The following is a 144,179-nucleotide window of genomic DNA, read 5'->3' on the forward strand; positions in this document are numbered from 1 at the left end:
TTTTTCCCGACGTTTCCTCAGCGCTGCCCTTCTCCTCCCTCTGGGCAGCTCGCCTTCAGCCGTGCGCGGTCATCGCCCTCAGAGCTACTTTGCGATGCTGCACGTCCGACACCATCGCTGGAATAACCGGAGATGCATCTGGTCATCGTTCACGCGCTTGGGCCACGTCTCCCCCATCTGTCAGAGGGCAAAAGTCATTTCTGCACCCCCTGGCTCCCTGCAGAGCATCGTCAACGCACAGCTGCTGAGCTGGGCTTTTTTCTGCTAATCTCCCTTCGGCGGAAACTTACATTTCCCTCTGGTATTGAAGGACACTAATATGGCAAGAGGTGTTTTTCTTTTATTCCTTTCAAAGCCATCCTTCCTACATTATTATTAGCAGTACATGAGTTTTCTAGTTGCTGGGTCAAGAGGGGAATTCTTCATTTCTCCTTGGGGGACATCTGCTGCCTAGGGAAAAAGTTTGCTGCCTCCACCTTCTTAATTTTGTCCTTTCACACCGCTGCATTCCGTATGCTCTCCCTTCCTCTGCTTGCTTATTAACGGGAGAGTTTATGGCAATATCTCATGCCACTTCTCTCTGCAAATGTTATACCCGAGAGAGCATCTCCTTTAACTCTCACCAGCAAGCCAGCAGCTCAATAAAGACACTTTACATTTTCATGCTGTTATTAGATAAAGTAACTGCCATCATTTCCTATTCGTAGTGGCCGCCTGGTGCCCACATTACCATAAGGATGGATCGTTTTCAATTCCAGCCTAACGCAGTGCCCAGACGAGAGTCCTGGTGCCCCGGGCCGTACCGGCACGGCGGGGTGGATGGACCATAGCCGCCTCGGTCGCCTTGTATCGGAGAGAAAAAGCACCAGGAGCCAGTAGTGATGGATGGAGAAGGCTCCTTTTCCTGCTGACAGCCCGGACAGTGGCTCGTTCAGAGGCAGCCTCTAATTCCGAGCAGGTTTTAAGGGCTGGGGGGGTTTCTCGTTTGCCAGGGAGCCCGCCGGAGAGGCTGTTTGTGGTCACGCACTTCAGGCTGGCGTTTGGGTCCCCGAGCTGCGCTCAGCCGGAGGAAGAGGCAGTCAGCAACACAGACTGGCGGCAGCACCGTTTTCACCCTTTAATCTCCTTTTTGTGCCCTCAGCTCCGGCGCTGGTTTGTAATCAGGATGCTGGGGGCCTCCCTAGGAGCCTGCCAGAGTCACGACGGGCTTTTTTTTTTTTAATTTTTTTTTTTTTTCCCGCTCCAACTGCTTTAAAACAGATGCAGAGAGTCGTGCACGGAGGAGATGTGTGAAGGACGGGGAGGTAGCAGGGATGAGACAGACTTGCCGGGCTCACGTCAAAGCGCGAGCGGGTTCTGGGCGCGCAGGCGAGCCCTGCCGAACCAGGTCGTGCTGCTCCTGCCTCCCCCGCGGAGGGGGGCCTGGGCACTGAAGAGGTGGTGGGCTGTGTCCAAATGACCCAGCAAGACAGACTGAAATCCCTGCTTTTCTGGGTCACGAGAATGATAAATAATTCAGGCTTGCTTCAGAGCTTTGGATCCTACGTCCTTGTTTTCCTGGTCTTGGAGTCTTGTCTCTTCGAAATCCAGTCAAGGCAGATTTAGGAGACGTTCGTCGAGGATTTTCCAGCCATCAGAGGTGGCACACATCTTCCCCTGGTGGATGCCAATGCCTTAATTAGCCAGCTATGCCTCCTGAGACAGTGGGGAGAAACAGGTCTGGGGCATCTCAGGTTAAAGGAGATACCTAAAATGGGCTAGATGACTCACCACCTAAAAGTACCAAATCGCCCCCGTTGACTACACGCCTGTGACTCTCCCAGACGAAACACCACGCTCCTCCATGACCAGGCGAGATGAATCCCAAGCCCAGCAAGCTGGGCATTGCCACGCAAGCAGCGGCTCCACTACGTGGCATCCTGCAAGCCCAGAGAAGCCCCTTCACACCCCACCCGGGCAGTGGGTGCCATCCAAGGGCTGCTTCGGTGAGGACCTGCTTGTCACCGGCGTTGTCCGTGACCGGGGGGGAGTAGTCTCTCCAAGGGGTCCTGCCTGCTGCAGGGCTACGTGCATACCCCACGCCGCAATCCCTGGCCACCACATCCCCCTTAGTGAAGGTCCCAAAGCCCAGGTGGCCCCAAATTAGTCTGGATACACACCAGTGCAAGAACTTTTGCGTCCTCTCCAGTCCTCATCCTGCTTTGGGCAGCGGAGCTCCCCATGGCCAGCCATACCCCTCACCAACACAGACATGGGCTGGGGATGGTTGGACAAGCACCAGCTAGGTCTAAATTTCAGCCCCCTTTTCTAAATTTCTAAACTTTTTTCATAAAAGTCTCTGGGACAGAGACCAGCAGCAGCCTCCCACGTGGTCCTGCTGAGCCCAGGGACCACCGCCACTATCCGAAGGTCTCACCAGCTCCTGCCATCGCAGATCCCACCGATGACCACCGGCCAGGCGGAACACGTAGCCTTTCCAAACCTGTATTTACTCATTTGAAAAACGTGCCTGCCAATGCCGGTGTTGCTGAAGTATTGCTGCGAAGCTCAATTAGCTAATGGCACAGAGATTCGGAAAGCAACGTGGATGGGAGACAGTACTCGGTGCCAAGTGCTGTTAAGATGATTACCACGTCCCAGCGTATCACCAGAGGCATCCATCCCTCGTGAGCTGCACCCAGTAACAGCTTCCCTTGACCATGTCCTTTCACATCTGTACGTGCCCCAACAGCCAGCGGCATTTTTTTCTCAGCCCACAGATAGCTCAGGTTGAGCCCACCTAGCTCAGAGACGGTGCAGGGACTCATCTGCCCAGAAAATGTGGACAGAAAAGGATGCTCAATTCTAAGGGCCTCGCCTGGAGCACCAAATCCGCTTCCCACGTTCACACACGGTGCTCCCGTGACATGGGTGGCATTTGTAGAGAGGTAGCTGAATGCAGGATTTCACTCTTAGACCATTTATTTCACCTTCAGGATCTTCTCAGGAGGAAAAAAACAGAGGTGGCTAGTCCTCCCTGAAATGAATCTGGGGGCTGTCCTTCAGCTTAATATACCCTTGGAATTATGCTGATGTCAGCAGAGATGAAGCAGGCTGATGGGGGCCAGCACAGTGGAAGCCACCCAGCTATGTCCTGCAGCAACCATTTCTTTCTCTGCATCTGGACTAACACCTTGTGGGCTAGAGACAGGCTGTGACGTCCAGGACCCACATCGCATCTGTCTTGCCTTGATTAACGGGGCAAAACCAGCAAGGCGAGAAACGCTGGGGAGGGATGCCAAAGTACGACCTCTTTTTACCTCCTCTTTGCATCACAGGTGGAAAAGTGATGCTGTGCCACGTTTCAGACGTGGTCGGAGTCAGGGACAAGGCAGAAGATGTTGGTAGAGCAGGGGAGAAGGGCAGGGGGAGGGAGTTAGGGGGCCAGAACATGTGCCTATAAAAAATCCACCTTCCTTGTGTGGTAGGAGGAGATGTATCTGGAGTTATTAACCTTGGTTATAAACCCTCAATTCACTATTTCCTTGGAGCAAGCTGGCATAGCAACCCTTCCCGCTGGTGGCCATGTCACCCCTCTGGGCGGGTGGCTTCTCACCGGTGTGGTTTTCAACAGTGCTCGAAATAAATTCAAAATATGTCGCGCTGGAAATGACAATGACCCAATAAATACTTGTAGCCACATCGCGTGCTCAGTTTCCCTGGAGAGAGTAGTTTTAATACTGACAGTGTTGCCTCTGTTTTGGGGCACAGCCACAGGACAGACCTTATTGCTTTTCTTCCTGCCTTTGTAAATTTAACTAAATTAATTTGATTTATATAGCCAATAAACAGGCACTTCTGTCCCCTGCTCTCAGACACGACTGTCAAATGGACTGTTCCTGCAGCCACCTCTCCGCCAATAATAACCACGTCTTTTAGCTGAAAACAATCATTTAAAGGGGCAACTGTCCTAATTGCCCCATGTCTTAATTCCGCCTCTGTTTTCCAGAGAATAACTAATGCTCTTCATAACGAGATCGGTCGTCGTCTCTGGGGATGCAACCACCTTCTTCCTGGAATGTCTTTCACGCCGGAGGACACGGATGGAAACGGAGAGCGATATTGCCGGCGCAAATCCCAGCCGACGCGACGCGTTTCTGACTGCGATCCAGCTCGCTCCCGAGAGGCGCGCGGAGCCCGACCGCAGCGCAGCCAGCGGAGATCAGGGCTGGAGCTCCCAGCTTTAGCTCTGCTACTTTACGCTGAAGGGAAAACTCCCAGAGCCTGCTCTCCGAGAAGATTTTTTCTGGCAAAGCAACTGTTTTGAGTTAAACGCCTCAATGCGAAAACATCCCTCTGCCGGCAGTAATAGCTGAGGGAGAGATCCCAGTGTGATTTGTGTGTAATAGCACTGGGACTAAAACTGCATGCGTTGCTAATCACGGCACATCAAAGGGTCAGGCAGTAATTTAAGGCTTGATTTCTTTTTTTTTGGGGGGTGGGGGGGCTCAGTGTTTCAATTTCTATTTGGCATTTCTTAGCAAAAAAATCCGAGCCTTCAGTAAAACCGAGCGTCCAGAAAGCTCAACACAAAACCTAAAAGCAGGTTATCAAGACCAGCCTGACTATATCTTGACCCGTCACTAGAAAATAAACAACTCCTGCGGATCTTTTGCCAGCTATCGCCCTCAATCAAGGAAAGCCCCAACCGAGCAGATGAGCCCTGACCTGTGGCCTCGAGGCCATCGTGCTCCGGCTCGGGCGGTCTTGAGAGGTTTCCTTCCAGACTGCACGCTGGTTTACATTTTAAATGGCAATTTAGAAAACCACGATACAGTTAACGCTGAAAACCCAACTTGTTCGAAAGCAATCCCCGCCGTGCTATATGACCATGGCACGCCTCGGGGTTTGCCTTCTGGTTTGTTTTTTTTTTTTTAATGTAAAGATATCAAATGATCAGCTGGCTCTCCCAGTGCTGTTTCACCTCTCTGTATGAAGCAAGCCCATCAGAGACACTTTTCTTAATTACTCAGCAATCCCACTGAGATTCATTTATCTCCAGGGTTAAAATATGCCAGGCATTTAGAGCGCAAACCAAATGATTGTATTAAAAGTTTGCCAGAAGGACTATCAGCATTTTATGTGTGCAACATCCCTGTTTGAATGATTGGGAAAGGTGGCTGTGATATATTCCGTTTAATTATTTCTTTTGATGGTTTTATAAATGTGCTCTCTACGATCTACAAGCAGTGTACATCTCGATTATATATGACATGTTTGTTTTTAACTAAAAGCAAATCAATAAAGAGACTCCACTTTTTATTTAATGTTGCTATTGGATGGCTCCTCAATAAAAACCCCACAAATATTAGTTGAATCATAAGAATCCAAACAGGCTACTTAACAAAGCATAAAAAATAGATGCCGAGCCTTTGTTTTGGAATTAGATTCTAAACCGTGCCCCTGCATCTGAAATGCAAAGCAGCAGAGCTGGAGGATAAGGCACGAAGCAGAACCTTCGCCTCTCCACCGGCTGGCACGGTGGCTTTGAATCAAAGCTCGAGAGGAGCCGTCCTGCCTCGGAGAGCACCCACCACCCGCCCCATCACAAGAAAGGAATGAGCTGTGATGAATTGCAATCCCGAAGTTCAGATCAGGATTTTTTTTTTTTTTTTTTTTTTTTTTTTTTGTGGATCTGAACCTCATTCAGCCCCTGGTCCAGCGTGCAGCCCGGGGGGGGTTGCCACCTCGTTTGCGTTTCTTCTGTGCCTGCTGAGGGTGAGATGCTCCAATGCACAAGCGCAAGTGGGATAAAGTCATGATGGACGACCCGACCCCTCTCATGATCTTGGGTGCTAAATCCATTTCCCTCTAGCAATGAAAAAAAAGCATGGTTTTGGTTTCTCCGAAACACCACCGGAGGAGGCTTGGCTCTTCCATCCCTGGCTGAGCCCGTGTGGGGCTGGAGGGCAGAGATGTGGGCTTGGGGACCAAACCATGGGGAACATCCCTCCAGTAAGACTGGGCACAGAGAGGGTCTGCGTGCTCCGGGGTGGGGAGCACCCACGGCACCCCAATCTCAGCTGGAGGGACGCTCACAGCCCACGTGGGTGTCCTCCAGCCCCTCGGCCAGTCCAGCCTTTCCCAGCCCACGCGTTTTCCTGATGTGATTTTTTGTTTTTTCCCCTCCGTTCACCTCCCACTGCCGGCCTTGGAGCGGTGATTTCTCACCTCCTGGGGCACATCTGGAAGTGACCACATCCATGGATGAGATGGACTTCTCCACCTCAAAGGTCAGGGCAAGGAGAGCGGTGGGAGAGGAGAACAGCACTCAGACGAGTTCACACTTAGCAGTTATTCCTGATATTACTGGTTTTCATCACGGGAAAGGTGAGCAAAGGAAAGGATTTAAATGGCTTTTGCTTCTTGTGCATCTGATTTTTCCACCGTTTGCAGATCCCTTCAATTAATTTCTCCTGGAGAAGAGAAAGCCCTTCGAAGATCGTTTTCCAAGGCTTTGTAATTAATGTAAGCGGAGCCCTGAGGGGCGTTCGATTTGTGTTAGAGTGTCAGTCTCATTTACGGTTAATTTGGGACAGATCCACTCCACTTTGCTTTGCTGGACTGTAGCATGGAGTCAAATCTGTTTATGAGATGCACTTTATTACCAGCAGAGGTACCCTCAGGGCACTACATCAATTTACAAGTACTTAGTCGCTGCTTTCTCTTAACCCTCTGACTGCCAGCGTATTTGCATTTTGCAAGTTAAATAAACAGTATTCGGTGGCTGACTGGGCCAAATAGCAATTTCTTTAGCTGGTGGATCCTAACGAACAAGATAGGAGTAAGGCAGACACCCATATCCTTGCAATACTGTCATTGCACCGTGACTTTTGAGCTGAAGATCCCTGGGATCTGTATGTGACAGTGCAGGGGACGGAAAGGGCGGTCAGTAGTGAATATGAGAGCATCCCCCTGCAGAGGGACACGGGGGTTGAGTGACCCATCACTGCCTGCACAAAAAGTCTGGGCAGTGCCAGAAAAGAGCTTGGAAGAAAGCCCACATATCCCAAATTTCAGAGCTCTTCTCCCCTTTCCGGCTCCAGCCTTGTCCTGCTTCCTAGAGTCAGAATTAAATGAGGAATCGTTTAGGTGGTTTCACCCCGACACCGGAGCACCACGAAATCCCACCGGTCTCCAGGACGTTTAGACGATGCTGTGATTCTTTCGTGGGGGCTGAGCCGGGGATCGCTGATCCTTTGACCGTGGCACCGTCTTTGTTGGTGGCAGAGAGGGAGAGGGGCGTTTGGGAGAAAGGAGGCAAAATAAAGAGAAATGGAACAGCGTAAAAAAGGAGCTCAGTCTCAGGGGTGACTCCATCTGCTAGAGCGGAGAAGAAAATTGTCCCTGATGTCTTCCAGTGAAAAACAACTTTTCCACTCAATAAACATTTTCAAGAACACGCTACTTTCAATGATTTTTCATGATCTGAAAAGTTTTCATTGCCAAGAAACTCCCAAATGTTTCCGTTTTTCAGACTCTGGGTTTCTCATGGAGAAACTTGAAAAAACATCAGCACGGACAACAAAAGTCCCTAATTCCACGGCGGGGGCGGGGGGGGGAAATCCCCATGAGCTCCGGCTGCAGTCTAGAAACAACCCTGCAGAGAGGACCCAGGAACAATTTCCCATCCTATTTGCTCACTTTGTTGGCAAGGAAAACTTTTCCCTTGACTAGGGCTGCAGAACAGTCTTCCTTCTACATCCTCACAAGAGGGAGTAATGGTTACACCATGTAGCACGGGGCAGAGGCGATGACTTGGGTTCCTACGTCAAGGTCAGTCTTCTTCTAGACTCTCAACAGAAAATAACGTGAGAGAAATGGAGCACCACTGTAGCAGCTTTTGAGCCCTTTTTCTGCTCCAATCACACTTCCATGAAAGCTGGGGCAGGAAAATCCCAGAAGAGAGGGGCAATAAAACAGGGATCTGTAGGATCTATAAAGAGACAGCGTCAAGAGGATTTAAATGGACAGCTTACATCAGATGGAGCAGTAAATGCGGTTAACAAGAAGCATTTTAAAGCTGATGGTAAATGACAACTATGTTCCTTTGCACCTTATTATTAAATCGTGTTGGATTAATCGGGCATTAAGTGGTATTTCTGTCTCTCTCCTCTGTCAGACAGATGCATCATTCTTGCGAAGCACTGGGTGTGATGTGTTTCACATGAGCTTCAACCAGCAGCGTGGGATCAGCCTCTGTTTGTAGAGGTTGGAAATGGAGGCCTCTTCCCTACTGCTCTCATAGACTGTTTTTTCTAGATACTACACGGGAAAAAAGCAGTTTGGAAAACTGAGGCATTGACTGTTCAGATTCAGCTTGGCCGGTTCTGTTCTTCCAAATCAAAATCTGGCTATCTTAGGGAAATTTTCTCCTTGTGAAAATTGCAGTGTACCGTCACCAGACAAAACGGTGATGTTCCACCTTGGAGAAGGCAGTAATGAAGAGGTGACCCTCCAGGACACATTTTATCTGGTGCTCTGGGATGTCTTGGGGCATAAGGAGCGATGGGCCTCAGCTACACACAGAAACAAACAGGTCTTTTAAGAAAGTCCACTTTTATTACGGCCACACTGAAGAGTGAAAGGAACAGCCCTGTTGCTCCTGTGGAAGCGGCTCTAGACCTCTAAATGAAAAGTCGTGGATTCTCTGCAAGATTTTCCACTGACCTCTCAGGTCATTTGGACAACTTTCAATTATTCCCTTCTGGACCTCAAAGCTGAACTAAAAAAAAAAAAAAGTAAGTTAAAATAGCAGCAATTCCTGCAAATTCTCCTGAGCTTTCTGGTATGGTCCTAGTAATATGTATTGGGAAGCAGAGAAAGACTGTATAAAGCATTTGGCATTGATTGAATATATGGATTGGTGATGTCTCAACTTCTGTTTTAATCTTTCCATTACCTATGGTATTTTTTACAGGGAAAGCCGTATTATTTAGAAAACAATTTCTATCAGCCTTCAAATAGATGAGAAGCTGCAGCATCTTAATGGAAGGTAAATTACTGGGGCTTTCATGGCCAGAGCCTCTCCCTGCTCTGACGGTTAACCATTTAGCACCTCCTCAGTCTGAACGCTGTTTTCCAAGTGAACGAGAATTTGGCAGAATTTGTGACAGTGCATTCAATAGCGGGACAAGCTTCTCCGCCATGCCCAAGGGGGCTAAAATTTTAGCAGTGGGGAAATCCCATATGGGGAGAGCATCTGTCTGCGCATCGGTGGGCCACCCCATCTACCAGCACCTATGGCCCCAGTCCTGGTGATGGCCACCCCTTGGCTACCAGACAGGGGCTTTTGGCCACCGGGGTAATTCGGGTGATCTGTCCCCACCTCCCTCCCCTGAAGCAAATGAGGAATTTCACTTGAGCGCCAAAATCGGATTCCAGCTGAGGTGTCTAGGTGGGGAAGGCAATTGCTTTAATCCATTAAGCTACTTTAGCTCCCCGTCTTTATCTGAAACTCACAGACAGAAAGCGTCACCGGGAACTTGACGGACTTAACTACTTAGTGCAATCAGCATTCCCGGGTGCAGATTGGGCTTTCTTGGTTACCTTGCTTAAAAGGGAAACAGCCACAAAGAAAAGGCTCTGTTACAACTTTGGGTGCACCATTTCGGAACCAAAGCCTCACCGGACGATCTGTGCCAGCCAAAAAAGCATCTCAGAAGAGGACAGGGACAGGAGCGGTGTGGGGTGTTTGATCTGAAAATGGCTGCAAGCCTGAAAGCCCGTCTGTTTTTAAAAGCCAAGCCAATCCAACATAAACGCTAAAAAGCGTGGAGTCGGTTAAATCAGTCGGACTGCCAGCAGACGCTGGTGTGACATGTTGATTTTCCCGTCTCTCCCTGCTATTTGGTAAACCACAGAGCCTTCCCACACCTCCACGCTGAATCCAGCTGTCACAGATCCATAATTTCAGGTGCTCACCGGCATCGCGGTGTTTGGATGACTGCGAGCGGCGCCACGCGTAATGAAAGTCGCTTTTGGCATCAGGCTTTTAAAGTTCCCCCCTCCAGGCTATTATTGTGCTTTGATTTTGAGAAGGGGGAACGCTAAAACCCACCTCCAGCTCTGCCTGTGGGTGGGCAGCAGGCACGAAGCTCAGATGAACCCCCCCCTCCATCCTCCATCCTGCATTCTTGTACTGCCTCAGCCCCAAATTTCCACCCCAAAGCCAGGGAGGAGACTGGGGAGAATTTGGGAAAGGACGAGGAGCTGGCACTGAACGTGGGGGCAGGTCCCCAGGGCTGTGTTTTGGGATGCTTCATCCCCACCCCAGGGCCTTTCTCAAAAGCATCTTGAAACCTTGACCAGGTTTCACCCGGTCCATGTGCCACCCCCACCACACCAGCCGGCTCGACACAAAACCTAAAATGCTTCATTACCCTTGACGAGGTTATTAAAGGCAATGAAGTGGGGGACTCCGGGAGGTGAAGGCTACTTCCCGCGTCCTAAATCAGGGAGGGGTGTAACAGCTGAACGACGTGCCCTCTTACAAGGCTTTGAAAGTCAAAGGCAGAGGCACCGGGAAGATTTATTCCCATATGGGTCTTTATAATCCACTCGGGCATTTTCTTCCATAAAGTGTCCCTTCCACATTTTGCTCTGACACCCTGACCGGGTGCCCAGTTTGCTCCCTTCATTCTCTGGATCAGGATACTTCTGATTTTCGGCAGCTTCACCCCAGCCTGTGTTTTACTGGGGAATAACGTTCTGCCCCTATGTCCGCCGAGTCCATCTCGAAACAGTGGTCATTACCCAGAGCTTCCCTTCATCCACCCTTCCTGAATTCTTTTTCCTTGCACATGCAACCCTGTTTGTTTTTTTTTTTTAAACTGTTTTTTCCCCTTTTATTCTTTTTCCCCTGCAAGTTGCCAATTTCTGGATTTTCTGGCCCTTCTCTCGCCTTAGGGTCAGGGCTTTGTTCTTTCCCTAGGACTTAGGCTGGCAGAAGAGACAGACCAGCTGGGGGAAATATCACAGCCGCTTGCGGAATAATTTCCTCATTTATATAGCCCTGATTCCAGCTCCAGGCCTGAGGACAGCCCAGCTTTCCCTGTGTTTCTCTCATCACCCACAAAGAAAGTCTCCAACCGTTTCCTAACCCCACGGCTGTTACAAATGTACCCCCAAAGCTGAGATGCACCGTGATTTAGAGGGTTTTTATTCCACAACCCAGGCTCTGTTCCCCAGACCCAGGGCAATGCTGGCTGATGGTTTAATGTTAATAGCCGCATGGATGAGAACCAGGAGTAAATTGAAGGCCCCCTTGAAAACAGGGGAAACAGATGTTCGGAAGGCTCACACTCCTCATCGTTAACTTCAGAATGTAAATGCCTGATAATTCCTCGTTTTATTGCCCAGCCTCGCGCTCAATGTCAGAGAGAACAATCCTGCGGGGATGCTCCATACATCAGCTCTGAAGGTCGCGGCGGTGGTGGAAACGTACCTAAACTGGAGGGGGGAAAGGAGGCTGCTGTCGCAGCCGGTGGGCTGTGGTTGGGAACAAAAGGGGCTCCTGAGCGGCTGGGAGAAAATGAAATATCAGGGGCTGACAGCAGAGAGGGGAAGGGAGAGCCCTGTCCTGGACAAACAGGACTACTGGAGTCGAAGATTTTCCCTAGCTGGATTCCTGACTGCTTTTGGCGTTCGGATTTTTTTCGGTAAAAAGCCACGATGTTTTTTTTTGCTTGGGAAGAGAAGCTTGTAAAAGACAATTCCCTGAATCCAACACGACTTTGTTGGGAGTTGGCTCTGTCCTGGAGGGCAAACATTTTTGCTCTGCGTAGAGGGGAGATTTTTACTACCTGATGAACAGAGATTTAACAAGACATGTTCTGTCATTTTCTTATTCTCTCGCTTCTTTTTTCGGACATTTATTCATACTCTTTCCCCCTGCTTTTCCATTTCGGCTTTCCCTCACTCTCTTCCCAAGCACTGTCACCCTTCACCAATGTTATTTTGCAGTCCCTGATCTTGCCACTTAGACCTCCGCACTGAATTTCGCACCCCCTTGGGCCCTAACTCCTTCTGTACAGAAAGGATCCTGCAAGAAGAGCATTTTTAAGGAGATTTTTACGGAGGACAACGCACGAACAAGTTGGCGGCGTGGCATCTAGGGGGTTCCTGCGCTTCTTAGTGCTGCAGCAAGAGGGACCTGGCATTGCTCATGGAAGAAGGTGCAATGGAAAGCCAGAGCCTAGAGGACAAAGAGGACAACGTGCGATGGGTCCTCCAACCCCCGGCGCGGAGGAGCGGTTTACTAGACCTTGATGCACAGCAGGGAGCACCGCCGGTAGTATTAAAGCTGGATTTACAACGCAAGGGCTTAACTAGCGAGCCGTATTTCCATGCAAATGGATTTCTATGAATGCGCGTATGGAAAAACGGCAGCACGGATGAGCGGAGCGGAGGCAGGCAGGTGCGTCCAGCGTGAGCAATTTACTGTGTTAGTTGGGAGAGCGGCGGAACCTCTCTCATGTTCTCTTAATGTCTAGAGTTTCGCTTAATAAGCAGAGAAAACATGCATATTTATTCTAACCTTTAACTGTGCATACGAAGTATAGGTCAAATATGTATTTGAAGACAGCATGACCACAGCGGTATTCCTCGGGGATCTGGGTAATAAAAGGCACCTACAAGTTTTCCACTTAACGGGCCTCTGTATATCATCATGGACACTTGTCCGCACTTGAAATGTGACAGTTTAATAACTATGAAGCGACTGGAAGTAATAATTAAGAAGATGGCTGACTAGAGCAATATTAATTATCTGTAACAAATACATCAAGCCAATATGCTGTTGTACACGTAAGATTAGCTTCGGCTAGTACATTAAAAGGTCAGCGTGAAACGAGGGGTGGGAAAACAACGTCTCTGATTTGTGGACATATGCTGTAGACGGTCAGGAGTGAGGTATTCCAGCCCTCATCCCGATGTTTATAAAAGCACAAGGGTATGTTATTCTAATCAATCACTTCCCATTTATGAATTCCAACTCATACTCGCCAAACACAAATCGCGTGCACTTGTACAAAGAGTATTTTTGATTAGCAGCTAAGACCCGTTCCTGAAAAGGCCACAGGCACAGAGGGACTCCGCAGCTGTGCCTACAACTACGATAACATCTTGGCTGGGAACAAACCTCCATTATCCTTGAGGAATAAAAAATGCACAGTAATCAGGCAAGGGAGATGTCCAAAGTACAGTTAATTTTGGTGAGGCGTATTGATCATTTTGCAGTAGTAATGAAGTGAGGCAATATTTAGAAGTCTCCAAGGGCATGCTAATCAAGAAGGTTTTGCCTTGGTGCTTCAATGTGATGCATTAGAGACAACATGGACAACACAGAGAAACCAGTCAACAGACCACTAAGAGATGATCTGTACTATGACCACATCCACTAAGTGCAAGGATCTCATCAATATTCAAGTGTGCATAGCAAAAGACCATAAAATAAACTTGTCAGATGTCAAAGGCTAGTCACAGAGGAGTCAGGCAAACAAGGACTTCACCTCGCCTAGACGCACCCAAGCTTTTAGGGGGATGTGTGTGTGCAGTGTATTAAGCCTGAAGCCAGCAAGAATTCAGACAAGATAAAACCCTAACATCAAAAATATGGGTACGCATGAACGCATTTTTGTCATGTTGCTACTTTCATGTCATAAATGCTTTGCCTAGTCTTTCTGAGATAGTTTCATACAAAATGAGTGTAATCACCCATTGAGTATAATATTAGGATCATGGGATGCAGGCATACCCTGAGTCAACACCTCTGAGTTGGGTGTAAGGATGGAAATTGGTCTCATGAGGGATAGGGACTGGCGTGGAAGCGGCTGTAGTGACAGACCAATATCCCTTCTAACACCAAACATTCAAGGGCGAATTATTCCTTTTCAACCTTTCTTTTTATGGAATCTTTCTCTTCTCCCAAAAGATGTAACATGTACGTTAAAAGGGAGTTGAAGACAATAGGTAACTTTTTACACAGGGAATTATAATGCCTTTCAAAACGAAGGTTTAATATTAAGTATGGGCACCTTGCTTCATGGCTAAGACCTGAGTGCTCACTACTAAAAATGCCATAAAGCACAAGGGCAATCTGGTCACCGCCTTTTACTGTTGCATCAAACTCTACCAAGCAGAAGGTTTACTCAACTCATTAATATGAAGAGATTTTTTGATCTTGTTTGTCTTTTTAGGATAAGCAGATGACATGAGAGTTTGCTTTGGAGTCTGCCTTCCCGACCAGCGTAACCTGCTTACTACAAGTAAGTGTGACAAGTTTAATTTATGCCCCAACAGAACAGCGATGAAAAATGTTGAATCTAAATAAGATTTTTGATATAGCTTTCTTACCAGAAGAGGAAAGAGCACGGTAAATCTTACACGCATGTACACTCATTCATACACACAGAGCCACTGAATCTTATGACGTTATTAACAAAGACATTTGGCTGTATTATTTTTAATGCCTAAAATATCTTCTTTGTTGGATGGCTAACTTTAATGTCATATTGGTCTCGGATTTCCCCCTGAGGGAACTTGCAATCTGTATTAACAACCCAATTCAACAGAGAGGCCCATTTAACACTCTTATTAGCTCAGTACAAAGATTAATTAAGCAATAATCTCTTCCAAACAGCTCCTCATCAGTGGTTAATAACATGTTTGTTAGTTAACTTCCTAAGGCTAGATCTGTGATGGGGAATGTTCTAGTGAGCTGGTTAACTGTTCTAGCAATTGTTAAAGGTTTTATTGCCAGTATAAATTGTATTTCACAATTTGTAACAGGAGCAGTGCTCATAAAGAGTTATCCGCAAAAAAGCGGATTTAGGCACGTAGATAGAAAGGCAGTCATTTAACCAGCGGGGATCTAAGACTCAATTAGAAAGAAGGCCAAGCTGAAGATAACGATAACTCTACAATGGTCTTTGCGAGATTCTTTACAATGTATTTTTAGATGTGCCTAAGACTTCTGTTGGCTTTTTGAATGTTTTTATTTACAACGGCTTTCTACTGCCATCTAATAACCCTTCCAATTCCTTTTCCAGCAAGCCTGCATGGAGCTGCCAACCAGCAAACACCAGCACGTACCAGTACTGGAGGGACGGAGCAGGCCAGGGGCGACAGCTAAGAAATAACTGGGATCAGGCAATATATTGCTCTGCCCACCACTAATCCAGGTCAAAAGCTGCATAAAATTTAATTTTTCTAAGGCTGGAAAGAAACTTTCCCAGCTCTTGATCAGTAGTGTGTGATGAATTGCAAAGCTACCCGAGTCTTGCAGAAGGGAGAGGAACAAACCCAATAATTCAATTTAGTTTAGGGTTACATTGATTTCTCCTCCATCCCTTTATGGGACAGTGTCAGCATTTATCAGATTAAAGTAGGTTACAAAGTCTCCAGATAAAATATTTCTTTTGGAGCTGTGCTTTTATGCCCTGCTTAAAAACAGCGACGTCGTGTAAAACCTCCTAAAGATGCCAAGTGCAAACATTTCGGACGCCTCTGCCCACGGGCAGCCCAAGGTGTGATCAGCCCTGCGGGGCAGTGGCCGACACGTCGATGCTCCTCATCAGAGCTGCCCCTTCTCCCACACACGGCTGGGAGCAGCCAGACCAGATAAATTACCCCCTGAAAACCATAGCAAAAACATATATATGTGTTTCAGTAACCATCAGGGACAAAAGCCAAGGAAACTCCCGTTCTTTACCTAACATTCCTTTTTTGATGCACAAATAAATACAATACTGATTAGGTACTTTTAGAGCAACACAAAATATTTCTAAAGAAAAAAAAAAACAAAACACCACCCCAAAACCCACCTGATAAATCCTCCTCTGCTGTTCTCGGGTGAAGAGCTGAAAACCAATTTCTACGGTTCAGAAGCAAGCAGGGAAGGAAAACATCTTTCCAGATATTGGATTTATCACTTTGGTAGTATATCAATTTAATCATGTCATTCTCTTCACAGTTCACGTTGGTTTATACAGCTGAAAATTAGAGTTGAATCTCCCATATGTAAACGCAGTCTTTCCTTTCTATCCAGATGTGCATGGCTGAGCTGAGGCTGGAACTGATATATGCCTGTTGCCAGAAAAAAGAAGTCTGACTGAAATTCTCTATCCAGTTGCCTTATTTATTAACTCCCCAGTACATTTTATTATAGGCTCCAGCAATTTAATGCAAAATCAGGCCGTTTTATGCTCCTGCCGTATTTGAGCAGTATTAAATTGCTTTTCCTAAACCAGTGCTGAAGTGGGACCCTAATTTGAGCGTTTCCTTGTAAATGAACTTTGTGGTTATGCAGCACTCCTGTGATGACGTTTCCATGTAGATGGTGATGCCATCGGTCCTGTGTTCCAGGAAAAGGCTCGTGTGCCCATTCAAACGTGTCCAATGAACAGAACGGTTCTGGTTTTCACAGGTTTAGAAACACGTTAAGAGCGGTGTTTATCAATCTTTCTTTTAAGCTTCAGATCTGCTGAGATTCCCTGCTCCCACCTGGGTCAGGGGATGCCATGATTTACGCTAAGCTATCATCAGACAGCACTCCCCATTTTTTATGTATAGTTATGAATGTGGCGTTAACTAGATCAAACAAGATAGAATCGAGCGTCACACGCTGCACGTGCTTTAGAGTCTACTGATGAATAGGCGAGGCCATCCTCATAATTTGTGCACTGAGGAAGAAAAAAAAAAAGTGAGCTAGATTATAGCAATAAAAATGGAAATTAAAGGGATGAATACAGCAAATAGATTATGCTATCATTCCAGAGCAGACAGCGGAGAAGTCACAGTTGCCCATTTATGTTTTGACAGTTCATGTATCAGATGAGATTTGCAAAGAAAGAGAGGTACCACTGCTTAGGGAAAGTGGAGAACAGAATAGTTGCTGCTAAGCGTGAATTTAACAGTGCATTTATTATTTGGGCAACTTGCTTTTGGATAAGCTGGCAAGAAAGCCTTTTGCATAAAGAAAAAAAAATTCAGATCATGCAGGCAAAATGCCGCAGTCAGGCTTGTTATCTGTCAGGTTCTCTCTCTCTCACAGTGTCCCAACCAGACACCTCAAAGGAAAATTCAAAAGCCATCAGAGAGGGTCTCTAATTTCTACCGGAGTTAGACACAGGCTGGCGTAGCCTTCTCAGCAGGTCTTACAGTCTCCAAGAGGTGAGCAGTTTAAGCCCGCACATATGACACCCTGCAAGATTCCAACATGCCCAGGACGGTTCCCGAGCACGGGAACGTGATTGTCTGAGCCTGAACAACTGTGTGACCGAACCTGGCCCGTCCCAATAATTCTTCCTTCCAAATCCCCCTCCCGTGATTTGGCACCTGGGTCAGGGGCTTTTCCCGACAGGCAGCCATCCCATTTCGGGAGCTAGGACACCTTGCTCACACAGAAATACACTGCTGGGTACCAGGCGCTCGGAATGCCCCAGAGCCTTCCCCATTGTGTATAAATTCATATAATATAAGCTGTTAAAGACACGGTCTTGGTTTACCTCCCAGGAACAACTGTATATACTCGCAGCATGCTCAGTCCTTTTGGAAATCTTGCTAAGTTTTAGCTTCTGCAATGTCCTACAGCTTGAACTCTGAGGCTAATTAGGCACTGTGAAGAAAACAAGAATTTCTGTTTTATTATTCAATTCTGCCACTCTTTAATTTTACTGAATTACAACGGAGTTCTGTTGTAAGGAACAGAAAGAAAGTATCTCCCGTCCTCTTTTTTCTGGACCGCTGTTTCATATATTTTAATTGTATCTACTATTACTACTTTCCTTTCTAAGGACAAGGTCCCAAGAATTTTAATAACTTTGATACGAGATCTTCTGTGCTTTCCCTGGGTTCTCACCTGTTTTGCAATAACCTTTCTTGCATTAGGAGCCTACTCATAGTGCAGTTTCTACCTTTGCATACATCATCTTTTCTGTGTATTCTTCTATTTTTAGCTTTACACACATCTCTTTACATCAGATTGAAGTTTTCCGTGAACTACAGGTTTCCTTCTGACACTGATATTGCTAACGCATGGCACTATAAAGTATAGACATTGATTAAACTTCCCACTTCAGCGATATGTCAGTGTGGTGGGTTGACCCTGGTTGGATGCCAGGTGCCCCCCAAAGCCGCTCAATCACTGCCCTCCTCAGCTGGACAGGGGAGAGAAAATAGAACAAAAGGCTCGTGGGTCGAGATAAGGACAGGGAGAGATCACTCACCAATTACTGTCACGGGCAAAACAGCCTCGATTTGGGGAGATTAGTTTAATTTATTACCAATCAAATCAAAGTAGGGTAATGAGAAATAAAACCAAATCTTGAGTCACCTTCCCCCCATCCCTCCCCTTCTTCCCAGGTTTAACTTTACTCCCAAATTCTCCACCTCTTCCCCCAGCGGCACAGGGGGACAGGGAATAGGGCTTGTGGTCAGTTCATCACACCTTGTCTCTGCCGCTCCTTTCTGCTCAGGGGCAGGACTCCTCACTCGGCCCCTGCTCCACCGTGGGGTCCCTCCCACGGGAGACAGTCCTCCACCAACTTCTCCAGCGTGGGTCCTTCCCATGGGCTGCAGTTCTTCACGAACTGCTCCGGTGTGGGTCCCTTCCCCGGGCTGCAGTCCTTCAGGCACAGCCTGCTCCAGCGTGGGCTTCCCACGGGGTCACAGCCTCCTTTGGTGGGGCTCCGGTGTGGGGTTCTCCCCGGGCTGCAGGTGGAGATCTGCACCACCGTGGACCTCCCTGGGCTGCAGGGACACAGCCTGCCTCACCAGGGTCTTCCTCACGGGAATCTCTGCTCCGGCGCCTGGAGCACCTCCTGCCCCCCTTCTGCACCAACCTGGGGGTCTGCAGGGCTGTTTCTCTCACATGTTCTCACTCCTCTCTCTGGCTGCTGTTTCTGTGCCCACCGCAACATTTTTCCCTTCTTAAATACATTATTCCAGAGGTGCTACCACCGTTGCGGATGGGCTCAGCCTTGGCCAGCGCAGGTCCATCTCGGAGCCGGCTGGCATTGGCTCTGTCGGACACGGGGGAAGCTTCTGGCAGCTTCTCGCAGAAGCCACCCCTATAATCCCCCCCCCGCTACCAAAACCTTGCCATGCAAACCCAGTACAGTCAGCTTGGACATTTTGATGCTGACTGGCAGAAAGACTTGAAATGAGCTAAATGAACGGGCCACATGGCAGCAAATACATCTGCTTGGGTTTTTCTCCAGTTTTAACTGTGATTTGCAAATTTTCTCATCTCCCCTTCTCAGTCAATTCCTTCCCAAATCACAAATGTACAGGGAGGTCACCCACTGTGAGCTGTTTATGATGAGACGTGATCATTTAATTCTCTGTTTTACCTTCTGTTTCCCTGTTAATTTTTAATTCATGTCATTTCTTTATCCTTCACTTGCTACAGCTTAATTTTTTTCTAGTAACCTTGTGCGAGACGTTTCAAAAGTCCTCTGAAACCTCTTGCTAACACGTTTTCTGTGAGCATGCAAGACACAGACAAAGGAATGATGCCTAAGATAGAGGCAACCAGAGGGTTCGTGCTGACACAAAGCACCTTTGCAAGTCGGAAAGAAAGTAAATCTTACGTGCACCTATTCAGGTCCTTAGGGGGCTTCCAGTATCCATCTTAAAGGTACATATGGGCAGCTTAGGCTCACCTGTTCTTTTGCTGATCTTCAGTTTTTTCTCCCCATTTCTCACTTTCCCAGTTTTTTCAGGAGACAGCATTCATACTCCAATGCTTCTCCTCACTTCCAGGGCTCCCTGTGTCTGTAGGTTGAACCCAACTTCTGCAAGAATAGGGGAGCAGACCAGGTAAGAATTTGCAGGTACTACAGAGAGTAGTAAAACTACTCTCGCTGCTGGAAACACCCGTCTGGAATTGTGTTAGGGCAACACTGCCTGTCTCCAGAGCTCTTCCACCAGTGCGTCGCGTGTTCAGTTTGCACACCTAGATCCTTCTGTCTCCGTCCTTCTGATGAGCCAGCTCCTGGCTAGTAGAAGAAACGTGAAGTCACGGTCCCAGCCCAACAGCTACAACCTCTGCTACTCCATTCTGTCCCATTAAGCGATCATCCCCATGTACTCGGCACCGGTGAGGTCACACCTCAAATACTGGGTTCAGTTTTGGGTCCCTCACTACAAGAAAGACATTGAGGTGCTGGAGCGTGTCCAGAGAAGGGCAACGAAGCTGGTGAAGGATTCAGAGCACAAGTCCTATGAGGAGCAGCTGAGGGAGTTGGAGCATTCCCCATTGCCTGCAAAGCTCCGAGCTTTCTTAGAATCCCCATCCCATACCTGCTACTTCAATCATCCCTCTTGGTTAGGAACTGCGCGCTTGCAGCCAACACAACCCTTTCACACGTGAACATACACAGAAAAACTGGCAGCGCAATGCTTTTTACCGCAGCAGTTTGTTCTAGCACGTCTTCTGACGCTTCAGTCTTTACAGAGAATATCTTGACTTCATTACTAAGGAAAAAAAGCAAGCCAGTGGTAGGCGCATCCCTGGCAGTGAAAGCCAGGAAAGAAATTAAACTTCCCCAGAATACACTTACCTTCCCTCTTTCATCTATTGATCCCTACTGATAGGGCAGAGGCAATGATACTGGCTGTTCATTACAGAAATAGTCTTCTTCCAAAAGGTTTTGCTATTCGGTTTTTGAATGCTGTTTTAGCACTTGCCTCTCGTGCGTGTTGGGACTCCTTTATTGATTTCGATGGGACAGATTCCCAAATTCTTAGGTCAGTTTGGTTTAAGAAACTCCTCACATCTTGATGCTTGGTCACATTGCTTTACTTCTGAGTTTAGGGCTTCGTTTAGAGCTTTTTATTATTTTAACAGTACACTTGCCATTCTCAAGCTGTCTCCTGAAGTTACACCCAAAACCACCTTGGATGCCCGCGCTGCCCACAAAACCTTACCTACCACACAACGTGTGTACCAAGACCAAGCATTCGGTACCATTCCTTGGGCTTCCCCTTAGCATTAAGGCAAAGACCTGCACAGCAGAAACAACTGTTTTGTACAAAGACCCTTTGAAAAGAAGACTTTGTTGCTGCAAAACAAAGGAGGTTCCTGAACTCTTTAAGCTGGTAGCAACTGTTCGAACACGCATCCCCCGTGCCCTGCCTCGTACGGGCAGAGCAGCTCCAGCCGGGCTGCTCTCTGCTGAAGGGCATCCCTACGGTGGAAAAGGGAGAACACAACTGCGTCAAGGCAATTCAAACAAAAGCCTTAATTTAGTAAAATTGTCTAAACTCTGTCTTTTGAGTACACCGTGCAGATGGGCCACCGTCAAAATCGGTATCTCACTCCACTAGCCGAAGCGGTAATAGCCTGAAAGTACTATTTGAGATAATGAATATGACAAGATCCCAAGACACAGGTCGTAGTCCCATTTGTGTCTCGAGGCTCTAAAAATCTGCTCTGTCTGAATCTGTTACGGCTGCAAGAGCCGGGCATAGCATTTCACCTGGGTGAGAGCCTGCCTCATCTTACCAGCGCACGTGGCAGCTTGGTCTTCCGCAGCTCCACGTTCCAGGCTGCACCTCGGGGATGCTGAAAACTCATTTATCATCCAACTAGGCACAGTGTGGGCTTAGCAGCAGAAAGGGGTGGCATCTCTACTTTGGCACAGGGACCGCTTTCAAGTTGCTGCCGCAGCTGAAAAGGAGAAACCCCGTAGGGAGTAGGTGCTGCTCCATATTTTCAGAGTTGGAGCTGGAGCACACAGGAGCATCCGAGGCACACGTTCAGCCCTGTCCACAACCACTGCCCGAAACACTACAGCCTCCTCTGTACCCTGCTGAAGCCCTGCAAAACAACAACTGGAGTAAAATTCTTCCATCTGCTCTTTTTCCACACAGAATCAAGCTAGGAAAGAAACAGGGGGAAAGGAAGAGATGAAGAGGCTAAAAGGGCGGGCAGACCCCATCAGAAAAGTCACGACCAACACACGGAAGGGGATGGAAGGTCCTAAAGCAAGTTCTCCGATTCAGACAAGCTTCAAACCTTTTATCTGAAATTGGGATGTGGGCAAATCACCTTTTCTTCAAGTTATTGTAAAATTACCTGATGACAGTTTTGTAACTTAGATCCCCTGCAAAGGAAATGCTACCTTTTGTTAAAATAATGGAGACCAAAATACTCACACACAGGAACTTCACACTTGCTGGGCTCCACTTGTGCAGTAACTCCTGCCAGGTGAGAGGGGAATTGCTTGAAAAAAAAAAATCTTAGTGCTTCCCACAGGAACAGGCATGTTTTCTGCACTCGTAATATACTTCTGCACTCATAAGTGCTGCAAATGAAATCAGAACAAAAGTGTGTACGAGGCAATTTTGGCACCTTTTTGTCCAATTCCAACAAATGATGGTAAGGGTCAGCACTGGCTTTGACCTTCAATGGAACACTCGTTTCACAAGATACTCATAGTAGCCCATTAAGCCTACTTTATTTTGCATTTTGTAGGGTAATGTGAAATATTCTTCTGCAAACTAAGTGCATATATACACCTTGACTGTTTTACAGGAAGAGTGTTTAAAGTAAGCACAGTGTAATTAAATGCCACACAGTGAATCTATTTTGTGTACTGCAGTCTTAGACAAGGCTGTTTCTAGCTATCAAACATTTTTATGTCTGTTAGAGACGGAGATTAAAATAGGCTTTAACATAATTGGAAGCAATGATCTAATACTTTCAGCTTAAAGGCAGCATTATTGTAGCTATAAAATAGGTGAGAATGCATTTAAATGCTGAATAGAACAGGTTTGTTAACTCTTGCTCAGGTTAAAGTATTAGTGTGTTTAAAAGACACACTTTTTTATAGGCGTATATAAAATCATCAATGACATTAAAAATAACAGTTACTAAGTCCCTTAAAAATGTTCAGCAAGTGAAAAACTTAGGAAGATAAAGTTTTGCCTGGATCACAGTTTAATAAGGATCAAACAGATGGTAGAAATTTCTCACGTCATTTATATTTGATACAAGTACATGTACACTAGTGTGTGGGCACTTACAAAAATATAAATAAAATCCCCTCAGATTTTCTTTAACAACAATTCTTTAAACATACTGTAAGAACATTTTACTGAACGCTTATGTACTAGGCTTTATAGGAAAGCATTATATTAAGAAAGCTTTATATTTGAACTGAATTGCTATTCATATTTAGGCCTTTGCTTGAAGCCAGTACAACTGTCAGTAATCACAAGAGATGCGAGACAGGCCTGCTGTTACAACTGCACAGTCAACATCCCGCCTCACTGCGCTGGTTCCAAGCCGAGAAAAAGGGTAAGAAACTAATACAAACCAACTGTCAAAAAATTTAGTGGTTCATAACTAATTTTCAACCTGAATGAGAACAATGAAAACAAGCTGCTTTGCAGCAAGCCAGTACCAAGGTTAAACTATGGATTTCTTTCCCACCCCCTATAAGAAGAATTCAAAGCAACAGTTCAGGTTTAAACCCAAGAAAAGCAGACAGGTGTATCCAGAGACTTAGTCTGAAGTTTTAGAAGTCTCAGTTTCACATGGAGGCCTCCACAGACTACCTAACCATACCTGACTGGTATAATCCAAAGATCCCCCACAACATACCAACTTCTCAAACTGAAAATAATTCTTAAAACATTGAGCCCAGGCTTGACAAGTCTCTAAGCAGGCCCCTAAAATCCGTAACACCCAGCAAAGCACCATTGCTCACTGCCTTTATCGTTAATATCCAAAAACTCCTGAAACTCATCAAGCATGAAATACCCTCAGGTTGCTGCATGGGATTGATCTGCCCTGATACTTAACAGAATGTAAAATATACGCACTAGTCCTCCTTTGTAAGAAGCAGGCATTTCCAAAATGCTGTTAGTCTCAAATATAGGCATGTAAAGCCGGTCATAAATAACTTTCCAGAAGTTTTTTTACTTCCTTTCATCAAGAAGGGGAGCCCTAAGTCACTAGACTAGATTTTTGTGTCCAGAAATTATCAGAGGAAACCTATGCTAAAGATGGAAAAGAGCTAGAGTTTTGTCCAAATCCAGATCCACACCAGAGGCTGCTGTGATAAGAAAGAGATCTGGAAAGCGGACGTAGACAGACTCCCAGGAAGCAAGGTATTTAAGAAATTCCAGATGTGTATTGAGGGACTAGGGTGGTGGTCAAAAAACCCATTCATAATGAAGAAAAAGACACGCAGTTTTCTTCAGTTTAATATCAGGTGGTGTTACAAACTGCTAAAACCAGACGTCTTCACATTATTACACTTGATGCACCATAAAACAGGTTTATGTTACAGTGTAAGATTCAATATTACAAAACTTGCAGAGAACTTCACACAGAAGTCCTTATTTTTTACCCCTTTTATTCACATCCAAACCCAATAACTCTTATCTGTGTACAAATGGAGTATTTTCTTCCATCTTCTACAGCTGCTTTCCAATCAACCAGTTCTAAACATCAATACCAACACCGGTAGCGCAAAATCAACTAGAAAGTGCCACCAACAGTCATTCACTCAAGACACACACACTTCTTGCTGGATAGCTGGTTGTGGAATTTTACTATCCTCTGTCTTTTCCTGCCCAGGAACTTGGCACACAGTCTTTCGTTTGAATAACCGTAGACTTAACCGTAACAAGTCGCTGTCCATTGCTGCAGAATTTGTGTAAGTTTGTTTTGTTGCACCCTGTTGAAATTAAAAATGAAAAATAAAAAAAAAGAAAGAACTGAAAACAGTGGCTTTTAACATGCAAGCTGAGAAATTAACCTCAAGTACTCTCAATAATTAGAGGTTTAATCATACGTATTCACTAGAAAAGACTTGGAGAATTAATGATTTTTCTATTAGCATGCCAGATCATAAACCTATTGTAGTGCAAAAAATGGCTAAAGTATTTTTTCTTTCAATTTTAACTTGGAAGAACAGAATCTTATAATTCTTACAAAAGTACATGTAATCTCAAGCAGGAGAATTATTCAACAATTGCCTTTGAAATTGTATTGTAACCCATTATTTATTATGTATCCTCTAAATATAGAAAATGTATCTCCAGAATTTAAAGGCCAAAGTGAGAAACAGCACCTACCTCTAGTCTCAATCTTAAATTAATCTCTCATCCTAAGTAAAGAATAAACACCCTACAATCTCTTTAAATAAAAGTCTGTACTCCATTTAAAAGACTAGGTCTACTCTAGAACAACGAACACAAAAATTATCTTCCTAGAGAAATGTTTTGTATAGTGGAGTTTGTGTTTCCGCATTTGACCAAGCACTGCAAACAAACCACTTGCCTTTTCATTCTTCATTAGCTGCTTACGAATTGCAGAATCCCTTCGAAAGCACAGCGCTTTACAGCACGGACCCAGATTACTGAGAAGACCTGCTCTCTCTTCTTTTCGTAGAAGTGCAGCCATGTTCAAGGCCCCCAGTTCATGTTCAAAAAGGTTTTCTGCATCTAGAAAGAATTTATATTTGCAGAGATCAATATATACATGGTATTTCTGAAGAGCAATATACAGTAATATGAAATTCCTTAAGGTTTTACTATTTGTACTTCTGCCTTCCAAACAATATCAAGGTTTGGGAAAAAAGGATATTGCAGTTTATAAAAAAACCCAAATAAATCCCTCACCATTTAAAGGGAAGGACGGGTATCCTTGTATGCAGGTTCAGCACTGGAAAGCTGTGTTGAGACAGCAATCACTGAGAGGCCTAAAAATCAAGTGCCAGCTCTGGGACAGAAGAGGGGGTATCATTTATGGTCAGACATGTGTGACGGAAGATGTTTACTACTAGGATTAATCAGAAAGTGGTCTAAGTTTCAATTCTCTGCAAGACATCAGATAACTGTACCAGTGTCAACACAGGGTTTGTATGGCTATGCAGAAGTGAAATACCACTATGCAGAATAATTCTTTTATCCATGGTGGATGAACCTGGAGAACAAGTCAAACAGATGCTAATGAACTACCCCCTGCTACCGGCTCATCTAAAGCATTTGTTAATACTATTTAAAGCGACAGGACTAGTCCTTTAATACACTTATCAGAAGAAACAGTGTGCAGCTAGAACACTTTAACCACTTTAATAAAAGATGGATCCTGAGGTGAGTCTTGTTCTGCGACAAGTCTGTTTCTGAAACACAGAAAAAGACACAAAGAGTGCACATGGCTGGACCGCAGCTCATTGATTTATAGCCCTTTTACAATAAATAGGAAGATTATGATATAATTGGAAAAAAAAATGGTAAGGTATGTAGCTAAGTCCAATCCAGCCACGCCTCTATAGTAAACTATTGGGTGTTTAGCAGAGAATCCTCACTAGAGACACCAGCAAACCTGGGGAAAACATAGAAGATAAAAGCAAAGACTGCTACAAAGACTGATACTTTGGCAGTATGCACACAGAAGAGAACCAAGATGCGTTTTTAAACCACTTGGAGAATTTGGATGAAGGCGAGTAGGACTAGTTTTTAAACATGGTGAAAAGAAACAAAAAAGTTACATGAGATCAAAGGCAGGTTAAAGAGAACTGAAGTCATCAAGACAACCTCAACAGGCAATCAGCGACACAAATAAGTGACAAGACACAAAGAGGCCACTTCAAAGGTAACACTGACAGCTTGCAAAGTCTGCCTAGGTGCCAGATGCTAAGCATATCTGGCAAGTAAGCATGTCTGGATCCTTATAGGAAACAATTACATATAATAGAGAGAGGGCAAGTCAGCTACAAATCTCAATTCCATCATACACTACAGATTTTTGTTTCCAAAGACAAATAATTAAAAGAAAAAACAACCCTGAAACAAGTTATCATTTCCTTTTTTCTGCATTTCAGTGTATTACCAGAAACTTTTCATCCACAATAAGAACAAAGAAGGGAACACCAAACTCAGGAATAAAACAGGGAAACAAATTATACCACCATGAAGAAGTCCACAGTGAAAACACTACATGTTCACTGTAACACACACTGAATTACCTAGCTCTAATTCATTCACTTTTCAGGGCACCAAATCTGTGCCTTTGTTTAGAATATACATGCTGTGGCTGTGTAATCACTATACAAGGAACCTTCACCTAGCAGATTACTACCGGCAGTTCCACATGTAGCAACTTTGATGCGTGAGAGACTGCACACACCAAAGGGAAATCAACAGAGGGACTTCAATCCCCCTTCCTCTCCAGAGAAAAGTTCTGCTCAACCTGAGTTACACTTCGGACAGCCCAGAGGCAGTGCTGGAGAGCCTCCTACTATCACTATGGACTTGCGGTTTATTTCTAGAGAAGCATGCAAGGGCTGCTGAGGTTATTTCGGGTATTGTTTTAAATGGCCAGGTGGAATGACTCTGCACTGCAGTTCCTGTTGCAAGGAATCCCGGTTAGTATACAGCAAAATTAAAGCTTACACAGAGAGGGACATAGTTCATACCTTTACTGTATCAGACAGTTTGCAGACTCAGGAAGACTCAATATTGTATCAATTACACTGGTTATGTGAATTCTTAAGCATAAGAGCTGAGGCTTTTCTTTTTTTTTTAAACTAGAAGAAAGCTAATACTGCATAGAAAAAGCTGCAAATATTGCAGCGGGACATTTACAGTACTTACTAATGCCAACTACACACCTCAAATTATACTATTTATGATGCATTAAAAATGTTTGCATTTAATTTGACTTTAAAATAAAGTAGAAGCAGTAGCAACAGCACATGATTAATAGTTATACAATTTAAATGGCTCAAGCAAGCAGTGACATTCATGGAGATTAAGAGGGCTGGGAGAAGCCAGTTGTTTCTTTTTTTTTTCCTCTCCACTTATCTGAGACTGCGAGGTTAACAGGATAACTGTATAAAGAATAATGTTGGAAAGAATTAAAAAGTACTGTTTCAAATTAAGAACTAGAATTTACAGAGTTAAAAAACCAACCATCCAACCAACACAAACCCCAAAATCAGAAAAATCTGCTACTCCCTAAACACAGGGGCTCTGCAGATACTATTATTTATAAGCCATAATTTTCTCACATTTAGATCCTGGAATAATTTGTGTAGAGATCATACAGAAAGCAAATGTTTCATAGTCCTAAAAAACCCATTCTACCATGCAAATTGTTGCAAGCAGCTCAACCGCTTCCGGGAATGCCAAAGAGAGAAATAAGTATTCTCTCTCATGCAAAAGCCCTGCTTACACTACAGAATTGTAGTAAACTGCACTGGTACAGTTCATGCCCATCCCATCTGTCATGCATGTATGCGCCACACGCTTTGTCCAAATGCCAGACCTGTGTATTATTTAATTTCTCACTTCTAGCAGAGACATAATACAAAAATTTCACTTAGCTCCTTCATTCTGACCCAAAAACTTCTATCTATGCATTCTGGAGAGGATCCTCAGAAGGAAAGTAAGAGGACATGCAGAGGACCTTCAGAGAAAATAAGAAATCTTATTTCTTTCTCACAATATTACTGCTAATTCACTGCAGAAGATACTCAGCACTCCAAAAAACTGCTGACACACTTTAGGCTAGGAAAGCATGAATGGTCTCACAAAAAGAATATTCCACCAGGATGAAAAAATTTTGTTTAGGCTACTATTCAAGACCTCCTCACCACTGCTGGAATTGAAACACTAATTTGATTGATATGCAGCTGTATTACAGTCCTGTAATTTTCAAACAATACTCATTATACACTTTCTATGGTCTTGAAACCTAAAATAATGAACTAATGCACATTTCATAAGGACTTTCACTAAGTACAAAAGAGATTAATCACTGCAGAAACAATTACCTTTAGGTTTTTCTAACACTCTCTGGCAAGTCTCTTTAATTTTGGTGAAGAGTTCTGGTCCTGCCAATCGCTTCGAAATACCAACTCTCAACATAACAGCACCTGGTGTGAATTTTAGGAGTGCAGCCCCAGGCTCACGTGGTTCTTTTGGCTGCTTTGGCATAAGACTGGACCAATCTACATCTATAACATCCACAGGATCTGCAAAAACATTGACAGAGAATGAGTTATCGCATCATCATCATCCCTTACGACAGTTGATTGATTCCCATGCTGTGTACATCCCTGTCTCCTAAAAGCAATATATATATTAGATGAATGTTGTTCTGCTGTTCTCAAGACCAGATCCTTGGACACTTCAGGTAGGAACGTCAAAACTCACTTAGATTGGTGGAAAAAAGGAGCATGCAAATACAAAGCTTCTTGGATGAAAAAACCCACCCCTAATATTCTGCTTCATTTTTATTGCAACCCCATTTGCGGAAGGCTGCTCAGATCCTGCTTAGCCAGCAGATTTGGACACATCACTTATGCATTCACAAAAGTCATAGTACAACTAAATGTGCTATGACAGATCCAAATTAAATGCTTAAAAAGCTAGTATTTCAACTCTGGGTGCCGAATGTTTTTTTCAAAGGAGAGATATACTATTTATTAAATAACCATACAACTGTGTTTTGTCTAGTATGTTTATCATAGAAAATACAAACGCTGATCATATAGCCCAGATGACTCAACTGAATTTACAACAAGTAGAAGACTCCATTCTTCCTGGTGCATTTGGGAAGCATTCAAGCATGGATAACATCTGTTCATAAAAATATCCGTTCCAAATAATGATCAAAACCAAACGGGATAAATGAAAACATGTTTATAAAACCAAAAAGCTTACCCTTCCTTCTAGCTATATAAAACAAGATAAATACCACTTCACAATACAGCTCCTGGTACTCTTTACTTACCTCTATGCTTCTCAGGCTTACCTGACTATTGCAGAACAAATGAGAAATACTGAAGAGCATACAAACTGCGTTCCTAATTCAGAAATACTGTCAACATCACAATAGCGTTATATGCAAACTGATCTAATCTTTATATTCAAATAATCATAAAGGGGTTTTGCTATACTTTTACCAGGCATCTTCTCATCCTCCTGTTGATCCTCCCGCTTTTCAGCATCACCTGCCAGAATTTCATCCAGTTCATCATCACTGATTGGCTCGTATTCTCCAGCACCAGACCCCAGTGACTGTACATCATCAATCTTTGCTTCATCTTCTCCTCCTACAGAGACAGATACATACTGTAGCTTTAAAACAATCATTCCTGTTTTCTAAACATGCTTTAAGCAGCCTGAAAACAAAGAGGTTCAAGCAAACTAAACTGTTAGTTTTTGGGGACAACTATATTCAATGTGAAAACAGGTATTAACTCATGAAAACAGAGAAGCTATTTCTCCCATACACAATGAGGCAGTTTGAATTTTACATATCTTGGTCTTTTTTTGGGGTACAGTATTAGTCAAACTGCACATAGGCAGCCATATACAGAAGAAATGTACGTTGATGATCTGATACGTAGTTAACAATACAAATATAAGTTAGCACCATAAAGTCTTTCAGATGCTTTTGCACGTGAATCCAAAGTCAGGATTCAGTCCAAAGGTTCTACAAGAGAAAGAAGTAACAGAACCCCAAAATACAAGAAGGTGCAAGATATCCTGAATGAAGCAATTATTCCCAGGGTTTTAGACTCTTTGTGGAAGTCAAAAGAAGAGCTTTTAGAAAGCCATGCCAAACTTCTTCACTTGTTGTTACACTCCTATCAATCCATGTACTATATGCATACACAAATACCCATGCTGTATGCATAAACCTGTGTCCCTTAAAACCTGTAGACACAAGACACTCAAATGTTGCATTTTGCAGTTCATGAAAGGAACATCTGAAGGTATCCTCTCATGTCTGGGACTGAAAGATCCGATTCAAGCATTCAGAAACCCTATTGCTCAAAACTCAGGCTTTGTGCCATACAAACTAGACAGAATTTACAGGGGTCCTCCCCTGTGGATGACTATTCTAATATCTTCCAGGTCCCTTAGCCAGAAGTGAAACTGCCTCCGTTTTAAGTTGCCCCCCAATTATTTTTTTTTATTGCTTGTCTTTGTAAAAGCTACAGAAGGGGAAGGAAAACCCCCCAAAAATCACCTCAACTAACCTAAAAATCAGCATGGAAAAAGCAAGTAAAAGACATGCTAGCAGAGCATAAATTAACTACTCAGACCACCTGGCAGTGCTTTGGAGGAAGCATATAGCATCTTGGGCATTATTTAAGCCCACTCCGAGAGCAAACACATTAAGGTTCAAGACATTACAATAATTTAGTAGTTATACCCTCACATATTTTTTTAGACAATATACTACAGTAATTTGTCCAAGTAAATACCAGATACCTGCTTAACATCATCAGGAAACTGTATTTAGTTTTCTAAAAAGTTTTTCCTTTTTAAAAGGAAAATAAGGCTATCTGTACTAGATTTCATTTTGTGTATTATGATTTTAAATATTCACTGCCTGTATGATACATCTTCTGCCTCCACACTGATCTACCAGTTATACCAGCAGACCATAATGACGTGCTTGGACAGCACAAATGAACCATTAAAAAAATTACTGTATGAAACAAAAATAATAATCCATTGTTCTCAATATAGGATTAAAAAAAAGATTACGATTACTTCCTCAGTTTTGAATTTCAAATCAAAGTTTGATAATTTCTAGATTATAATCCTCTCACTACCTTTACACACTAGTCAGCTAAAAGGAGTAATGTAAACAGGAATAATAAAGTAATGAAATACAATAAAGTACACTAAACCTTAGAAAATCATAAACATTCTATACATAGTATGCTTTAATAAAATAGAATGCCATCTAATATTTTACAAAAGACATTTATTTTTCAAAAAAAATGATCCTAAATATACCATAACTTCCTATAGATGATAATTTTCAGAAAATTTAGAACAACCTTGGAAAAATACAGAAAAGAATACACATTAAAACACTTACTAGAAGTCTGCTGAAAGGCTAGACCTAAGAACACATTTAACATCCACAGCCTGTTTCGTTACAGGTGCCCTCTTGGAAACAGATAATGTACCTAGGAATAGCCTTTCACCAACTCTTTTCTGAAGTTACCACATTCTACTCTCAGATTTATTGCACCTTTCCTTCCTCTAGCTTAAAAATCGCTGAATTCTGTCCATTACAGCAAGACAGAGCATACTTTCCCATGCTCATTCCAAATACAATCTCAAAACAAGTGCTTCAACTCCACAGATAATCTCCTTAATTGGAATTTTCTCAATTGTACCAGTCAACCCTAATGACCACTTTGCAAGTAATCAGTTAGGAAATAAAATAAGTAAGAAATATTCCTCATCATCCTCTCCAGACAACATCTGATTTAACTGCCTAAATTAACAATGAATGCCACAGAAAATTCTTAGTAAGAATGCAAATACGATGAGACAATGTCCTGTTATCTTGTGCAAAACTACAAAAAGCTTAATTCATGTTTCTCTTTCTGCTTCTGAGGACTGTGGACTTCAGGCCTTACCATCCCAAACATCCCAAAATTCCAATCCTACAATGCCTTTTTTCCTCTCAACAGATTTTAGAGATGAAAATTCCTGCAATCACCAAAAAACCCCAACTTTCTGAACATAACCATAACATACACCAGTTACTCTGGATTTAGACTCTTGCTTCTTTTACGTTGCTGATATAGGTTAAAAGTACTTCCCAAACACCTTATCAATGCAAAGCTCAAGCTGTCTAATCCATGTGACAAACTCTTAAGAGTTTGTCAGTGTTTGTCCCTTACTTACTTTATTTACTAATCCTAAGCACATTTTCCCCAGTACCATTAGGGCCAGCAAATTGAAGACGCATTTAATAAGATTACCTCAGGAAAGCCATTTTTGGACTGTTATGCCAAGCCATACATATGTTTCACCTACTAATCAGACAATCATTTCCATGATAATTGGGCTCTGCAGAAAAAAACCCCAAAGAACAGTTCCAAGCCAACACTCATTTTTTTTTCACTCATTACCTGTCACTTCCAAACAAAGAAATAGATCTTACAATGATATAACAAGGCAATCAAATGTTGGTGCTATTCTTTAGCAAACTGCCTATTCAGAAATGTTACACCTTGGTGAAATTATACCTCAGATCATTTATGTTTCTTTGCCTCAAGACTTTAGAAATTAACAAATAACACTAACACAATTAACACTAAGGAAGATGCTCATCAGATTTCTCTCTTACTGTGTCTGCTTCCACAGTAGAGAAGCTGAAGCCAATAAGCCTTTTAGTAGAAAATTATTCTAATATAGCTTGGTTCAGCATTATGCTAAAAGGAAAAGAATAAAATATTTGTCAGTCCAGGTTCTTTCCAAGAATATCTCACCTTCTAAACTCTCTACCTTTTCGGCCTCATTTCCATCTTCAAAACCTTGTAAAGGTCCTAAATCTTTGTCTGCTCTTTCCTTCTCTGAAGCTGCTGAATCCCGACAAACACCATCAAATTCCTTTTCATGATCTCTGTCCAGTTTCGGTTCACTGTGCTTTGTTGATTCTTTTTGAGAGGTGATGTCAAGAGTTCTCTCTCTCTCTCTTTCAGCAGTATCAGGTAGTTGTCTCTCTCGCTCTCTGTCCAGCTCCCGTCTTTTCTCCCTCTCCCTCTCTCGTTCTCGGAGTCTCTCTCGTTCCCTGCTCCTTGGCCAGTCTTTGTCAACATCTCGGTCCCAGTCTCTCTGTCTTCCCTCTCTCCTGTCTCTCTCTCGCTCCCGATCGTGTTCGTGTCGATCTCGCTCCTGAAGCCTTTCCCTGCTATCAAAGGACCCAGATCTGGAATGGACTTGACGATCTGATTCAGGAGAACTTCTTCTTGAACTGTGGCTTCTTGAATCTTGACGATCTGAATAAAATATTTTAAATATATGAGTGACTACAGCATGTAAATGTATTACCATTTTACTAGATCAAAGCATTTTAAAGAGTCAGGTATGAAAGTGTAATTCTCAAAAGCATCGTCCTCAAATCAATAATGCCTTCAGATTGCCTATAGATTAAGCCTTACTTAAAAACATAAGGTATTTTTCCCACTCCCCAAAAAGATTTTTAGCAGCTACTTTCCACTATGACAGAAGCCAAATTGAAGGTACATCATTTTAACTCAGAAATTTAGGCAGGGGGGAATCGTCTCAAAATTCAAAATTTTCAAAGCATGTCTTCTAAAAGCTAGGAATGCCTTGGCTAGCAAATGATAAATTCAGAAAAATAATTCAGGCATGTAACCATGAGGCGAACAGAAAGCTGAAGTGCTTTAGGAGGAAGATATTTTCCTACTGAAGCTGTTTAAATTCTAAAACATTTTACCCTTTTCGTTTTTTTTTTACAGGAGCTACACAAATAAAACAAGTCAATTGTCATTATTTTGATTTGCAACAAAGATGATTTCCATGTGCATTAAAAGTATGCCTAACAGGAACCATGACAAATTTACATCAGTGAAAATAGCTCCTGAGATAATTGATCTCTCTCTCCCAGAGAGAAGAGACATTTTAATTTTGCATAGATTTCAGAGTTTTCATATCAAAATGAATGTTAATAATGAATTTAAGAACATATTTAGATGATAAAACTACCTCAATGTTTTGTTTGCACAAGCATTTTCTATGAGGTTTTTCTGTCCTACAAATTACTTTATTCCCCAAACAGCATGAAACGAATCTGACCAAATGTTTTGGTGTAAACAAAGTGGTAATCCTGTCTGCTGAGGATCAGCTTTTCAAATATGGTAAAGCTTGCAGGATTCTTAACTCACTCGAGTTTTACAATGAATGGCAGAGAGCACCTCCCCCTCCCTTCACACACTAATTACAAATGAAAAGAGTATACAGCCATATAAGAATGATTTGGGATGTGTACCTTTGCACTTTTACACAGACTGACAGGTCAGTCTCACTAAAATGAGATTATTACCTGAAGATGTGCTGCGACTGGGTTCCCCTCGTTTCAACTGATCAATTCTGGACTTCCGTTCCCCAGTGATTTCTAAGCTTTTCTTCTCCCTCTCCCTGTCCCTGTCCCTATCCCTGTCTCTAGAACTACTGTGCAGGATCCTCTTCCGTCCAGTCTGGTCATCTCCACTGCGATGAGCTGACTCATTGGAAGGCGATCTAAGTCTGCTCGAGGCATGGCTCCGATTGCTACCAAGGCTGCTGCTGCGCTTCTGATCCACAGGTTTACGGTGTGGTCCATCCTCTATAGTAACGTGAGGGGCTTCCACCTTTTCTCCCCTTGTCCTGTGACTTTTTCTATGGGATTCCTCAGTACTTCTTTCTGGAACAACGATGTCACCACGTTCAGGAACATCTTCATCTGACCAGTCACTAAATGTTGTATCTTCTCTTTTTTGTGGGACTTCTGCCACAGGTTTCTCAGGTGGTGCTTCAACCAATTCTTCTTTTGTTACAGGGGGTGTTCTTGGCCCTTTCTTCTTTTTATGATGTGGAACAATCTCTTCATCAGAAACTTCAGAATCACCCTTGGATCTCTTCCGCTTTTTCTCTACATTTTTCTTTTTTTGACCTTTCTTGGGTGAAAAGACCTGGCTTTCCTCAGTCATTGATTCATTAGCATACCTTTCCACCCCACTGTCATCATCTTTCTTCTTCTTTGTGGCCTTTTTCTGTACCTTGGACTTCTTCTTGCTGTCATCATGCATTCTATCAGAAGCATCTCTTTCTTCAGAGGGACGGTGTCCAAGATTTTCCTGAACCCTGGACCGGGAGCTTTCTGAAGCATCTGGTTGCTCTCTCTGCTTATCTGCTGAAGAAACCCTCTCTTTAAAATCTGGTTCTTCGTAACGCCGGGAGCTTTCCTTTCTGTCTGATTTTCGGTCTTCTTCTTTCCAGCGACTCTGCCGCTCTTCTGTAACATGAGAGGGGCTCAGTGACCGGGATTCCTGTGGCCGCACAACCTGGCTCAGAAGTCTGTGCTTTTCATCTACAAAATGGGAAAAAGGATGTACTTGTATTGAAGGAAGGAGAACATGTGAGCATTTAGTATCTTGTGCATGCCAAAAAGTGTCAATTAAAACATATAATCTGTTATTTCAGTTACATTTCTGAAGTTTTTCTACTGCTGCAGCAGCAACAGACTATTTCCATGTTTTATGTTTCGGTAAACATGCATCTTAAACAACAGATGTGGAAGTCACTATCATCTGGCAGACGTAACACAGTGACAAAATGAAGATAAAAGACAAACTTATAGATTAAGAAAATAGTGTTGCTCATGAAAACAAGGGGAGGAGGACACTCAAAAAGCTTTCCCCATGTTTTTTCTATTTAAGATTGCAAATTATTTTCCAGAGGCAGAGGATAAGCTGGATCCAGCTGCAGAGATAGCCCACTCCTACTTACTTTTATCATCGCCACTGTTGTAAGCATCACTATCAGGAGAGTGCTCACGGCGACGTTTGGGTGACTGACGAGGACTTGGACTGCTTTCATTTCTGTGACGCTTCCTGCGAAAGCAACACGTACAGTCAAATTTCTTCAGGATTCTTTAAAGAAAACATTCATTGAGTTTATCATCAATACAAACCCTGAAGTCTAAGCACCTCACACAGAAGACAACGCATCTAAGGATGCCAGGAAGTTTTGCATTTTTCTAAGTTGTTATTCCAAAACTGCAAGTATGATCAGCTTTTTGACCATACTGTAAGATACCTTAAACTAAAATTCAACCACTTATGACAACTATCCTTTTAGCAAAAATTTATGAAAGACTATTAAGATCAATTTTTCCCTGTGGCAATAACTCTTGGAGTGAGTTGACGCCAGGTGGCAGCTAAGCCCCCATCCATATGCTTGCTTACTTCTCCCCCAAGTAGGATGGGGGACAGCCTGTAGTAGATAACTTCTAGGAATCTAAAGTTCCCTCATACAAAAGCTACTAATTATTTCCAAGCAAAGCAGCCATTCAGGGCAACAGTGTTTTGCTTAGTATTGATGTAACGACGACAATTTTATTGTACCAAATGAAAAAAAACAAAAAAGGCGAATCGGTGCTACGCATTCAAAGGAAGCGCCACACGTTTACTTGGGATATCATTCACACCTTCACTGGTAGACTTCTGGTATTGAAAATTCAGTAGTGCAAAGGGTAATGCATGTTCCACAGAAATTTAACAAATAAAGTCATGAACCCTGACCTAGTTAGTGGCCATCTGACTTTCCAGGCTTCAAAAGGTACCACAGCCTGCTATTGTGTATCTGAGAATGCCTGCATTATTAAAGGCAAGGCCACACAAGTATACTTAGAAGGGAAAATGACATCATCTGACTCAATTGTTAGCTCCTGAGTAGTTCCATGATTCTGCACTAACAAAGCATCAGATTAACTTCACCAGCATAATACTGATTTGGGGGCCACCAGCATGTGCCACACAGACCGGGCCTCCGCATAAACAGGATATCTTCTTCCTTATCTTATGATACTCCCCTGCTTACTAAGTTACTGAAATCAACAGTAGAAGACTGCCTTTTTTTCTTTTTTTTTTTTTTCTTCTTTTTTTTCCTTTGACTGAAGTAACATTCAGACCCACTCACTTGGATTTTCTTTCCTCATGGACATCTCTTGAACTTCTTTCTTCTCGGATATCTTCTCTCTTATCCCTGCGGTCCTCCCTTCCTTTTTCTTTGTCGTCCCAGTCTCTCTGGCGGTCTCTTTCTTTATCTCTGTCTCGACCCCTCTCCCTTTCTCGTTCCCGCTCTCGATCTCTTTCTCGCTCTCGCTCCCTTTCTCGTTCCTCCCGCTCTCGTTCTCGCTCCTTCTCCCTCTCCCTCTCCCGTTCCCTTTCCCTGTCATGGTCCCTGTCTCGGTCCCGCTCGCGGTCCCTGTCTTTGTCCCGCTCTCTCTCCCTCTCCCGTTCCCGAGCACGATCTCGTTCCAACTCTCTTTCCTTCTCCCTTTCCCTTTCCCGGTCTCTTTCTCTTTCCCTCTCTCGGTCCCTCTCCCTTTCTCGCTCTCTCTCCCGGGCCCTTTCGTCTCTCCTATCATCAGACCGATCTACCCTTCGCTCTTCTCTTCTTTCATCCCGCTCGAGGTCATCACTTCGTCCTTGATGTCGTACCGGTGAGCTTGCTCTCTGATCTGTGAAGACAAGCAGGCTTGATTACCAGGTGCTCAAGCGACATACACTGCTTCCACTACACTACTAAAAACCCAAGAGCTTTTGTTTTGACGATCTAGATATTGTTTTGCATTAAATAAAAGCAAGTCCCTGCAGAAACTTGGAAATTCTCTTTGGAGAAGGAAAAAGACAAAAAGCAGTACTAATTTCAAAAGGTTTTTTTCAATATTTAGGGAATGGGCTTTCCTTATTTTAACCAGAAGTTAATACAGAAATTTTATTTTCTACCAGTTTTTTCTGAATGGCTTCGAAAGATAATTATACACCTCACAGCCTAGCTATTACTATTGCATTACTCAATGATTCAAGATCTGGTATAAGATTGCATGCTGGGCCCATAACCCAGAGGCTGAAAAGCTCTGAATGACATATTTATGAAATGTTAAGACTTCTGTACAAAAATTTTACTTCCTTAACCTGTTAAGAGTCATGGGCTTTATGAGAACTCACGCTATTTATAATACATAGTAAAACTCACTGCAAAATAAGAAATACTGGCCTGTCTCATGACAGAAGAGATCCCTGCACAGAAATACACAACCAAATCCACGAGAAAGGTAAAGCAAAGGATGAGATACAGGAAGCAAAACTGTTCTAGAAGTTTTCATATGTATTCACTGCAGAGTCTTCAGTTTTAGAAGCTGAGTTTTTCGTTGTTCAGACAGTGGATTAGAGTCAGGAAGAAAACTAAATTTACGTAGAAAATGACTGATCCAGAAGGACAGTGAAACCTGATTTTTCTAATGGTATTTACTCTCCACAGACTTAGCTGCATTTTGTTAATTATATTTCAGATTTTTTTGAATTCTTCTATAAATTTTGACCACTCCATAACAATTTCTATGCTGATGTTAGTAGTAATTGAACCACAACAAATCAATAAAACTATTTTTCCATAATATATATTAAAAGCACTATACAAAAAAGCAAAAAATGGCACGAACAGAGGTTGGTATTTTTCGGTCCATTACTCTGAGGCTGACAGTGCACTTTGCTGTAAATTGAGACAATGTCCACCAGGGGCGAGCAGGCAGAGTTTGAACAGGACTAAATCAATAAAACGTGCATTTCCATCAGTTTAATCAATTTTAATCTCTGAGTGAATTAACAATGACTTAATGCTCCCCTGTTACCAGATAAAATTAAAAGCAAACTTGAGCGACATTTCTGCCATAGCTGTTATGCTTCTTTTTTAAAAAGGTAAATCATCAATCCGTGCAAATACTTCCGTGAACAGGTTTCACATACTTTTAATGGTGCCTGTAACATTATAGTATGATTTACTGTGCATACTAATTAATAGATCTTATACAGAAGTTCTGTAACCCCTATTTGTTATGTCAGTTTTGGTGACAAAACATCCACATGAAAGTCTTACATGAATCAAAGATACTGGAAATGTATTAGACAATTAAATGTCAATAGTCAGTACTTCTTACGTGACTTCATTTTTTGAAGCGCTGTTCCAGCAGTTGTTTGGAACACCTACATATTTGCCTTAGTTGAATAAAGGCAGCCCAAATTTGGAAGCTTGCTTTTTAAAAATCATACTAAAAAAGATTCCTTACATATCACAGAACTAAGTACCAACCAAAATCTATCTCAATTTTTTCTCTGAATGACAAATGTTAAGACTGTAGTCTAATCATGGAAACTACGTCTTGAATTGTAACTCTGAGGAGGACTTACTATTACAAAAAGCTATCTACATTTTTAAGGGAGAAAACAACAAATCTTATCTCCATTCAAGGGCTTTATATTTTTCCCCCCAAAGGGAAACACAACCCATTCAAAGCAACTTCCCTTCTAGAAATTTTTTTTGTTGTGATGACATGTTTTTACTTCTAAGGGTTGTTTGTTTTTTTTATGTTGTGGGGTTTTTTGGGTTTTTTTTTTTTTAAATTCTTAATAAATTAAGACCTTGGTATGATATGAAGAGCACAAGTTACATTATAATACATCTAGGATTTACTGGGTGTGGGGAGGTAGAAAAGATGAAAGCTAGTTTGCAAAAGCCAACCCCCAGGACACATTCAGACTGCAGGATTTTTCAGCTGACAAGAAAAAGGAAGCCTGGTGATTAGGTTTGTTGAAATCCTGCCTTGAAGACAAGACAGAATCTAAAGCAGAACCTTTCACAAGAACAAGCAAAACCAGATACATTTCAATGGGCCAAAAATCATCTCTCAAAGTAGCACACAAAACATCCTTTTGAAAAACTGAAGTTAAACAACAGCTAGAACATATCTGTCACTTCCAAATCAAAACTCAAGATAGAAAAAAACAACCTGTAATTTTATATTTATTCTTCACAGCTCCTCCTTTCATTTCCATGCTGTTTTCATTTCCCTAACTCCTCCTGTTCTCTTAATTGGTGAGGAATACAAATATTTTCCAGAGTGAAAGTTGGTACTAAGTTCATTAGAGACAACACAGCACTCTTTCAGATGCAGAAGTGCGCAATCTTGCATACTGTGTCTAAAAGAGCAGTCTGTACTCTTTCCATGATCACTGGTATCTGTACCAACACTTACTAGCCAATTATTATTGACCACAACAAAGCATTCATCACTATCAAATTCCCTAGGCAGTAAATTTTTTAAATAATCATAAATCTCAACTGTCAATTACTTTAGTAGCAAGTAGTCCGTAATTAAGTCAGTCTAGTAGTCAGGCCTTCCCCGAAACATACTCAAGTAATTTCCAGTGCAGAAGTACAATTTCTATACAAACAGAACCAGTAATGAAATGCACTCGTGAATCTAAGCTTACACACGTATGTACGTGAAGTGGAGGAAGAGGCAAAGAAGAGAAAAAAAACGTTTTAAATTGAAGTTGTACAATGAAATCTCTTGAAGTTTAGTTTGTTTAAACACTATTTGGATGAATAAAAACAGAAGGTGCCAAAATCTAGCCATAGGTAGGAAGAAAGGCCATAACATTCATGCAGACACTGCCAGTAAGAGATCTTACTAAGGAAGTTAACTTAGATCAAGGATAGGACTAGCGTCAATGTGCAGTGTCAAATAAGTTATTTATGAATTAGTGGTGTGGGGGCAGAAGAAGGAAGAAAAAGGAGGGAGAAAGAAACAGACATTCGTACATACACATTTGACTACATATGTATGTGTCAAAATACACATTAAAATACCTCTCTCTCTGTTGTCACGCCTGTCGCGTTCACCATGTCTTCTTTCAAAGGAGGAATCCCTTGCTTGTTCTCGACTGTCATAGCGATCCCGATCAGGGTAGCTACTCCTTGATTCCCAGCTGTCATGGTAGTTTCCACTACTGCTGTGACCATCAACCTGGGATCCTCTAGTCCCCCGACTTCCTAAAAGATGTATCAATAGAAAAAGATGAGTTTCCACACATAAGGAAATCCACTGATATTTTATACCAACTAAAGTAGTAACTTTTAATAAACTTGAATTAACTGTCCATGGAAATAGAAATTGTAGCATCAAACTCTACTCAACCAACAACTCAAATTTCACATGTTTTAATTGTAAAATTATTATTTTCAAACTGCAAACTCAAGACTTTCTAAATCACCATCCCCTACTCATAGCATGCGGTCTCCTGAGTAGAAATATAAGAGTCCGAAAGCCAGTTCACATTTGTTCTGAGTAGGATGTAAGCTTATAGGCAGTGCAGCATGAATAAGCAGAGAAAGTAGAGATCATTTTTCCTGTAAAAACTGTATGGCATTTCCCTAATGAAAATGTCACAATAAGCCTGAGAAAGCCAAAATATATTACCATAGATGATTAAAAGGTGGTAAGTGAAGCTGGTCTACAAAGTGCATCAGACTTCCAAAAATACTGCCAAAGGTTAAAATCCCACTTTTTTTTTGTCAGTCAAGAAGGGGCAGGGTGGAGAGAGGTGGGGTTGTGTGAAAGATGGTTTTCAAGTACCTAAGACATGCAGTTGCTTTTGAGAGAACACACAAAACCTACTGCCCAGTATTTTGAGACACACTGTCCCCTATGAATCTTCCAGTACACATCAGCCTCTTACTTGTGTCTGTAGCCCATGGGGAAACCTAGGCTTGCAGAAACATTAAATAGCTTGGTGTAGGGTTTGTTTTAAAATGGGATGGCAGAATACCAATGTTACACCACTTTAGTGAATAGAGAACACAGAAGTGCTATAGATTTAAGAAACTGTTCTAATTTAATGCCCAAGAATTGAACATAGCTTTAAAAGCATGAACTATTTGGCAGCACTTCCATATCAAATATCAAACAAGATAGTATGAATGTTAATATTCAATCTCCAATGACAGGGACATATTAATTTTTTAAATCAAGCAATACCTTTGTCAGATAATTCTGGACCTCTGCCTCGACTTCTGCCAGTTCTATCACTTCTGCTCTCATTTCTGGAGTCACTTCTGGAGTCATTCCTTGTTTCAGCACGAGAGCTCTCCTCTCTGCCATGGGATCTTCCATAGCTGCGTGAGTCCTCCTGATACTGGTCATCCTTTTTATGTGTATCGCGACTCTCTCTGTCTCTGTAGTCATGGGAATCTCGTGTAGAGCGTGAGTCTCTCTGATCACGACTATCTTTGGTATCTCTGCTATAATCCCTTGTATCTCTGGAGTCTCGAGTGTCTCTGGATTCCCTTGGCTCCCTCCGATCTCTGTTGTCTCTTGTCTCCCTCCGATCTCTGCCATCACGAGACTCTCTGTCATCTCTGTGATCCCTGGAGGTACTCTGCTCCTGGTCATAATCACGATCATCTCTTGTTTCTCTTTCTTTTTCCCTTTTCCCTCTAGTGTCTGTAAAACGTTTAAAAGAATGTTATATAACTGGCTTAATCAGAGCAAGCAAAAATTTAGCACACAAATAACACTAAAATAATACAGTCAAAATATACTTCTGACATACACACAGAAAATCAAAATCAGTATGTAAGTAGGAGAAGATCGTGTTGGGTATCTACCTATATATTCAGTAAGGTTTAAAGATCTTTTTGTGAATTTGAATCTGTACTTTACAAATATTTACCTGTTCAAAAGACAGTAAGTATAACAAAAATAAATTTTAAACATATTAGAAAGCAATCACACTTCAGTAATTTTAAGGTAGGATCATTTCTCCTCCAATCATAAATTCCTTTGTTTCTCCACACACATGTATTTTCAGGAAATTTGTGCTGTATTTAGACCACTTGCTTTTAAAACCTCGATGTCCTGCTAAAGTCTTTTTTCTTTTGGTAAATTACATTATTTGTAATGTTACTGCTACAGGAAGGTAAGTTTACAGCCAGTCTAAAAAAAGCTGATGTATGTACTCTTTGTAATCTGTCTCTTGAGACAAACAGCATGTTTGCCCATCACAAAGCTCAACCAGCTTTACAAATAGCCAGAGGGAATGACTGTTTCTTTGCACACACCTCAATGTCAATTAAAAAGACAACAGACAGAGCTATCAGTGAGGACTGGATTAGCATTTGGGCACCTCATAGAAAAGAGTAACAGTTACTTACAAGTATCCTGCCATCACTCAGCTGATCCCTAGCATATACCTGATAACCAAGAGAAGATCACTTACCTACTGACACCACCATTGCTCTACACAAGAAACACCTAGACAGATGCCTACAGGATCTTTATAATCAGCTGAGCCTACATAAGCAGTTCTATCAGGAACACTCAATTGCACAGTCCCTGAAAACACCACCACCAGCACAGGAATGATAATACAGCCAGTATTTTCTTCACCCCCTACCCATCGGGATAGGTGCAAACAATGCCACAATTTGAAAATCAAGCTTCAAAATGCAATTTGAAAACATTAAAGATTATTCTGAAGTGCTATTTTTTATTCATACCATCCCGCCTTTCATGGCGCCTATCATGAGACTGTGAAGTCCGATCACGATCATGTCTTCCCTTTTCTCTTGCAGGAGATCGGTGTCTCGAAGGGCTTCGCTTCCTCTGAGGAGAAGAGTGTTGGGGATAGGGAGAAGATGATCGCCTTGCCGGCGGGGAAGCTGTCCTTTGATAGGATGGAGAAGGAGTTCTTTTGCGGTGTGGGGAAGGAGAATGTCTTTGAACAGAGGAGCCTGACTGTGATGAAGAGGAGTGATGTCTGGAGGATATGGGAGAATGATGCTGACCTGATGGGGAAGCAGACCTGCAAGGAAGAGTCAGAACAGGCACACATGTAATAACTTGATTTGAAAGGTTCTTACTGTACCCTAAAAAAAAAAAAAAAAAAAAAAAAAAAAAAAAAAAAAGAGTGATTAAAGTAATTTCTGCATTCTCTACCCTCTGACTGCTGAAAATAAGTGCTGTTTCTATAAAACATCAAACTAGTCTTCCCTAGGGGGTACCAAGGATATGCTTTCAAAGTATGCTTATCTTTAAATGGTTATAGTTTATTTCATATCCAAGAACATGTTGTCCAATCAAAATTATATTACACAGCTAGCAGAATGCTTTCTGGGGGGAAGCGGGGGAGGAGTCAGAAAAAAACATGATCTTCTCCCCCACCCCCAAAACCAAGAACAATTGTTTTCTTCAATATAAAATGCTTTTTTGTAGTTCATGGTAAAATTAGGCAGATAACTTTTACACAGTGTTACCTAAGGGGAATTTTTCTTCTTTCGTTTCCAACAGCATTCAGTTTTTTAGAAAGCAAGTGTCTCCTCCTCGTGCACTTCTAACTTTAACATTGTTCTTTAAACAATTTAGGCCTGGATCCTGAAAACCCATATGCATATCCACTTAAAATTTTAGCAAATATGAATGTTTACACAAACACAAAAAATTCATATCTAATAGAATAAGGAAAAGTAAACAAAGTGTCTCTCATCTTTGAAATCCCATCACTTAACTAAAGGTCATTTACACAACAGTAAATCAACTTCCTCATAATATGTTATCCCATGCACAGTCTAACATGAACAAACACACACTTAAAACCTTTGAGCTCGGTAGTGGTTTTTTTTCTCCCTTATCAGCATGAAAACATCTTGCAAGTATCTTTTCTCATGAAATATGCATTGCCCTTAACTGCCAACTCCCTGCCACTTCACTAAATTCCAGAGACTCCAAAGAAAAGAGCAGAAGTCAGAAAAAACACACATGGGCAATACATCTTCAAAAACCCCACTTAGTTTTAAGTAATTCAGTTCCCGCTTTTGAATGTCCATATATAGTGTTGGTGACTTCAAATAAACATCCAGACCATACAGATGAATATCTCAGTTTCAGGTGACACACAAATGAGGGACTACTTTACCATAGGCAGTAGTACTTCCCTGCAATCTTTTGCAATAACCCAGCAGTTGGTAAGGATATGTACGTAACACAGCTTTTGCTGAATTATCTTGCAAATGTCACAAGAAATTCTTCTGAGATAGCTGATGTCAGTCGGGCTCTGAAGAGAATGAGCTCTGGAATCATTCAGGCTGGTAGGCTTACAGCCTGTCATGACACTGTCCAAGAGCCAAATGGACAGTTGCCTAGCCAATGCTACTCAGCAGTAAATCTCCTGGCTAAGGCTTCTTAAAGACCCAGACTCTGCAGGTAAAAAGATTCTCCTCATGTCAGGAACATAGAGCAATGATTCAGCTTCCAAGGAGCAAAGCTTTAGGAATGGAATGCTAAGTGAAATCTCTGGCAACCGGAGGTAGGAACTGCAATCTGTAAGGAAGTCCTTTTTGGGTCACAGACAACATGGTGGAAGTCATCTATTAATACCAGCATTTCATCCTTCCTTCTAGTCAATGTCAGTGACTCGAGAAAACCACCTTCAGAGCCCCATGGAATAGTATGCTGATTACCATAGGACCAATGTCATAAAGACGGTGGTTTCACAGCCAGATTCTACTACAATACCAGATATATTCACTAAAGGAAACATCTTGACTTGACTGTTGAGGCACTTCAGTCTTGTCAATTGAGAGAAGTCAAACAAAATTTTTGCAGGACAGGCTGAAACAATACTTGAACTGAGCCACTTCATCTCTACCAGAAAATATACCCAGGAAAGTGACAGAAAGAAAGGGGTGAGACAGAAAAAAAACCAAAACCAGCCCTTGGAACATGCTTAACTAGGACACCCTGAAGAACAGGCTGCATCTATTTTTTTCAATTTTTCAATTTAATTCATACTAATTCATACTGTGTCTGTAAGCTTGTATGCTAGGATATTGCCAGGCCTGGAGACTAGCCCACTGAGATGTGTTTATGATGGTCAATACCAGAGAATATTTGGACACCTCAACAATAGACTAAGATTCTGTACCTCCTTGTCTGAAGACCTAAAAGTGCATGAGATCCAGCTGATGCATTCCTGATGTGGCTTAGAGATGCCTCTAACTTCTACACACAGTCTGACCTCCAAGATGCTTATGCGTAGCTCCTTTTGTCTGGAAAATTAAAAAGCCTCCAGGTCCCCTTGTGCATGCTACCAGTAAACATTCTTCATGAATGTCAGGAAAGAGGAAACTCAGTTTCTCTGTCTCCACAGATATATAACCATGCTGACTGCAGCTTTCTATCACAGGAGGGAAGGTCTGACCAATGACTATTCCTGAGGAAACAAGTAGCCTGCTTGCCTCCAAGATGACAATTCATACACATTGTCTCATACAAATGAAACAAATGGCCTGGAATGAGTAGTAAAATTTCCAAAGCACTCAAAGTAAAATTCAGTCAGGGTCAGAAATGACTGACAGAATCTAATATAATTTCATGACTTACCGTCTTTAACTAAGACTACATTTACTCTTCACCATTAAACCATTACGATGAAACACAGGGTTACTAAAATTGGCTTGCATGGAAGGCTATCAATGGTTTGGAGACAAACAAAACACTTCAAATATCCTTCCTGGCTTCTAGCAGAAGGCCCATTTATTTTCCCTGCTTAACATTTCCTTGCACAACACTTGATGCAGGCAGTGACGAGCAAAATAGTGCAGTAGGTTAGAAAAAGTGGGGAAAAGGGTACTGCAAAGGTATTTTTCAGTCTCCTTACTACGCCAGCTGCAGGGGGAACTGGCTGCTCTACTCCTTTCCCTATAATAATCCAATTTAGAGAAAATGTCCACCAGTGACATCTAGCTTAACACAATACAACATTGTTCCAGCTGAACTGAGTCACTACAGCAGCAAAAGAGCTTGCTTACAGCTCTTAGGATTGCTGAATGGATGGGTTTTATTTTGCTTGTTTTATCAGCATGCAGACATACATGACATCTGGTGTCCTCCCCCCACCCTTCAACAGACATGCAGAAAATAAATGTGCCTCCCTCTCCATTATACAAACACAGGACTGCAGTAGTATTCAGCACTGCCATTCTAAACCTAAGCTTACAGATTCCTTCAGACCAAAATAAGAAGCCTCCTCCCTTTCTTTTTAATGGGTGGTAAAAGATTTTTTTCTAAGGCTTCCAGAACTAGCAGGATATCTTCCCTTCCTGCAAGAAGGGTCTCTGAAACTGTCCTTATATTGTACTGTTTAGCCTGTTGTGCTTGCTTTTCAGGAAAGATGTGTAGAGCCAGGATCTATGTACCACTTTACCCATTTTAGAAGGGAGAAACTCTGCTCCTTCCCCATCTCTAAGATAGAAGAATTCACACACTTTCTACTTTTTAAGAAGGGGGAAGGTGAGAAAGAGAAAAAAACTTCCCAAAGGATCACAGACTGACTATGTCTCATATCAGACTTCTGAAGTTCTACCTGAAGCCAAAACATTTGAGAGAAACTGAAAAATGGAAGCCTGCACCATGACTTGTGTTCTTGACATGACAGGTACTCTCAATGTAGTAACTTGGCAAAAAATAAAAAGTCTCAGAGCTCAAGTGTTTGAGGCACACACAACAGACACATATGAACAAGTAGTCAAAGCAACAGAGGAAGTTTCTAAACTATAACTATTCATGGAAATAAAATCCATGCAATTGACCTCCCACCTGCGAGAGGGTGAGAAGTTATGTTTGTGAGTGGTTGACTTGGCTGGAGCTCGGGAGGTTTGTCTTCGCCTTGCAGCAGGTGGTGAGTACTCCCTGGAAGGGGAAGAATTACTGCCAGAATGATCTGCAGGACTAGGAGAACGCTTCTGTCTATGGGAGCTTTCAGAGGGATCCCTGGGAAACATAAACAGCAGCTTGTTTAATGGGTGTAATATGGCATTAGTACATTTCTATGAAATGACTGACAACTCCAAGACAAAACTTGTGCTTACAAGATCAAGAACTATCTTACAGAATCATTTGTTCCGTCTATAATTTCACATATGAAATTACCATAAGCTAGCAAGACTCAAAAATGCAAGATACGCACTAAATTTCTTGCTAATCACTGGACTGTAAAATGCAAAACTAGAATATGGTAAAAACAAAAATATATTGTAATTTTACCTTATATTTCATGTGCCGGTGAAACAGAATTCCTATCAATGGCTAATTATCTTGCTACCCTATTAAAAAAATCTCTGTAATGTCAGAACTTTGTATTTAAGAAGACTCAAGCTCACAGACATTTTCAAATGCTAATCACAGTTTCAAATGAATGAAAGACATCTGTCAGAACCTTCAACTATGTCACTTACTGTACATCATGAAGACTTGACATTATTTCCTGATTTTTATTATTTAGGAGAAAAAAAAGACAAAAATCCAACATTGAAATAAAAGGCTGTAGTCACCACAGCAATACCTGATCATAGTACAACGATAAGCCAAGTACTCTCTTGATCCTTTCAGCACTACCTAGAATATTTTCTAGTGCTTGTGACCTCCTTCCAGTAATGAAGTGTGCAAGCATGAGGGAAATAATATATTTTGAAGTAAGAACAGTGTCATTTATTTAATCAATTAAAGATACACAATTCACTGGTCTTCCACTCCTTAGCCTTTGCCATGCTAGTTACAAAGTAAACACTTACAAACACATACCCTATTTTCATCACGGAAATACAGGATTTAAAAACGCAGGTGTTGTATTTTTCAACTTAAATGGACACCTATGCTTCAGAAAATAACGGGAATAGTCATATTAGTCCACTATTTGATGTGTATGTATATATATGCGAAAGTGAAGTAATTCTAAAATTGCAGTACTCTGACTACTTCAGAAATACTTTTAACCTACTGAAGATTAGGGAGACGTTAAACATGTCACTGCCAATTTAGAAAGATATTAGTCCTCTAAGATTTCAGAAGAGCAGGCAAGCGGACAGGTGAACGACTTTGACAAAGATTTTGGCAAATGAATTGCTCCATTGGTGAAGGTCCAACTTCCTGAAAAGTAATGAATCTTTCAAAAGGGCATTTTACAAACTTATTAAGTTATGTAATTAAAAGCCACCAATCTGTTAGTCTATCAATCCATCTATATAACGCACTTAAAATATTTAATGAGTACTGAAAAGGCTGTTGGCAAAGCAGGTATAAATCCTTTATTATTCAATGTTCTATAAAAGATAACTTTAAAAGCAAGGTTACATTAATGTTAAAAGCTAGTAATGCAACATAACTTACCTCTGCTTCTCTTTTTTCTCCTTGTGCCTTTCAAAGTCACGCCCTCTCTCTTTCACCTCCCTTGCCTTTTCTTCTGAACGTTCTTTTGCTTTATGTTTTTCTTTGTGTTTTTTCCCCAGGGGAGTTTCCTCTTGTACTGGAGGAGGAGGACTAGGGGTACGAGGACCTTTCTTTTTACTCTGGTTACTTTTAGAACTCCTAGAGATAAATTAACAAGGGGGGAGAAAAATGAAGGACTGCCAACTATTTCAAATAATGATTTCTCAGATGTTGGCAGGAAAGTTATAACATAAAGGGCCTTGAAGCTTTTAGGATAGGATTCACCACTCCATTAGCAAGCAGCACTCAATAACTGCACTTGACTGAAGGGTGAATGTAGATGGTAAAAATTCACATTGAGCTCTTCCATTTATAACCTTTATTTCTGAAGCAAGTGAACAAAAATACAAATTACTCCCATTCAGACAGAACCAGTTTTCAAAGTTAAAATGCCCTTGCATGAACTCCACACATCAGAGGACCAGAACTCTATAGAGCATCTTGTGTGTTTAGTCTCCCATTTCTGCAATGCAATACCACAATCATATACACAAAATAACTTGAATTCCTCATGTCTTTGATTTAATCTTAACTACCTGATGCAGGATAAAGCATTGAAATATTTTTTTTAATATGCATCTCACAATACGAAATAGTATATATTTCTCCATATAAACTACCACTGACATAAACCCTATAAACTAGGTATCACTGCATACTGAATGTCAGTAGCATAGCAGCCCATGCTGTACATTCTCACAGCAGATACAATATTGTTTTGTCCCTATTTTAAACAGGATTTTTGCTTAGCAAATACAGATGTGTTTGCTTATGTTGCTGCAGTAATTTCTTTCCTACCCAAAAGCTGCAAACAGTGATTCAAAAGGTCCTGCAGGCAGCAGGAACTTAGAAACAGGTTTTGGAGATTGACTTTTTGTGGCAAGGTGCCCAGTTTGAACTTCCTGTTATTTTCACATACCTTGTCCTTACTTCCCTCCCTGCCCCCATCTGCCACTTCTTTCCCTCTCCTGAATTCTGAGAAATTCCCTGCCTTGAAAGTCAAACATTACTTCCTGAACAGCAATATGCAATACCAACACAACGTGCAGTTGGTCAAATTTTAAACATGTCACTTCAGTCTAGAGGAGCTACTTCACAGGCTGGAGCATCTCAAATAAAACTGCTTCCCACTTTTTAATGGTTTATATTTCCTCATCACCTCCCAGAGACTCAGGACATTCAAAGAGAAAAGACCTGCTTGTAAACCATGAAATTAATCAACTGACAACTACATGCATATAACAATTTTCTGCACAAGATGATTCACAGTGCACAATTTAGAGACCTTCCCCTAAAGTTACGTAATCAAAAGTCCTGAAAGCAAAGAAAATGAAAAACCATATTAATTATGAAAAATCCAGTAACAAAAATCAGCATGGTCATGTTCTCACTTCCTCACAAGATGAACCTACATACTGACCTCTGCTGATCCAAAAGCGGGGAAGATACAGTAGACGCTTTCTTCTCTTTCTTACTAGCCGAAGAAGATGATTTGGGACTGGATCTTCGTTTTGGAGATTTGCTAGACTTTCTTGGTGATGGTGATGGTGATAATTTAGATCTAGCCACCTCTGGAGAAATCTTGAGGAAAAGAATACATTAACCGATAAGACATTGATGCTCAAAAGCTTACCTGTATGCTGATATACATGTCAGATATGTAAATCCAGTAACAGCATACATCTAAGATCTTAACCATGTACACATATACCTCAAATAAACTAACCACATCGTTTTCAGAGATCACCATAAAAGGAAGATGACAGGAAAAGGGTGGGGGAAGAGAAGATGGTGTACTCCATAATACATTACAAAAAATGTAACTAAAAGTTTGAAATCAGTACATACCCAGTTAGCACTCAAGTTTGTCTGAAAAAGAAAGACCTCCTTTCAGATTTTTTTTTTTGTTGTTAATCTTCCCGCAAATTTTAGGGTTTCTAACACTTACAGCTTTGCCTCTGTTACTCTACTTTACTCTGTTACTACAAGACACGTTCAAAAAGGAGCTTGGCAAATGCCTTGTGTTTTCTTCTACATGTCTTTTGTGTTAAAGGTCTTACTATTTTTATATCATTAAAATGCATTAAATCCTACTCATTTAATAGCTGACTTCATAAAGCAGAAAACTTGGTTACGGTGCTGGATTGACCGGATACTCGCAACTAAAATCCAAGTCACATACTAAGTGATACATGTGCCAGTTATTTACTACTACATAACACAATAGTGCATTTGAAGCCCAGGAAGCTCAAGTCTTCCAGGAAACAATTAGAAGCCTATGAAGTAGCTGATGACTTATATTTTTAATTTCACATTCACATAATACAAACCTCTTTTTTAATGACTATTTCCTCTCGTTTCTCCATGTTTTCCTGTTCCAACTTCATGAGTTCTCTCTGAATCTTTTGGCGCTTCATTTCCAAAGACAGCTCGTGATCATAATCATAATTAACATCTCCATTATCAGAGTCTTTATTTTAAAAAAAGTAAATAGATTAGTAAACAATTACATATTAAATAAATAATAATATTTAGCATACTGGATGCCAAGCATAAATATTTCCATGACTTTTAAGCACTGCATGAATGGATCAATGAAGCTAAGCCATATCTCTTCTCCGATTATATACATAAACCTGAAATAACTGCAATTAGTTCCATACAACCTGCAGTTAAATTCTTAAACTTCATCAAAAAAACCACCTTAACTTCTTTTAGAGACTTGCATCAATTGTTAAGCTGAGGTAGCAAGGGAAACCCAGTAAACCATTTATTTTTATTTAAAAAAAAATAAATTAAAAGAGTGTGTCTTCACAGAGACCAAAAATATATAGAGCACTACTTAATTGGGAAATCTCACATGAAACAGATTTAAATAGTGATGCATGATACTAGAGGATTTTGTATAACAGAATATCCCACAAATCAATTGATACACTTATTTAATTACATCTATAAATTGATTGTAAAATAAAAGATGACGTCTGTATGACCTCTTTCACTGGATAAATGCACACTTCAAGAGCTTATTTCTGTTTTTAAAACATTGTTACTGTTTGGTTTTCACATCAGAAAAGGTGCTATTTCTCTTGCTATTTCATTAAGTCATGGTTAGTTAGCATCATATGCTTCAAGCCTTGCAGCTGAAATCTTACTGAAAATTAAAGCAGTTTTACTCACTCTGTTTACATGTCTTATTTTGTTTATGGCTATTTAAGTCTAATGCTCAGAATGCACTTTAGGAAAATAACTGTCAGAGAAAAGATGACTTCATTAAAAAGCCATTAGCTTTCACTCCCCTTCCTACACAGAGGAACTATATAAAAGGTTTTGCAATAACTAAACTCAGTCTACAAATTCCCTTCATGTGTCGTCATGGGAACAGCTTAGAGAGCTGCAGCTCCTAACAGCATAGGTTCTTTCCCAGTTCACATGTCTGCTTATATAGCACTCACTAGAACTTAATAGATAGTAATTCTACTTCATCCACATAACTGATCAACACTACTTTGAAAAAAAAATCATAATTCTCAAGCTGAAAGCCTCTGTGTCTAAGACTGAAGACATTCATACAGAACTTGAGGTTTTTAAGTTCCAAACGTTTTTTACTTAGATTCTATTTCCATGCATACATGTTTCCATAGCTCAACATTTCTTAAATCATGTCAAACCCAACATTCAGAAAGGAGTGAAAATATATTATGGCTACTTTTCTATTCATGTATTGTGCTTAAGACACAGCAAAACAGTATTTGCAACTCTTACAGCACATACTCTAGAAAAGCGACCTACTTCATGAAATTTACAGAGGTGCTCCATCCCACAACTTGTAGTAGTATACTTTATTGCGAATACATTCATTATATCTGAATTCGCTCAGAATGGATCAGGATTCCCATCTTCTCTTGCAACATTGTAACTACTTCTGAAACACTGACACTTACAAAACTACATAAACACCACAGTTCATTAGAACCTGCCGTAATTTATCTGTCAGGTGAACTGGGTCTCTAACAAAAGTGAAACTCAGGAGAGAGAGGAGAAAACAAAGACAATATTTTCCTCAACTGTCTGCATATTAAATGGATGAGTATTATGAACAAGGACAACAAAATCGCCTTTTAAACATAAACAAAAAAAAAACCAAACCCCACCACCCAAACAAAAATGACTACCCAAGGTAACGCAAGACTCTTACCACTCTTCAAGTGTTTTCAGAATATAATTAGTTCACCAACTGCTACCTTCAGCTGTTGTTATACTCATTCTAATGGAGCCCTTGTTAATGAGACAGTTCACACCATTACAAATTATGCAACAACCTGCTGACTTTTGAATTCAAAAGAGTTATGCTCTCTCAGATTGACCAGTTTCAAAACTACTTGGGTGTAACTTGAATTCAACTAGTGTTCTAAATGTGAAAGGTTCAGCCATGGAGTAGCCTATAGCCAAGTTCCTTGTTGTCTGAGGAGTCAAAAAAAAAAAAAAGGTAAAAAACCCCCACATGTTTTTAAAATAAGTTGGTTTTACCGTTGTAGAAGTTCAACTCAGATTGCTTCTTTGCTCATCTCCAAAAATAGACATTAATGGCTACTGCATAAAAGTGTTCTGCTTATAGACCAAACCTTTAAACACTCTGCTTTACATACAGCCCAGTAATCTTGCAATTCTTTGAGCCGTAGGGGGACATTAACTTAATTACACTTACCTTCTCTATTTGTTTCCCAATCCCCATTTTCCTCTTCACTTTCTGGTGTTCTCTCCTTTGTAATTTTGATATCCTCCTTTTCTCTATGTCTTCCTCGTGAAGACTCTTTCTATAAAGGGAAAAATGCTGCATTAGAGTAAACAACTTGATTTTAAAGGAAGCCTGAAGAAGCAGGTATATTTTACATGGTATTTTGGCTGTTTCTTTTTTATAGTACAAAAAGCATTTTCCCCTTTAGCCTGTTGAACAAATACCTTCTTAAATAAACAGAGACTCCACAGGCAACATGTTCTAATGCAATTTCATAAAATCAGTATGCAAATAGCAGATGGGGAAAAGAGCAGAAAGAATTCATAAAATAAGAAGGTTTAAAGGCAGAGCAAGAATTGAGCACGTATCAGAGAATAAAGTTTAAAACAGGAACTGAAAGAACAGACCAGGTTCTTAAGACCAGAAGTTTAATGAACACTTAAAGAGTATAATTTTAACAGCTTGAGTAAGAGTTCTCAGCTGTAAGTAAGAATATTTATATGCAAGGGAATATTTATATGCAAGGCAGATGAGCCTCAGAAGCTGAACCATTTAACTCTCCAGAGGATAAAGAAGGGGGGACGGGGCAGGAATAATTAAAAAAAAAAAAAAAAGAAAAAAAAAAGAAAAAAAAAGAGAGACCCTTGGCTGGCAGAAGGAAGGGGAAAAAAGTCTAAAGCAACACACTAGAATCAAGTTTTGTTGATAGCTTTATATTTGCACTTTCACTGGCCCCGAGTTATTAGACAAGTCTAACTATTGCAGTAGCACCCATTTTGCATGTGGCAGTTGGTCGTGGACACCTAAGGAAGCCAGAGACTATTCTTACAGGAAAGAACATAATTTCGAAAGGCAACTGAACCTGTGCTGCTCTTCCCCCCCTGCTGAATTCCAATAGTAAAGCTGCATAGTTGCATCATTGCCTCTGCTGAATTGACATTCTCTAAATAATCTACCTGGGCCTCGGTGGAGTACAGGACAAAGTTTTTTCACTATTTGCAAAAAAAAGAACATTCAAGCTTAGAAGTACCTCAGGTTAATTTATTAAGCAGGAAACCAGAAAGAGCAAATAATGAAAGTCTGTCCCATATCCCTTTTATTCTCACCTCCCATAGCTCCTTCTTTTGTCTTTGGGGGATTCTTCCATGTTGATATGTAGGAACCTTTGTTTTTATGCCAAGAAAAGGAGATGTCTGAGAATTTCACTAGCTATTCCTTATTGGGACTTAGATCTTGACTTAATTTAAATTCTTAACATCACCTTAGAAACACAGTAAGGAAATAACATAACATTGTGGACAGTCACTCCCAAGTGAGTAAAATTCAACTATTCCTTTTTATTTACTAACAATGTTAAAATCTTATCTCTAGTTTAATGACATAAACAATGACAGAACAAGTACTGCATTTATTTTACCTAGTGAACTAAAGCAGATGCTTCAATGCACAGTTATCTTCAAGCCTCTCATCTTGATGCATTCAGTATATCATATTCAAAGCCTTAGAAGGTTTGGAAAAAAATGACCAGTCGCTACATAACATGAAGGAACTTCACATTAAAGAACTATTTTGCGCCATGTTTAATTTAAAGCAGCTTGTAGAATAAGGAAAAAAAAAAGTTATTTTATCTCCATTTCATAACAGGATCTCTAGAATGATGTACAAGATCCTAACCTATCAAGTCATGTTGGTTGCTGACATCAACTGCAGACAAGTCTACATCAACTAAGCCATCATCACAACATGTACTAAAGGCATTTTGGTCTAAGAGCAAGAACTGTACTATGCTCCAAAGCAAGTTACTTTAAAAGAAAATGACTCTGATGAGATCTGAAAATCTGTAACTTTATCAACAAGCCTCTCCTGCAACAATCCTTTTTTTTCATAGACTATCTTAATTTTTCTAGACTGCCTTCCTTGAAGGCTGCATCTGTTCTATTAAACTGTATACTTCTGCTATATACTGCAACTAATTCCTACAATATAAAAAAACAATAAACATAATTTCTTAAATACAAATACTAGTTTCTATTAATTCAACACTATTTGTTACTAGCAAACTGAAATATGCATGTTAGGACATCCTCTATATACTGATTTCAAAAAACTTCTCAAAGCCAATTCCCCAAATAACTCGTCAGCAGAGAATGTGCAGATAAGTCAGAACGCTTCAAGACCAATTTAATAACCCATGTTAAAAACACTACACAACCTGTATGTATCTTGCCTACATCTCCAAACTTACAAACACAAGCATCTTGAAACAGCCTGTATTTTCTCCTTTCAGTGGAGAGATACAGTAGTGGCACAATCATACTTCTACAGAAGAACTGAGAACAAAAACATCTATGAAAGAATTTTATTGAATTACTGAATATAGAGGAAGAAAATAGGCAATTTTTATGCAAGCATGCTATTCTACAAGTCAGGACAACTTGATCTGAGCCTGTTCATTCACTAAATGACTTCAGATAGTTGTCAGGAAAAAAGATTCTGGTAACATTGTATCTAAATCTCAGTTTAGAAATTGAGTATATTTTCCTGGGGCACGCAAATCAAGAATTTAAGTTATGACAGTTTAGAACACATATTTGAATTTTCTCATCAAAAAGTCTTCAACATATTCCTTTTATTGTACTTGTTCCACTTACAACACATATAATTCCCTCATACTATGGGGAGTAAATATTTCCTTCCTATTCTTATAGACCTTCTTGTACTTCACACAGGTTTTTCTCATCTCTCCCTTAAACCAAGAATAAAATAAGTCAAGCTCCTAAAGGCCAATAGCATGTCTTTCACTTGTACTTGAAGATGCTGTATCCACTTCAGCCATACTTGTAAACTATTTCTCTGCAGACTACGAAAAAATGCCATTTACTAGATGAGAAACAATAAACTTTCATAATAATACAATTATTTACTAAAAAAAAAAACAAAACAAAAAACAATCTGTAGATCGTCCTAGGAGTAAACAACAACTTAGCAGGACTTGTCTATGCTGTTTGCAGGTACGTGCTCACAGTTAAACTATTTAAATATGTTGGACAGATGATTACAGTTTAATGTTGACATTCAGGAGAAATGCTACTTAAGAAAGGAAAAAAAAATACGACATTATGGCTGAATTGTGTGAGATTTTATTTATTTAATATCTACTTAAGTTGAAGTTCCACACCCCATAAGATATAATCAGCACTCTACAGCACAAGACTTGATGTCTACTTGAATGAATTTCCCACTACACCCAGAAGAGTTTGGCCAAGCACAAAAGGACTCATCCAGTCTGCAAAACATGCTTCTAGCCAAGAAGTGTTATTTTGCCAACTCCGATGGAGAGAGTATTTATAGGACTCTTACAACCTACAATTCTTACAAGGCAGAAGCTTCAGTTTCAGCCTTATCAGCACATGTACATGGAGAAGCAATACAAACTAATTCAAAAGCACAGATTTATTTAAATCTAGAATAAGCTATCACGTATTACAGCTAGAATCTTTTGGGCAAGAACAGTACTATTTTGCTCTAGGTATGATACCTTTATAGCGTAAACTACTACCACACTACACAAACATACAAGAAAATGAATCTGAAGTTTCCCTGAAATGAACAGGTATTGTTTCCATTTCAGAGATGGAAGACAATGCTGACTTTTTTTCCAGTGGAAATATTCAAAAGCCACAGTGACAAAAAGCACAGATATGAAACAAGTGATACACATTCCTTACAAAAACCTTTCCTAAACATACATTAAGTTCTTCCCACTGTTTCTCCCAAATCACACACAACTCCCAGGTAACAGTTTAGGTAATACTTCATATACTCCAGTGTAACTGTCTTCTCATAATACGGAGAAAAATTCAACATAAAAAATTCCAACTAAATACAATAACAGCAGGAACCTTATCTAATTATTTGTATAATAACTGATACACTAATATACAGTGCTGAAGTAATTCCAAACACAAATCTGAGAAACACAGAAACAACGGAGTTCAATGTAGTTGTCCATGTAACGCAGCATATTGTCTCTGAAAATAATAGTACAAGACATGAAGAAATAATAAGGGATAGATTCTATAAGCTGTCCATATAGAAAGTTTCTTCCTAAATACATAGAGATTGTACTAGTTATCTTATGTCTCCAAAGAACAAGAACTCTCTTCTAAAAAGATTTTATACTAGTTATACTATCTCAACTTTTTGTGGAACCTATTCAGGTTTTTGACTGCATCTTCTGGCAATCAGGTAGAATTGTCATATATAACGTAAATAGCATTTCCCTTCTCATTTTCAAATTTGCCACTCTTTCTACTGGGATAAAGTATGAATATGACGCATCTAATTTACATTCTCTCACCCATACATTATATACATTCACCACATGTTCTTTCTTCTCTCCAGTCTCTTTCTCACCTCCTTGCCCACTTAAAAAAGACCTTTGACTGTATTGTCTTGCATACAGGCAATCACAACCAAACAGCATTTCAAATAAAACTGGACCATTAATTTCTACAGCATAATATTGATAATTTTCTATTCCATCTTTATACACCTGAGTGTTTGCTTCTGCAACTGTGACTGCACTTTGAACAGATGGTTTCATTGAGCTGTCCACAATAACTTCTTTTTCTACTGGATGGTGTCAGTTACTTTTAAAATACTCATTCATGATTTTTTGTTTTAAATACTTTCTTCATTGTGCATTACACCTTGCACTTGCCAACATCAAGTTTCATCTGCCATTGTACTGCCAAAAACTCTCTTTCCCCAACCCCTACAGCATTCCTCAGACTTTAGTAATCTCAACTACTGTTTTCTTATCTTCTGCAAAGTTTGACATTTGGGATGTCCAACATTTTTTCAACATTCTTAAAAAGTTATAGCTCTTCAGATGAAGCACCATAGCATCCTCTGTAATTTCATCATTTGAAATTAATCTAAAATTTTCCCCTTAGCTGGCTTCTAAACCTGACAATATTATACCTGCTATTCTTTGACTGTCTATGTGGCTCAAAAGCCTTGTTTCAAAAGAAGCTATTTAAGGTTTCCCCTGTGTCACAGTTATCTCTTAGCCACTACTCCCCATAAAAGTTTCAGACCAGTAGACTGGTGAAGCACAAATTTTGTCTGCAGGAACAGTGCTGCTCTTTTTTTTTTTTTTTAAAAAAAAAACCCACAATTATGAAACTTCTTGTGGAACAAGCTACTTTTCATTTTTTCAAAACAAAGATTTCATATCCAGCTCCTCTGTTATCCCAAAAGCTTTAATAAGAGATGGAAACGTTACATATTAGATTGCCACCACAACAGTAGCTCTAATGATGGAGCAAGATTTTTGTTAGCAGTTCAGTCACTTCAATCTTCTGTTCTTTTAGATATCCTGGTTCTTTGCAATGCAACTCTTGATGACTCTCCCTCTTATTTGTTCCAGAATATTTTCTTTGGATATCCCGTATTTTGAGAGTTGCCCCCATGCAACTAATACAAAAGCTCAGTGGTTTCCTCAGCCTTCTGTTTTATGAGACTGAAGCAGAGTATTTTTTTCTCTACAGTGTGCTTATCCTGTAAATAATTCTTTGGTACTTTAACAGACCCACTAATTCTCCGATTCCTTTTGATTCCTGCTTCCAGTTCACCTTTACTTGGGGTTTAGTTGTTTAGAGTATTTTATTATTACATTAACAGAACACTATAAAAAGCAGGGTTAACTAACCAAAAGCAAGAATTACATCAAAATTGAGTTGTACCAGGAAAGAAGAAGTTACAGTAAATTTTTAATAACGGTTGGAAAAACCACTTTTCCCACCAACCATGTACTTAACAGTTTATTCAAACTATTAGAAAATAAAAGAAACACATTTAAGTAAAAGAGTAAAAAGATTGAAAGTTTACACAAATTAACAGCAACTGAGAACATGATTGGAAGGTAAGCCATTCTGTTAATTTAATGATAGCAGCTGCTGTTGATTTCTTTACACCTGACATAAAAACTCATTTTACACAGCAAGTAGGAACAGACCAAAAGAAAAAAAAATACTGTTAATACCTGCAGAAGCAAAACTGATTTTTCACAAATAATAACTTTTAATCATTATTCATATGAAGATGGTCTTAAAAAACATGACGCAGGAATACACTGGTGCTATTGTTATACAGGTGCACGGTCACACTACCAACTCTGCCCCTATTTGTTTGTAACATCAGGAGCAGACAACACAAAAATAAGTAATTTCTGATATTTGAAAGGTATAGGGTTGCAGAAAGATGATAAGAAAATAAGAATGATAATGAATGAATTTTTTGCAAAATTCAAAAGTGAGCAGTTGGGATGGCTGATGAATATGTGAGGAGGAAGGCGAAATGAACCAGCACAACAGTAACTGCATGGTCTCATCAAAAGCAAATTTGGGATGAACAACTGGATTCGGGATACATGTAAACAATGGATATGAATAAATGTCGGAGGAAAAATAGTGGATGATTGGAACAACTGTTAATACACTTTCTTGGTAATAAAGAGTCTGTATTGTTATTAAATACCCGTTTATCAGTATTTATAACATATTTTAGTCTGCGGGATTTATAAAATCTTTGTGAACCAAAAGACCAAAGTGCTATAAAATTGCAAAATAATACAATTGTTAAGACACTTCATAATAAAATATGCCACAAGCTATGTACAAAATGATAGGTTCATTAAAACGTTTTAAATATTACAAGTCACCATGATCAGGTTTCTAGGACACACTGCCCAATTTCTACTGAGGGATTCTGGAGTTCTGCAAACTCCATTCTTACCCTAACAGGAGAGGACGACTCCTCTGTACTTCGTTTCTGTGGCTCTGCCTCAACGTCTTGACGTTTGTTCTTCATTCTTTCACGAAGATCTCCAGTGGGTCGTTCCGGTGACCTGTATAATACAGAAACATAATATAACCAGTTCTATGGGACTATTTTTAAAGGAATACAACCTGTCTTTTAATTTTTTTTTATTAGTATATACAGAAAGATCTAAACCTCCCACCCAGAAGCACAGTGGATGAATAAAAAAAAAAACTTCATTCTAATGGGCTTAAGCATTCTAAAAAAGGAACTCTTTCAGAACATCAAGGAAGACTTGACTCTAAAAAGAAAAATTACTTGTATGTATATATGGCATGAGTCAGTTACTACTCTAGATCAGCTGCAGGTGATCCTATCCAGAACAAATCTTCTTTTTCTGACCGTCATGCAAATGTGTTTCACAGTCACTCTCCTACCAAGTCTTTCAAGATATCTTTAGCCTTCTCCATATTCTAAGCTGCATTGATTTTAATATATATACATACATTTTTATATGTATATATATATATACATAATAAAAATACAATTAATGCAGAGTCAAACTACTGTAGACTAGCAACAATAGTCACACAGAAGCACAACTCTGAATACAGATGAAGTCTGCAAGTGGAGATAATGTGACCTAGGTGCCATCCTCCCAAGATCTTGGTGAGACTGCCACACAAAAAAACACTGTTGCAAGACCATGCACCAGAAATTCACTCTTGGAGGCCTCCTCCATTTTCCATCTTGTAGTAACATAATTATTTCTTTCTTTAATTACAAAATATTGGATGAACTCTACTAGTCATGCAACTTTAAGGTATATTTTCTGTAAAAGGTATTACTGTGATGTGGGAAGGGAGGGGGAACATCCTACACTACCACAAGACATCTATATAATTTTTTTACCTCTTAGTATGGATTCACAAGTTCATTTATCCCTTACGGGTTAAAGGAGAACAACCCTTGCATTCAAACAAGTTCGTAAGCAAAGGGGATGTAGGAGCTGCTTCAAATGATCTTTCAGTTCAAGAAAACAAGTTTTCTCTTCACATAAATCTGGCTTGATATTGAGTTTGGTACTTCTGTGATGGCTGTTAGCCGTAATTACAGATACTTCTTTGAAACGCTTGTATGAAAGCAGTGGATCTGTACTTATCAGTACTAAAGAATCATAAAGAGATACTGATGCTGCCTTAGTTGATTAGAAGAGTTATATGTAATATTTGAATAATGAAATTTGCATTTGTTTTGTTTTTCAGACTGAATTAAGGTTTCCATTTACTAAGTATTATTTCTCCCACCCTTCCTCTGTCACATAATACACAAAGTGTAAACTGTCTTTCACAGTTTATGCATGTAAAATCTAAATTAATACAATGTTGTTTTCAACCTGTGCATATTTGAAGACCTGTAATTGGTTTCCATTTCCTCTTTTGCAATGCTGTCTATATTTAATTCTTTAAACTGTGTCATAAGTTGTCATCTAAGAAGAAAAAGACCAGTGACTGCTGTCATTTTTAAATGCATTTAATTCTTCATGAAATTGTAAATACAGGTCAATCTAGATCAGAGGAAAGGTACAAAACAGTAGCGTGTTGCTTCTTGCAGCACTAAGAAAGATCAAATAATATCCAGCATACAAATATAAACAAGTTATCTTCTTTGCATGCACGATTATATCATCTTTAAAGTGTTTGGCTTTAGCAAAAGTTATGATTCAAGGTGGGGTTTTCTTCCTCTCCTCCCATCTTAGAAAGGTAATTTCTTTGCATTACTGAAACTCTCTGAAGCATTCCAACCATCAGCTACCTCAGCAAATAAACTTGCAACATAAAAGTGGCAATTCAATGCCTTAATTTTTAATAATATTTCAGCTACAGCACAAAGGATTTGTATTTGTGAAACTGAAAATTAATTTAAAAGGCAAAATGATTATAGATAATGTACTAGTAACATTGTTCCTCAAGAGGAGCAATTTCAGGAAAAACCCCAGTAGCTGAAGGAGGAAGCAAGAGAACTTACACTTTTTTTTAAAAAAAGTTATATGCTGGAGTGAAGAAACACCCAAACCATTTCACCTTCAATTAATACCTTTTTCAGTATGGGAGGGAAGAAAAAACTTATTTTGTTAAAACATTATTCAAATCTACTTAAGGATTACAACAGTTATCAGGAAATAACAGAAATGAAAAAAGCTATAGCTTTAGGTTGAGGTTTGTTGGTGGTTTTTTGTTTGGTTTTGTTGTTTTGGGGGTTGGGGTTTGTTTTCAGCTTTAGGAGAACACTAGAGCAAAGTCATGGTAACCATCCTACCCCTCCTTCCCAAAAAACATAATGACCCCCCAAGAAGTCTAATAAAATAAGATTGATAATTTGTCAAATTTTAAGAAATAATTACTCAGGAAGCTGTGTCTGTTTTCAGATACTTTGGCTTAATGCACAGAAAACCAAGCTGGTCTACTAGCTGATTTTTCTTTCAGGTATACCACAATTTTAATTTTTATACAATGGCTTCTTTACTACATAACTTTCCCCCTGCTTCCCCTCCAAAAGAGATCTTTGGTTATGCCAGGTAACGCACACTGCTGAATTTCAACAGATAACTACAATTTTACCTCTACAGTTTAAGATGATGTGGCTAGACTGCAACTGGCAGAACCTTTCATACAAAAGGCTCCACAGCATTATCCTTGTACACTGAAAGAAGAAAACTACTCAACAAAAATTTTCTCCTTAATGACTTAATATTTTGTGCTGGGCCCATCTTTTAAATAAGGCCTAAAATGCAGAATTTCATCAATTTAAATTTTAAGCAGTGCAGTTAAGTGATTTTAAACAGCATTACTTCCTGCAGCAGTTCAGTTCTCCATATTCAGCAGCTTGGTTAGGGAATGCACATTTGTAACAGTGCCTCCCTTTGCTTCTGTACCTCTTACAGTGTCGGGAACAACCACCTAGCAACAGGCACACATTACAACACAGCTACCTGAGAATATCTGTGTGTATGTGCACACATGAGTGTATAGGCAGAGGACAATTATTAGTGTGTAATATATGCATTATAACTGAATGCTCATGAAACATTGTCTCGTTTTTCAGTTTCCCATACAATATTTGAACCTTGCAGAATCCATACGTTCTTACCTAATATTACTGCTGGTTTGGTTTTTAAATCCTGTGTAATGATCCAGAATGAATAGGATCAGGCAAAGAGAGGGACACTACGATGGCATAGATCCTGACAATAGTACAAGGGAACCAGCAGGAAGCTGTCAAGCAACAAACAATTTAAGAGTGGAGCAAGAGAGCAAGATTCCTTCTGTGATAGCATGTTTACACACAGCTATTTCCTCGTTAGCTTCTCCTTACTTCAGATGCCTGGAAGACTGGCAGGTCTATTACTGAATTCTTAATACCTTCATCAGGAAAGCTTTATATGTAAAAACATGCTAGGTTTTATTTTTGTAACAGCAAGATTAACATTCATGCTGTGAGAGGCAGCATTAATGCTGAAACAGAGTTACAATGTAACTAGATTTAAGAGCTTTTTTCTCATTTTAGAGTCATTTTCCTACTGTCTGGTGATGTTCTGAACTATGGGAGGCATTATGGTCAGATAAAACCATTAACAATGAGATTCATTTTGGACAGGTATGAAATTAAATGGGCAAGACAGAAAGGCAGCAAGATGTGCTTTGTCCTACCAAACTGCTTGCAAAGCCTTCACCAGCAGGCCTGGCTGAACACGTGTAGACACGCCGCCATTACCTTGTCCCAGACACATTAACAGGAGTACTGCTTGAACTGAACTGATGTGGAAGCAGCATTAGCTTGGCTTGCAAGAAGCCAATAAAACTGCGTTCAAAATACCTGGATAACATTTGTAAAAATCTCTGTAATGTTAAATGGCATGAAAATGCCAACAGTTTATTATGTACATAAACCAGCTTTTTCTGTGCCTGGCCAAGAGCCATCAGTAGAAATTTCTGAAGACAAGCATGCTTTTTTCATTTGTCTGTTTTGGTGTGCATGGGAGGGTGCGTAGGTAGGGGCTTCCTCGCCCTTTTTATTTTTAAGAACACCTCTATTAAATGTTGAATGTATCAGGCAAATAAGCAGCAAGATTTGTCCTTTGACTTTTGCATACAGACCTAGTAAAAAAAAAAGTTAGCAATAAAAAGAAGTAAATCAACATTATTCTTAAATGTCAGTGGTGACAGTGAAGCAGAAACACAGCTTTAATCATTAAAAGAAATGTCACTTTTCTTCAAATGACCAAGCAGAACCACGCACTGAGTGTTCCAAACACTGAAAGCAAGGAGAGACTGACATTCTAACAGTTTTAAAATTTAATCTCTACCAGTAAATCACTCCTTTTTCCCATTTGGAACATTCAGTACAGAACAGAGTAAAATCTTTTACACACCAAAAGAAACATTAAACTCAGTGATATATTTTGTATCCCAGCTGCTACCACCTTAGAAGCAATGGAAGATCAAACAAGCAAAGTCAAGATCATCCTGAGTATGCCACCGGAATAGGAAAAAGAACCAGAAACAGAATCCTAACCCCATGCCAACCTTCCTGTTGTTGCTTTACACTTTGATGCTTCAGTGTGCCCATGTATAATCTAGAGGTTACACTGGCATTACTGTAGCATTATGAAGCACAGTTATTTGTAAAATGTGAAGCCTTCATAAAAAGAGGTACTATGCCACAACTATACTATCTTTTTGTCCTTTATAGCAAGAATATTACAAACTTACTGCCACATTTAGTGTCAGTTAAGGAAGGTGTTACGCCACACAAAGGACAGTCAAAAACCCCAACATTTTTAAATTATAGTAACACATGAAGAGGCAGATAATAAAAAATACTCTTCTGAAAAATGAAGTAACTTTTTGGATCTCCTCCTATGATACAAGGTATTTGTTCTATATCTGACAGATAAAGTCACATAACTATGTTTTGAAGAGAAGTGTTTTCTCACAACAGGAGAGAAAGGACAGACACCTTATTCATCAAACAATATAGCAAAGGCAGAAGGGCGGCAAGTATGTGAGTACTGCTGTAAGTAGTTGCAGAGCAGCATTTTAGTAAAGGACAGAAAAGCATATCAGAAGCTGCAGTGACACTACGCAAAAAAAATTAAAAAATGTATTAAGGTACTTGAACTTCCCATTTCAAGTAATATAAGAAGGTAATCTGCATCCAGCGGACTCCATTCATTTTTTAAAGCTACATACACACAAAAATCCTGGGAAAACCCACTGTAAGTTATCAAATTAATTGTTTTGAGCAGCTTCACAATGCAATTGGTTATTGATAAAACATACCATTAGGCACACCACAGCATTTCACTTTAAAAAAAAAAAAGAAAACAGAAGACATAGTTGCAAAAGCTATTTTCCTACAGCATGTGAAGAATTCAAAGTGAGTTCTTGATTTACCTTCTATAACTGCTGCTATAGCCTTTACCTCGTGGTGAAGGGCCATGTACGAATCTACATGTGTTCCCATAGAGGCAGTTGCCAGTCTTCAGCCAGTTACGGCACTGTGTCTAAGAGACAGACATTACTGGGTGAATTTCACACTCATTTCTGGAAATACCATTGGTGTGAGTGTGGCAGAACAAACAAATGACTCCACATTAACTCCCATTTATCTGTAATTTCTGTCCACCAGTAATATAACTAATTAAAAAAAATAATCAACAATGAGCATCAGGTCTGGCAGAGAAAAATTCAGGTTGGTGGAAATACTATTAATATGTACAGTACTACTGCTCCTCTCCAGAAGCTGGGGCAACACACGTTATTTGAAAATTCTAGTATTAGTATGTTGAACATCCATGCGTTAAGGAGTTCTTTTCACCTTTACTAACATCAGTGACATCTGAGTATTTGGTACTTGTGAGCTACTCTTTCCCACCGCCTAAATCCTGGAAAAGAAGATGCTGGGGTGGGGAGGAAAAGAAGAACACTTTTACAACTCACCTCTGCAGTACTTCCAGTGCTGGGTCCAAGCCTTTCAAACACACTGGGTCTTCGGGATGTGCTATCGGATATGGTCTTGGTATTTTCCACTGTGACCTTCCTTCTAATTTTTGACATTTTGTACTACTTCAACCAAAAAAAAAAGCAAAACTGTAAAATCCTTCAGTTTGGGGCTATTGACACTGAACTCGCATGAATAAAATAGTATGATATATGTTGTAAGAGTTGCTGCAGAGGTGATGAAGAAAGAAAAAGAAGTTATAAATGAGTGAAATGTATCTCGTAACAAGGAATGCCTCTGATTTGAACTAGTCAGATGAACACCAGTAATGATAATTTTTCTTTTTTTTTTATGACCTGCTTTGGATTCTTCAGCTTCCCTTTGGGAAAGATCATATGACATGTTATTCATTTAGGTAGCGAACACCACACAGAACAGATGCTTTCCTTCGTCATGTATTTTTTGTGCGTGAAATCAAGTGACTTCAAGTGAAAAGAATCTTTAATGTTACTTCACCAACCTCTCGGAAACAGATTCTGACCACTAAAGATGGCTCTCATTTTCAGACGCAAATCTCCAAAAACGAGAGCTCCATTATTCCCCCCCTTTGTTGTGTGTGACAACCTACTGAAAACCACCTTGATATCATCCACAGTCTGTGTTTGTTATTGGTTTGTATCCTACAACTATTTGGAATCACCCGAGTTTAAAAAAAAAAACACAAAAAACAAAAAACCCCAGAACAGTGATACACTTCTTAAGTTTCTCAAGAAGTAACTCCTTTTCATTAAGAAAAACAGATTTTAAAGCAAATACAGTATAAGTTTGATAAATAAGAAGTTACAATTTATCTTACCTGAGAAAGGCAGGAATTATTGAATATAGAAAGAAAATCATATATAAAAAAAAGAAAAAAGGGAGATACATATTTAGCACTAGAGACAGGTTGTAGAAAAAGGGCAAAATGGGCTCCAGAAACTACTGTCCATTCTTTAAATGCTACTTGATCTACACAGAAATAAAATCAAGTCGGGAAAATCTGCCAGTTGCTGGATGATTCATATATAGCTCGAAAACCTGCCTCTATTGTATTGCAAAGTGCCATCATTCTAGAGCTCATTAATCAGTATAACATGATTAACCAAACACTAATCTCCTACCCTTCCGCTGTCTCTTCTGCTCCTATCCACGTGTCACTGCGTTTAGAACACACACACTTAAAGCTAATTTCTCATACGCAAACAGGTTACAAATGACAAAAAGCTCATCCATACAATCAGAATAATACAAATTTAAACTAACACCCACCAGATTGGATTAACACAAATTTTCACTGATCTGATCAGCAATATGTTCCCATAGCATTCAGATTGTAAGGTTCCATTCTACAGCAAAAAAAATCATAATGTATAAATGTGGACATACGTACATAGAACATAATACTGCTGTAACTTATTTTACTCTTGATGCTTTGGTAATACCTGTTTTTTTCCCTTGTACCTTGGTGAAACTTCATATCTGAATCTTGTCATTACTTCAATGACAAGACCTCCCTAGTCTAACATCCGTGCACTTTCTACAAACAAAACTCTGTGCTGAAGCTCTCACTAAGCACTTCAGCTCCTTTATAAACAACAGAAGAAAGCAAGCCTACACTACATACTTGAGAGATTGCTCAGCTCAGCTCTAAGGACTACTTCTCCAAGCCTTTGATTATCTGAAGAATTTTATCTCATAAGTAAGGTTCAGATAACCAAGACATTAACCAAGATGCTCAGAGAGGGTAGAAGTTAACCATGTGGTGTATACCAGACATTAAAAACAATGGTTAACATCAATTAGTGGAAGCAGACAGTGAAACAGTAGAATTTGCCAGTAGTAAGAAATTATTTGGGTTAGTAAAAACTGTGGAGAATAGAGATTTCCAGAAAGACCTAACTGAGTTAGAAAATTGAGTAATACAACAGCAGATGAAATGTAAATAAATATAATGTAATGCACACAAGGAGAAATGATTTTATCTAAATACTCAATGAGTTCAAATTAGTCCAGTCTTCCGAGAAGAATAATTAGGAGTCATTGTGGACAGCTCAATGTGCAGCAGTAGTTATAAAGTCTGACAGGATAAACCATTAAAGTTAGAAAGCAAAACAATACCACATCTCACCTAACTGAGCACCCTTCCATTTCGGGATTGTTTCCCACTGTATTTCAGAAACCCCCCCCACTGAACTGGTAAGGTTTCATGCAGCTACACCCTTTAATAGAGGATACAAAAATCGACTGACATATGCAAAAGCATTTTTAGTAAGACGATCACATACCAAATACTGATTTTGGTTTAAATATTTACAGTAAAAAGAGCCATATCTGAAATAAAAAGGGTTAGAAGAACGGCACTGGCAATGGCGTAGGGAGAGGGTTCAACACATGAAGGACAGATAAAATGAGTGCATCTAATACATAAGTACAGTACACACTGACATGATAGCAGTATACAAATACAAAAAATTTACATTCATTTTGCCTCCTAATTTGAATGTCATTTTATCTTCCAAGAAACAGAGGCAAAACATCTATTTTTAAAATGTTGCTTTTTACCCAGCAAATAGTACCTTTTCGGAATTAACTTCTATAGGAAGTTATGATGATGACTAGGCTTAAAAGGATAGTTAGGAACACGGAGAGGATGAAGTGGGTAACATCATCATAACTGAACAGATCATTTCATTCCATACCTACTTCCCCATATTTTGGCCAATAATTTCCTATAAGGAAATGAAAAGAACACCACCCAACCTTGAATCTTCTGAGGTTTGTAAAGACCCCTATTTTACAGAAAATAAAAACTTGGAATGTGAAATGAAAAACTGTACTATTTCAGGTAGCATTCTGTCAATTCTATCCTTACATTCTGGCCCATATCCACCGGTTTGCAATTAAGAACAGATACTTTATTAACAGAAGAGGTTTTTCATGAGAAATTATTCTAAGCAAACAAAACCAGCATGCTGTGACTGCCCAGCATATTACTTTCTGTATGCACATATTGTCACATGAGGGTCTCACTCCTGCAAACGGAACTGCATGAGATTTCACTGTTAAGTGAATATAGCTGTAATACAGGCTGCAGGATTAGAGTCCAGACACATTATTCAGTGGCAAACTGAGGAATTTTCACTATGTCAAATGCTACATTTGAGAGACCGTATCTGAAAATGCAGTCAGTCCCATTTTCGTTCTTCAAAGACCAAGCAAGTTGCAAAAATAAAGAGACTATTAAAACAATATTGCAGTTGAAATCTCAGATGCATAACGGCAGTTTTATATTACCGACAAGCTTCCCTGCATATAAACAAGTACTGTGAATGGAAAAAATTTAAGTGAAGTGTTTCATTTCCAAATTTTTCAGACTGCACATTAATGGATAATCAAGAACAATTTAAATGGAACATCCCATAAAAATTCACATAACTTGCTCAATTCTCCCACATTTTCATCTTGTGTTGCTTTACCCTTGATGATCACAGTCCTGCTAACAATCCCACACTGATGGCCAGTGCAATGATTTTCCCTTCCATCAAACACCTGTGTCTCTGAAGTACCATCTCCTTATCAAACACTCATGTGGACTAGACAGCACTGAGTATCAGTGTGGACTGAGCCTTGAGCATTCATATTTCAACATTACTACCATGATTTTTTACTTTAAAAAAGTTTCTAAGTAGAAAAACATGTACTTCTCTATTTCAGGTACATGGCATTGCATTGCTAAATCTACTTAGGGGAACTGAAGTGCCTGCAACTTCTGAAACAGCTTACTACCACTAAGTACAATTAACTTTATACTCCTAAAATAAATTCTATAGCTAAGGTTTTAACTGTAAAGTATCGCTTTTCCACACATAAATAAGATCCATGGGAATCTTTAATAATAAATTAGAAATATTGTAACACTACGATAACTAACTCACAGATGCATCTATGTTATTCTTTAAATGTAGTAATTTTTCCAGGGTGAGAGAGAATCTGTAAACGGCACTAATTACACTACCATTTGAAGTGAAATATATCTCAGAGCATTACTTCATGAATAAATCTAAAATGTGGACAGACTTTAGAGAAGTGAGTATACCTAGTGGGCACCAACCAAGTAAATCAATGAAGCATGATATGATTGACACAATATTCAGTGAAATTCTGCATTGTTATTATCAATACTCCTACATTTTGGTGTCAAGCACACTTAATATTTTTCTTCAATAGAAGTATGATATTACATAAGCCACGATCAAGAGAAACACATCTGAAACACCCACTTTTCTGTCAGAAAAACCTAATCCAGTCCTCTGCAAAAATAAATCCTGCTTGTACAGGAAAACTAGAAACTGAGATAGAACAGAACAAAAGCAAAGTTCACAAAAAACTATAAGGAGATGAAATCTCTTTAAGAAGTCCAAGACATCACTAGTAAGCATGCCAATGTCTGTGCATGCACATGTGCACATCACGCACAGGCTAAAAATGATGTCACTTAAGAAAATTCTACCTGTGAAGTGATAAATAATACTCCATTTAAAATAACAAGCAAAATTTTAATTCTAAAATCCTACAGAAGTTCAGCTACAAACTGATTATAATGCTCTAGGATAAACTAAATACCTGTTGACAACTAAACAACAGCTTAGAAAGAGGAAAATGTCAGTGCCTCCCTTCACTTTTCCAAATGAAGAGCTTTTACCTGAAAAGGTTTTGTTCCAGATTACAACGTTAATGTTTCCATGTCAGAATACTAATAAAATAGTGATATTTGAAGGAGGTCCACAGGTTTACTACCTGAAAATAATGCTAAAAATAGTAAAACGTGTTGTTAACCAACTTTCAAAAAAAGTAGTCAAATACTGGTTGCAAAGTCACGCGATGTCAGTCTAGCACTCTTCAACTCACACAAAGAAGCCTGTTTGACAGAAAACTAGAAATTACTCCAAGTTTATTTTAACAACTCCATGCTGTTAACCCATCACCGTATTAACTTGAACCTATCCCTCTAACTTAACATACGGTATTTCTCCATTAGTAGTGATAAGCAACTGCTAATTATGTTTCCACAAGTATAAAATCACGGTTGACTTTCTACATGTAAACAAATAAATTAAAACATCAGGCCCTAGCATCACAAAAGAAAGTGTACAGCGTTCCATATCTTGCCTAACGAAGTCCTCAAACTCAAAGAATATGTTTCACCAGACTAAGGGACAGTCTGTGCAGACTGGTGCGGACAGATCCGAGCTCACCAAGCCTTCATTTCAAGTTTGTTGGATAAACGTTATCTCCAACCTCGGGCACAACCACATATAGCCACACTTCTATAGTTTTCGGACAGACGCAGTTCATGGGCTGAGCCTGTCCATTCCCGTCTGCACAGAAGCACCGTAGGTGTTTGACCACCAGAGCAAGATCCCTTAAGGTCCTGGTTCCTAACTCGCTATCTGTCATAATCTGTTCTTCAAACAGCCTTGCAGAAGGTCGACAAGAAATCAACGGTGGAGCGAGAATCCAGCAGAGAAGTCAAAGGCGAGGACCTAAGCAGACCATCCGTAACGCTAACCCAACGTGCCTACAAGTCTACAAGTTCTGGAAGGGAGGGGAGTTAGCTGTAGCCGCTATCTACAGAAATGGTGATGAGTGAATTTATACGAGCGAAATTAGCAGCTCCCCTAAGCGCGTAAAGCAGAAACTAATTTACTGCCAGAAAGTGGGAGAAGAGCCCCACCGAAATGGAAAAAAAACCAACCAAACAACAAAAAAAAACCCCAAAAGACCAACGGGGACAACCCAAATATCTGCAGGCGGGCTCCAGCACGCCCACCCCCTGCCAGAACTCCACCCGGAGCAAACGGCTGGACGGCCGGCACCGCCAGCCACGAACCCGCGGCCTCGGGGAGTCGCGTCCGTCCGTCCGTCCGTCCCCTCCCCGGCCTCAGCCTCGCACCGGGGCGGGGCCAAAGGGGCGGGGCCAGCGGGGCGTGAGGCCCCGCCTCGCCTCTCCTCACCTCACGGCCCTCCCTTCCCCCCCCCTCCGCCACCCCCTCCCCCCGGCCGTTCCTCCGCACTCACCTGCTCCTTCCGCTGCCGCGCCGCTCCCCGCCGCCTCCTCCGCCGCCGCCCGGGGCGGAGAGGGTGGGAGGGGGCGAGGGGGGAGTCCGTCCTCCCGGGCCTGAGAGCGGAGCGACGCGGAGAGGAAGACGAGGAGCGGCGACCGCTCCCGCAGACCAACGGCGCCCGCCGCTCCCGCCCTGCCCCCGCGCGCCAGGGCCGCTGGGTAACCGCCGCCGCCACCGCCGCCGCGCGCGCGCAACCCCCCCCCGCCCGCCCGCCCTTCCCGGCGGCCCTCACGCCGCCCCGCCGCCGGCGATGACGTCGGAGGCGGGAGGGGCGGAGAAACGACGGCGGGCCGGGCGGAAGCGGCGCCGCCGCCATTTTGAGGGAGGGCGGGAGGGGAAGGCGGGGTCCGCCCGTGAGGGAGGGAATCGTCTGCCCGACCGCTCCGCCTCGCCCGACCGGGAGCGGGGCTGGCCGGCGGGGGAGGCCCTCGGGGGTTTGACCGGGCTGCTCCGCGGGTTACTCGGTCTGGGCTCTGGGAGAGCGATAAACTGTGCGGCTGAGGTGCAAAAAAGAATCACGGAATGGTTTGGGTCCAAAGGGACCTTTAAAGATCATCTCGTTCCAACCCCCCTGCCATGGGCAGGGACACCTTCCACCACACCAGGTTGCCCAAAGCCCCGTCCAACCTGGCCTTGAACATTTCCAAGGATGGGGCAGCCACAACCTCTCTGGGCAACCTGCACCAGTGCCTCACCACCCTCACGGTAAAAAATTTCTTATGTCCAATCTAAACCTACCCTCTTTCGGTTTAAAGCTGTTGCCCCTTCTGTTGCTACAGGCCCTGGTATAAAGTCTTAAGGCCGACGCTGTGCTGTGCAAACCCTTGGCCACAGGATAAACAAACTTAGCCAGCTAATTGTAGTGGAGGAGCCTGTGGGCAGCTCCCACTTGGTGTCGGTGATTTGGCCACCTGCGTGTCCTTGCCTTTACCTAAATGTGCAGCGAGACGTTCTCCTGTGAACATCCTTTCCGTCTGACAGCGGAAACGATGAATAGGGTTGTTTTCTTGTAAGGAAATCCTATAATGGCTCGAATGACCAAAACGGAGGAATCTCTTCTGTGGTCTGCCCAGCATGCTGCATGTCAATCAGGGGCCTGTTCAATGCTACATCACCTGGAGTTCCCACCACCTAGAGGGACATAAGATTATCTATGCTATTTTCCCCTTATAGTGTGCACCGCATATATATATATATATCTATATCTGTAGCGCGCTGAACTACCGTTGTGGGTATAGGTATGTAAGTATGGTTGAAAAAACCTGATGTACTCTAAAATGAGGTATAAGGGGTGCAGTCATTCTTTTTCTTGCCTATATATAAATAATTCTAGTAAAGCAGCAAGCTTTTTTATTATTCTTTGAGCTAACAAAGTACAGTCGTGCTGGAATAAATTATATTCAACATCACAAATTTTGAAGAACGTGCTGAGCTATCTCTTTGACAGCAGAAAGTGCTTCTAAGCAAGTTGGTTTAATTTCTCGAGGAGGAAGCAAAAATCCGTAAGTTCCTGTGTCCCGAAGCTCAATGGTAAAAGAATATTTAATGCCAAGATCGTAAGCCCAATCGTCTGAACCTCCAGGAGCTAAATCTATGTGAGGAAGGGAAAATAGATAAGTTAACTGAAACCAGAACTTCAGTTTTCTGTTCCAAAGCTGTCTTCTGATGCCAGCAAGGATATGCTGTCATGCCTATTGTTGTAGTAAAGTCATACTTACAAATTGTTTGTGCACCTGCACCAGGTGTGTAGGTTTTCTTCGTTGTCCTCTTTATCGCTGTAGCTGCTTTCTTTGCCAGACTTTCCTGAAATTAAACAAAACATTATTAGCTTTATAGCCTTGTGATAATAGTAAATACGTATGCAGTTAGGATTTACTTACACTGTGCTCTGGATCTCACATTAGTTAAATACTCTTATAAAAGGTTCTAGAAAACCCACAGAATGTGGTTAAAATTTTCAGCATATGCCCGTGCTACAGATTGCATTTCTGCTCTAGCTGGATAAAAAATACAGATGAGACCTTACTACCACTTTGGGCAGCAAACTGTTGTCAAACCATTTGTTCCACTTGTCTCCTATTTTTCCTTTTCTGTCACAGTATTTAAGTCACTGTTGATTTATGTAGTATTCACAAAAACAGCAGAAAAAGATTTTCATTGGGGGAATTCTACTCTTAAGCCATGGAGACTTAAATGCCCAGAATTAGTGCATCTCTTTCTGCTTTACAGGGAAGGTGTCACAAAGGCATTATTACTGTTCACTCGCAACTGCTTTTTTTTTTTTTTTTTTCACTATATAAAGCAGTTTGTTTGAGGAAAATAAACAGTAACCAAGACAGCATAAGAATATATGTTGTCTGGAGTTAGTTTGTTCTATATTTACATTACTGGATTTTTTTTCATTTCTTCTGAACACACTGGCACTAGTTACCAATGGAAATGCTGTATGGGACTGTCTGGGGTTTTGTCTAACAAAGTAGGATGCTTCCAATGCATTAATTGTGTACTTTTTGCAGTATCTCTTATCTGTACAACTTTTTTTTTCATAAAATGTTTTTTTAAAATATAGCTTTTAAAAATATAACATGTTAAGTGACATGGGAGATACATGAGGTTGAAAAGCAGTAAAAATGACAGCAGTGTGTGCAAATGTCAATCCTGTATCTTTATAAACTCTCTTACTGTCAGTCCTTATGTCATACAGCGTATGAAATGACCTGTACACCTCAGACATGCACTGTCTTCCCATATGGCAAATCCCAAAGCCTGCAAACCTGCTTTCTGGTTGCCTTTACGTGATTTCTGCCCCCTTCTTACTGCTAGGCAGGAGCCCTTGCTGCAAATAAAAGAATTCATTGCCTCAGCACTTGGAGCTTAGGAAACACCAAAAGTGGGGTAGGAAGTGCAGGAGAGGGTGTTCCTTGCTCTAGGGAATTTTATGTCTTTACATAAGAAGAACATGACGAAGGTGTCCACCTAGTCTTGTGGCTTGATTACTCTGTGTTAGCAAATCCCATTTTAGCCTGGATATCCTTTCCAGATCCAGACAAACCCAGAGTTTCATGATAAGTGGGAAAAAGCAGCAGCTACATTTTCTGTTTTGAACTCTGTTGGTCTTCTAGGAGAGTTTTTACTGTGTGATGCAGTGGCTCAAGAATGTAAAGTTCTACATAGGCAGGATATGTTTTCCATCCTACCATTAGGACCATTTTAAATAAGCGTCCCTAGCAAAAACCTTAATAAAAGTAGCAAGTGTCCACCAGAATACCTCACTGCTTAGATATGTGGAGGGTATTTTTCAGAGTTACACACCCAAGTAATTTCAGAGTTTGTGTAAACCATACAACATAAAATCAGGAATTTGCCCAAATATCTTTTCAAGGTGTCCAGAAAACTGAGACTCTGCTGTGTTAGCAGCAGCTTCAACATACCAGGGGTTGTTGATGTGTTATCAAACTGGAATAAGTATTTTCATTTTTCCATAGTCTTCAGAAGAAGCTTGCTGACTTGGACACTGCTAGGCCAGCCCAAACTTCCTTAAGTTCTTAAGAACATCAAGAGAAATCTCTTTTCCTAATTCTTGATCCTCCAAGCACTGTGACTCTCTCTTTACAAACCTCACCAAGCAGGGTGAGAAATTCTGAAATAAATGTGAAAATTCAGGAGATGGGAAGACTTACCAGCTCATCGTGGTCTTTGCTTTTGTCCATTGTGTAAGAATATGGAAACAATACCAACTGGGAGTAAGAGTGCATGGTTATGTATGCTTTAATAATGTCTTTGTGATCTCTGACAAAGCGAGCCACGGCTTTCACTTCAGGTTCAGACTCTGGGTAGGGTCCACAGTATGTCTCCTGACATTCGTAGGGAGAAGCTCCTTTCCCTGTAACAAAAAAGTGCAGACTGTTACTCCTTACCTTCTTCCCTTCTGTATTTCTGTTTGTCTTATGAAAGAGCAGAGTATGATGCTAATACACAAGAAATCCTGGACTCTGCCATCCTATGGAAGGAACTCCCATGCTTGTAGAAATCAGTGTGAGCCTACTAGGATTTCTCACCTACTAGACTCTTGGAAAAAAATTGAGAAGGTGAAGAAAAACAATTATTCAAAGACTGGATAAAAAGTCTTAGAGGAGAGGATGAAGATGCTCCATTTAATTAATCAAGAACAAGATTGTGAGATCCCTTCTTAAAATCTAGGAGTGCTACAGGAAAAAGGCAGTTCTAAGTGATTATTTAATCTTGGGGAAAAGCAAACTGCCAGTTGGAAGTTGAAGAAACATAAAGTGAAGGTTTTTAAGAATAACTAAAAGTAGGCACTGGCACAAGTTACCAAGATGACAACTATGATTCACCATTTTTGCTGTCTTCAGAATAAGACCAAATAACTTTCTGGAAGCAGCCAGGATCTTTAGTGTTAAATGTCAGCTCTTCACATTTTAATAAATTTTGTAAATTTTCCCCTTTGCTACTATCTGTAGTTTAAATGGACATTTTATCCTTAAATCTTATGTAGGAATAAATCTCATTGAGTATTTTAACACCCACAAGACTTTCGTCATCCCTAGGCATTGGGACACTTTAACAGATGTCCATCTTCCAGAAATCAGTAATGCCGGTTACATCTGCAGCGTAGCAGCCCTGTAGAAGCAACGCAAGCTATTATCATATGATGCAGGAGAGAAGGAAACATCTTCTGGTGCCATTGAGATCTAGGGTAGATCTGTAGCATGCCACAAAGTAGTGGGGAGCATATCTGGACCCCCAAAACCCTTAAAAAAATTGATATAGATATGTTTTAGTTAATTAAAAGTTGCAAGGCTCCATACAGGTGTATTTGGGTAAAATGTAGTTGTGATAGAAAGACTAGGTGATATGGTGGTACCTGGCTGTCAGTGTTAAGAATAAACCTGTATTTTCATGCATTCAACTGTTCCACAGATCCTGCAAGCCCCTTTATAGTATCAATGGCTGAAAAGAAATCCTCAGAGGACCTACTTCCTTGTGTGGCACAGCAGAAGAAGCAGAAATAATACAGAAAAGAGAGCAGGCTGTGGGAGTGAACTGGCAACAGAGACACTGAGTGTGGGAGATGGAGACTCTGAGGTCAGAAGCAAGGGTACTGGGGCAGGGAGGGCTGTGGTACATTTATGTTCTGGGATATACGTATAAGCCTTAACGTTTCTGAATCGAGAGGAATTTCACAGACAGTCCATGAAAATTCATGCACATGCAAATACAAACAATTCCTGGCATCTGTGCCAAACCATGCAAAAGTGGCAGAATGAGAATGTTAAATTTTACACTGTTCCATTTTGCGCAGAAGGGAGTACTGTCCAAGGAAAAAGGCAATGCAGAACCTGTTGGCTGGCAATCTTGGATGAATGTTCTGTCTGCTTTCCTAAATTCTTGATCATACTGAGAACAGCCAGCTAAGGAAATGATATGGAAAATGTGGAGAAAAATTTAAGTCCAGGTTCCAGTCAAATTTAGTTCCACAGAGCAAAGTCCAAGTTAGTGCCTTGCATTTAGAGGCATAATTTTGGTTTTTAGTGGTATAAAAGAAAAGCATAAGGTATCAGTGCATTTAGTATGTTTTGCTTTTCATAAAAACCATGAGGGCTTTGTTCATAAAGTTCATAAAGTTGTTATCTGGGCAGCTGAAGAGGAAAAGTGGATAAATGTGGTGGTACATTTCTAATTAAATGCATAGATCTAAAACCTGGAATTTTGCAATGGCACAAAGCGTGTTCACAAGCAAATCTGAAGCCAGTGGAAGTGTGAACTTTTGGGACCCCTGACAAGAACTCTTCTCTGTTTAAAAGTATGTGAGTAAAGATGAAATTGTAGGTTCTCATGCGTTTGTAGTAATTTCCTGTGAACACAATTGTGTTATTGCATTCAACTGACACAGCTAATAATAATTACAACAGTGTTATAAGGTGATAAAACTCCAGCTTGGTTCTTCTGAGGATCCTGTTGAACTCCTGGTGTTTCACACAGCTACAGCAACAATGGAGATTCTACAGTTAATATATTCTGGATCAAATCTGTTCAACCATTGCTATCTGTTGCTAATGTATCTGAATCAGTGTAAATATTTTTATGCTAATTAAGAAAAACAGGATTTTGTTTTTCAGCGTTTTACTGACTGTATAACTAAAAGAAGTAGAAACCTAGGGAGATCCTATCTGATCCTATCCTATCTGCAATCATCTGTTTAAGTTATTGCAAGCACCTGACTTCAGTGCTTAGGTTCATCTGTACATTTTTTTCTCTCTGATGACCCTGCAAGGTGCTGAGGCTTTTTTCTTCTATGTTTTCAACCATGTCTAAGAGAGCAGCATAGCATGGCTGAAAACAGTATTAATACTTCCCTAGTTACTCAGGTAAGATGTTATGCTTTTGCCCTGTAAGAAGGGGTACATTTTGTCCAAAGACTTATTTAGAGAGGAAGCACTTTCTAATCTACCTGTATTCTTCTGCTCTTTGTAAAGTAGAATCATTTCTCTGCTTCAGAAGTTGTTCACCACCAAAAGTGCTTGACAAGTTGAATGCACTACATTACATAACCTTTCCCAGAAACTAGTATCTGTATCACAGTTTTTTGCTTTTATTCCTTCAGACTTCTCCAAGTTCTGTCTTCATGATGTATTTATTCTGAATATCGCTTTAAAATCTATGTATTTGGTCCCCATCTTCATAATTTTGAGCCTGAAAAAAATGTATGTTTTTTTGCCATATAATAGCCATGGATGGTAAACAAACATATTTATTCCCAGTTTAGCAATGGACTAAAATGACTGAAAGTCCTACAGGACATTAGTGTCAGTACTGAGTGAAGCCAGATCTGATCTATAGGATAACATTTTAAGATAGCTGTTCTACAGCCTATTGAAAACCTGTCAAGTACTAAAGTGCCTGCAGGTAAGTAAATGTGATACAGCCTTGACAACAAACACTGAGAGCCAAAAAATCTTGGTCAGCTAGGCATTACTAGGATGACCGAGGTGTTCAGTTCATACAACATGGTGGAGCATCTACTCAACGGGATGGCGCAACAGGCCGTGGGTGACATGGCAAGGGCCACCTCTTCCCTCTCTCCTCCTTCCCACCAATAGCCTGTACCAGGTGTGTCATGGTGTGATGCACGAGACAGGATCCAGGGTCCTGGTCCCCTCTCTCTTGTCATTGTGCTGGGAAGAGGTTAGTCCCTGGTGTGGCATCTGGGGAGGAAAAATCCTGAGTCCCAACAAAAAGTGTCTCAAGCTGGGGAAGTGTTCACCGGTTCACAACAGATATTCAGCTGCATTTGTCTTTATATCAAATACCATATACCATCTGTGAAATGGTAAATGAAAATGTTTTCAAAATAAAGAATTTTAAAGGCTAAAAGCAAGGCAGGGGTACAATGGGAAGGAGATGATGTCATACCACACCAGCGCGCATCAAAATTCCTGTTCATGTCAGTACCGATGCACTTGCTGTTACCGTGCGATGAGCGGCTCTTTCTCCACAGCCGATTCTATGGAAAGAGACACACAAGCCACATTCAGGGAAAAAGCTGAGAAAAGTGATGCACCATCTCACTGGTTAGTTAAATGTGACTTCCCACTTGTGCCTCTACAGGTCATGGGCCAATGAAGAGGCAAAAGACCAAGGAAGATCATAAAACCACAACCTCATTGCCAGCAAGGGTGGATGATAAAAGGAGATGTTGGGTAGAATAAGAAGTGGTCACATCTGATCTGATTTCAATGGATTTGGACTGTGGAAGGAGCGGAGAAGACATACAGTTTGGCCAGGTATGTGAGTTCAGGAGTCCAAGTCCAACCTTTCTGTAGGCATTGCTGACAGCATGCGGAAAGTTGGAAATTTGGTGTGCAACTGTTGAGGTGTATATGCATAGTTACCCAAATGTCAGCCAAGCTGGGCTGAAGACTGAATGAGTTAAAGAGTGGAGATATTTTTTTTTTAACTCGAGTGAAGGATCTAAAAGTCAAAGAACCATCTCAATGGCTTTGAATTTCCAACCAATAAATAAAATCCTGGACAAAAGATACCTGTTGTACTTTCATTTCTCTGAAACAAAAAGTATTCAGAGAACGGGGCTACCTTGCAGGAGGAAGGAGTGAGTTACTGGCTGTGCTCTGTGTGATGCAGCATGCTATTCAGCTTGTGCCGGATTGTGCCGCTATTTGTAACCTTGCTGCTGAAGGCTGACACAGGCGCTCCCTGACACCGGCAAGTATTAAAATCCCAAGATGAAATTCTGTCATTTCCAAATGCATTTCCAGCAGCTTGGAAGACACAAAGGTACTGTGGGTCAAATGCCAATTAGTTGCAGCATTTTTTGTGGTCTGTAGGGCAGACATGCAGAAATTCCAAGCACAGATTAAGAGTTTGGGGTGTGCGGTTCCAGGATGGAAATGATGCCCTAAGCATGCACACTGATAGTTCCCATAAATAGCACATCAGTACATTGCGCAGCCTGTCAGAAAAGCCCTACGTACAGAGGGATGGCTCCACGTGTACTCATAGCCATCCACATTCATCACAGGCATGATGTAGAAATCAAAGTGCTCCAGAAGCGTTGTCATGGTCCGATCTCTCTCACGCACGTGGATTGCCTGTAAAGCACAGGGGAAACTTATTAAAAGCATTCGTAATAGTGGTTTTCTTACCTTCCTAGAAAGTCACCTGATGGCATATGTAAAATAATTGTGCAATTATCAGACCAGTCTGCCTCCTGATAGAGGCACATCACATCACAGAAACTGCTGAGTAGCAAAGGAGCTCTTCGGTTCAAAGTGCCAGGGAGAGGGTAGGAATCAAACTGATAGAGTCAATCAGGTACACTGCAGTCCTTTAATGTTAATAGGTGGTCATGAGATAGAGTTGAAGCCTATTAATAGGAAGATTTGAGCTTTTGCTACTTGTATAAATGATAGGAACCCTCCCTCCCACCAAAATTACCACAGAAGTAGCATAAAATAAAGCAAGCCCCAAAATAACAAGTAACATTTCTGCTGTACGTAATGTTATTTCTTCTGTTGCGTTGTGAGTTCAGTGCACGTCTGTGCCAAGAGCCAGTAAGATCTACATTGCTAATTTTGCCTCACAGCCAATTTTGAATGTTTTAGTGATACCTAGCCCGGTTGTTGGTTCACAACACAGGGATAAATTTTAACCTAGATAAGTGGTTTTGTTACTATTAGAATAGACTAAGTCTTTAATCATATCTTTTTTTTTTTTCATGCCTTACTTAAACCACCTTCTTTCATTTTAAATCCTTCCTAGTTTTCTTCAGGCAACGGACTTTCTCTGACTAAATTTCTACAGTCATAGAGACAAAATTAAATTATAAAGAGTGGACCCATTATAAAGAATGCCTAGGATTTGCTAGAGAGAGCTAGTGATTTTAATGTGTGTGTGTAGACTTGTATTAATGTCAGATTTTAGAATGTTACTTCATGAAGTGATATAGAAATAAAATTTGAATTTAAAACATGTAAATTAGATCAAGGGGCTGGAGGACCTAAACGTTCAGCTTGTTACTTCCGAAAAATGCTGCAGGGACCTGTCACTGGCAAAGTGACAGCACAGCTGGTAATTATTTGGAGCAGCATGAAAAGGGCAAATGCATTTCTCTCCAAGGGAACCTTGAAGGCTGGGATTATCAGTGGGTCACAAGGTACATTCAGTTGTATCTGTCCGCAACTCCTGCCATCTCCTTTCAAATGTTATAGTCATTGAGGTTTTATAGTTGTGACTGAGGACAGAAATAAAGACATTTCTTATTATTATCATCATCATTATTTAGTTCCGTGACGGCCAAACCATAATTCATGTTTCAAGGACTCATCTATGTTGTTTCTCTGGCTACAGTACTGGTGACTGTGAAGTCTCAATCTCATCTAGATTATTTTTACTGTGAACTTCGCTTTTGTGAAAAAATAACAGTAAATAATATCTCAGGACATTAACTGAGCAAGCTGGGCAACCTTGTCTGGGGCAGAAAGACTTTAGGAGCCTTTTCCTGGTCCGTACTAGGAACTGGGCCAGCAGCTCAGCATCATGAGTTGAGCAAAGATGCCTTAAATTCAAAAAGACCAAGGCAACATATGTTAAGAACCAGGTGCAAACCGTGGATATTGTGTCTTTTGGTATACCTTTGGTCACTACCCTGAGCAGTGTAGATATTAAAGATACTAAAGGTCAGATGTGACCATTGGTCTGCGGCTGCACATCAAGGCAGGTCGGGCTAAGCCCATACTACAGTCTCATCCCATCAGTGATTTACTAGTTTCCATGAACTGGTACTATGCATCTGGGCAGTCGTTGCTCATGTTCCGCAGGTCTGAAACGAGGGTGTCTCTAGCAGGGATGGTACCTTCAGAAGTAGGTGGCTTGCGTGGCATCATTCTTCGAATGAGGCAGATCCAAAAAAAAGCAAAAGCACAAAGAGAAAATGCGGAATCAGGAGGTGGAGGAGCAGTAGTAGCAGATGCAGCAGCAGGTGACACAACCCAGCAAGTGCTAAGTAGACGTTGCTGGAGTGCATGCTGGTGTGGAGCTATGCCATGCCTGGGGCAGGCAAGTGTGGGCTACCTATTGCTCTAGGAAGGCAAGTAGGGAAGAGCCAAGGGTTGTAGGACAGCTTGAGCTCACTCTGGGTGTCCTCTGATCTACTCCAGGCAGTGCCAGCTGGAGTAATATGGGCATGAGCCACCATGTGCTGCATGACCCAGAGCCACGATCATTCCTTGGATCCATGTAGCAGTATAGACATAGCTCTAGCAGATTACCAAATACTTGCTTTTTCTGGCATGCCCTCTCCATTCCTGACCGTTCATAATTGTAAATGTCTCTGTTGAATTTGCTGCACATACTTTGAAGTTTCTTTCATACTTGAGAATACATCGGAGCTCTTTTGCATTTGATCCATATGACTTTCTGTCTCTCTCGCACACCCCCCCTCCATCTACTGACACACACACGCACATGCACACACACTCACTGCTGTGCATGCAGCTTAGGCGCAAATCTCATGTGTTGGTGTTGTGGAAGTAAATGGATTAAGACTTTATGCAGCTTAGAGCGCAATTGGAAAGAGAAGGTAGATGGCATCAAGATTTTTTGCTTTGCTTTGAAAACGGTAATCAGATGTGATTAGCTACTCACATGGCCTATGAACCACAGGCAAAAAGCAGGAGAAATCCATTCTCTAGCGTGGATACCACAGTCAATCCATATGGCACTTTTGGGTATTTCCTGGCTTTTAGAAAGCTGACAAAAGAGAAATTGTATTAAATTGTCACCGTTGTAAAGCGTACCACATAAAAGTGGAAGTGAAAAGGGTAACCCAGATGAAAGAAGCAGCTTCTGTCTTGTAGGGAGAGCTTAGACTGATACTGGGCAGGGACACTGCTGTCAGGTCCATTTGCATACAGTCAGAATGCCATATCCAGACTGCTTGCAGCAAGCTCCTAACATAGACACCACGACTACAGCAAGACCTGAGGTCAAGTGAGTAGATCACTAACTACGCAGGGCAACAGACTAGATTGGCTTCATAGTCAACAGAGGAAGGTATCTACCCTGCCAGTGTTTCATGCCTTTGGACGATGGCCTAGGTGCGATAACTTTTTTGTGGTCAAATGCCTTTGCAAAGGTAATGCACCTTACTAGAAGAACTTAGGAAACTTCTAAAAAACACAAAAATATGCCAAACCCCATCACTTGCTTGCATTAGTTCTTGGAAAGTTTTTGCAGTAAGTCACAGTTGTACCTTCAGAACATAAAGTGGTCGTTTCTCATATGATGAGCCAATATATATTTTCCGGAGGAGGTCAGAATGGACTCTCACAACTTCTTCCATCCAGTGATATATCTGCAAGAATGAAGTTAGTAAATAGATCTCCTCCCTATTGTTTTCCTTCATCCCTGAAAGTAGTCTAGACTTAAAATTAATTCCTCCCAAAATCCTGCCTCTTTAGCTGATGGGAAAGAAAAACTACCAATTCAGCCCACTTACCTGACTCTAATTTCTCTTAAAACAAACAGTAAGATACAGTCACAACACAGTCCAAGTATAGCCCTGAAATTCCTCTTTAGTTCTCTTTGGTTAAATTATTATTCAGTTCATGTTTTAAATATTTATATGTTATTTTGCAACTTCATTTTGCTTCTGTATTTACTGCATTTGAATGGCAGCTTGAGGCAATACATGTATGAGAGATTTTGTCTGGTGCTTCTTTCTTTCTCTAGGAAGGCATTACAGTAAATACAACTCAATGGTTGAGCAACACAATGGTAATTACCAGTTGATGATTTCTTTCCCTATCTCCGTTCTCAACCATGAGACAAATTTCACCCCTTGAATCTACAGAGGATTACAACAAAAATATCTTACTTCTTTCATCGAATGGTAGTTTTCATAGTACGATGAAGAGCTGCGTGGGTTGACTGTGTCATTGGTAGTCTGTTTCTCAATATGTCCTTGAACGTCTTCCATCGTGACGCTGAAAAACAAAGAAAGAGCACAACCTCCTGTTAAATAAATGGCAACCTTACAGAAACAGTCATGACAACAAATTAAAAATACATACTTGTGGTGGATGGTCAGTTGCCTTAACTGAGCTTTTATGCTATTTATGCTGGATGCCCTGACATAGAAATGGACTTCTCTGTCCTTCCTGATGTTTTCAACCACAACAGGTTGCCAGAGAATGACCTGCAAAGTTTCAAAAAAAATTTTACTTTTTTTACCGAGGAAAGAAAAAATATTCTTACTAACATTTAATAAGTATTTTGAAAATAATCAAAGCATCTGTTTTCAATTTAAGACACCCCTTGTAACAAGCAGTTTAATGTTCCCTGTGTTGTGTTATAACATTCTGCTACTGCTGGAAATGAAATGTGTGTATTTAAGAAATGTTTATAATGACTTCTGCACATAAATTCATAAATCAAGAAAAAAGACAGGAACATAACCTTTTCTGAGATAGTATTTCTAGTATAATAGATATATTTAGCTGGTTATTATGTTACATGTTTTCAAGTCTGCTGAGACTTATTTTCCCTGAGGGTATTTGGAGAATTAATGAAGATCAGACCAGTCTTTGTAGTTATTGTATTCGCTGATGACTTTGATTGGAGAGGAAATAAATGCCAGAAGGGGTTTGAATATAAGTCAAGTTGAAGCAGCAATACGGAGATTAGAAATGGGAGAAAAATAAGAAAATGAGATTCTTCTTGGTAAAATTAAATCTTTTACAATAATAAAACCAGAAGCCAACATATTCAATAAAAGACTGAAACTTTAGAACCAATAATACCAAAAGATCTAGGGGTGACAGTAAGCAGAAAATCAGGCATGAATTTACAATGTGAAAAAGGTCAACACAATTCTTGGATGCATTTTTGAAATCATACAGCTTGAAGTCACCAGACAATAGGGTTTATTTTTTTCCTTTCTGGTGCAGTTGCACCAGGAATATTATATTTGACTTAGGGCACCATGTTTCCAGGCATGTATCAGCTGTCAGCTGTTTACCTCACTTATTTCTCAGAGAGAATGTGTCTGCAAAATCATACAGGAAACTCATCCATGCTTTTAATCAAGACTTTGGAACAATAAATGGTAAAACATTTGGCCCCTGGATACATTAGTGCAATGTGCTATACAAGTGGCTGAGCTAGTCTCGGTGTAGCCACCTCAGACATTATTGGCAGGGTAGCGACTGCATCGCGTGGCTCAGCTTCGTTTGGAAAACCCATCCAAGAAGCAAGCTGGATGCTTGGCTCCCCAGCGCCAATTTTCCTGTTGCCCTGGCTAGCCTGCTGTCTGCACGGATGTGCACCAGTTCAGATTTAGTTTCTCTTTGGTGTAGGCATTCTTCGAATTGACAGTAAGGAAAATTAAGGAACTCTGGATTGACACAGCGGAGGTGGCAGAGGAGCAAAGAATGGGGGTAAATGGGAAACTTTGATAATGCAGATGATTATTGGTCTCCTGACCCGTCATCAGCAAGGGTCAATACTGCCCCAGGGGCAGCTACGAAAGACTCTGTTGTAGATGTTCCTGTGTTTGGGTCTTCTGATGGATGCTACATGCAATGTGTGTGCTGTAAGAGCAAAGCATTTCCTTTGTTTTAAGTTTTTGCTTTCCAACTTTTACAGGAGTAATGCCTATAATTAGCGGAATAATTCTTCTTGTAAGATGCTAATTTTCAATTGCTTCTTTTGCTAGATTGTAACCATTAAAATTTGTTGGGAGGTACTGTTTGTGTCTTCCCTTTACCTTTCCCTTTCTTTTTCCTTTTCCCTTTCCCTTTCCCTTTCCCTTTCCTTTTCCCTTTCCCTTTCCTTTTCCCTTTCCCTTTCCTTTTCCCTTTCCTATTGCCTTTCCTTCTCCAATTCCCTTTCCCTTTTCTTGCCCAATTTATAGCCATGGGAAAAAAAAATGGCCATTTTATAACCCTTGAAAAATGTTCAGTTTGCATATTCACATAAGTGACTTGGTAGAAACCACCGCGTGCTCTCTCTGCACTGAATGTACCACAGTTGTTGTTCATGACTTCTTGGGGCTCCTGTGTATGAGAAAGTGAAGAATGACAGTGGTGAGGAAAAGATGGAGGAGGGCAGGTTTATTTTGGTACAGCAAAGGAGATGGATATGTGAGTTGACTTGTGGAGGTGGAAAAGAGCAAGGAAGGTTATCAAGGTTTGTGAAAACTGAAGGGAAGGATCAGAAGAAAAGGCAGCAGAAGACTAGTACGAATTTGGGCTGGACATAAAATGAATAGGAGCCAAGAAAGACAGAGAAAGACTGGGCATAGACACCATTAAAAGCTCTCAGTCATCTGAGACACATCCTCAGTCATCCTGTAAGTTATATTGGCTGAGGGAATGGTTACACCTTTGTTGCAAAGTGTTGGCTTCAAACTGGGAGGGTGTGATTGGACAAATGCTTTTGAAGAGAGATGCCTCACTTTAATTAAATACGCTATTCTTTAATGAAAGATAGAAGTAATATAAAAAAAAAAGTATTGCTTAAGAGATTTTTGTCTCCTAAATGCTACTTTAAGAAAAATACCACAAAAACACAGTCCTGATCTTCAAAGCTCTGCAAGTCATATAGGTCAACATTGCATTGGTCTAAAGTGCTGAGGTTCCCTAGCAAATGTATTTCTACTTACTGTGTGTTGGTGCTTCACCAATTTTGCAGTGTCTTAATACACAAAATCAGTTGCAGAAATCTGAGCTCTGATACAATGCACTACTGTAACATTATGAAGGAGGGGTCTCCTCATGTAAAACAGAAGGTAGCGGAGCAATGAAAACCAAGCATTTTCTGAGTTGCTGTACTAGGAGGAATGAAAGTGGGCTAAATCTTTCTCCGCAGGGGGTGGAAGGAAACGGTATTAGTGCACTTTAGGGAAGAATTTGGCCTAGAGACCAGAGAGACAGAGGGAACTGTTTACCTCGGTGGTGTTCAGTAAATTCTGAAGGGCTTCAACCTGTTTGTCTGTTTGTGGGAGAGCGCACAAAACTTCATCCCTGAAAAACAAGGGTATTTGGGTAAAGCACAGGTACTTGGAACTAATCTAGGTCATGCAAAAGTAGAGAAGCAGGCTTGGCCTCTCTCCTCTTCCCTGGCTTGGCTGCAGTAAACTCAGAGAAGATTCAATAGTGAGGATGCTGAGTGAACCCCGTTCCAGCCTCTGCTTCTGCCAATCGGTAAAAATCCATGAAAAAGATGGTGAAGGGCTTTGGTAGCCAATATCTACTGCTGGACTCTGAGGTTGCTCCTGGGAGCTGGCACCAGCACAACACCAACCAGCCCTAGCTAATCTGGAGCGCAGCAGCACCGGTGGAAAACGAGCCTCCACCAGGAAAAAAGCTTTCCTGTTCTCCCCAATTTTCTCAGTCTCAGTCACTGTTCAGCAGAGACATGAGCCCTTCCAGTCTGGCAAAAGCCCTCCCAGTTCGGCAAAAGCCAAACACAAGGTCTTGTACATGTGCAGAGGCTACTACCATCATTGTTCCTACTCCCGTCCAGTTTTTCTCATCTCCTTATTTCTGTCCCTCTGCCAGGTATGGATTCAGTTGGTCTATACCACTGTCCTCCCCATCTTTGCCCAATAACTTATATTCCCTTTCTGCTTGAAACCCATGGTCCGAACGCGTTGTACGCAAGGTGGCACTTCCCAGCTACTCCATGCCTGACCCCACCGTCGGTGACAGAAGTGAAATTCACTTTCTGGACAGAAAAAAATACCACTTTTCATTGTAAATCCAGCCCTGATCTTCAGTGCCCTGCAAGCCATGTAGTTCAAACTTGCATTGGAAAGGTAATTAAAATATTTTGTGTGTGTCAAAGGAGGAGACTCAGGGGAACGTCAGACCCCTATTTCCATTTTCTGGGCTGGGGTGGCTCTCAGCCTCTGATCGTGTGGATTTGGTGTCAGTGCATAAACCGGGCACTGTGGAAGTCCCTGCCAGCCCAGTCTGCAAAGATTGTTCTGAAAAGAAAACAGGCAGGGCTCTCAAAACTGGTGTTTTCAAGCTGCATAACATGATTGTCACAACTCATTGTCATGACTGATTTCAAGCAAAGACCTGACAGCATCTGGCAACCAGGTGATTCATCTTTTCTACTTTTAGCCAGGCTCCAAGCAATCACTGTTGTTTCTCATGCAGAACCAACAATATGCCAGCCCTGTTTTTGCCTCCACCATCATTTGACAGAGCATCAAAAAGCAATCAGGGGCAGGCAGGGTTGGCGGTTTGCCTATTTCTTTAGGCATCTGTTTGGGGCTACTTTAAAAGTGAATTTGTCTTCTCGTACCCTGGGAAGCCTTTTCACAGGGGAGACCAGAAAAGGGTGGCTGCATCTGGTTTCGTCCTATGATTCCCACAGCCTGAGAGTACCATAATGAGGAAGCTGGTATGTGCTTGTACCCCACCATTTGCTGCTCAAATATTTCAGCTGAGTGTGGTTAAGTACTGGCCCGGTGGTAGCTACCAGAGATTCCTCTTAGAGCTCTCGTTGGTAGGACCTGAATACACTGCACGAGGTGATCCTAGTTCTGCCCTTGCTCCTGTAGTCATGTTTAACATGGGAAGTATTAACAGCCGAAATTGTAGTCGTTGGGCTTCTCAGTTCTTCTGCTTTGATTTGTCATTATACCCTCTTTCATCTGTCTTCTGCCCCACTCCTATTAGCAAACACCCAGACAAAAGCTCTAATTATTGCCTTTATACCAATCTCAGAAACAACCCTCTATCCCCAGCTCCTTGCCCTGCCTGCTGCCCTGGTATGGCTGGACATGTTCATCTTGAACACACCTCTTTTCTTGCACTTTCTGTCCTCTTGCCCTGCTTCCCTGGCTGCTCTTTGACTTTGTCCTTAAGAGGATCCCTCTCATTCCCCTCCTCCGACTTTCTGCCAGGGTGCCACTGGACTTTATCACTGTTTCCCATCTCTTTCTCCTCTCCCTCTTATTTCTGGGTAAACAGAATTCCAGCTGCCATCCCCACACTACAGTGCTCACGTCTTATCCTGTAGTTATGACAGAGTGAGTGTGATGCATTACAGTTCATTTTAGCTGGTTTTGATATCTTCATCTGAGCTAATCACTGTCTTAATAAAGAAACAGGCACTTTCAGGGTCTGGTTAACCTGAGCTAATTTAGATGTGTGTGCTAAACTGGAATGAATTATAATCTAAATACACATATTTTTCTGCACTAGCTGTACAGGAAGGTGAAGGGGACTTGTTCCTATGCAGAACTGTGCAGAAAGCCTGTATAGTCAGGTGAATCCCGTCCAGGGACCCTGGCCACCGTCTCACAGATAGACAGACATACACCAGTGCTGGTTCTCTGCAGGCATCTCCGTCTCTTCACCTCTCCTCTCCATTGCATTTCTCAGTCACTAGGAAGGCCATCAGCATCACGTACCACACAGACCCACCAAAACAAGCCATCAGCATGGATGCATCTCCCCGTCCTCGTAGCCTGGCTTCATTTAAACCTTGCACGTTCTTTCTGACTAACGTCTCCAGAAGAGAGACCTCCCTACTTTTCTCCAGCTGAACGTCTGACCCAGGTTCTCAGCAGGTAGTGTCACTGGGAGAGTGCTGCCAGCATCTTCTCCTGTCCTCCTGGACCATGTAAGCTGTTTGTTTGCCTGGAGCACAAATGTCTGCCTGTGGGCTCTCTTTTCTCCCACCTTGCTGGGTCTCCAACAGCCTCCAGCCTTGCCCTTTCCCTACAAGTGAGGTAGGTGTCTTTCCAGTGCTGTCAGCTCTTTCACAAGTCTCACGACGTTCGGTATTTTTTTTCGACGTCCGGATGCAGTAATCACACCATAACCTTGCAAAGGGAAGCTTTAATACATGACCGTTAAATCCTCCAACACTAGCGCTCAAATAAAAGTAAAAAGTCAGATACAATATGTCACCTTTAAAATCTCATTATTTTAGCCATTTTCACAACCAGGGCTGGGAGAGTTAGACTTGTGCTTTCCAGTGGGAAATGCCATATTGTTCTGTAAGGGTCAGATATTCAGTGTTTTATTTAAACATGAAATAAATGAACCTTCAAGTAGCACAGAGCAATGTTGCTCAACTGAATTCACCTAAAAACTTGTTTAACTGTCCCCCCTACTATAACCCTCACACCTCCGTAGCAATCCACAACAAAATACAATTGCAACACAAACGGAGATGAAAGATCCTCTTTTTAAGGCACGAACTCACTGGTGTTCACCTGTCACAGGTCCTGCCACTGGCGTGTGGTGCGGAGTTGCAGAAGGGCTGTGAGATATAATTCGCTATTGTTTGTGTAGGTATTTCAGTCCTGGGAGCAGGTTGTATTTAATCGTGATTCCTGTAGGTTGTTCAGCTTGCTTAATATCACCACATGAGGGGCTTATCCTTTTAGTTCTACCTATTAAAATATTTCAGGTTTTTAAACCAGCTGTACATGTAGCAAATAAAAGCACTTTGCCTGTCTTCATCTCTGACATATGTTCTCATGTTTTAAGAAAGCATTTGGTTTCAGGGCATTTCTGAAGTTTATCGATAGGTAACAATAAAACTGCTTCTGAAACATTGTACAAATACCAAATGGTTATTCAAAAATGATTTATGACTGGAAAAACAATCATAAAAGCTGCTTTAGAAAGAAAACAGATTGTTAGCACTTTCTGAAATGTTTTCTCTTTCTACCTCAAGAAGTAATTCATTTAAGATCTTGTTTTAAGGCAAATGAAGCAAATTATTTTTGCCCATTAAGTTTCAGAATGCCCTTTATTGGCATTCAAAAGCACTGAATGAACAGAATTGATTTGCACTTAGACCGAAAAGAATAGTTTTAATATGATTAAAAACATAGGATTTATGGATGCAAAGAAGACTTAGAATAATTTCATTTCCTCCACCATCTATATGTTAAATTGAACCACATATCCAATTACAAGAGCAATAAATAAATGTCAACCTTTGCCAAATGTTTTCTTACGCAAGTTGGAGTTATTTTGCCTCAATATTTTCCCATCCCACTCACCACACACTAAAAGCCCAGTAGCACCAGCAGGTATTTACCTTGGAAAAGTGAGGCCATGCTTCTCTTGAATCCAGATAAATAGGGTAAAAAAGAGCAGGTAAAACTTCATCTTCACGGCATCCACAATGAAACCAAATGCAATTGGAAAGCCGAGGGTTCAGGACCCACATTATTGATTTCAAAAATGTTATTTAAAGAGTAGTTAAAATTTAATACTCTCTCTCACCTCAACCCCAAGCTCCTGGTGGCTAAGTCAATACAACAGGGCTCCCTGGGGAGGTCCTGCTCGTACTGATGTTGTTCATCTACGAAAGGATAAAGTGCATTTTGGACATTTTCATATTGATGAGTCACTTTGTCATCTCAGCTTTTGTGTCATTTCATTGTGGCTACGAACCACAGACATAAGAAAGAACACCAAGCGCAAAGTTTTTTGATCCTCTAATATTGACGGAGGTCCAGGAGCGTGCTCTGCATTCAGCACTCCTATAGCACATCACAGCCAAGCACGAAGCTGGGTGAGAGGAGTGGGAGTGAGGTTATTAAGTCCAAATGGAAAAATCGTGAGCAGGAAAGCTGCATTTGCTGGCATTTGCTAGCAGAGAAAACAAGGAGCAAGCGGGATGTGATACCTACTTGCTATTGAGGGCCGTACCTCTAGTTCAGGATGGAGCACGTCAACTGCATCTCCATCTTCAGCAGCTGGCCTCTACCTCTTTGGTTAACACCCGATCCATCCAAGGATTTCGGATTGCTTGTGCTGCCCCGTGTCCTCTTTTCTGTGATGCTCTGACATCCATGTATTTTCCACGTGTCATACTGGGTTAGCTTTTCAGGAAAAAGTACCAGTGACTCTTCATCTCATTATTATTAATTTTTGCATGCCCCAAGATTTGCCTCCCATATTTCTATCCACAGTTGTCCAGACAGGACATGCCAAAAAGCTGAATGGATTTGACATGTCCAGAATAGATGATCTCCATCTATGTTCTGCACTTGAACAGTAAATCCAACTTGGCTAGGACACAACTTATTATCATGGTCCAAGTCCTCTTCCATGCACCAACATAAGAGTTCCAGGCATGGCACTGGTTAGAGAACACCCCAATGGCAGCCTTATGTGGAGGAGAACTGCTCATTTACATCTCCAGCATCAGATCCACCCCAATGTTAGCTCTTGGCTGAAAATGTCATATAGATGCGGAACCAAACCTGATATAAAAGGTTTTTCAGGCGAGTGGTCCCCAGAAACACAAGGTTTTCTTCCAGAGGGAGTTCATTCCAGAAGAGGACTGAGGAGCAAATCAACATACATGCAATGGGGACACCAGGGAGCCAAGACCTGGGCGTGAATGGGGGAACTAAATTATTTGACGCTGTAGGTGTAGCTTAGGGTTATAGCTATACAACTGGGTGAAAAATGCCTGGGAGCAAGCCCTGGAGCTAAGGTTAGGTAACATGGACTAGAAAGCATCCACTAACCTCCTCTAAAACAGCTCTGGAGTGGTTTGGATCAGAGCAAGTGCTCCAGTTAGGCAGAAAATCAGGACTTCAGAGCTCGAATTCAGTCCTGGCTCTTTTTTATTTAGGAGGGCAGACCTGCCCTAAGAAGCCAGACAGCTAAGTTTTAGATGGCTGAAGTCAGCAGAGGTGAATCACGCTCCCCAGTGAGCAACCTGTGGTTAATGTCTCTGTGAAAATACACCAACACTGAAAATCCCCAAACGGGAGTTGAGCATAAACTGGACACCAAAGGGAAAAAAAAAAAAAAAAAAAAAGGCTCACAGGAAGCTAAACCACTGACACCTCACCTCGGTTTTGCAAGTTCGTATTTTATCTTTTCTAGATGTTGTTCAAACAAATACGAAGTTCTGGTAAGGCACAGAGGCTGTTCCCAGCAAGGGCAGTGGGCAGCGCTCTGCCACGGGTTGATTTTTAAACCCATGGTTCAGGTGATCTTACCTCACGTAGGCAAAAGGAAGCTGCCAACAGAGAATAAAATACAGGAGGTAAAACCTGGTCACGCAGGCACACTTTCCTCTGGAAATGTCTGATGCACAGATATGAATTTAAAGAAAAATTGGATCCACTGAGACAGGTGTAACAGAGGAGATTGAAAAGCTGATGGAGTGGGATTGCTGGTAACAAAGGAAAGAAAAGGATCATATTTCCCTGTGTCTTAAAGTGTTAATTAAGTGGGAAAAGGGAACACTTTCTGCTATCTACCTGAGAAGAAAGTTTTAGACAAATGGTAGGTGTCAGACAATTTTGTACGTTGGTTACTTTTCCTGTGGCTTCTCTGGTGCGTTGCAAAGAGATGGTTCACAAGCTGCTTGAAAGCTGCTGTTTTCCTGCTTGCTTTTTGGTTTCTGTTATGCACTGGAAATATTTCACATGAAAAAAAGGAAAAAAAATGAGTGTTTGAGGAAACTAAAGGCACTAGAGGAAATTCTAAGGGAAGGACAAACCAGAGTCTTGTGGTGGTTAAGGCACTGCACGGGTTAAAACACAATAAACGGAGAAGTAAATGTAGGATGAAAGATCAAAAAATAAACGAAAGATAAAATGGAAGATGTGACTGACCAGGAGGCAAAATATATATCCCCATGCCTCTTGCTCATCTGAAAGCCTCAGAGGTCTTGTGACTCAAGGTAGGACACAAGCCCATTGCCTCTCAAGTGTGTGCTGGACACGCTTATTTGGATCAATCGTCTTTCTGCCTTTTTTCCCTTCCATTAGTATTTAAACAATGCAGGCAACATCCTCATCACTGTCTTTGGCCACTGTCCTTGGGTGACGAAATGGCAGCTCCGCACCCACCGCAGCCCCTAGCTCCATCCCAGCACCACCACCCCGCCAGCAGCAGCCAAACTGTTTGAATCTGGCTGCCTAAAATGACGAATTTGGGTGAATCTGGTTTGAATCTGGGTGCCTAAAACAAGTCAAAGGAGGAACTGCTGCAGCCAGACAGTCTCGAGCGGTTGCAGCAGTGCCAGTGAATAATCTTCCGTCAGTGGTACCCTTGGCTTTCAGCAACCAAGTGTCATGAGATTTCCACGAAGCTCAACCAGGTCCTAAGTGCGGCTGTCCTCTTTGATCCCAGGGCTTGCACGGTATCCAGTACCGAGATTTTAAATAACGAGCCTCGTCCCGCATCGAGATTTTCAGATCTGAGTCTGTATTTCAGCATGTGCCAGAGCCCATGCTAGGTTGGGACCATCTGTTTGTAACAGTAAAACCTGTGAACAGGGATGCAGAAGGGGCAGGAGGAGGGGAGGTCAGCTGTTATCAGCAGCCACATCCCTCAGATCCTTTTCCCTGTTTGGGATTAGCATATTCTGCTATTGTTTTGATCCTCCAGAATCCTCTTGTTTCCAGTTAATCAGCAACGAGTCCCTCCAGGGATGGGTAATCACGCTGATGGATCCATGTGACTGAAGCAGAACACAAAAGCCAAGTGAGCCTGTGCTGTCCTTGGTCCTTTAAATTCAGATCCAAACGCAAAATTAATCTTCTGAAAAATATATACAGGCTCTTGCCCTTTTTTTGTGCATTATCGCTACTGATGAGGCCAAAGGTAAACTGGTTAGCATCCTTCCTACATGAGGCAAAGGACGACTAAAATCTAACTAAACTCTGATCTCTGTTGCTTGCTGTGCGATGCAGCTGAGTGCCGTTGCTCATGAACCACACAAAGATGCAATTAGTTTAACAGCTCTTTATTATGAATGCGGCAGAACAGAATTAGAACTCAATTTACAAGTCTCCCTTTCAAACCCATTCAGCCGTTAAGGCCGCATCATCTTTCAGTTTTCCAAGGCATATAATTGATAAATGATTTCTCCCTGCACACCTCAGCTCCTCATCTTTATTCATGAACCAATTAATCTCCGTAGGACACTGTGATCATTTACATACATGGCCAATGTCACCAACCTCTGTCATTTCATTCTGGAAACAATTTTGCAGCCCGTGAAACCACCAGGAGGGGAAAATTTGGACTGTGTCTGAATTTCCGTGGTTCTGGCATTTCTCCCTCACGTCATTCCCAAATATAAAAATCAGATGCTCCCTCTGCTAGAAAATGATGGGTTAACCTGGGAGGAAACAGACCTCTCATCCCCAGGTGAGTGCTACGGGCAGAGGCTGAAAATACACGTTCCCTTCACATTTTTGAGTACTTGGTTACGCCAACCTACTTTATTCCTTTTTTATTCTACTCTCCTTGCTGTTCAGCTTCCCAGGGGCAGCAGAGAGAAAGATGCTGTGGTGTTTGTGCTGTTCTGGGTTGGTGAGGAGGTGTCTGTCCTGGTTAAACACTTTCCTCGTGAGCTCTGTTTCCCGGAGGTCTATTACCAACTCCCACCCAAACATCACGTTGTTCAAGTGACTCATGTTTTCTTCTTGCCGGTAGGTATTGATTTATTTGCCAGCATCTTAACAAGGAGCACTTGCAAAGCAAGTTTAACTTTGTTAAACAAAGGATACCAAAGGGAGCTGTAGCACTCCAGGCAGTGAACACTTGAGAAAGTTGCTCTGAGTAGCACCTAGGGAGAGCACGCTTTGGCAAAGGTGCAAGGGAATGGATGTACACCTCTCCCCCTCTCTACGTCCATAGGTATGTATGTACATATCAGGAGGGTAATTAGCCCTGGAGTAATGATGCATTCTGCCTGTCTCTGAGTGCATCAGCAGCATTTGCTGCTCTTCTCTGCGTTGCTCGCACTTGCTCGCGTTGCTTGCGTGGCATCTGGCAGAGGTTAGAAGAGTGGGCCCTTCCTTTGGGCTTTTGGAAGATGCCGGGACTGGTTTGGAGGATGCCAGTGATGTCAGGTATAGAAAATCCTGTGGTAGATTAGAAAGTCCTGTTTTAAATTGAATTAGTTAGCCAAGATCATTCTCATCTTTTCTATTCTTCCTGATTAATCATGCCTCACCTGGAGCACCAATTCTGATCCTTTCTATTCCTCCTGATTGATGGTGCATCCCTCTTGGCAGGAAAATGAACTACTGACCCAATACAGAGCGACTTAGCGGTCAAAGTAAGGAGGGAATACCTCCTCAAATCACCACCGGCGACCACCCGAGACCCCGCGCATGCGGAGAAGGCATCTGATGTGTCATGGTTACATATTCCTATGCATATACATCAGGTAGTTTGAATACGTACCAGGTAGGAGTAGTTTCATAAATTAGAGGCAATTGTTCCTGTGTAAAAGGGACACACTTGATGAACCTGGTGTGCTCGATCTGTGGAAAGCCCACGGAGCACCCTGCGCAGAAGAAAGCAGTACCTCTCCCGAGTGTGTGAGATCGGTCTGTCGCACACCGGGTAAAGAATCCGCTTTTAGGACCACACCAGGACCTGTTCGAGGGTGCTGGTGGAGAGAAACTCCATGGAGCAAAGCTCCTGCCCCCCTTTCTTTCACCCCTGTGGTCCCCACCTCGGAGAGGCACATCTCACTGGCAGCCCACGCATCGCTGTCCCAGCGGAACAAATGCATCCAAAGAGGCACTTGACTTTTCTTCTGTCCGCCCAGGGACGGGGAAGGGGAGAGGTGAGTTTTCCAACGGTGGGCTCTCAGTGTCGCAGTTGCAGACCCCCAGCAAAGCGGTGACACCGTTATATGGCTGCTCCAGCCCAGCGCGGTGTGACCGCTCGGGCCACTGAGGGTATCTGTGCTGAAAGCTTCTGCAATCTGCACCCAAGGACCATGCTCTGAAAGCCCTGTGATTCCTCTTTGGGGTATTTCCAAACCTTTAGGAGATCGCTGTAGGCTAGAGAGGGATTTCTGTCACAGTTCTGGGTATCCCCAGCGCTTGTATGAGAAGCGTGGAGTGAAACGACCTTGTGAGAATTTGTTCCTCTACTAAGCTCAAAGCCTGCAGATGCTCCCGAATGGGTGCCAAGAGGTCAGCAGAGGCTGAACCTGTATTAGAATCGTAGAATCATAGAATTGTTTAGGTTGCAAAAGACCTTTAAGATCATCGAGTCCAACCGTCAACCCAACACCACCATACCCACTAAACCATGTCCTGAAGTGCCTCGTCTGTGTGTTTTTTGAACACCTCCAGGGATGGTGACTCCACCACTTCCCTGGGCAGCCTGTTGCAATGCCTGACAACCTTTTCAATAAGGAAATTTTTCCTAATATCCGATCTAAACCTCTCCTGGTGCAACTTGAGGCTGTTTCCTCTCGCCCTAAGTAGGTTGTTCCCATGTGTTGGAAAGCTTGGCAAGCCAAGGAGGTTTTTGACGGTCCAGGTCCCATTAGCACAGTTCAAACCCTCTAAAATTAGCAGAACGTATATTCCTAGAATGTGGCTCCAACAGCAAATTTGGGAAGTTTCTAGAGGCATTTGGCCGTTCTGCAAGGTCTGATCAGCACGTAGGCACCTTAACGTGAAACGTGACTTGACAGGGCAGCAAGCGGTGGAGGTAGGGCTGGTGGTGAGGGCCAGCATCCCTCCTCGGAGATCTCCTCTTACTTTTCACTGACGTGGCTGAGAATTGATCGAGCCTTTCGCTGGCATGTTGCTTAACCACGGGACTGTTCCACTAGCAGCCAAGCAGACGCAGGTCTTGAGGAGAAGGGCATGGAGAGGTTGATGCCCCTAAGGCTTATCCACCACCTCTCAGGCGTGTGGGGTGTTCTGCTCCAGGGCTGCAGAACCAAAGGAGGGCATGTTACTGGGGGGGGCTGGTCAGAAGACATCTCCCCACCTCAGTGACCGACCCACACGCCCTCCGAGGTCTCCGGTTTGCTTCACTGCAGGGAAGAGCCAGGACGATTCCAGGGGCTGCCGGAGGTCCCTGGCAATGGGGCAGCGTTTTTCCACCTGTGTGAGTCAAAGCGGCACCGTGCACTTCAATCGTCTGCTAGGAGATTTCCCAAGGGGACGCGTGGGGTTCCTCTCCACGCTTTGTGTGTTTACGGATATTCATTGCCGTATTCCTTTAGATCCTTAACACTAAATGCACTAAATGAGCGCTTGCCCCGAGGGAGTTCAGTGCTTCTATGCATCATCGGTTGCGTAGCTTTCTGCTCTTTTCACAAATTTCAGACATATCATTACCTGTGAGCACATGGCCTGTGGGAATTCCGGCCCTTCTCGGCTTTGATCGATTTATCATGGAGCTGTAACAGCAATAGGAGCTCGCACCCTGGGAGCAAATTAGGTTTTCCGTAAAACACCGTTGCCTTTAGAAAGTGATCAGGGGACAAAAAGTAAATAAGGTGCAATGAAAAAACAATGCTTTAAAAATATAGTCATTTTACCTAATGAGAACTAAGACTCAGAGCTGTGTGTTACTTTCAGGGCAGCAAAGGAACCGTCAGGGGAACGACACAGTTTTCCTGGTGGCAGAAGAGAACCTCCACTGAGCACTGATTGATGTAAAAAATAGGAACAAAATGAGAACGTTATCGAGCGATGTTGGTCCTAATTCAGAGTTTGCCTGCACTAAGCTATATAAAGTCCACAGATATCACCTTACCAGTAGGCAGAGCTCCTCTGTTTACTATCTCGCTTAATGAACAGCTTCCTAGGTTTGTGGAGAAATTTTAACTGTGACGTTGCTCACCACACAGCAGGCAACGAGGCTCAGGCATTCGGTGGTGCTACTCTCTGCTGCTCGCCTGAAAAATACTGGACTTAAAGTAGCTGAGCAGCCTGGAGGAAAACGTTCTCCAATTCTTCACAAGTCTGTTCTCCGGAGAGTGGAGGAGGCTGCCAGAAGCGGCAGAAGATGGAGACCTGGAGAGTCACAGCAGCAACTCGACGCACGGGTTTGCAAGATCAGAGGCACCAGGATCCGTGTGTCCATCAAGCTGAAAGCAGCGGTAGCCGAGAACTTGCCGTAGGACCGGTGCTGCTCGTGTGCTTTTTGCAGCCATCTGCCAGAGACGGGGTCCTGTTTTCCAAGCGGGAGCCAGACCGCAGCTCCGGCTCCGTTCGGCAGCAATGGGCACCAAGAGCTGAAGTTTGTCCTCGGGCTCACAGCAGGATGAAGCCGCGCTCGGAAGGAGGAGCGATGTCGGGTTGGGGTTTTGGTTCAATTCCATCTCGGGAGGAAGGAGAAACACGAGTTTATCTGTACAAGAAGAGCACAGCAGCCAGCCATACTGCTTGCTATCCCCTTTCTAAGGCCAGAATGGATGATTTCTAGCCAGGATAGGTGATTTACAAGAAGGTGTAAAATCCTCATCATGCACCTAATTATGCTTTACTGCACTATGGGGGGATATTTCCTTCTGAGTCCATCTGGTGATCAGACTCTACCCTGAAGCATGTGGATTGATTGCCCTCACGTTTTTTTTTCTCCTAGTTAGTCTAACTGCTGATGCTTTATTTTTATTCATATGAATGTCTAAGCCTTTTTGAAGCATTGAAAATTATGATTAATTGTGCAATGAAAGTCAATAATGGAAGTGCTTACAAAGCCAGCTTGATGTGGGAGTGAATCCCAAAGTCAGCTGCTTTCTCCAAGGATGATGGAAAAAGTTGGAGAAAAGCAACAGCAAAAAATTCCAGATCCTGTTTTTTTTGTGATGTTTGTCGTGGGTTTAACCCCTTCAGCATCTGCTGGGACCTTTGTTACAGGCTCCTACTACCTGTTCATGAAAGCGAAACCTCAAGTCCACCAAATAAACAAGAACACCCAATTAAACAGAGGTGCATTGAAAAGTGAAAACGTTTATACTCCTGTACCAGCAGGCAGCTATTCCCACACCTTTGGGTGGATGACAGCTTTATTTTTCAAGGGAGATTACAGAGGTAGGGATGAAGATCTGGTAAGACGTTTACTGTAGTATCCCTGCCAACAGCACTTATTCCCTTTTGCACGCTGGCAGGTGCTAGCGTTTTGCTTAGGGTTAAATACCCCAATTTTTCTCCGTTTCCCAGAGGAGAGGAATTTCAGAGCTGATGCATGCCAGCCTCTCGAACTCCAGACAGAGTGACTGCCATCTCGTGGTTAGCTCTCCCTGCTGCACTGGTGCCAGGGCTTGCTGTTGGTGCAGAGCTGCAGGTTGGGGCTCAGACACAGGGTCCCAAAAAATGCAGCCTGGGGACCAGGGGACTACCAGCGGGGAGGGCTGTATGGCAGGGTGCCTGCCTCCGGTGCTTGGGATGCTGAGGAGGAGGAGGAAGAGCAGCCCTCTTCCCAAAACATGCTTCGAATAACAGCGTACATCACCTTGGCCCCTCTCCAGAGCCCGAGCTAGAGGCAGGTTTTGATCTCCAGGGCCCCTGAAGTCCTACATTTTGCCTATGGGACATGCGTGATGCGTGAAAGCCTCCTCTCCCTGCCTCTCTCAGCAGGCTCCTCTAAAAATCCTACCCCCATGCAAAAAAAAAAAAAAAAAAGAGTTGCTAAGGGCTGGTGAATGGGAAATGCCTGAAAATCCCTTCTTCTTTCTGGGGATAGCAAGTGCCTGCATTCATTTGGGACCGAGGGAAAAGCCCCCCGCTCCCCCCCCGGTGCTGCTGCCATCTCCCATCCATCATCTACATGATCCGTCACGTCCGCCCCTGAGTCTGGGGTGAGGGCATCTCCCTGAGACGGGGAACGCGGAGCAGGGCTGCCTTCCTGCAGGGTTATCTGACTGTTTCAGATCCGAACTGTCGATCCAGCTGAAAAACGGCCCCTGCGGTTTGCAAACACACATGCAGAATTACACGGTCATCCCACCCGAGAGAAATGCTGCCGTCGCCGTTTCTGCCTGCGGCTTTCTCTCTCTGGTTTACCTCTGCAGGACTCCCGAGTCAACCAACGTAAGGGGACAGCAGCCGCCTTTTCAGTGCATCCCCTCTTGTAGGGCAACGGCGGGTCCTGCACCCGAAAAGAGGAGGAACAGCGTAGGGACCATGCTCCGGTAACTCCCCCTTGCTAGGCAATAAGCTGGGGTGATGTCTCCGTCGTTATTAACACTCGAGATGTTCTCCTCCTCTGCCAGCGCTGGGAAATAATGTGATGAGATGGAATGGGTCTTAGGATGCTGTACCTTTCCCACCCTGTATTAAATATATAGGTTCACGAGAGGAACAGGGCAGCCAGATCTGATCAGGAATAGGATCTGACCATTAGTACAGAAACCAAGTAGCATTTGCATCGCGGAATGCTTAAAGAAGCAAAGTTTTTGGGTATATAAGCAAAGGAAGAGGGTGATGGGTATTTTGCCGGATGGGGAAAATAATCATACTGGGTCAGGCTGCAGGTCCAGCCAGCAGAGTGTCCCATCTTTGGCAGTGTCTCAGAGTGGCGTGTTCAGAAATGACCTAGGAAACAATTCTTCCTGCTTTCTGCAATCTGTGGTTTCAATAACAATATGGAAGACACATCCTTAGCGAGCCCACAGTTGTTTTTTTTAAATCTGTCCCTATTTCAGCTATACGATACACACTTCCCCATTAGCACATCCATTACTAAAAGCAAAGACTACACATTTGGCTTTATAGAACATTTTATTTGGAGAGACTTCTCATGTCATTGAATATTGGTTCTTTATTAAGGCAATTCTGAAGGGGCTGGAGGGGAGGGAGGGGGAGAGGGAGGGAACTGAGACTGTGTCAACGGGATTGCATTAAGGCAAAATTCCCTCCTTCTGCATTTCACCACAGTAAAATCCACGTAAAGGCCAGAACAGTAAATGACTCATGCCAAGGAAGAGATTCAGTGCAAATATATCCCACTGACTATCCATAGACGGGGTTAGGACCTCGACTGAAGCAAACTGACAGCGCCTTGTTAGCTGCAAAGCTATGCTGATTTAGCTCCGTTGAGGATCCCAGCCTGGGTTCAGGGAAGCATTTTAGTATGTGTTTCATATGCAAGCACAGATTTAAATGCTCTCCTGAATCAGGGCCACAGCCCTTTGAGTGCAAGTTTGTGAAGTTAACAGAGTTTAATTTTTATTCACTATATAAATATATCATTCTGCGTCCCTTTGGTTCACGTCTTATCGTATTGCTACTGACTGAGTATATCCCCTTAGCTTCTTTAACATGGTTTTCATTTCTATCATGCTTTGCAATCTGCTTATGTTTTAAGTGTATTATGACATAAAAATGAATTAGCCTTTGGGGAGCATTTCTTGCAAAGGTTCCAGAGTTTGGGTGTTCTTGGAGGACCAGGTTACGGTATGTTTTTTTCAGTGAGTAGTAATGTACTCTGTGAGTAATGCCACTGACGGCAGAGGCGTAACTTGGAGGGGAAAGTACTGCTCAATTCACATACCAGCAACACATCGCAGACCCCCAAAACTTCTCTCTTTCCACAAGAATTTCCCAAGAGGATCCTACTATTCCAAAAGTATAGTCACTAATACTTGCATTGGCTTGGGGAAACCCCTTTTGTTACCCCAGGTGCAAAACGAAGGGAAGTATGGCAGAAATGCTACCAAAAGCATGAAGACATTTTCAGGCAGAAGCAGTATATAACATTTCATAATCCTAAAAGCTGTCTGTACCTCCCAAGACAAAGATCTCCAGGTGACCTCTGACAGAAAACCCCGGTATCCATTAATAAAAGGATACGTATAGGCCTTGCTATTGAAAACTTATTCAGGAATATGAAATGGTTATATCTAGCAAAGTGGAAAATAAGGCAAAGAAATCAAGCACATATTACTGTTCAAAACAAAACATTTCCTGGATACACATGGATACACAACTTTTGTACGATTTGGAACAGTGTATAACATTCATGCCTTAAAAGCATGAGCACCCTGCATATTTCCTTCATACGGAGAAGAGCATCCAGTTTGAGGGAATCAAAAGGGTGAATACCAGGCATCAGTACAAGTCTTTTGTGCTTTAAACTTTCTTCATGCCTTTTCCCATAAGGCAAGCAAACACTGTCATGACCATTTTGGGTTTTACTTCAACCAGGTCTTCTGGAAGGGCATAGACTCTTGCTCCGATTTTTCTCGCCATAGAGATGGCATATCTGCATTGTAGGGGTAAAAAAAAAAACAAAACAAAGAAATAAATTAGTGCAGTAGCATTAATTTTCCCTCTGTTAAGAAGTTTTTTACGTGATCAATACCAGAGTGGGTTCACAACTTTCTTACTGATTCATCAAAATTAAACTTTTCTGTAGGAATGTATGAGACAGGTTCACAGAGAACTACATTTCTAGTAAAAGGTAGAGTGTATTCCCTGATGGTTAGAGCACTGTTTACCTGCAGCATGGGAGACTGCAGGTCAAACTCTGGTATGAAACATTTAGTCTCCCATCCCCTGAAAGATTTTCCTTAAAACCAGCCATTCTGGTTTTGCTCCCCCTCAATCTCTGCGAGTCAGTCTTTGCACATAAACAAATTCGCAAGGATGGAAAGCAGAAGGCTGATGTTGGTGGAGATCAGTGTTGCTGGCAATCAACATTCAGGGATTTCTCTTCTGCTTGAGTCACACCCAGAATTTGCAAGCTGACCTTGCCACCTCCCTGCTCAGAGGGCACTGTTGCACGGCTACTGGCTGTTCTCCAGTGGGTATGTCTCTTGCCTCTTATTTTTTCATGGAAAAAGCTAGAAAACCCCAGGTTCTTCCCACTGCAGAGCACATACATTTGTGAAATTCTCCCCCAAATGCAGAGACACATGTTGAGGGATGGAGGGGGGGGGGAGAAAGGGAGGGGAAAAGAGGAAAACATCAGCAGAGGGATGAAGAAATTAAGTATGGAGAGAAGCATGGATAGGGTTGCAAGGAAAGAAAAAGAACAGATGGTGGGAAATAGAACTGGGGGAAAGTCTTTATAAAAGTGATGGCAGCTCTGATTGCCTTACAGTCATCTTTCTCTTTTTTGTAGTTGCCACATAGCAAAGGAGAATCTAAACTGATGATCGACCGGGAGGTGATCTGTATAATTCTGAAAGGAAAGGGAGATGCTCCCCGGATTGGACCTCTGCTAGGAAATGGTTTGTGCTCAGGAAAAAAAAATCAATATCCACATCCATAAAACCAGTTTTTCAGGCACGAATCCCGTCTCTTAAATATGCCCTCGCTCCACCTGTATGTGACTAAAGAGGTATCATGACCTCTAATCACTGGTTTCCATGGCTCACTATCGTTGGCATTGTTCCCTGATCTCTGAAAGAATTTTAAATTCAATAAGAGAAAATAGGAGCTTATAAAGCCAACTGATTTTGATCCCTTCAAGGGAATTATAAAGCAGGAATTACAGCATTACACACTTCATTTCCATTGATAGTCTTTTTTACTGCCTAACTCCTAGTCTTCATGCTTCCAACTCTGGAGGTATTTCTCAGTTGAGGTTGTGCCAGATGAGAATGATAGCAGAGCAGTTTTCAAAGACAGAGTCAGGCAAGCCTGAGCAGGTAACTCATGTTAAGTGTCACTTGGCATGAACATACTTAGCATTATTTAGTTTCTCCTCATCATTCAGGTCCTCTGTTTTCAAGAGGTCATATTTGATTGATCCTGGTTGAATGGCATCAATGAGATCCAGGACTGGCATGCTGGTGCTGATTTTGCTATCCTGCATAGATGAAAAATACAATTAGATGCAAGAACAGGATGACAGATCTCCCACAAAGCCGGAGTCTAGGCTCAAAAGCAATGGACAGCTCAGTCAAATACCATTTAGATCTTCACAAAGGGCTGCTTAGCATCATTTTTCATCTCAGGCAGGCTAAGAACCCTTTCAAGGATTTTTTTTTTTTCCCCCAATGGATGAGACATCATTAAAGCAAAAGATGGGGTGCTGAGCTAGTGGATTTGCTTCCTGTGGGGAGATGACACCGATACACATCTACTGATGGGACGTGCGAGGGGGACCAGCCGTGTGACTCCTGAGCTCGTTACGTGAAGGATTTGTCCTCGCCCGGTGCAAACTGCTGATTTACATCCACTGAGTGATCCCCAGCTTAGGAAGTGTCACAGGTACGTTAGCAAAATGGGAAGCACTCTGGAATTGGTGCATCTCTGTGTTTATATGGTACCTTGCAAAACAGGGCAAGATACCCCTAAATGGTACTACCAGATTATAAATGTATTGCTATTCTTCTCTTTAATACTGTCATTTGTAATTGCTGTTTAATAATCAACAGCACAGCAGTTCTTGCTTAATTCCAGTCATCATTTCTGGCTCCATACTTTGATTTCCTCTGTCAAACTGGCATTCAAGGTGTTTCCTGTTATGTTCATTTCATGTTTCTGTTACCTTTTCATACTAAAGCCCCTTGAATAAAATCTGTATATCTGAGCATGCCTTTAAAAGGGAGTGAAAAATAATCAAACTGTGTAGTCAGTTGTAGTGTGTGCATGTATATGCATATATACATCTATATACAGGCAACTTATACAACATAACGCAAACACACTGCATAAGAGATTCCTAAGAGAGACTTCTAACAAAAAACTATACCTTGAAACTGGAGATGGTTGAATCCTTCCCAGCTGCAGTCAGTGTTTCATTGACCCAGCTGACAATGATTTCATCATTGACCTTCTCTCCACCACCAATGTCTTCAAGGATATTCAGGGTGTACCTTAAGAGAGAAGTCAGGACACCTGCATTTGCTCAAATGAACCATCAGAACCATCCTGTACGTGCACAGCTTGACTGGGGTCACCCCAACAGTTCTCTTAGACCTGATATTCACCTGCTTCCCACACCCTCACAGTGTATATGAATTATATTATAACATGATAATTAATCTAATGGGTCTAATTCATCCCCAATTCCCTAATCGCTGTTTTGGGAGCGTCAAAAGTTTTTGATACTCAAAATTCCTAAAAGGTCCCTCTTAGTGGATCTCAGTGTAAATGAGTCATTCTCATAGTGCTTAAAAAAATAATCACTGACTTCAAGGCCAGAAGGGAGTTGTTTTATGCTCATCTAAGACTGACCTTCTGCATAAACACAAGCCTGGAATATTTTGCTTATATGTCAGCATACACCTTGGACAGACATCCCAAACTTATGGCAAGGAATCACAACATCCCTAGTTTAATTACCTGCCTGATAAACCTATACCTTGCTTTATAGACTGAATTTAGTCTGTACTCAGTTCCTAACCACTGGGTCTCTTTACACCCAATTATGGAGCTCTTAAACCTACACAAACACACACACGCACAGAATTACATTAAAGCGTGGAGAGCTACTGAGTTGCATCTACTTCAGGTAGCAGATTACAAAACTTCTGCATCAATTCCTTGTTTCCAGTACATTCTCCTGATACAGAGACCTTTCAACTTCTTTTTCTGTCTTCCATGCAATGAACATTTATTCATGCTATAGAGATAGTGACAATAACAATCTTCTGCATGAACTGACTGTAATGGCCTTGCCCACAAGAAAATGTGCTTCCTGCTCGCATCCCTAACTAGGAGTGAGCAAAAGGTTACTCTGTCTTTGCATATAAGCGTAAACAGAGCAGTGAGAAAGCCTGTAGAGCCTCCTCAGTGATTGATAGCATCAGGAAACTGTTACAATGCAAACTCAGTACACCAAACCACTCCGAAGTTTGTGTCTGACTGCCATACCTTCTCATCAACTGCCAGATTAAGGCCAGCGTGAGCGTACGGTTTCCTTCATTCAGATCTTGCCCAGCGATGCCAACAAGGGAAAATTTGGCTTGATTCTTTCCCAGTTCCACTGCATAGTTGCAGTTTTCAAGCTGTTAATGACAGAGTCAATTAGTGCGGTTTAAAAAATATAGAAAAAGAAAAGACAAGACACTGTTACTTTAAATTCTTTGGATCGCTTAAGCCAGATCCTCCTGGGCAAACAGGAGCTTTGGGGCTCTGTGATAATACAGCTGTTTGACCACCAGCAGCCAGTTCCATCCCCAAAATACCATGGGAAACAGTTAACATAGAAGGAAATATTATACTTCATCGTCAGGGCCTGAAAAACAGATTACTGTGGAAAATACAAATCCATGGCTCATGGGTACCTCCAGCATCATGGCATTGCACTGAGACAAAGGATTAGTGTCCCAGTCAATATTTTAGGTCAGTTAATCAGTCTGGCCTAACTGGATGGAATTACTCATCCAGATAGCTGAGAAAAAGCTTTGTATTTAGCAGCAACTCTGTGATCGGTTCTTGAGGCATCTGGTCAAGAATGCTTATCATCACTGTCTTCATTTGATGTGGAGGGCAGTGATCCAGACAGCTGCAATTAAGCTGGTGCCATATGACTCACGGTGAAGATGCATTACAATTGGTGACTAAAACAGTAGCAAAAGTGGTCTGCAAATACAATTTTTAAATATTGACACAAAAGGTGTCAAATCTTTTTCCTTTACAAACATTGTTCACGTGTCAACAGAGCTAGTGAGTCAAATGTATTTCTTTTTCAGGATGAAAAATTATTCACTGACTAGACAAAAAATCATTTAATGCGCTGTACTTGGGACTTGAGAGCAACATGAGTGCCCACATTGCTGTTTGAAATTATATAGACATTCTTTGAGGATAAGGCATCGCTACTGGAGCTATTCCAGCTTTTTGTACCTTCTTCATGTTGCCACCCAGTTTAGGATATGGTGGTTTGTTCACTCTGTTCCAGTCTACTGGCACTTTGATCTTTTCATAGAGCTGGAAGATAACCAAGGCATCTGACAGGTCACTAAAAACAATAAAAAAGATATATCATTCTCCAAAGAACAGAGAAAAGGAATACAACTAAACTACTAGTAGAGGCAAACTTAGTTTCCTAAAAAAAAAGCAGCATATATTCTTACAGGCTCCAGAAGGTTTTATGTTTTCATAAACAATTTGCTGGCTGTATTTATCATCTGAAGGAAGTGTAATACCTCCTCTTACCTATATAAGTGATTTACACGTGGATTAACACCCAGGGAGTTCATCCAGTTCCTGAACGTCCTCTCTTCCCTTGTCTCACCTAAAACAACAGATACATCAATCAACAAGCCTGCAAAACACAACACTAGTAAAATAACTGTCTTGTGATGAAACCATAACTCAGAATTTACAGTGCACTGAACCATAAACAGAAGGAGACACTGCTTGACATGTGAAATAAGAGAGTACAGTGCAGCATGTAATATTTCTTCATGCCCTATATATTCTAGCATTTAGGCAGATTGGCCTTGAAATCAATCATAGAATCATAGAATGGTTTGGGTTGGAAGGGACCTTAAAGATCTAGTTCCAACCCCCCTGCCATGGGCAGGGACACCTTCCACCAGACCAGGTTGCTCCAAGCCCCATCCAACCTGGCCTTGAACACTGCCAGGGATGGGGCAGCCACAGCTTCTCTGGGCAACCGGTGCCAGTGCCTCACCACCCTCACAGAGAAGAACTTCTTCCTTATGTCCAATCTAAACCTGCCCTCTTTCAGTTTAAAACCATTGGCCCTTGTCCTGTCACTACATGCCCTTGTAAAAAGTCCCTCTCCAGCTTTCCTGTAGTCCCCCTTTAGGTACTGGGGGGCTGCTGTAAGGTCTCCCTGGAGCTTTCTCTTCTCCAGGCTGGACAACCCCAACTCTCTCAGCCTGTCCTCATAGGAGAGGTGCTCCAGCCCTCTGATCATCTTCGTGGCCCTCCTCTGGACCTGCTCCAACAGGTCCATGTCCTTCTTATGTTGGGGAACCCAGAGCTGAACGCAGTACTGCAGGTGGGGTCTCATGAGAGCGGAGCAGAGGGGCAGAATCACCTCCCTTGACCTGCTGGTCACGCTGCTTTTGATGCAGCCCAGGATACAGTTGGCTTTCTGGGCTGCAGATGCACATTGCTGGGTCAGGTTGAGCTTCTCGTCAACCAACACCCCCAAGTCCTTCTCCTCAGGGCTACTCTCAATCCATTCTCTGCCCAGCCTGTATTTGTGCTTGGGATTGCCCCGATCCACGTGCAGGACCTTGCACTTGGCCTTCTGCATTCTCCCAGTCCCTGCCTTTGCCTCCTGCAACTTGGGCGGTATGGCTGGAGCACTTGCCAGTGAAGACTGAGGCAAAAAAGTTGTTGCGTACCTCAGCCTTCTCCATGTCCTGGGTGACCAGGTCTCCTGTTTCCTTCTGGAGAGGGTCTACATTTTCCCTAGTCTTCCTTTTATCACTGAGGTACCTATAGAACCTTTTCTTGTTGCCCTTGATGTCCCTGGCCAGATTTAATTCTATTAGAGCTTTACCTTTCCTAACCTGATCCCTGTCTGCTTGGACAATTTCTCTGTATTCCTCTCAGGCTACCTGTCCTTGCTTCCACCCGCTGTAGGCTTCCTTTCTGTGTTTGAGTTTGTCCAGGAGCTCCTTGTTCATCCCTGCAGGCCTCCTGGCATTTTTGCCTGACTTCCTCTTTGTTGGGATGCATCGCTCCTGAGCTTGGAGGAGGTGATCCTTGAATATGAACCAGCTTTCTTGGGCCCCTCTTCCCTCCAGGGCTTTAGCCCATGGTACTCCACCAAGCAGATCCCTGAAGAGGCCAAAGCCTGCTCTCCTGAAGTCCAGGGAAGTCCAGGGTAGCGAGCTTGCTGCGCATCCTCCTCGCTGCCCTAAGGATCTTGAACTCCACCATTTCATGGTCACTGCAGCCAAGGCTGCCCTTGAGCTTCACATTCCCCACCAGCCTCTCCTTGGTGAGAACAAGGTCCAGCATAGCACCTCTCCTCCTTGGCTCTTGTATCACTTGGAGAAGAAAGCTATCAATCATCAACGCAATCAGGGAACCTCCTGGATTGCTTATGCCCTGCCATGTTGTCCCTCCAACAGATATCGGGGTGGTTGAAGTCCCCGCTGAGGACCAAGGCTTGTGAACGTGAGGATGCTCCTCTCCATCTATAGAGGTTTTCATCTGCTCAGTCTTCCCAGTCAGGTGGCATGTAGCAGACTCCACTATAATGTCACCTGTCCCTGCCCTTCCTTTAATCCTGACCCATAAGCTCTCGGTCAGCTCATCATCCATCCCCAGGTGGAGCTCCAGGCACTCCAGCTGGTCACCGACATGGAGGGTGACACCCCCTCCTCGTCGCCCCTGCCTGTCCTTCCTAAAGAGCCTGTATCCTTCCATTCCAACACTCTGGTCATAGGAGCCATCCCACCATGTTTCCACGATGCCAATAAGATCACAGCCCTGCAGGCATGTGTCTGTCTCTAACTCCTCTTGTTTATTCCCCGTGCTACCTGTGTTTGCGTAGAGGCATTTAAGTCGAGTGCCTGATGAAGCTGACTGACTGGCTGGAATTCCTTTGTGCTGCTCTCGTGCTGCTCTCCTGCTGACCTGTGAACCCTCTCCAGGCTCTGGGCATCTATTGCTGGCACTGGCATCAAACTGGTAGAGTGGGATGGATTGAGGTTCCCCTGCCCTGGCAGCTTTCGTTTAAAGCCCTCTTCACCAGCTTGGAAAGCCTATGACCAAAGATGGTCTTCCCCTTCTCTGGTTGTGCTGGTTGTTATACGGGGAGCAGATCGGGCTGCCTTCAAGAATTCAAAAGCAGCCTGTGCCCTAGCATGAACAGTTCCCCTATGAGGCTGAGGACGAAGGACCTGACACTCAGCAAATGATCCACACAACGGTGGTCCTGACCCCAACCCAGAGCAAGCAGGCAGCAGGTTTATGCAAGATCTGACTTTTAAATTATATTCTCAATTAAGGGGATGCCAGATCCACTCTAATTTCTACTAACAAGCATGCTCAGTAGCCCGTGCTGGTTCAGACATCCCACAAACATTTCTGCCTTTGAACGTGTGCTATCCACAGAACAGACCCCCAAAATACCAGAGGCTACATGCAGGTGAAGAGCAACCTCCCCTTCTCAAGGCTGCCTGTGCTAATGGTGCAGTGAATATATGTCCGAAGGACATAAGGTTAGGTTGGAGCTGGGGATACTGTGGCACGAGTGGCCAGAAATATCCTTTATTTGCATTTTCCTTACCTTCGATAGAGCTCCAGTCAATGTCCTGGTTCTCTGGCTTATGCAGGGCAGGGTATTTGTTGAACAAGTTGGCGATGAAGGCCAAGTTTAGCTTTGGGTTCCCCCGGACGACGTCGGTGGCCGTGACAAACTGCCGGCAGCCCAGGCGCTCCGCCTGCTGCAGCATGCATTCCGCTCGCTGGACATCGTCCTTCTCCTGCGCCGGTGGAAAATGGGGCCGTCAGCCTCACCCCAGTGCCTGGCACCGCACGAGAGACCCGCTCGGGATCTCTGTGTGCAGAGCTAGGCGTGGGACTGTTAAAGCCAGTCCTTGTCGGATTTAGGGCTATTTTCTTTCCCACTTTTACTAACGGCACGTCTGTGTTTTCAAATGGGCTTTACCTACAATCCAGCCATCTTACCATACTGCTTTTACAGTTATATTCCATATAATAGGGAATGGCTTGACAAAATTCCCAAATAAATGTATTTAAATATACTTGTTACATGTTGGTAGTTTATCAGTGTGGTTCAAAGGTTGCTGAAGTTTCAGCGATAATATCTAACGAAAGGCAAAACACATAATTTAATTCTCTGAAAGCTTTGATTTTTGAAATACGAGATCACGTTGCAATGCTAAAAAGAGTTTGCTTGTTCTGGCATCCCGGTGCACCTCTGTGTTGGCCAGCAATGCAAGTAACAGACAGAAAATATCGGCATTTACTCTAAACTTATCTCATCTTACCCTTAATCCTGACATGTCAATAGTAATAGCCGGAATGCCTTCTTCATCTCCCTTGGGGGCAACTTGGTTCAGCAAATGGTAATAAGCTCTTGAGTCCTGTGACAGACAGAGAAATTAAAGGGAGGAAAAATTACATCTAAAGCTCAGGTTTTGCATGCCAGTGCTCCGCTGAACAATGTGCCTGCATGCTTCATTTTTATTACATCAATCATTGGGCTACACAATTAAATTAATTAAGCTGGAAGCACTTAGCAATTCCTACTTTATGCTGTATTTGCCAGATCTTTTTCTTCCCTAAGCCAATATATATATGCTGCAAAACGCTCAATGCATGAGACAAAATGCTGTGTATTGCACTTAGAAAAAGGACAGCAACAACAAAGAGATTTTAGGATTCACTTAATCTGAACATTTAATTAGAGATAAGAAAATGCATACCTTTATAATGCTGTAGAAGTCAGGCTGCAGACCGTTTAATAAAAGAAAATGCAGAAGGAGAAAGCAGATGTTTAAAGCGGATTTCAAAGCAATGCTGGAACAGTTATGGAAGAGAAAGCATAGTTTTCAAGGACAAAAGTTAAAACCGACAACAGTATCAGCATTTTTCAGGCAAAAGGGCAGGAACAAGACAAGGATTTAACATGTTGTGTCTTTAATCTTTTGTGAAAGGTAATGCTGCTTCCATGTGTGGAAAATATTAATCTCACTTCACAAATAACTCAAAGAACTGAAAACAAAGCTACATGATAGTGTCTAGGGACTTGACTAACTAACCCAACTAATACTCTTCAAAACATAAAGCAGATTACCTGAATTATTTTAAATCTTATACAGCTGCATTACTACCACCATATCTAGAAAGTGGTTATTTATAACCAACGTAAGGTAGGGAGACACACTTAATTAGAGAATGGCTGTAAAGGCTGAAGTCTTGGCCTCTGAGAGGTAAATGTGTGCCTTGTTTTCCAATTGCAAGTATGGTAGGGGCAATTTATCTTTCAGTTGAAGACAGGATTTAATCAGTTGCATGACAGTCCTCTCAGCCAGGCTACAGAATGATGGCAAAGACTTCATTCCCTTCCCTTTCCATGGATAGTCTCCAGTCACCTCCACCCAGTGAACCAAAAATCTGTTACAATAAAAATTGTATTGTCGAATGTGACACTCAGACTCTCCTGTTGCCTTCCCTGGTGTTTTTTTCTGTATGTCAAGTAAGTCATGGTAAATGACTTCTCATGCTTCTGTCCCTGGTGAGGTCTACAACCAGGCATCTCTGGAGCGGGGCTTTTCCCGTGCTAAGATGGGAGCAGGCAGGTTGGGTTGTGGCTGGTGAGGTCAGTGTGCTGGCCAGCCCCTGGCTTACCTGAAACCCAGCTCGGACACCCTCCCTGACGTACTCCCTACAGCCCTGAGGTGCTGGCTGGGCCTCACACTTTAGTAGCTTTAGTGTCTGAAACTCATCAGTGTGCACCACGGAGGTTCAAATCCATCTGTCTAGGAAGAACGACGGTCCTACAGAGAAAGCTCTGCTGAAATCTGCACCCACAAGCCCATGAAGTCCCAAGTACGTGAAATACACTGCACGGACTAGAGACCCATCCTTGCAAGTGCCTCCCCATCTAGCTACATTATTTTGAATAGTCCCACTGAGTTAAAACTTGCAGGTGAGTGCATGCAGGGTTATAGCAAAGGTTGGGACAGAGGAGCACATAACTCAGGTGAAGGATAGATCAAGCGGGGCAACTGGAAGAGCCCTATCCTCTTCCCCTACACCTAGTTACATATGTGGGTAAGGCCCAGCCTTTTCCAAACCAAAGCCAGGTCAAGAGGCATTCGAGGACATTTAGGAAGGAGGAGAGCAATAGAGGCAGGGAACTGAACTGAAAACACAGCGGTAGAGTCCGTAGGCCCTGCCCAGAGCCAGCAGCCATTCCTTTCCCAGGCATTTGGTGGGCTGGGGCTGGCAGTGATGACTGGGAGGTTGGGAGGAAGAGGAATACTACTGAGTGGGAAGGTAAACCCCACTAAAATGATTTTATGTACCCAACTCAACGTATTCAGCAGAGCAGTCTCCGCTGCTTGGATTGTTTCAGTGCACAATCCCTGTCTGGAGGACAGGGATTAGGGTTTGGAGCTGCTGGTTTGCTGTTGTTGGTCAGTGTTTCTCATACCTTGATGTCTGAGCTGAAGTTGTTGACTTTGTTGCATCCTGCATTCTCCAGGTGATAGTTTGCCCACCTCAGCAGCAGTTCCTCTGGAGACAACTTCATCAGATCCTCCAGGCTCTCTCCTTCTCTCAGAAGAGCGATCAAAGCTAAGCAGGAAAAAAAAGAAAAAAATTGATGATGTTGTGAATACTTGTAGAGGAGAATATATAACTATTTTCTCTCTCAGATATTTTGCTACCCAAGTTTCTAAAAGTGAGCGACCAAAGTGTCGCAAACTAATTGTTAATGTGATAAAAAGGGAGAGTGTGTCACACTACTCTGATCTCCTTCCAATACCTTTTGTCATTCCTTGAAAGAAATATGGATTTGCTACATAAAGGAAAGAGTGGAGACCTACTATATCTGGAGTTCCACAGCTGAATTGATATAGGGTGCTATGGGGTTAAACTGAACCAAAAGGGGATAATAGAAGCATTTGAAAGTAGACAGTGGATTTTATGAAGAGAACAATGTTAACACTGAGAGAAGTAGGCTGGAAGAAGGATTCTTGTGGAGTTGATCATGGATTGATTTTTGGATTAATGTTCATTTTTTTTGCATCAATTATCTTGGCACAAATTCTAGCAATGTGCTAAAAATTTGATGATGCTATTCACTAGGTGGCATAGTCAATACAGAGGACAATCAGGAAATCAGACAGAAAGAACTAGATGACAGTAATAAAAATGGAATGTAATTCAATAGTACCATGTTCAAAGACATTCACTAGGGAATTAATATGAATAACTGCTATCAGCTAAAAGCTTATACGAACAGAGGATAAGAACAACTTGAGTGTATTAGATGTCTTCTGAGCTACTCTGAGCCACCATGTGATATGACCAGGGGAAAACCAAACACGATGTTAGTGCATCCCAGGTATTGCCCATAGAGCTTGGAATGTATTACTGCCTTGATACCATGTGCTCATGAGAGCTCATCAGAAATACAGTGTCCCATATTCAAGAAAGGGGAATTTCACCTGGAACAGCTGCAAAGAAGGGCTATCAGGGAAAGAGAGAACCTGAAAAGAAATCAAAATTATCTTGGCTTGTCTACCCTGACAAACTGAAGTCTGAGATGAGAAGTGAAATTGCCTCTGCACATACAAGCCTACACACAGCCTTGGACTTTGGAGTGCTGGGACTTGTGAAAAGCAAGGGAAATTAGAGAAGTCAAGAAGACAGGCAACAAATACTTGAAGAAAAAATTTAATTAAGATTTTTTTTAAAAAGAGCTTTATCCTAAAGACTGTTCAGTGATAACAGTAGAGCACTGAAATGAAGAGCCACACATACCTTCATTCCTGCTGATCTCTATGTCGGCAAAGAGTCCAATTTTGATGACTTGCCATAAAAGACCCAAAACTAGGTAAGGTTTCCCTTCTTTTAAGTCTTCAGCTCCAATGTTAACAACATGGCACCCAATGGCTGAAGCAGAGTTCAGGGCCAGGTTCAGATTTTCCTAGGGCAAGAAGAGAACTTCTGAATGATGCAGTGACTGGAGAGCTGAGGATACAGGAAGGGAGCATGGCCAAAACTAGTGAAATCTGTGAGCAGCTTCACTGTGAATGCATTTATGTTCATAGAATCATAAATGTATTTGAGTTGGAAGGGACCTTTAAAGGTCATCAAGTCCAACGCTTCTGCAATGAGCAGGGACATCTTCAACTAGACCAGATTGCTCAGAGCATTGTCCAACCTGGCCTGGACTGTTTCCAGGGATGGGGCATCCACAACCTCTGTAGGCAACCTGTGCCAGTGCCTCACCACCCTCATGGTAAAAAATTTCTTCCTTATATCCAGGCTCGGCTCTCCCTAAGCACTATGCAAATCTGTAACACCTAAGATACAAATAAGTTGCTAGCTGGCAACATCTACAAAAAGCACACAGTCATAGGAATCAGTAAGAATACACCGGTTGAGTTTTTAACCTTTCAGTTCAGCCAAGGTCAGAAGTGGTCAAGCCTGGGTATTTTCTTTTTGAACTTTGGAGTATGGAGTCCTGGTTTGGGAGTGTTCAGTGGAAGCAGAGGGATTCTGTGATTCACAGTGAGGGGCAGAAAGAAAGTGATGTTTCAGGAATGTTATGTTCCTTTGCCACTTCCTTCCCATTTAAAACAAAGTGTGTAAGAAAATCTGACCCACAGGTTTGCACTATTCCAAAAGGTGGCTTGGTAAACAGAGGGCAAGTAAAGCAGGCAAAGAAGCCTGGAAAATACAATTTATCACACAGATTTGCAATTTTTCACATGAATTTCATCACTGCTGGCATGACAGAGAGATTCAATTAGATGCAAAATGCAGAGAGAGACAGAGTGTAAATTCTCATAAGCTAGAAAAATTGTAGCATTTCAAATTAATTACCTTTTCTCCACCAGACAGCTGTAAAAGGGTTAAGTTAAAGTGGAAGCTATATTGATCAAATCACGCTATGTGTGACAGGGATTGATCTGAGCTGCATCACTAAGCTATGCTGCTGACCAAAGCGATTAGAACTGAAAAATGTGGTATACAGCATAAAAATCCAATTTAATGGCTTCTGAGCTTACTTGAGCCTGGCTAATGTTCCATCAAATCAGAGTAGCTGAGGGCTAAACTGGGTTAGGTTCACATCTATTCCATACATCTATTTATATTCTGTACCCAGATACATAGATGCTGTTCATACAAAAATTATCTTTCTACATACTGCTGTGTCAAAAACACAATAAACTTTAAATAGGTGAAATCAGCTTTTTTGTCCAATTTTTAAATCATATACATGGACACGTAATAGAAGTGAAGAAGGGATTCGGTATCCAAGGTGAAATAGCACAGGTTGTAAAAGGTAGGCAAAGGCTCTGGTACCATCTCAGGCACGTTGTGCGCCACAGTACTTCCTGGATCACAGTTAATATTTTGGTGAGGACATCAGAGCACAACACAGCAGTTGTGAATTCAAGTCCATGGCCATGCCTCTGTGACCTTGGATGTGGGGTCCAGACTCTGAGAACTACTCCAACTGGAACCGGTCACCGTATTATCTAGTTGCTCTTGCATTCGTATGGCATCTGCCACAACAGTATCTAAAGCTTTGAACTGGTAAACATTATACATTGGGTTAAGTGCAAATGCAAACACAGTTTGTTTAGTCAGATTGTTCATATGTTTGGAAAGAAACAGAAATGTAAGTCTTTATGTTTTTATGACATGGACCTGAGCATCTCACTTTGCCACAAACAACTTTGCCTAATTGCATTGGGCAGGACCACGGTATCTCCAGCCTTTGCTCTAAGTGATTATATCAAAGCACCCTAAGACGAAGAGCAAAGAATCTTGTTGTATTTTAGTACCTGTATTGTGAAGGGCGTGAGTTTCTTTTTGTTGATTGTTCTTTCATCAATGGTATCTGGCACTGAAAAGTTGATCATCTTACTGGAAATGAAAGAAAAAACAACAAGAAATACATTACTAGCTATGTGCGCACAAAATACGGATACAGCTTTTGTCACTACAAGTCAAAGAGCTGGAGAGTTACTAAACAAATATAGTCAGCCTCTGTTTTTACACACACACACAGAGGCACACACGCAACACTCGAGCAATCCTTTTGGGTCACATGCAGATTGTACTATAGATGGGAGGCCAAGAATGCCACAAGGTGAAGCTGTGCAAGAAGTTTATTGTGAAGAAAATTTCCATGAAAGCATTCGCTATCTCATGCTGCTTCTTGTCCAAAAGTCCTTGGACAAAAATAAAACCAAGTAACTCCTCAAATTTCACTGACTTAATCTTATTGCAAGGGTCCAGAGGCAAGGAAAAACTCTCATTTAACATGAAAGAAGCTTTATATTTTTAAAGATAAAAGAAGCAAAAAACCTAGCGTTATTAAGGCCCTGAATCTGCAAAGATTCATGAGTTTAATGTAAAGTCAGCAGCTTCTATTTAAGCAGAGACGTGTGTTTCTGCAGACTCACGGTTCCCATTTGTCGGAAAGACAGGTATTATTTACCAAAGCACTATGCCATCACCGACCGCCTGGAAGAGGTCATCTGTTTCTGGATTCATTGGGACCACGTGCTTACAGTCAGGGTCCTTCTCAAGGGCTTTATTAATCCAGTTGACAAAGGCATACTTTTCTTCCTCTGTGGACACAACATCAAATCCATCAGTTTGCCATGCAATACCTCTTCCATCATTTTACTTACAAAGGCAGAACTCCTGGGGGAGACGACTCTCCCACCAGCGTGACTGATCGACAAACTCCTACAAGGGAAGAAGGCTCCAAGGAGACAGGCAAATGAGCAGAAGACAGCGATGGGCTTGAGGTGGTTAATATTCCCTCCATACTCCTTCCCACTGACTGGGGTTGCCCGCTGTCATGAAGGCAGGCATATTATAGAGCCTGGTAAGGAAGTTCACGCGATTCAGCTGTATGCTGCAGTTGCTATGGTCTGCTCATCGTAATTTGTCCTTGCGCCGTGATTTGAATGCATTGTTGTATCACTCTGCTAAATCAAAATCCCACGTAACTTCAAATAAGTAAGTGAATTCTGTACTGTACATTACACCCTCCACATGTGGAGTATCTAGAAGAGCGTGGCCAGGACTGGACTCTGTCAAGGAGCATTCAGAGGGTAATGGGCAAATGTTCCCTAGGGTCCAACAAGGCTGTAATGTAGCCATCCTGTACCAGCAGCAGCTCACACCACTCCCAGTAGCTCAGAGAAGGTGTCCTCTGTGCTCAGGTGGGCAGAGAACCTTGGAAGCATCCTCTGCTCTCCCTTCCCCGGAGAGAATCAGTTCCCCACCCTTGTCCCCGGAGAAGACAGCCACGGGTGGGACCTCTTCCCTGTGGAGCTGCTTCAAGGTGGGCAGTGCCCAGGACGGAGCAGAAGCAACCGTGGCTGCCCCAAACCTTCAGGTTGGAGAAACGGGCTGGGAGAAGAGCCCTGATGGGGTTGTGCCCTCTTTAGAAAAAGGTCAGGAACCATTTAGGTTACAGGTGAGTTTACAGAGAGACTACCACACTACTGGTAAAATGTAGAAGGAAACGGGTTAGCAGTAGCTGGGAACCTGTGCCTTGCCTTACTAGTGAGCAGGGACAGCAATGGGCCAGCCTCTGCACTGCTGCAGGCATGCAATGCATTTAAAGTAAGGGAAGCTAAGCTGGTTGGAGCTTCATGCCGTAGCCACAGCTCCATCCACCCCAGTAAAGCTACTTTTGGGAAAGACCCTGCTCCGGTGCTTTGTCACCTTCACAACCCTTTGCCTTGCAGCAGCCTTGCCTGAACAGCCGCCGAAGCTCACCGAGGCCAGAGCACCTGGGTTTGCACCAAGATAAAGTGGGGATGATCTCCAAGGGCACACTTGTTCCCGGTTGCTATCAGCGTAGGAAAGCTGTACCTACCGGAGTAAGAGTGTTGTGTGCCAGCACTGGACTGCTCAGACGTCCCACCGATAGCACAGATCCCCTCCTTTTTGTTGATTTGTTTTCGGAACGACTTAGCAACATCATCACTCTTCAGGTTTTGGAAAATCTTTCAAGCACAAGAGACAATTTTAAGATCTTTGAGAATTAAAACAAGCTAAAACAGTGAGCTCTTGGGCCAGGAGACACATCTCTGCTTCATATGTAGGGAAGCACAGCTTGTGTATTATTCACTGGGTTTCTGCGTAAAATCTGTGTATCTGCCATTGTACAACAGGATCGTACACAGCTTTTACGTTTTCAAAGCAGTCAACAAAGATCAGCTAAGTAACAGAAATGTATATGGTATGAAACTACGGAGCTAAAATGTGCAGGAGGAGGGCCTTTAACAATTTGGGTTTGAAGAAAGGACAAGTAAAAACCTGTTTCTCCATCCCAAGGGAAATTGCACTCTTTCAGCATTTCCTTTTGTCCCAGTTCAGACCAGAAAAATAAGAAGCTTTTTAATAGAAAAAATGCCCCATAAGGTGTTCAGTTGCAATCTGCTGAAATTTTTCGTAACCAGGACATAATCTTTTTGCAACTTATAACCAAAAAAACTTTATCCCGCTGCATCAGCCAAACTGCAAGATATGAAGTCTATTCAATATGCAGCTGCATTCACGTAACTTGTCCCAGTTGATTGCAGGATTTCTAGTTTGGTTACCTCCTGCTCTCATCTTTTCTAGTGGGGGCACTACTTGGATTAACTAGGTGCCCATGAGACCCTGTGCTTGTGCCTCTGCTGTGCCCTGGGGACCAGCATCTTACTTACTGAAATAAATAACATCTTACTTACTGAAATAAATTCATCAAAACTGATCCGGCCATCCCCCGTGGTTGTCAAATTCTGAATGAGTTCTCTGGCTTTATACCCTGGGAGAGGGAGATTGGCTGCCTTCAACACGTCTGTTAAATCATTGGTGTGGATGAAGCCGTTCCCACTGATATCTGCAAAGATTAAAGCAAACATTTAGGTTCTACATCAGCCCAATTAAATTCTATGCACACAAAGGCTGCTGTTTTTATTTTACTTGGGGAAGGGTACATTATATATATAGATTTGTTATCCTGAAATCCAGTATTTTCAACCACTGTGGTGTCATTCACACCCAAGAAAAAATTACAATCACCACTTAACAAACAAAAGTCACAGTGATGAATTTATGTGTTTTAGACATATAGTAATATCTTAACAAAGTTAGGTTTAGATGCATATAATTGACTTTCCAAGGTTTACATGTAGACAAACGTGATTTATAGAGGGAGTATCCTGCCTACAGAACAGGTAAAGAAAATGGAGTTGGTGCAATACAGAGTTACAGCTTACATGTGCATATATTCATAGATAAACCTTGTGATTTTGGCCTGTTTTCTGCATCTAGTATCATCAGAAGTCATGAGTTTAGAGGCTTGTAACTGCATATGGTCATCCTTAAAATAAAAACTTGGGCATTTCTCTGCGATGGTGCTAACACTGACAGTCCTGCTGAGCCTGTTGCAAAATCCAGAGTTCTTCTCCACCAGTTTGTGAAAATCTCCACAGATAAAAAAGGAAACTGAATCTATCACATGGAGAGTTTCTGTTAAAACACTATGGCTATGTACATAGTTTTACATATATGTATATATATATGGTTAAATATTTATATTTGGTTTTTATATATCTGTGAGTTCCTTGTTCTGCAGGCTCTTTTTCCCCAGCCCAGAGGCCGAGGTGATTTCAAAGAGGCGTGTGCCGATTTCCTGCGTGCTAAGTTGTGAGTCACTTGTTCCACACTGCAAAAAGGCACTCGGCTCTCAGCTTCGGTAGCACAGATTCATACAGATTGCAAAGAGCATCCTACCCGCTTCTGAAGTCGTACAACAAAAGGATCTGGACTTGGAGACGGAAATGTCTGGGAGAGGAATGAGAGCTTCCTTCCAGCATTTGCCTTGTCACTGCATGGGGTGTACAGGGCACACACGGTGACCAGTTGTTTAAGATTGCCAACCTGGACTACCGTGTGCTCAGAAATCAAACCACCATCTCCTGAAGCAGCAAGGACAACTGATTAACACATAATCCAGTGAGGCTGACAGATCTGCTAATAAAAGTGAGCTGTGACAAGGACCTTTTCGTAGAATTTGGGTAGACAGTGATGGGTTTGCGTGACTTTAAAGGAGACAAATCAGATGAAACCTTTAAAGGCTTGGGAAGGAGACACACACTTTAAAAATATATGGGGCTTGAAAGGTCACAGTAAAGGGATTACAAATTTTGTAGCCGTTTGCACATTCGTCCTCTCCAGACTCTTCCTCCCCAGACAGAGTACTCAATTTACATTGAAATACAAACTTTCTGCCTTCCAAGTAATTTGTCAGGAATAAACAATATTCTCAGGAAAACATTTGAGAGTATTTCCACCGTGGTTTTCTGTTCAGCTTTTGAGGTTATTTCATAAAACCTGCCGCTCATTGCCCTGCCACCTCTCTCCGGTAAGAAGCCATTGCTCTGCAGTGTGCTGCTGTGGTTTCATCGAGGAGGCCCGCAGCGGCAGGAAAAGGGACTTTCTGTGGTTTGGGTGACACAGCAGATCGGCGCTGGAGTAAGCTCTGTTTCTGCACGGCTAGTCAGCCCACGAGAAAAGGGCTTGCTACAGCTTCACACTTCTGCAGTGTCTTTCCTGTTTGCTGTACTCACCGGCTTTGCTGAAAGCCTCTCGTAGCTCTGCCACCTCCTCCTCCGAGAAGTGTGCCGTTGACGCCATTTCTTATTTCTCCGAGTGGGGGGTCTGCAAGAAGAAAGCACTTGTTCTTATTTGGTGCCTTTTTGGGGTTGTAATCGTGATGAAAAAGAGAGGGTTTCACTTGGATTTTCAAAGTCTCGGAGCAGCTCCCCATAGCGGAAAATCCAGTTCCTCTCTGCATCCCGAAATCAAGAGAGGGGGTAAAATCCTGCGTACATGAGATACAAATCCGCACCCCTCCTCTTTTGCCAGGCCCTCCTCAAAATCCCAAGTTTTATTTATACTAATTTAGTTGGAATTGCATCCTACCTCTGCTAACTTTTGTTTCTCGGGGAGAAAGCGGACAAAATGGTGCTGGTTCTCGTTATTCCTCCTTTGGAAACACAATTCACCATGTGCTTCTTCAGCAGCTTCTTCCTGGGCTGGAGCCGGAGCCCGGGGGGGATATTTGTATCGCCAACCTTTGGGTACCTAACGAGGAGGCTGGTCACCCTTATGGGGTGGATGGATGGAGAGAAGCTCCTTCACAAGGTGTTCAGAGCATCAGGTCGGGCTTCCCAGAGGGATGCTTCTCCTCCTGGCTATGGGGAGAGTTTAGGGACTTGCCCGGCAAGGTACCTAAGTTAGTGCCTGAGGTTGGGTGGCACTTTAGGAATGGGTGGCTGGACGGAGTTTTCCTGCCTTTCCTCTCATCAAAGATAAAAAGCAGGAGGAAGGATTAGGCTTTCCCCTTCTAGGCACCTTTCTTAATAATCAGAAAGTTTACTTTCGTTTGTCACATCATTTCATACACTGCCAGAAGATGCACATTATACCCCTCTGCTTTTTTATGCTCCTACTGTCCCTTGCATCTATTCATGAGCAAACTGTTCAGGAGACAGACTATCTATTATTCTATATTTGTGAGAATGACTCTAGTGTCCTATGTCTCTTTAAGTATTAATTAACTAAGCAACTATTTAAATAGAATAGAATGGAAACCTGAGTTGATCCTGGAAAGCGGTTGCTGTAGCTACAGTGTTCAAATGAAGGGGAAAAAAAATAAATCAGAAATATCTCATTCCCAGACTAAAGCCAACATTGCATCCCAGGGGCTTGGATTCCAAACTTTATAGAAAGATATACAGGGATCATTTAAAAAATTACAGATTTGCTACAGCCCTCTACAAAGGCACAGAGTTGTGTACAGCCTATCTGGGCTTCAGATTTAATGCCTTTCTGAACTCATGCATTGATTCCTTGTATCTGTGAGAACCACTATGGACATGGCTTTGAAATAGCCCAAAGGCGATCTTATGTGGTTGGCTTTTTGTCTACTGTCTCCCTGTAGAATCATGCACCCTTTATCTGCCCCATCACTGTGATTTTTAGGGTGAGGACAGCTTCCAGAGAAAAATCTGTTCATTCATTCCAGCCTTCATAAGTAGAGAAATGCAGCATAATCCACAATGCTATCACTCTTGGGGCATGAGAACCCATGTGCAGTTTTCAGCACAATGGAGCTGGTGATTGCTACTGAAATACTAATATAATATAAAAGTAATTCTAACCACCCTACTGTCAAGGATTACCTGTAAAAATCCTTGTGATCCACTAGCAATGTGGGTTATGTATACTAGGACAAAATTAGATCATAGTCTTCCTCCTTCATCCTGGTATCTTTCCTGCCTCTGATTCCTCACTACCAATCTTTTTCAGTTGCATGCTGTGTGTTTTTGCAACGTGTGGATTACCTAAAATGTTCCTGGACACATGAAAATCTTACACTATCAGCAAGAAAATCCATATTCCACTACAAAGTCATCCCTTCCAGTCCAGTCACTTGATCAAGCAATATAATTTGCGACACAACATTTAATAGCGTTAAGACTGTTCTAGAGCTGAACAGGTAAGAAACACCACAGTTTGCTGCCTATAACATTACTTTTGCAAAGAGTTTTATAACCTTGAGAAAAAATTATCAGCAGGTCAAGCACATCGTAACCCATCATCTCTCTGAGGGTTTGATACTGGTGCCCATTGCAGTACATCTGCCACATAAAGTCCATACCAGCAAGAAAATCCCTTTATAGCCACCACCTCTACACAGTTTCAGGGTTACCTCTAGTCCCAGTTTTGCCAAGGGACTGCAATAAAGGCAGGGAAAGAGTTGAAAGTCTTCACTGTGGGTCTTCTAGGCTCACCTGCAGCCAGAAAACCTCTGCCAAGTGTGTGAAAGCCCTCAAATTTACACTCAATTAATCAAACCCAGAATTTTCAGATTCAAGGTTTCAGAGTTATTCACAATTAAAAATCGCTGCCATTTTTTTGAATTGTTCAAGTAGTAAAAACAAAACAGGGAAATCAAGAGAGTAAAAGTCCAAAGCTTTAGCAACACACAGCAAAAAGAGCAAATCCACTTTCAAAAAGCTACTTTTCAGTATATAAACTGCTTATTTTGCTTAGATCATTAAAAGTAAATGATGATATTTAGGCACACAGAAATGTAAAATGCTTCTGGATAATGGTGAGGGAGGTCAGGTCCAATATTTTCCTTCTGATTTTATCAGACAAGAGCAGAGTTATTTGCTTCTAGGGGTCAAACGCTTCCAGCACTTCACCATTCTCAACACAAACTGAAAATACCTTGGGCATCCCATCAAGAGGGCATCCAACAACCCTGGGTGAATAGTCCAATTACTGATAATCCACAAGGCATTGCAAGCATACGGTGCGCTGCTCTGCTCCAAACCGTTTGCAAAATCAGTATGACAAGATGGATGCAGAGAAAAAAATGCAGAGGATGGCGTAACAGCAAAGAAGAATATGTGGAGATGACGGGCAATATGAACAAGTTGAAATAGCTTCTTTGAAGGGAATAACTGTTGATGAACTGAGGGAGGAGCAAAGGGAAAATCAGCTGATGAGAACCAGGTGATGGCTTTGAGCACAGAAATGTACGGCAAGAAGCAAAGAGAAAAGCTGGGCAGGGGGGAGGCACGGCAAGAGGGAGGGGAGCTTGAGAAGGAACAAATGCAAACAGCTTAGCTATCAGCACAAATGAGATTTCGAAGGTCAGCGGCAGCTGGGAGGAAGGATCTTGAACTTGGCATGATCGAAGATCAGTGAAAGAATTGAAGTTCCTTAGAGAGAACAAGATGAAAGTCAGCACATGTTTGGATGTGGAGGCAGGATGCTGAGGAAGGGAAGACAGATCCACGGGTCAGAGCAAGAAAGACAGTGGAACTGCCAACAAGAAAGAAATGGAAGGTAATAAAAATTCAGCAGGAAAATAAAGCACTCCTTGAGACAGACTGAGCTTCAGAGGGCATCAGGGCATCCGGATTACGCATTGCCTGGAACTGACACTGCATTCTTGTTTGCCAAACAGCATAAACCTGCTATTGCAAAAGCAAAAATGAAGTTGTGCAAATACACTCCTTCCTCCCCAGAAGACTGCTGAGTTACAGGTTAATGTAGAAAAGGGAAAATGGCCTCACCTAAGCTGCTGAGAATTGTAACTGATATCAAAAGAGCCTCTACGAACTGATATCAAAAGAGCACTCCCCTTCCTGCCGTCATTTCCAAGCCAATATATTACAGCCGTGCCATAAAGCCTCCTTTCCTTTGACCTCATCCTCAGAAGAACCTACCATCCCACTGATGTTTTAAGAGAACTAATAACAAACTATTTTCAGTCTGGAATATAAGGGAAGAACTAAAATAATCTCAAACCTGAATGTTACTGCTAAATTGAAACACAGCGGTATTGATGTTCTTTCATCTTTTTCGATTTTGAAGCCATAGTCTGAGAAGCTGGCTCGTTATGTATTACTTGGCAAAGTGTGCACCCACCACGCAATATAAATAATAAATGGCAAAGCCATTAAAACCTAAAGGTTTCCAAGACTTGTATTAAATGGTTACCTTGTTTCATATTTTCCTCCACTTCTCTGGTGTTTAAGCTTTATTGCAAGCAAGGCAATGAAAACCTTGAAGACGTGAAACCACACTTTACAGCTAGACATAAAACTGTACCTTTCCCCAAGGCAAAAAAGCAAATTTCATGGGGCAACATTACATTTCGCAAACACATTTCTAAGTCATCAGGAGCTACTTAACTGTGAATTTGGTGCTGAGGTAGTTGAATAAAATACTAAATATTTACTCACCTTCTACCATCAGGGCTTTATTTTGTTAACGCACTTGTACTTTGTTAATACAGTAACCCTTCTAGCTGTTGGAGAGTGATGAGATAAAGGATTGCACGTGTGTTCCCTGCCATATATAAATTTCCCTATTTCTTCTGCTATCTTCTCTTCAAACTTGTTTATTTTTTCTGAAAGTGATGAAGCAAGAGATGCTCGCTGTTGCAAAACATAGCTGTTAGGGTTGCATGGGGCAGCGTGAGACCGTGTCCCCCCTCGCACACAAAACTCTGCCTTTTACTTTATCCGAGCTCACAGCTCCAGTTCCTTTCCTTTCCTCTTTCTTGTCTCATCCACAAACTCAATTTCCAAATGTCCAGCTTTCCGTAATGGTTACGTAATAAATCCCCAGCTCTTTCCTGCATTAACCTTGCCTTCCTAGCTGATATCAAAGAGGAATCACCAGCAATCCTCCCCCAACGACAGCCTGCCCTGGACAATGCCACCAGCACACAGGAATAAGAGAAGTGGCCTCAGAATTGTGCAGAAACTCTTGTGATAGGTCTGAAGCGTCTTGCACACCAGAAAAATATAAGAGAAAAGGGAGTATCTTGAGCATATTCAATTTTTGTCCCATTTTTCTTGCACCTTTGGGGCCCTCCTCATTCCTGGTCGCTCATCGGAATATCCCTGATAGGATGTTTCTCCCCAGAAATATTTCCCTCTACCTTTCTCTCATAAGGTCCCACACGGAAGTCCATATATGCATATGCATTTCTGTTCAAATTATGTGTCTCAGTCAGATAATTTTCTACAGTATGGAAGGGCTGAGGAGAAGAAAGAGAAGATTTACGAGTTAGGCTCTGGTAAGTATTTTCCTTCTGGAGACAAGTTTTTGTCATTTTAATCCTCGCTAAGGGCTGAGAAAAAGAGAAATTATTTAGTGGATCTCATGTTGAAAGAAGAATCAATGTTATAACCACAACAGTGTGGCCTAGAAGTTCCGCAATTTTAAAGTTTCATCTTGTGCAAAAAAATTCAACTAACATGCAACAGGCAAAGCCATCTTGTTGGTAGTCAGCCAAACATATTCTTTTGCATAATCCGGACTAGTTTATCTCCCAATTAAACTTCACAGCCTCAGCATACTTGCTATTATATTGCTTCTCTCTCATATAATGTTTATTACCTGTTGTTATTACAGTTCTGATCAAAACAATGTGTTTGCGTCCCTGCATTAGCGGGGTGATCCATGGTACACCCACAGCAAAGTAGGACGGTAGCATTAATGCTAAATTTCCCCAGCCTTACTGCTAGTTTGGAGCAGTGATAATCTGCAGCGACGGCTCTAGGATCTCCAGCCATCTTAGACAAACAAACAATCCCACCCATGTCCTTTATTCTTGTTCAGCGTCACAGCTTCCAGGCAGATTGCATGGACATTTTTTTTTTTTTTGTGATAGGTTTTTTTCTGCTAATGATGTAAGATAAAAACTAGAATCCGTATGTCTCTTCCTTGCTGGTGAGTATTCAGCTAGCCAGCGACTCACCATGACTGACAGCATCAGCAAATAGCATCAGATTTTGAGCCACGTGTCCATTAGATGGATTTCCTACACAACAACTTTGCAACATCTTGGAACACATTCATAGAAAAAAAAGTCTATTTTTCAAGTTGCGCACTTAGTGGTATGACTATTTCCTATTTAAATAGCTACAGATATACACATGGATAAGAGGTTTTTCTAATTTCCTCAAAGATGCCGAGCTAAATTTTATATCCTAAAGTAGACAGAAACATATTGGCTCTATTAGCAAAATGTAACTTGGATTACAGTACCTTCAATCTGGGTGGGATCTTGCTGTTTAAATCGGCATACAAAACACAGAGAGGAGTCTTTCTGAAGTTATGGCAAATAGTTCCTCCCTGGTGCATGATCAAGATTCACAGTTCAGCCCACAATAAATGACAATTTTTGCCTCAAAGGTATTTTAAAATGACTGCTACCTGCAACAGCAAAACCTCACCGTGTACGCAGGCGCTGGAATTATTAAGCTGTTGCACTTCACGTATATTATTTGGTATACAAATTGAAGAAACACAGAGAAAAGACATTTATCACTGTTCAGAAAGCAACATGGTGATACCCATGATTTATTTTCTTAATGTTCCATTTTATGAAGGATCTTATTTGTCAATGCGATGCCTGAGTCCTAAATCAAATATGAGTCAACAGGACTTAGGAAGGGAAAATCCACAGGGTTTGTAGCAAAATGGAAATCTCTTTCCAATGTACCATTCTGTGGCAGGGAGGGCTAATCCTTCAAGGAAAGTAAGACATTGAAGAAGCAGAGCTGCGAACTCATAAATACCCTCCTTATGTGTTTTTTATCTGTCAGATGCATCTTACCAGGGAGACAGCATATATGTGCATATTATTTTTCAATCAGAGTCTGTCAAATTTTTCTTAAAAAAGAAAAAATTGATCCAGTACGCTACATTTTTTGTTGGGTCGCTCCTCTTTTCTATCCCTTTACCAACATAAGCTAGCTAGCTTTAAAGTGAAAACATTTTTCCGTAGAAAAAGGAGCATTTTGATTGTCAAATGCTTTCCACTGATTTTTTTTCTTTTTTTTTTTTTTTTTTTTTTTTTGTCCAAAGCTGGTTTTCAAACCAAGCCAAACTGACAAACAGCTTCAGTCATTAAACAGATATCCTATTTGGCAGGGAAAGCCCTGTCCCCCTCCACTTCCACCTTTGTTAACTGAGGTGGGGGAAGAGGAAAGCATCTATAAGGGCTGCTTTGGATACAGGTTTGAGGAGCTACCCCACGTCTGCCCCATCACGACTGGGGTGGCAGGTGGGACACAAAACCCTGGGCAGACAGATAAAAGCCTCTCTTCCTATTCCTCTAAGGTAGTCACCGTACTGCAGCCCGATGGCAGAAGGTCGGGTCATGAAGTACTGACTCAGTCCCAAATGTCCTGTGAAAGCCTGGTATCTGACACAAGGAAAGGAGAACATGGCCTGGGTTTCCGGCTTGTTAGCAGGAAAACAGTTCCTCTGTGCACGGAAAATATTAAAAACATGTTCCAGCTGTAAAAAGGAGGTGGATATATTATTTTTAGATACAAATGTATATTTGCATTTGACTGATTCCGCCTGGATTTACAAATCTGTTGCTGTTGCTCCCGTGCCAGGAGTTGTATTCTGTCCTCCATTTTGCAGGACTCCCCGCTTATGCCAGCAGGGATTTGTAGGGGCTTAGCAAGCCCCTGAAGGATCAGGCCCTTCCACCCACCACAACAGACCAGAAAACGGAGAGCAACATCCGAACGTCGCCCTCCTTACCGGCTGTCCTGCCGCTTGGGACCCCCTCCTGCGGTGGTGCCCCACCGGGAGCTGTAGGGTCTCCGAGTGTGCCATGGGGAACCAAAGCAGGAACTGGAGCAGCGGGAGGCACAGTCCTCCCGTGCCCCTTTCCTCCCAAGAATAATTTGGTTTTATGGCGTGGTCCCTGAGCCCCCGCCGCCGGGCATCCCTCAGGGCTTGCGTGCCACTCTTCCTCCCCATAGGCTCTGTGTCCAGGACACCCCACTTGTCTCACCCGAAGGCGGTGATTTATTTCCCATCCTACAGCTTTCCCCTTTGATAACTGCAAAGATGCACAGAGCGACCAATGCAGAGCCCCCTGCTCCGTCTTGCAGCACAGCTGGTTTCAGTATCGTGAATACAGTTTCAGGTTTTTTATCAATATTTTTCATTTTGATAAATATTTTACATTTTGTATCAGCGTTTCACTGCTGCTTTGCATGAAAGAGCTAAGAATATGAAAATGAGCTACGTTTCTGAATGCACTGTACTCTCCTGATCTCCCCTATCTCCTTCCTTCCCCTTTACTCAACCCCTTTCTAAAGTTCTTTCATACTTTAGAAAAAATATATGGTGATGGCTTTTACTGTAGGATTTCTATCAAGGTAGCTCTGCTCCATGCTACACAGCTGCGTTTTAAGCTGCTCATGACTGAAATCAGAAGGAAACAGGATCAAAAAAAAATTGGTAGCATAATACAACATGATGGAGTGCGCGGTATGTTCTGTGAGCAGGGAGGGAGAAGCAACACCACTAGACTTGTTTAAGTACAGTGAGTTTCATATAGGCTCTCAAACATTTCATAACCACAGCAGTGTTCAGTTCAAACCCTTACTTGGTTTCACTTGAGGAAGCAGATTCAAAACCAGTATCATAATACAACCTTTTTTTGACTTATTGTGTGAGCACTGTCTTCACCTTCTGAGCTCAGTAAATCTGGACCTCATGGTCAGGATGGAAGCCGAAATCCCCACTCTCGTGACCAGCAGGCAGGCAGGTACTTCCCAGTCCCTCCTGGCCATAGCATCCCTCCTGGATGGAGTTTCCCACTGCAGAAGGGGTTTCCACATCTCCTGTCCACTCAGGAGACCTTCCACAACCCCATCCCTGACCCCCCGCAGACCCTCTGGCCCCATTTTGGGAGGGCAAATGGCTCCTGCGTGACAAGCAAGAAGGAGGGGAAAGTGATACATGATGGAGTTCCTCTGCACGAGAGGTTTCAGGGCAGGATCTGCTTTTATTAAGACAATCAAACAGCCATCTGCTGAGCACCCATCTGCACTTCTGATGGCACAGTCTCACCTGCCACTTGCTAAAGCTCATCTTCATATCTGCAGCAGTGAGGGGTCAGCCAGCCAACGCTGTCTGTGACTTTGGCTGCTCTAACAAAGACCTGAGGTCCCATTTGCTTGAAAAGTCAAGTTGCTCACAGGCTTGAGGGTCAGTTGTACAGTGTTCAAACCAAATCCACATGCTGAGGAAACCACTACCTGACAAAACCAGCAAGTCTACTGCTCCTACAGAGCAGAAAGTTAAGCCCAAAGGCTCTTGTTCACAATACTACAACCTAAAATGTCTGCAGACATTTGCAAGTCACAGTTCATCTACAGCCTGGGCTAAAATCCTAAAGAAGGCAAGGGGCAAGCCTGACCAGCTTCAACAGTCAAGATCCTAAAAGGCAAATATAATGTTAGGACCACCCCCTGTCACTGTTTTTAAAGCAGAAGTCCCTACTACAGTCAGGCTCCATCATGAATCAGTTTTATTTATTCTCTGGAGAGTAAAATTACATTCATAAAAGCCTAGTATAAATGTCCTAACAGTCAGCAGAGTATATTGTAAACACTACAAGCCAAAATACATTAGTTTTATGAATCAGTGTTTTTCATCACTGGAATTATAATTCCCTTCTTACAGGGATCCACTCTGTAATCTAAGTAATGGCTTCTTACTTTATCACACCCTGCCAAACGGATGCAAATTCAAAGACTACTCAGTCAAAGACCACTCTGCCCAATTAAATCCATCAAACACTTCCCTGAAGGTCAGTAGAAATGCTGTGCGCAAGACAGTTGAAAAATGTTTCACAATAATACAGAACCTGCACTGCTTTTTCATGGCGACCACAGTTTCCTGTGCAGTTAAACTGCTCGTATGCTCAGCGAGGGCAACTTGCTAAAAAAACATCAGGTGCTGTGATCTTACCTCCCGGGCTCAAGCGGTGGGTCCAAACTGCCGGAGCAACAGCTCGACAGCTGCAAATCCAACAGAAAGGCGAGAACTTCTTTAAAAAAAACCCAAACTTTTTGTAGGTTGGGGAACTGCGAAGTAGTTACAGCGCGATTAGGAGGATCTTCCTTTCCTGCAGAGCAACTAGTCAAGTCCAAGACTGTAAGCCCAAGACTGAGCCCAGAGAGGGAAGTGACTGGTGACAAAACGTCATAGTGAAATGTTTTGTCTTTATAAGGAAATTTAGCATTCTTTGGTCTCCCTTTTCACCTCGGTACTCCTACCATAGGTCCACTGGCGTGTAGCACTTCCTCTCAGTTTTACCCCTCTTTGGTTCCGCTCTCTCTCACTAAGCACATGCATGAACACACGCATGCACAAAACGCCTTCTCTCTTTGGTGATAAAAGCAGCCATGTTTTAAACTTGCATAACAACAAGGTCTGCAATCCTACCCTGTGTTCAACACAAAGCCGGCTGCACAGTCAGGCTGGGGCTCCTGGGGCAGTGTCTGCGGGGATGGAGACTCCTCAGCATCCCTGGGCAACCTCTGCCAATGTTTGACTGTCCTCGCTGTGAAAACTTTTTTTCCTCACGTGGGGTTGGAATTTCCCTTGATGCAACTTGTGACCTTTTTATTCTCACCACTCACCTCTGACAAAAGGCTGGCTGCATCTTCTCTATAAGCACCTAAGGTTAGGTAGGTGTAGGCACCGAGAAGATCCCTCTCAGCCCTCTCCTGAACAAGTCCAGCCCTCTCTGCCTCTACTCGGATCTTGTGTTCTCCAGCCCATGACCATCCTGGTGCCTCTCTACAGTTTGTCAAAGCCTTTCTCGTACGGGGGAGCCTCAAACAGGACACAGTGCTCCTCATGCCGCCTCACAACTGACTCCGATTTCAAGGGCACATTTCCCAGCTACACTGAGGGTCACGCGTAAAACTGCTTGATGGATGCAAACTTTAGCTACCTTTCAACCCTGTTGACGCGGCGTTGCAGAAGCCTTAACAGAACTGAAAACACACAACAGATGAAAAGTGATTCATCAACCCCATGGGGATTTTAAGAAATGTCCTGCCTTAACAGCAAAATTCCCACAACTTTCCACAGGCTGAAGAATCATCCTTCAGCTTTTTTAACAACTTCTGTTCTAACTTTTACCTCTGAAAACAGGCAGCTGAAAACATAGCAAAATTGAATGGCTTTAATGAAAAAGCTGTCATTCACAATTCATCAGACCAGCCGGACCATCGGCTACAGGCTGATGTAGAGAGCTTCAGGAAAACCTTCTCATGAATAAATCCCCATAGTCAAGATCCATCCTTGAAGCACACGTACATTGGCTGTATTCCAAATTACATTGAAACCTGTTCCGGGCATTTTGGATGACTTCCTTGTATTAGAAAAAAAACCTCCCCTATGGTATTTCATTATTTGATAGACTGTGCCACGGCTCCTCTTCTTTGTTTTCTAGGATATTTAATGCCAGCCTGATGGTTTGCCCCAACTTTTTTCTTACAGACCTTTTTAAAATCCTTAATTATTTCTGTTGCTCTCCATGACATCTCCTTGAATGCTGTGATACCTTTTCTGAGATAGGGAAGAGGGCACCAAGTGGATGCGTGGCTTAAATCTAACATCTTCTTTGCACAGGAAAATTAAGGGTGGGGTTTTCCTTATCAGAGATGTTTGCTAAGCAGTCTTAACGTCCTCTCTTGAGTTATTATAGCTTATGCAGAAGGCAGGTGAGGGACTCAGATTTTCCACCCCAGCGTATGATATTTTATATTCATCTCACTTAGACTGAGCTCAATACTGCGTCATTAGTACACAGCACTGATTCATATCAGTACATACCAATAGGCACTAGCTGTGCTAAAACAGTGCTCGAACAAGCTTAGAAATACAGGGACAGCAGGGATGCGATTTAAAGTATGATGGCTTTATAAGGCAAGTATAAAGAAAAGATTTTGATATATTTGCCATGTGGACCATGAATCCCTTTCCCTTTTTCTGCCCTATTTCAAGACGCACTCGAATGTCGCTGTCTACACCTAATAATGCTATCTCACCAAACGTTATTAAACTTAGGTAGTCTTTACACACAACCCCAGCTGAAGTCCTGTCATGACAACGCACTATTTAAATTCTGCACTGTGTATCCTTGAAGCATCGCACAAATAACAATTTTATTGGGCAGCATTAAAATACATTTAACTGGCATGGTGCAATAGTTAACTCCTACCTGTACCTGGTTAACTTGTACCTGTGTGATGTTCGTTTGTGGTATTGCTGACAATGTATTGCTGACAATGATCTCTCTAATGTAATTTCTTACACAGGGCAGGATACTGCAGGCAATCATTATAGTATCAGTTTTCTAGAACTGTGTTGAATTGTTAAGTCTTCAATATAAAGAGCTTGTATTTTGCAGTAATGTATGCTTACAGTGAGCAACAGGCTAGTCGGTGTTATGATAGGATGTACCGTGATACTGAGTTAAATGTCCATTACTGTCCCGCATTAGAAAAATAATACACTTGGCCTACAGGTCCAGTCTTAGGGCCAAAATCCCAATGCAGCTAGTTTGAGATTTACTTGCACGAAAGGCAGAAGAGTTAGAGAGGGGTGTTCCTCCAGTTACAGGCAAAGACATTAGGAAACAGCAAAGGTGACTGGCTACAAATTAAGTACCATAAATTAACATGCACTGTGTCTCACCACTCGCAGAGGCAGGACTATAATTACAAACAGACCATACCCCTGAGCCACAGCTGAACAGGTCAGAAACAATCCTTTCCCCTCTGTTGCCACCACTAAAACACTTCAAAAGCCTTGCCCCTTATCATCCCCCCTGCCTGAAGCACCTTTCTTCCCACGCACCTTTTGCAGCGCCGACGCTCTCATCCTGCTGCCCGTGCAATGCAGCCACGCTTCACTGCAGGTCAGCCAGACCGTGTCACCGCAGGCTTCAAAAACTTCCACCGCTTTTCTCCTCCTCTCCCGCAGCCTCGGCTCTCCTCTACCTCTGCGTCAGACCCACAGCTCTGAGCGGCAGCACGCGTTTGCTCCCGTCTCCTTGCCTGCCCACGGGCTCCCACCTTCCTCCCCTTCATGCCCTGGGTGCCTTGGGGAACCTTAGGAAGGGCAGCGACTGCCCGCTCTCTCCCGTCATCAAGTTCGGATATTTCTTAGCAAGGTAAGCGGCAACCCAAAAAGCCTGCGGGAACCGCTGATCCCATTTCTGCCAATGAGTGGGAGTTATATTCGGAGGAATTGGGACATCTGCCTAAGAAGAGGTACAGCAGCTTCATCTTACTTGGCAGCGTTGTGTTCTGGCAACCCGGAGGGGGTTTGCAGGGATCCCCAACCGAGGAGGGAATTGGGGTCTGCTGGGTGAACAGTTTCCTTGTGGGAACTAGGGAAGGGTATTCCCACGGCGACCTTTTCTGGCACAACCACCTCTTGGCTTTTGCATTTTTAACTGTCCACTGCAGCCTCCCAGGACCTTTGCCTTCCTGCAGGCTGCTTCTGCTTCAGGGAATGAGTCCATTATTTTGCAAAATCATGTTCGTATAATGCAACGCCTTCCTTGCCACTGCTGATACAGTCACGGGTTGTGGACGTGTCCTCCACCCGAGAATGTACACGGCATGGGAAGGGCTTGGTGGGGACAGCAGCCCAGATCTTCCACGCTGACAGTGGAAGCTTCCTGCGGACCTTGCAAAGTATCTTTGTTTTATCGACAGCACAATTTTAAATGAACCCTTTGAGGGGAACCTCCTGGTCCACGAAAAACCAGGGCAAATCAAAATTAATGGAAATTATTTAAAAGTAATCTCATTTAAACAAATAACATCTTGCTCTTGTATAAGTACAGAGGACCCAATCTAATTCCCGCTACGGCTTGATGTGATCTGAATCACACCTTTATTCCGTGTGACCCTGTTCTTGTTCCGATTAAAGTCAGTGACGCTTCCTGTAGCCACTAGCGATTTAGGTACTGAAACGCCCGCCTCGTTTCTGAAAATGGACCCCGAGAACTTAAATGCTGTTGAAAGGTAAATGAGTCCTTGTGAAGCAGGAGTCATTACTCTGATGGCCTGCGCTCGGGTGGGGGGAGGTAATTTGACCGGCTTGCTGGGACTGTCTATGTTATCAATGTATTCTGAAATCCCACGTGTGGTCTCTGCAGGAGAGAGAATGCTAAAGACCGGGGGCTTTGCAGAACGCATGTGAAAATAATACCTTTTACGCAGTATTCTTCCCGCAGGACAGCTGCCAGAAGAAGCCTCGAGAACGCAAAGCAATGGTGGGTGACCCCACCGAACCTGTCTCAAGATGGATACTGGGGTCTTTTGGGGGTGGAACCACGGTATCACGAAGTACCTGTTGATGCAACAAGATCATCTCGCTCTTTGTCTCAATTCGTGCAGGAAGGCGTGGGGCAGACCCATCCCCGCGCCTCCACCTGGACTCTGCCACCATGCTCTCCCTCCCCAAAACACACCATCTCCGACCCCCACGCCCCCACGCCAGCACCCACCGACCCCCGTGGACCCTCTCGTACCAGCCGTTTCCGACACCTCTGCCCCGTGGAGCCAGAGGAGGAGGGAGAAGGTAGCGTGGAGGGTGATGGCCCAGTGCCGCCACAGGTGTGAGGAAAATGGCGGGAAACCTCTGCCACACGGCAGAGCGTGAATCAGCAGCAAGGCGTTTGCCCTTGGGCAAGGAGGGGACACCTGGGCTTGTCCACTGACGCCTCTGGAGACAGAGGAATGTAGAAAGAAGTCCTCTCGTACCGAAAAGCACGGGTTTGGTGGGGTCGTTCTCGGAAGCAGCGGCTCTCCAAACCTCACCCTTTCCCCCCGGAGCTGGGCACAGGAACGACCGGGAGGGTAAATGTCCTGTTAAACCTAGGCCGGGAGGCTGGTTTATCACCTTACATGCTTGTGCAGCTTTTGGTTTCCAAACCCCTACCTCTGAAAACCTGCCTGAGAGACTTCTGAGGAAACCTTTATTTCAGTTTCGCTGTCAAGCTGTCTTATTTGGGAATCGAGATGAGCCACGAAGACCAAATAAGCTACGGGTAGACCGCTTCCACAAAGCAAAGCAAAAGATCACTCCTAAGCAGGGGGTACAACCTGCAACCAGCCTAGAAAGATTTACGCTCCCCAAAATATCCGTGCAGGGGCCTGGGAGAGAACAGTGCCGGCTTGGCAGAGGAGGAGATGGGGCAACGATCAACCGCTGGTCTTGGAGCAGGTCGTTCCCTCAGCAGAAGTAGCCGAACGTGCCCGTGAAACAAAAAGCAGATAGCTCTGAGGCCACGGCTGAACTTCGGGCTCTCAGACTTGGTACCAAATTCCCAAACTCATTTGCTTCAAAGAAATCTCCCGCGCCGAAGTGACTGAGCGTTGTCTGAAAGTTTTCCTTATGGCCCAGGCCCTCGGAGTAAGAGCTTAGCCTTACTTAAAAGGCACAAGGAGCAAGATTAATTTCCTGCAAGCAGTCTGAACTTTGAAGGAGAGGCATTTAAGCAAGTGAAAAATGAAATAGCAGGGGGAAAAAAAAAAGCCGTAAAATGAAAGCAATGATAAATAAATAACAGGAAAGCGTACACCCCGCTACAAATTTAATAGGCTACACCCAGCCATGAATTATTGAGCAGAACCATCCATTTGCTGCAACGGGGAGTACTAGTGAAATATTGATAACGGTACATGAGCTAATCTTAGGTTTTACTTGGTGGGGGAGAGAGAAGAAGAGGTTGGAAAAGCCTGGCCACTGTTAACTGACCGAGCGGCCAGCCCCGGGTCCGACCGCAGCGGGAGGAGAGTGCGTGCCCCCGCCTCTCCCAGGAAAGTGCCCGAGTCCCGCATCTCCAAAAGAGACCGGCACTTTATCAGACCCAGCTGATAAACCCGTTTCCAGAAGGATACGGGTCTAGAAGTGTCATTTGTGGAGGCTGTTGCAACAATACTGGCTCTGTTTCCTTGCTGGTTTTTTTTCATCTTTGTGATGGGGAGAAAAGTATGAAAACATGACTTTGGTGGCTCAGCTGGCCAGAGGCTTACAGGAGTAAAAAGCATGGAGAAACAGGTGGAAAAAATATTTTAATTATAATTATGATGACAGTTGTTTTTGCAAAGCTGAGAGGAAACAAAGTCACGATTTCAGAGAATCTGGATCTGGCAAAAGCCGTCTCATAGTTAACCAGCCTTCTCATTTATCTGTGACACTTACAGCCCCCATCTAATTCAATTTTTGGCAAGGGAAGCATAGGTGGCTGTGGTACGGTAGCAAAATGGGCTTCCCCAGACCCCCTCCCCTGCCTGCTACGTGGGTGCAGGGCTCGCCGCATGCCTGGGGCGGCCGTCACAGCAAAGATAAAGCACTTCTACTGGGAACCCAGGCACCGCCATCCCACCACCAGAATTTCAAGTACCTGTCTTCTGCCGCAAACTGATGCGACGGCAGGACATAAACCCAACGATTATAACTGAAGCTGCTCTCCCGAACAAGTTCTCCACAGGCAGCTTTATGCCAAGAAAAGAATAATTCAATTTCCTTTGGCTCCAGATGGAAATCTGCACACAAACACCTGCAGGAATGGACAAAATGTCACGTGCACGCAGGCTCACTCGCATACGTACCTTCTTGAATACGCTATCAATATGTTTTGATTTTATATGTTTTTAAATGTTGGAAATTTTACCCCCCTAGGCTGTTTGCTTTGCTTTTAGCTTATTTTTCTTTTTTTTTCACTCAGCTTCTTTAAAAGCAATATTCCTGTATCTCTTCCTCTTTTTTTGGGCATGTTTCCCTTTATTCTCTCATTTTCCCTTTGCACATTTTCTCTATTTCTTTCCCCTTCTCCCTCTACCTCTTGCCATTTCCTCACTCCCTGACTCTACCCTAGCAGTTCCTGCTTGCTTGCTCTCACGTGGTGCTCTTCTACCAGCGTTCTTCCTAATATTTCTAAGGGTATTCATCTCAGAAGCCCCACTTCTTTTTTGCGGCCTCTCGCCTGCATTTTCCAAGCCTGGGGGGTCACTAGCCCGAAATTCTGCTGCTCAGAAACCCATACAAGCAGTTACTAGTTCCCTGTTGGGAGGGGAAGTTTGCTTCCCCCAGGAGGAACTTGCTGTGTTTCTACAGCACATCCAAAAAAAAACCCCAAATCTCAGTACAGAATCTGGAGATCGAATGCCCAAATGGACGGGGTTTCGTTTCCAGCCTTGCCAGGGTTGTTTTTGCAGAGCCAGCCCTGCAAACCCTCCCACGGGTGAAGGATGAAAGCCAGAGCTAGGCTGACCATGCGCTGCCCTGGGTGACAGCCTTTCACTCAGAAGGAACACGTCCTGCTGTTATCAATTAAATAGGTATAATATGATTGAAATAACCGGGGAGCTGCTAAAGTCCTGTGTACAGCCCGCATTAGTTAATATTTAAAACAGGGAAACAATAACTAGGCATGATTTAGGGTTTAGGAACTAACTGTTAGACAATGGGGCTTTACGTTTATGTCAGAAAAGGTAAGAGATCGTGGTCTGATCAACAAACTTTGAAGAACAGCTTGGAACTGCCAAGACAGAGTAAGAAGTAGGTAAAAAGTAATTCCTACAGGGGGAGATCGCAACCACCGACTCATTGACCACCTACTCAAATGATACCACCTGCTCAAAAGAAGACAACGAAAGAAGAGGACAGAGTCTGCGCACTAATTTACATGAGAAGCGAAGAAAGAAGAACCATTATTAAGGGAAATAATAATGAATATGTATCACTTAAGTATGTAACTGTGGGAATTTTTAAGACAAGGGTGTGCTGTCTTGAGACAGGCACCCATTCATGCGCATCAATGAAACAAATCTGAAAATACCTCGACTCTCTGTGTTATTGGCTTGCACATCGGGTAAACAAATCCGCTTTTCGGACAACTCTGCAGTGACTGAAGCTGCAAGAAGACAAATAAAGATTGGGTGGGGGCTTTTTGATGGAGGCATTGGTATTGAAATTAAACATAGGAGGTATCTGAGGTCAGGCTTTCTGCAAAGGTCCTGAATCCAACAAAATCTTACCTGGTGCATCTCGATTTCTGGAAAAGGAATGCATACAAGGCCACCCTCTTTCCAGACAAATCTAGTCGCAGTAATGTTTTTACATGCTGATTAAGAAAACTTTTGAGTCAGAGCTTGTATTTGGGATGAATCCCTTCCATGACACATATAAACTAACAAATATGAGGGGAAAAAGCTTGGGAAGGGGGAGAAATTTCTGCCCCTCTCTGCCTGCTAGCAATCGTGAACACAGATTACAGCTGGTCTTAGCTGTAATTCTGCTTCAGCCCAAGCCCCCCCCAAACCCAGTTATGATTCCTTCGTGTTTTCAGTATCTCAGCTTTGCTTAACCCAAATAAGCAAAACCAAGCTTTTCCTTGCCTTTTTTTTTTTTTTTTTTTTTATCTTGCTGGTCAAACAGTTTCCTGTCCTAGTGGTTGGCATTGATACCTCTGGGAAGCTCAGCTGAGATAAGGTTGAAGAGATGTAGATACGCTCTGCAAGGCAATTGAAGGGTATTCATCCAAAGACATGTTCCTATTCCAGAAGTCTATATAAAGCAGTAGCCAGGCTTTGACTGTAATGGTGGCCAAGATTGTGAGGCTTTGCAAAACTGAGAAAAAGTTTGAGGCAGCAGCCTGGACAAGTTTTAAGCAAACAATATATTTAGCACCTGGCTAAAATATGGTCAGGAAGACTCTCTATATTGGGATAGTAGTTAAGTTAGCAGTCATACAGAAGGCACAGGTTATAAAAGAGAAAATTAGTCTTCAATTTTACTGACTGCTTAAAGTGAAAGGCCTTTGAAGGAACACAGAGGGATGGAAGATCCGCCACTCAAAAGCAAGTACCGAGCGTGAAGTGTCAGATAAGTATCAGGTGGCATGAGTTTGCTCCCACTGATGCTGCTTGTGTTGGTAGCAGTGGGTATCATACAGGAGCTGCCTGCACTGCTAGGGAAGGGGCAGAGCACATCCTCAGACAAGCAGAGGAGTTTCTCATCTCTGCATCCTCACTTAGCTGCTCCATTTTCTGTGCTGCTGTGGCCAACGCACGCCGAAAGCTAATGAGGCAAAGTCATCAGGTGTGTTTTCAAATGCCAGAAGACTCAAAAGAGCCCCTAAACAATTGTTCTTGAAAAGGAGCGTGAAACATAAGCTCTTGAGTGTTATCTAAAAGACAGATAAACTTGAAACAAACACTAACTGCTCTTTTGACACAGCACGCAAGAGGCACAGGGGAAACTGGAATGTTAAAAAACTCGATAGCAAATGAAAACTCCACAACTGTATTGATCTTGTGTGTGTGTTTGTCAGTGGTGTCAGGAATTTAGAAACCGAGGTCTTCCGCAGGGCAGAGCCAGGAGACAAGCCCTGTGCTATCCAAGTGACACACACCAGTAATCTCAGCAAGTGCCCTCTTTGCTCTCACAGATCATGGAAAAAGAACAAACTCTTCCAGGCAGCTGCCCAGAAATCCTCTGCATAAACAGCCCAAGGAGCAATAGTCTTTGGCCATATTCAGCTCTGCATCCCACTAAATAAATGCACAGGCCACGGCATCCTTGCAGCTCACCCCCAAGTCAACAGTGAGGTCCATTTCCCCAGGCACTCACTGACCTGTAGGGAGCAAGAGCATACAACCCATCCCCTAAACCATCCCAAAAGGGACAGCGTCACTAGTCCTGCTCTCGGCTGGCTTTGCTACCCAGTTTCCATCCCTCATTGTACAGCTGAGCCGATGAGCGGGACAGCTTTGGAAATGATCTTGGGCAGATCCGTTTAGCCCCTTCTCGGATATTTATCAGTGCCTCATGCAACGAATGGTGAACTCCATCACCTCTGAGCTCAGCTGTTCCCAAACAGCGGGGAGATAGACCCCCGAACACATTCAAGATGAAGGAAACCTCTGCAGATGATACCACTGGACAGCTTATGTCGTGACCTGGAAGCGGGCAACTGGCCGGTATGGACAACCGAGGCATGAACCATGCATGGAAGCTTATTTTCTGCCTCGGTCTCCCCTGCAGACCCCACACGGGTTAAATGAAGGCACATGGAGGAGGGGTGGGCACCAGGAACACCACCCGAGCAGTAGGATTTCTCGGTGCGGCGAGTTTGCGTGCTCCACAGGCGCAAGGACCGAGCCAAAATAAGTCTGCAGTGTAAGTCCTCTGCAGATCTCCACAGGCAAGAGTATCTACACATCCACCCTGGGGTTGCCAGTCCCATTCTGCCGGGCATGTTCCCACCGAAGCTGGTGGCGAAGACGCGCCCGGTAAGCGCTGCCTTGGATAACATGCACGGACTGGCCATGGAGTCCACTCCAAAACTCAGGACCAGGTACAATGAGCCGTGTTACTGCTCGAGGATGAAAACGGCCTCAGGCACTGTGA

The 144,179-nt window shown here is 42.4% G+C and overlaps 3 protein-coding genes across 11 annotated transcripts; all 3 read right to left on the minus strand.

Annotated features, from left to right (window-relative positions):
* Window positions 1-23,008: 23,008 nt before the first annotated feature.
* ZC3H13 (zinc finger CCCH-type containing 13) lies at window positions 23,009-73,623 on the minus strand. Of its 8 annotated transcripts, none has more exons than XM_075046192.1 (21): window positions 73,398-73,623; window positions 67,280-67,402; window positions 66,734-66,843; window positions 61,254-61,365; window positions 55,559-55,615; window positions 54,423-54,531; window positions 52,045-52,184; window positions 51,135-51,295; window positions 49,616-49,813; window positions 48,047-48,220; window positions 43,951-44,255; window positions 42,431-42,895; window positions 41,263-41,445; window positions 37,528-38,071; window positions 36,337-36,440; window positions 34,892-35,917; window positions 33,315-33,824; window positions 29,964-30,119; window positions 28,836-29,036; window positions 25,337-25,500; window positions 23,009-24,731 (listed from the first exon to the last, which is right to left on the minus strand). In XM_075046192.1, the coding sequence occupies exons 2-21, from the start codon at window positions 67,394-67,396 to the stop codon at window positions 24,561-24,563; spliced, it is 5,007 nt and encodes a 1,668-aa protein (XP_074902293.1). In that variant the 5' UTR covers window positions 67,397-67,402; window positions 73,398-73,623; the 3' UTR covers window positions 23,009-24,560. The 8 variants fall into 8 exon arrangements, with proteins under 8 accessions (XP_074902293.1, XP_074902289.1, XP_074902294.1 ...); XM_075046188.1 differs by having other exon boundaries at window positions 67,280-67,405; window positions 73,398-73,537; XM_075046193.1 differs by lacking the exon at window positions 55,559-55,615 and having other exon boundaries at window positions 73,398-73,622.
* Window positions 73,624-74,071: 448 nt separating this feature from the next.
* CPB2 (carboxypeptidase B2) lies at window positions 74,072-93,156 on the minus strand. The gene is made up of 11 exons (XM_075046198.1): window positions 93,059-93,156; window positions 88,932-89,007; window positions 86,056-86,180; window positions 85,860-85,968; window positions 85,236-85,337; window positions 84,629-84,733; window positions 81,958-82,074; window positions 80,879-80,969; window positions 77,125-77,327; window positions 75,163-75,247; window positions 74,072-75,035 (listed from the first exon to the last, which is right to left on the minus strand). Exons 1-11 carry the CDS (start codon window positions 93,127-93,129, stop codon window positions 74,851-74,853), a joined length of 1,269 nt encoding a protein of 422 aa, XP_074902299.1. The 5' UTR covers window positions 93,130-93,156; the 3' UTR covers window positions 74,072-74,850.
* A 10,319-nt stretch (window positions 93,157-103,475) lies between these two features.
* On the minus strand, window positions 103,476-133,904 carry LCP1 (lymphocyte cytosolic protein 1). 2 transcript variants are annotated; one of them, XM_075046199.1, is made up of 16 exons: window positions 133,701-133,904; window positions 123,950-124,040; window positions 122,066-122,217; window positions 121,207-121,336; window positions 119,809-119,941; window positions 119,150-119,231; window positions 117,114-117,279; window positions 115,780-115,922; window positions 113,609-113,704; window positions 112,885-113,080; window positions 109,821-109,899; window positions 109,509-109,623; window positions 108,534-108,667; window positions 107,410-107,533; window positions 106,397-106,521; window positions 103,476-104,970 (listed from the first exon to the last, which is right to left on the minus strand). In XM_075046199.1, the coding sequence occupies exons 2-16, from the start codon at window positions 124,014-124,016 to the stop codon at window positions 104,838-104,840; spliced, it is 1,875 nt and encodes a 624-aa protein (XP_074902300.1). In that variant the 5' UTR covers window positions 124,017-124,040; window positions 133,701-133,904; the 3' UTR covers window positions 103,476-104,837. The 2 variants fall into 2 exon arrangements, with proteins under 2 accessions (XP_074902300.1, XP_074902301.1); XM_075046200.1 differs by lacking the exon at window positions 133,701-133,904 and adding an exon at window positions 128,147-128,167.
* Between the last annotated feature and the right edge of the window lie 10,275 nt (window positions 133,905-144,179).

Source organism: Buteo buteo, chromosome 14 (assembly GCF_964188355.1).
Source record: "Buteo buteo chromosome 14, bButBut1.hap1.1, whole genome shotgun sequence".
NCBI classification, from domain to species: Eukaryota; Metazoa; Chordata; class Aves; order Accipitriformes; family Accipitridae; genus Buteo; species Buteo buteo.

What these genes read in the sequence shown, in the direction of transcription:
- LCP1 (XM_075046199.1), bottom strand. Translation starts at nt 124,016, where the DNA reads ATGGCGTCAACGGCACACTTCTCGGAGGAGGAGGTGGCAGAGCTACGA. An exon ending in CACACAACACTCTTACTCCG is followed by an intron (nt 119,942 to 121,206) that starts GTAGGTACAGCT and finishes TTGTGTCCACAG; the next exon opens with AGGAAGAAAAGTATGCCTTT. An exon ending in TTGACATGTCAGGATTAAGG is followed by an intron (nt 113,081 to 113,608) that starts GTAAGATGAGAT and finishes CCACCGGCGCAG; the next exon opens with GAGAAGGACGATGTCCAGCG.
- ZC3H13 (XM_075046192.1), bottom strand. Translation starts at nt 67,396, where the DNA reads ATGTCAAAAATTAGAAGGAAGGTCACAGTGGAAAATACCAAGACCATA. An exon ending in GCGTGACAACAGAGAGAGAG is followed by an intron (nt 38,072 to 41,262) that starts GTATTTTAATGT and finishes TTGTCTTCACAG; the next exon opens with ATCAGAGAGCAAGCTCACCG. An exon ending in AGTGTTAGAAAAACCTAAAG is followed by an intron (nt 25,501 to 28,835) that starts GTAATTGTTTCT and finishes AATTCTTTCTAG; the next exon opens with ATGCAGAAAACCTTTTTGAA.
- CPB2 (XM_075046198.1), bottom strand. Translation starts at nt 93,129, where the DNA reads ATGAAGTTTTACCTGCTCTTTTTTACCCTATTTATCTGGATTCAAGAG. An exon ending in CATGGCCTCACTTTTCCAAG is followed by an intron (nt 89,008 to 93,058) that starts GTAAATACCTGC and finishes CTTGTTTTTCAG; the next exon opens with GGATGAAGTTTTGTGCGCTC. An exon ending in ATTTACTGAACACCACCGAG is followed by an intron (nt 86,181 to 88,931) that starts GTAAACAGTTCC and finishes GAAACTTTGCAG; the next exon opens with GTCATTCTCTGGCAACCTGT.